The 117018-nt window shown below is 42.4% G+C and overlaps 5 protein-coding genes across 7 annotated transcripts; 4 read left to right on the top strand and 1 right to left on the bottom strand.

The window, feature by feature from the left end:
* The first annotated feature begins 318 nt into the window (after positions 1 to 318).
* LOC110486621 (GRB2-related adapter protein 2) lies at positions 319 to 15191 on the top strand. Its single transcript, XM_036941328.2, has 9 exons — positions 319 to 752; positions 6271 to 6345; positions 8116 to 8251; positions 8487 to 8578; positions 8708 to 8827; positions 12422 to 12611; positions 13002 to 13097; positions 13329 to 13445; positions 13671 to 15191. The coding sequence occupies exons 3-9, from the start codon at positions 8174 to 8176 to the stop codon at positions 13845 to 13847; spliced, it is 870 nt and encodes a 289-aa protein (XP_036797223.1). The 5' UTR covers positions 319 to 752; positions 6271 to 6345; positions 8116 to 8173; the 3' UTR covers positions 13848 to 15191.
* A 3360-nt stretch (positions 15192 to 18551) lies between these two features.
* LOC110486620 (uncharacterized) lies at positions 18552 to 29095 on the top strand. Its single transcript, XM_036939759.2, has 5 exons — positions 18552 to 19460; positions 22391 to 22558; positions 23561 to 23682; positions 23803 to 25043; positions 25159 to 29095. Exons 1-5 carry the CDS (start codon positions 18990 to 18992, stop codon positions 25203 to 25205), a joined length of 2049 nt encoding a protein of 682 aa, XP_036795654.2. The 5' UTR covers positions 18552 to 18989; the 3' UTR covers positions 25206 to 29095.
* A 4038-nt stretch (positions 29096 to 33133) lies between these two features.
* LOC110486622 (cytohesin-1) lies at positions 33134 to 43405 on the bottom strand. Of its 2 annotated transcripts, XM_021558368.3 has the most exons (14): positions 43230 to 43405; positions 42757 to 42823; positions 40800 to 40882; positions 40455 to 40519; positions 39797 to 39863; positions 38204 to 38322; positions 37992 to 38072; positions 37757 to 37869; positions 37387 to 37535; positions 37153 to 37264; positions 36895 to 36971; positions 36696 to 36767; positions 36240 to 36388; positions 33134 to 36071 (listed from the first exon to the last, which is right to left on the bottom strand). In XM_021558368.3, the coding sequence occupies exons 1-14, from the start codon at positions 43233 to 43235 to the stop codon at positions 35984 to 35986; spliced, it is 1248 nt and encodes a 415-aa protein (XP_021414043.2). In that variant the 5' UTR covers positions 43236 to 43405; the 3' UTR covers positions 33134 to 35983. The 2 variants fall into 2 exon arrangements, with proteins under 2 accessions (XP_021414043.2, XP_021414042.2); XM_021558367.3 differs by lacking the exon at positions 43230 to 43405 and having other exon boundaries at positions 42757 to 43208.
* A 59-nt stretch (positions 43406 to 43464) lies between these two features.
* On the top strand, positions 43465 to 63615 carry rac2 (ras-related C3 botulinum toxin substrate 2 (rho family, small GTP binding protein Rac2)). Of its 2 annotated transcripts, none has more exons than XM_090194294.1 (6): positions 43465 to 44358; positions 52768 to 52839; positions 53414 to 53531; positions 54258 to 54320; positions 60391 to 60550; positions 60884 to 63615. In XM_090194294.1, exons 3-6 carry the CDS (start codon positions 53439 to 53441, stop codon positions 61012 to 61014), a joined length of 447 nt encoding a protein of 148 aa, XP_090050420.1. In that variant the 5' UTR covers positions 43465 to 44358; positions 52768 to 52839; positions 53414 to 53438; the 3' UTR covers positions 61015 to 63615.
* Positions 63616 to 73537: 9922 nt separating this feature from the next.
* On the top strand, positions 73538 to 97497 carry sstr3a (somatostatin receptor 3a). Its single transcript, XM_021558369.3, has 2 exons — positions 73538 to 73826; positions 93923 to 97497. The coding sequence occupies exon 2, from the start codon at positions 94014 to 94016 to the stop codon at positions 95457 to 95459; it is 1446 nt and encodes a 481-aa protein (XP_021414044.2). The 5' UTR covers positions 73538 to 73826; positions 93923 to 94013; the 3' UTR covers positions 95460 to 97497.
* Positions 97498 to 117018: the final 19521 nt, after the last annotated feature.

A 117018-nucleotide genomic window follows, 5' to 3' on the forward strand; every position in this document is an offset into this window, starting at 1 on the left:
AGGAATAAAGTCTATACTGTGTGTGTTTATCATAATGTTTCACCTCATGCAATAAGCCTTTATTACATATTGTCACATTATTCATTTAAATGTATTTTAATTTTATTGAACCTTTATTTAACTAGGCAAGTCAGTTAAGAACAAATTCTTATTTACAATTACGGCCTACCCCGGCCAAACACTGATGACGCTGGGCCAATTGTCCGCCGCGCTATTGGACTTCCCAATCACGGCCGGATGAGATACAGCCTGGATTCGAACCAGGGACTGTATGGACGCCTCTTGCACTGAGATGCAGTGCCTCAGAATGTTTGTGGTGAAGTCCAAAAGTTCCCTTTGAAAAGGTGCGGTCTCTAACCAAGTGCATAAGCTTTTATTATTTATTGTCACATTATGAATGTGATCAGTTTTATTCATCAGCATTTTTGAAGTAAAGTCCAAAAGTTCCTTTTGAAAAGAGGCGGTCTCTAACCAAGTGCAAGTAACTGGTTCATCTCCGCGTTGGGACATTCAGCTATTGTGCGTGTTGGGGAGGGAACTCGAAAGTCTCAGCGTTGTTATACTTCAATGAAAGGACGCGGAAGTAAACAGTCTTTAACGGATTTGTTTTTACGAATATGACGTTTTCCTTTTGATGCGAACTTGCGAAATTTTGACTGAAATTATGATCTAGTTGGCAAAGCCCTGGCTGGCTGCGTAAATTTCCCGACCTCTTGCGACTGTCAACGCGTGGCTCTTTACATGAGATAAAGGTAAATATCATATTGCAATATACAGTTGACCCATTTGAAGAATGCTTGATTATTCTTACATACGTGATGCAACCATCAATGTAAATGTAATATACCCACTGTTTTATGGCTAGCCAAATCATGTCACCAAAATGACCAAACTTTTTATAGTGTCATGCTGGCTTGAAGACACTGCATGCAGAGCAATCCATTAAACTTCAGCGACTGGTTTATAGTCATCAAAGTCTCTCTCTCTAATCGTATGAACAGCTGTTACAGTCATACTCACTCCACTTTTTCTGTAATGTAATTAATTATAATAATTAGTCAGCTTCCTCTCATCTGAATTGTGAATCATTGCTCTTTAGTGGTTACAGAACTGTCTCTCTCTCTCAAGAGTGGTATCCCTATAATTTGTTGGAAATCTTTTAGATTCTGAATCTATGGCAACTAACCGGACAATTGAAAGAAGTGCCACATAGAGAACTTTAACTACCTGTTTGATACAAGCAATAACTGTCCCCAGTAACCAACAGTTGTCCACAGACATTGGTGAAAAGGACATGCAATATAGTTCTGGAGCACATACGTAGGCTATGAGACAACTTGTTACCATATTATGCAATGCTATTATAAATAATAACAACAAAGATATTATCTTTAACCTAACAGTTGAAACATTTTCCTTATTGCTAAATTATTTGAAAACGATCTTTATATATAGTCCCCCTGCCCATGCCATGGTGATGTGAAAGGTATTTTGAAATAGCTTTTTGCTTGAACGTTTTTTCCTCATTGGTTTGTGTGCTCAGTGCTCTACAAGGTCAAATAGCTTCTCCTCTGGGATGTGGTAATTTATGAGTAGTAGGAGATAAGTTCAACAATAGTTGTATTTATGTGATGAGGAAGTATGTTCATAATGTGTTTTCTTTTGATATGAAACTCAGTTAAAATAGAAAGCCACTGAAGAGGACAGGTGCACTATTGAGCAAGCTTTATAAGTTCATGTTTTTTCGGGGTTGTTTTTTTTGTTGCTAAAACAAGGTCCTCGATTCAATCATAGTAGGCTAGCCATGTCAGTCTAATTGACATAGTGTGAGCTACTATGGTGTGTCAAATAGATTACAAACAGTACAGTATCACTGGATCTTTCAATGCTTTACATGGTGGTAAATTGTTGTTTACTAAAATATATAGAACTTGTTGAATTTGGATTTCCCATAATTGAGAATGGATGGATATTTATAAATGTACAGTATATACAGTATTGTCTAGTGCTGTTTTCCTCAGTGCTGGGTAGTTGGCTGGGTAGTTACTCTCAAAAACACATTCTGCACATTCCTCACTAATCTCTGATTGGTGAAGTGTAGAGAAATGTTTAGCGCCTTCACATAGTTAGGCTTTGCATAATGTAAATCCTTAATTATAAAACTTACCGTTTCTAACATTTCCAACAAAGAAAATTATGCACGCTACTCCGTAATAGATCTTACCACTCCGACAATGTCCGATATTTAATAAAGATATCTGTTTAAGACATCACAATCCTATTTCTTTGACTAATGGTGGAATGTTTGGCTCTACAAGACTATATAACAACCGACTGGGCTGTTGAAGAGGCACTAAAAGTGCTAAGAAAAACAGTTGGGAGCTGAAAAAATCCAGCTAAAATGAATGTGGGCAGTGAGAGTTGAAACCACTGCAAATATCCCCTTCACCCAGGTCACCGTACCAGGGGAGCTCTAGGGATGTTGGCACATTGCCAACATGCCCCTGGCCCACCTCACTGGTGACATGTTACTAGAGTAGATCCCCTCTGCTCTGCACTGTCTCTTCCCAGGGGACTCGGCTACTGTTTTGTTATTGTTTTACATGTTTGAGACTTCCATCCTCTAGAGCAGTGGTTCCCAAACGTTTTATAGTCCCGTACCCCTTCAAACATTCAACCTCCAGCTGCGTACCCCTCTAGCACCAGGGTCAGTGCACTCTACAATGTTGTTTTTTGCCATAATTGTAAGCCTGCCACACACACACTATACGATACATTTATTAAACATAAGAATGAGTGTGAGTTTTTGTCACAACCCGGCTTGTGGGAAGTGACAAAGAGCTCTTATAGGACCAGGGCACAAATAATAATATAATAATAATCAATAATTTTGCTCTTTATTTAACCATCTTACATATAAAACCTTATTTGTTCATCAAAAATTGGGAATAACTCACCACAGGTTAATGAGAAGGGTATGCTTGAAAATATGCACATAACTGTAATGGTGGGTTGTATTGGAGAGAGTCTCAGTCTTAAATCATTTTCCACACACAGTCTGTGCCTGTTTTCATGCTATTGAGGGCTGAGAATCCACTCTCACATAGGTACATGGTTGCAAAAGGCATCAGTCTCTTAACAGTGTGATTTGCCAAGGCAGGATACTCTGAGTGCAGCCCAATCCAGAAATCTGGCAGTGGCTTCTGATCAAATAACATTTTCACAGAACCGCTTGTTGCAATTTCGATGAGGCTCTCTTGTTCAGAATCGGTAAGTGGACTGGAGGCAGGGCATAAAAGGGATAAAGAATCCAGTTGTTTGTGTCATCCAGTACATGCATAATTGCGCACCCAATTCACTCAGGTGCTTCGCTATATCACATTTGACATTGTCCGTAAACTTGAGTTCATTTGCACACAAAAAAATCATACAATGATGGAAAGACCTGTGTGTCCTTGTTAATGCAGACAGAGAAGAGCTCCAACTTCTTAATCATAGTCTCAATTTTGTTCCGCACATTGAATATAGTTGCAGAGTGTTCCTGTAATCCTAGATTCAGATCATTCAGGTGAGAAAAAACATCACCCAGATAGGCCAGTCATGTGAGAAACTCGTCATCATGCAAGCTGTCAGACAAGTGAAAATTATGGTCAGTAAAGAAAACTTTAAGCTCGTCTCTCAATTTAAAAAACGTGTCAATACTTTGCTCCTTGATTACCAGCGCACTTCTGTATATTGTAAAAGCGTTACATGGTTGCTGCCCATATCATTGCATAGTGCAGAAAATACACAAGAGTTCAGGGGCCTTGCTTTAACAAAGTTAACCATTTTCACTGTAGTGTCCAAAATGTCTTTCAAGCTGTCAGGCATTCCCTTGGTAGCAAGAGCCTCTTGGTGGATGCTGCAGTGTACCCAAGTGGCATCGGGAGCAACTGCTTGCATGCGCGTTACCACTCCTCTATGGCTCCCTGTCATGGCTTTTGAGCCATCAGTACAGATAGCAACATGAGCAGCAGCTACGTTTGGCTACATATGGACCATTAGTGGAATTCCCGCGAGAGAGTAACAGTTAATGTGATTGGATGTTAATTATTTGACTAGGCTACCTGTATTTGACATTGTGTTGTTATTTCGCTGAACACTAGATGGTTTCATTTGATTTTTGGCAGTGAAACGGCTACTCAGGCGATTTTAAAAAACCTCACCCAAATGTATAGCCCCGTTGGAAAATATAAATGGACTGTTTGAAAATGTGAAGAAAAACAAATATTATTATTATTAAAAAAAAAATGTGAATCACATTTTAATTTGGCGTACCCCCGACGGCATTGCGTGTACAAATACCTGTTCTAGAGCACTCAACTCTTACCCTGTAAGGTCCGTAGCCTGCTGGTTTTCTGTTCTACCTGATAAATAATTGCACAGACCTGGTGTTCCAGGTCTAAATCAGTCCATAATTAGAGGGGAACAATGAACAAATGCAGCGGAACTGGCTTTGAGGTCCAGAGTTGAGTTTGAGGGCTCTAGAGTGACAACAACGAGGTTCTGTCTGTCTGTCTCTCTGTGTGTGTGTGTGTTCACGGCTGTCTAATAGCAGAATTGTCCTGACAGCAGAATGATTAAGTGGTTTGTGGGTTGTATTTGACCAGTGTTATTTACAAAGATTTTATCAGTGGTTTATGCTCATTGGGGTAAGGGGTTGTGGTGGTCAGTGTAGTGTCTTACCTTACTATATCTCTCTCATCAGTGTAGTGTCTTACCTTACTATATCTCTCTCGTCAGTGTCGTGTCTTACCTTACTATATCTCTCTTGTCAGTGCAGTTGACAGTATTTTGAGATTTGTTGGATGTATGCAGTTTATGTACATGCTTTTTCAGCAAGCTGCTGGGATATGTTTTATCTAAAATCAAAAGTAAGAGTTATATTGATAATGTTTATGAGGGCTAATCTGCAATGGAATCAGGAGGTTCACTTCATTAGTTAAACATTAGAGCCATTCGGTGAGGCAAGTGATTTAAAACTGAAGTGCCTGTTTGGCTGCATACATGTTTTACTGTGTTTACGGTACATGGTTTTATGGAGCGAAGGAGTTAGATAACACAGATTGAGTGCACTTCTGTGTACACACATGGTTCAACTGAAGTGGGAATCATTTAGATTAAACAATTTGTTGAATTTATGTCAATGGAATGTGTGGTGATATCCCTCGACCTTCTCCTTGCTCATCCACACCCCCAAGAAAAAAGACTCTTGTTATCATATGTGGGCTACTGAGTGGTACAGCAGTCTGAGGCACTGCATCTCAGTGCAAGAGGTGTCACTATAGTACCTGGTTCGAATCCAGGCTGTATCACATCTGTCAGTGATTGGGAGTCCCATAGGGTGGCGCGCAATTGGCCCAGCGTCGTCCGGATTTGGCCGGAGTAGGCCATCATTGTAAATAATAATTTGTTCTTAAAACTGACTTGCCTAGTTAAATAAAGGTTACATTTAAATAAAACAATTCTATCAAACTGATATGTGAGCTATTACTGTCAATAAGTGAATATGTTGTGTTGACTTTAGAGAGAGAGACAGAGGAGAGTTTCCTCCTCTGGTTTAATGAATAGTTCCTGTCTGGTAAAGAAAAAGGGAGAGAAAGAGATACATCTGGGTCTGACAAACACGCATAGTTTGAAACTATTTTCTTAATGTAATTGAATTTAATCTTCAGTTGTCCTCATGTTGTTTATGCGGCCTTCCATCCGGCTTAGTAGAGCTCTGTGAATGATTCTCATTATCATCTATCTACCCTCACTCATATCCACTCTGAATAAGACAGAGAGGGGGAACAGAAGGGGTATTTTACTGCAGAGTAGGAGTTTTAATCAGGGTACAGGATTGGAGCCGTGGTGAGCAATAGAAGCTGATACTACAGCGCTGGTATTGGCTCCCTCCGGTGTCTGATGGCTGAATAGGTAGAGAGGTAGGGCTGGGATAGATTTATGAAATTGTACGTAATCATGTGTATCTATGGTTCTGGGGATGGATAATGTATGTGATTTTGGAGCATACACTGCAGACCACTGCAGACCACACACACGTGGGAGAGCAGCAAATTGAACATCAAAGATAATTACCATCATGAGATTTCAATCTCTAAAAATTACACCGCTTTTTTTTTTACTTAATTGAAAGGGGAAATGGACAGCTCCTGATGTTGTTTGTCCTCCTCTGACTCGCTCTTCTGCCTGTTCCTCCATGCTCATGTCTGTTTATGTATCCCGTAGGTAAACATTACCACATGGTGAATGCTACGAACTACCGAAACAAGAATTGTTCTCTCCTCAGCTTCGTGACAGAAGGTAAGGGGAAGTGTCTGGCTCAGACAACTTTTCTCTGTTTTGCTTCCATTTTTAAATTATTTTCCAGTTTCCCCATTTCTTTATTTCTCATTTTTCATATCTAAACTTCATAGCTAGGAATAGAAAAAGTTATACTTAGCCTTGTGTTTAGAAGGATACAACCGAACCAAAGGGTTTTGAAACTAAATCTGTGTTCTTATTGCACAACTTCTCTTCTGTCATCTCCTCCATTACAATTTTTTTTTGTTTTGCGTTTTATCCCACTGAATGTATTTCCCCCATGCACTGGTTGTTACAGCCCCAGGTGCAATATTCACAGATTACAGAATGTACAGCATAGTCTAGTCTAGGCTGGTAACAATTGTATTTTGCAAACCACCACTGCACCACCTCAGCAGAATTACCCCTCCAGAGTTAAGTTACTGGCATTGTCGACCTAAAATACAAGTATACAGTAAGCTGTTTAAACAGTGCAGTTAGTTGTAGGTCTAATGCAGCCATTTTCATCTCAATATCAAATCATTTCTGATTATCAATGAAGTACCTTACTGGAATTTTTTTCAGTTAAAATGGTAAAAAAAATAATAAGAAAAGCTTCTTAGCTAGAAGTAAGCTAGGACTCTCTGTGAGTCGACTGACTGAGGAGGAGAACTGAAAACTATAGCTGTTATTGGCAAAGAGGTAGAGGGATGCGGGTCTGACATATCATTGAGGCGCGATTATAATTGTGCATTCTGCAGGTGGAAGCTGGCGATCAGACAGACAATGGCGATCATATATTTATTTGAAAATGCTACAGACAGCTAAATCAGTCTTTCATACAGGACTAGTAAAACATTGTTTTTTGCATTTTATTATTTTTAGGGGTGCTGCAGCACTCTCAGTACCCATACTTCCTGTGGCTATGATCAGGTGTGTGTGTAGTCTCAATTAAAATAGTAAGCTATAGACTATGCATGGGCGGAGAAGCAGGGGGCAGTTATCTTTCCAATGAAATCAACTTCCTAAATATGATTAGGCTGTAGTTTACATTGCCTAGAAATACATATTGATCACCTTTTATTTTTATCTCCGTCTGAAAATGGTCCCACTCCTAAAAGGTACGCTATAAAACATTTCTCAAGAGAAAGTGAATGTGTCTGCTCTCTCTCCAGCTCTGCTCTCTTCAAACTATGTCTAGCCTATTGGCTGATATAGCCCAGTAACACCGATAGCTTAATATAATGGGCCACGTGAGAATCTCTGGTAATTTAACTTATTTCTTAGGTTATTTTTTGCTCATTTTGATATTGCCTATATAGGGCACACAATTGCTAGGACCATGGCTGGCAAGTGAGCTGCGTCACATACTCCTGAAGTAACATTGCGGAACTGCGGTTGGGTTAGGGACACGTTCTTGCAGTAGCGGGTGGGAGTCGGACAGAGAGCCAGGGGGAGGGGGCGGCTGCGGTATCAAAAGCTGCGGGTGCTGCCGGAATGAAGAAATCAATCGCGCACAAAGTTTGGAACTCTCTTTCATATTGGTCTATTAACTCATTTACTGCCAAAACTCCATCCCACCAAAACAGGATGATATTTCAGGCGGTCTTTTTAAACAGCCCGTACACTAAAATGGCATTATCATCATTTTCACAAATACACAGTATTATTCCAACCTCAGTGTCGAAATATATCTAAAACACAGGAAATAACATGTTTGACTGCACTGTATAGTTTGCTTACTTTGAAACTACCAACCCACAACTCTCCCTGACTCATCTCATTCCATAGACCGACTGCAGTCCTTCTGCATCCCTGTTCCAACTCTTTGACCCTTCCACCGCTCGCCATGGAAGCCAGAGGAAAGTACGAGTTTAATGCTACGGCTGAGGATGAGCTGAGCTTCCGAAAGGGAGACATTCTGAAAGTGAGTATGACCTGAGAGAGAATGGGAGGAGACACATTACAATTCAGAATAGCGTGCCATAGTAAGACTAAAGAATGGCAGTAGTACAACGGAGTGTGGGACTTGGCTTTAAAGACACATTCCACTAATCTAATTCCTAAATTCTACACACAAAGTTCTACTGTTGTATTCTGCTGTAATATTACACCTAAACAGTGAGCTCTGTTGTTTTTGTATATCTCTGTTCCCTAATCAGATTCTAGGTAGTCAAGATGAGTGGTTTAAGGCAGAGCTGCATGGACAGGAAGGCTTTGTGCCCCAAAACTACATTGAGAGACAAACCCCAAGGTGAAATAAAGTTAAGGTTTAGTCATTCTCATCCATAAAATGTATTTGAACACACACATACAACATGAGTTTGTATGCTTAAAGTAAGAAAAGTATAGCCACATCTGTATACTGTATCTCTCTGTCCAGCTGGTTCAAGGAGACGGCAAGCCGCAGCTCTGCTGAGGAGCTCCTGATGTCTAGGGAGGTGGGGGGATTCCTGATCCGTGGCAGTCAGAGCTCCCCTGGAGAATTCTCCATCTCTGTCAGGTGGGTGGGTGTAGGCTCAGGCCAGGATATTACAGGGAGCTAGCTCACTGATTACAAAACAGTACCTAGGGGGGTTAGAGTTTGCACCGCATGAACTCTGTAAAATGTGGTAACATGTTAACCTGCAAAACTCATCTGTGAACATTTTCAAAATCTCCCTCCATTTCTCATGAAATGTCTATGAGCCAGGGGAAGAATTCAGTTTCTGTAGGCTATACTTGATATTACTGGTACAGCTTTTCCTTGCAATATCTAACATAAGCCAGCAGGGGACAATGAAAGTACTGCACCAGAGAAACAGTTGACTTTGGATTTATGGAATAGGACAGGACACAACTAAATTGTTTGAATCATAACTCATCACATCCTATCATTGTTTATTTATTTTTATTTAACCTTTATTTAACCAGGATAAGCCCATTGAGACACAGAGTCTCTTTTTCAAGGGAGACCTGGCCAAGAAGGCAGCAACATTCAATACATTACAGAATTAAAACAACATGATCCAGCCTAAAAAAGTCTCCCATCAATATTTTAAATTCATTCAGTGGCACTACATATCTAGATGAAGCATGGATCGTAGATTATTCCATTCAGTGGCACTAACATATCTAGATGAAGCATGGATTGTAGATTATTCCATGCCTCTGGTGCACAAAAAGAGAAGGCAGTCTTGCCTAATACTGTGAATGTCCTGGGGACTTTAAGTAGCAACCACCTAGCAGACCGGGTATGGTAACTGCTGGTGGTGAAGGAGACCAGACTACAGAGGTAAAGAGGGAGTTTACCCAAAAGGGCTTTGTAGATGAACACATACAAATGTATCTTTCTGCGCATATAAAGTGAGGTCCAACCTACCAATGGTGGATGAGTGACTTGGTGTTTGTAATAAAGTGCAAGGATGAATGATAAACAGAGTCCAGTCTCTGTAAGATGGAGGAGGTTACATGCATATACAACAAGTCACCATAATCAATGACAGAGAGAAAAGTGGCCTGAACAAGCTTCTTTCTAGCCATAAGCAGGAAGCAAGCCTTATTACGAAAATAAAAACCCAATTTCAATTTAAGCTCACAAGATTATCCACATGAACTTTAAAGGGTAACTTGTCATCCAACCAAATACCTAGGTGTTTGTAGGATGACACTTTTTCAATGGATAAGCCACCAGATGTGACAATGCTAACATTCTCTGGCAGAGTTCTAGCTCTGGTAAAGGTGATGAATTTAGTTTTTTGTACATTCAATACCAGTTTGAGACCATAACAGGAGGCCTGCAGTGACTGAAAAGCAGTCTGGAGCTCTTCAACAGCCTGAACCAGAGAAGGAGCACATGAATATATGACTGTATTATCTGCATTTAGATGTAACTTTGCTGGTTGCATGCCATTTCCAAAATCATTAATAAAAATTTAGAACAGCACAGGAGCTAAAATGGAACCCTGGGGCACACCTCTATTTATCTCAAGAAAACTAGATTTGTGATTGTCAGTATATACACAGTGTGTTCTGTCAGAAAGATAGTTCCTAAACCAATTTACTGCCCATTCACTAAGACCAATTTTTCTGCGTCTAGCTAGCAACAATTCATGGTCAACTGAATCAAAGGCCTTTGCTAAATCCACAAACAGAGCAGCACAATGTTGCTTTTTATCAAGTGCATTAATGATGTCATTTGCCACTGCCATAGCTGCAGTTGTGGTGATGTGCCCCAATCTAAAGCCAGACTGAACCCTGCTCAGTATGTTCTTTTCAATTAAGAAGTGTTTTAATTGTGAGTTCACTAGGGATTCATAGAGTTTGGCCAGGATAATGAGTTTAGAGATAGGACCATAGTTTTTAGCATCTGAGGGATCTCCACCCTTTAGCAGTGGGAGGACATAAGCTGATTTCCAAATGCCAGGTATGGAATTGGTCAAGAGACTCAAGTTGAAAATGTGAGCCACAGGTTCAGTAATAATACCAGCTGCTATCTTTAAGATGTAGGGGTCCAAGTTGTCTGGACCTGCAGACTTTTTAGTGTCTATAGCCTTTAGTGCTTTATAGACCTCAGTATAAGAAACAGGCTCAAAGATCAAATGGTTCACATGAAATCAAATCAAATGTATTTATATAGCCCTTCTTACATCAGCTGATATCTCAAAGTGCTGTACAGAAACCCAGCCTAAAACCCCAAACAGCAAGCAATGCAGGTGTAGAAGCACGGTGGCTAGGAAAAACTCCTTAGAAAGGCCAAAACCTAGGAAGAAACCTAGAGAGGAATCAGGCTATGAGGGGTGGCCAGTCCTCTTCTGGCTGTGCCGGGTGGAGATTATAACAAAACATGGCCAAGATGTTCAAATGTTCATAAATGACCAGCATGGTCAAATAATAATAATCACAGGCAGAACAGTTGAAACTGGAGCAGCAGCACAGCCAGGTGGACTGCGGACAGCAAGGAGTCATCATGCCAGGTAGTCCTGAGGCATGGTCCTAGGGCTCAGGTCCTCCGAGAGAGAGAAAGAAAGAGAGAATTAGAGAGAGCATACTTAAATTCACACAGGACACAGGATAAGACAGGAGAAGTACTCCAGATATAACAGACTGACCCTAGCCCCCCAACACATAAACTACTGCAGCATAAATACTGGAGGCTGAGACAGGAGGGGTCAGGAGACACTGTGGCCGCATCCAATGATACCCCAAACAGGCAGGATATAACCCCACCCACTTTGCGAAAGCACAGCCCCCACACCACTAGAGGGATATCTTCATCCACAAACTTACCATCCTCAGACAAGGCAGAGTATAGCCCACAAAGATCTCCGCCACGGCACAACCCAAGGGGGGGCGACAACCCAGACAGGAAGATCACGTCATGAGGGCCTATATCATAGTTGACTGTAACAGAGCTTACATTAGAGACCTGGGGCCCACCATTATCAAAAACTGAACCAGCAGATATGAAGTGCTTGTTAAAATCCCCTACAATATGGGCTTTATCCTTCACTTCATTTGAATCCATCATTAAATGGTCAGGAAGGCCAGAGGATACATTAGAACCTGACACTGATTTGATTAGCTTCCAGAACTTGGTAGGGTTGTTTAGGTTCATCTAATCGACTGCATCTAAATAGTAATCTGATTTGGACTTCCTGATCAATACAGTGTATTTGTTTCTTAGCGCTCTGAAGGAGGCCCAGTCAACAGGAGCATTTGTATGTCTAGCTTGAGCCCAAGAGCTATTTATTTTTATAATTAATTCTGCCAAGTTATCTGAAAACCAAGGATTGTCCCTTCCGCTTATTCTAAATGTCTTCACAGCGGCATGCTTATCACAAATCAACACAAATGTCATATACAAATAGTCCCAGGCAGTGTCAACCAGGGTTGGGGTCAATACCATTTCAATTCCAATGAATTCAGACACTAAACCAAATTCAAATTCCAAATATTCCTCATTGAAAAGCATTGAACATAATTGGCATTGGAATGTCAGTGTACCTCCTGAATTGAATTGGAATTGACCCTAAACCTGCATTGTACTGTATGTGACTAAGAGGCCAGATGTTGTGTTGTGACATGCCTCACTGATATATAAAACCTTTCCCCTAAGACATGAGTTTGACGTGCAGCATTTCAAAGTGATGAAGGACAGCAAAGGCCACTACTTCCTGTGGTCAGAGAAATTCACTTCCCTCAACAAGCTGGTGGACTTCTACAAGAACACCTCCATCTCCAAGCAACGGGACATCTACCTTAGAGACGGTAGCCGGGATGACCAGAGCCCATCCGCACCCCAACCGGTATTTCAGCCGTATATTATCTCAGTTCAATCAACTCTTTAGTGAAGCCTTCCTTCCCTTTCTTGACTTCCCACTCTTCTGTATCTTCTGTACTCTCAAGCACACATACAGGAACTGAAATCAGTGAGCTATTGCACCAGAATTGTCAATTAACCAATGGTATTGGTCTATTAACCAATGTACTGCATGGTGATGTCACCATGGAAAACCAAACCTCTACACAGAAGGTCCTGTGTAGATTGTACTTTCAACCAGCAACTATCAGGAAATAGCACTGATCAAATGTTTTAGTTAGTTTCATCAGCTGTTGTACAATAGGATATAAAAACTACATTTTGACTGCACTGGGCCTTTATTAACCCTTTCCTGTCCACATCCTTCTGTTGTCAGTTGAAGAGGGGGAGTCTACCTGAGGAGAGGAGCTATGGGGCCCCTACTGCAGCCACGTCACACCGCAGGGCCTCAGACCTTCCTCACAGTCAGCAGGTAAACACCACTCACCCCAAAGTACAAACCTACACTACCTACAATGCAGTCTTTTGAATCATGTCGGTTTTTCAGAAGCTGCTATGTACCATGGTCATGTAAAACCATGTCATTGTTTTTATTTGATTTCATTGGGTTTGTAATGTTTTACTGTGATTCTGAGACATACTGTAGGTTGGTTTAAAGGTTAGAGTCTGACCTGAGTTCAACCTCTCTCCTCTCTTCCCCCAGAGTAAGAGACCTGGGATGGAGGAGAGGGCTCACACCATAGGCACCCCTGGTAGAAACACCCCCCTAACCTCTCTCCCAGCCCCCCAAAGGACATCTGAAACCATACCTCATCCACAGGTACAGTAAGCCTACTGTAGTCAGTAAATGGGGGCACATCCTTGATGTCCTCTGAAATTACTGGTTCCTATGGCCAACTATTATCTAACACAGGTGTGTGTGTGTGTGTGTGTGTGTGTGTGTGTGTGTGTGTGTGTGTGTGTGTGTGTGTGTGTGTGTGTGTGTGTGGTGTGTCTGTGTGTGTGTGTGTGTGTGTGTGTGTGTGTGTGTGTGTGTGTGTACCAGAGGGCAGTCATACAGGTGAAAGCAGTGTACGACTTCACAGCGGAGGAAGGGGACGAGCTCGGCTTCTGTGCAGGTGATGTCATTGACATTTTGGATCACTCTGATCCATCGTGGTGGAAAGGAAGATTGCGGGGTAAAAGTGGTCTGTTCCCTGCCAACTATACCACACCATTATGAGGAAAGCTTAGAGAGAGAAAAGTCGCTCTTTGGGCTCCAATCATATGGACTGTGATGATAAGAGTCAGGCAACACACAGAAACTTCAGCAGCCCAAACTGTAGGACTAAAAAGAAATTGGTTCACATTTGATTTCTGATAACATATGCTCACACATTTATTTGTATTTTAAAGCTGGTGCTCAGCATGATACAATTGACATACCTAAATGACATTGATTTATAAGCAGAGGCGGACTTACCATTAGGCAGAAGAGGCAATTGCGTCAGGCCTCACATCCTCTCTGAGCTGGGCATAATAATAAAATACTAGCAATCTTCTTTTTTTCCCCAATAATGTCTCTGCATGAGACCTCACAACTGGTTTATAATAATGGACTATTCCACCTTGACAGAGTTCCTGTGCATTGTTTCACGCGATATGATTGCAAATTTGACTTTCATTGTAATTAAGCTGTATCAATGAGGTGCTTTCACAGCGGGATAGAGAAATGTGCAATTAACGCAACCAGTGAAAATAAAAAGAAAGAAAGAAGATTTAACGGAAAAATGTTGTAAGTTAATGCATTTCTTTAGTCAAAAGACAAGTGCTGCTTGTAATACTGACATTGTCATCGAGGCAGAAGACAATGTGTAGACAATGTAACTGATGTAATCTGGCCAAACAGAGTTTGGCATGTCATACGCTTTTTGGCCAGACAGAATCAGATCCATTGGAACCATATAGAAAGACAGGGGCGTTGTTTGGCTCACTAGGATAATCGGATCATCTCCAATGAGATAGTTTGTCACTTGCAAATTGAAGGAATGTTGTTTGGATGCTACTTTAAGAAGTGATTGTTTAACAATCAAATGAAAACATCATGGCCTGTTGTGTTCATTTTAATCACACACAGGAGGCCTTTTGCCTTTTGGTAGGCCGTCATTGTAAATAAGAATTTGTTCTTAACTGACTTGCCTAGTTAAATAAAGGTTACAGGTTAAACAAAAATGGCACATTAAAAGGTAATTTCTTTTGACAGTTAAATGATGTCTTTACTATAAAACCCATAACAAAATGTTGTGCACCCAAATCACTAAGTCCGCCCCTGTTTATAAGGGAACTTCCACAACCCAACTACAGTGTCATATCCATTGGAGGTTGAAAACTGGGAGCTATGCTGCCACACATTTACTGTATGGAATTACACTTTTTGTATTGCTACCTTTTTGTATTGTTTGTAGTGCTTGCTTTTAATTGTAAGGTCGCCATAGCAAATGATGTCTTGTTAGTGAACTACCAAATTTACAATGTCAGTTTGGGTATGCTTGTCATCTGTCTAAATTAAAACAATGATGTATATAAACCCTGGCTTGCTGATGCTATGTATTGGCCAATGAGATGCTTTGAAGCCACCGGTCGGCCATATTGTCACTCCTCAAAAGCAGTCTTCCATAGGAATTCATGGAATACTTCAGTATTTAATTTAAATGACATGTACAGTGCCTTGTGAAAGTATTCGGCCCCCTTGAACTTTGCGACCTTTTGCCACATTTCAGGCTTCAAACATAAAGATATAAAACTGTATTTTTTTGTGAAGAATCAACAACAAGTGGGACACAATAATGAAATGGAACGACATTTATTGGATATTTCAAACTTTTTTAACAAATCAAAAACTGAAAAATTGGGCGTGCAAAATTATTCAGCCCCTTTACTTTCAGTGCAGCAAACTCTCTCCAGAAGTTCAGTGAGGATCTCTGAATGATCCAATGTTGACCTAAATGACTAATGATGATAAATACAATCCACCTGTGTGTAATCAAGTCTCCGTATAAATGCACCTGCACTGTGATAGTCTCAGAGGTCCGTTAAAAGCGCAGAGAGCATCATGAAGAACAAGGAACACACCAGGCAGGTCCGAGATACTGTTGTGAAGAAGTTTAAAGCCGGATTTGGATACAAAAAGATTTCCCAAGCTTTAAACATCCCAAGGAGCACTGTGCAAGAGATAATATTGAAATGGAAGGAGTATCAGACCACTGCAAATCTACTAAGACCTGGCCGTCCCTCTAAACTTTCAGCTCATACAAGGAGAAGACTGATCAGAGATGCAGCCAAGAGGCCCATGATCACTCTGGATGAACTGCAGAGATCTACAGCTGAGGTGGGAGACTCTGTCCATAGGACAACAATCAGTCGTATATTGTACAAATCTGGCCTTTATGGAAGAGGGGCAAGAAGAAAGCCATTTCTTAAAGATATCCATAAAAAGTGTTGTTTAAAGTTTGCCACAAGCCACCTGGGAGACACACCAAACATGTGGAAGAAGGTGCTCTGGTCAGATGAAACCAAAATTGAACTTTTTGGCAACAATGCAAAACGTTATGTTTGGCGTAAAAGCAACACAGCTGAACACCCTGAACACACCATCCCCACTGTCAAACATGGTGGTGGCAGCATCATGGTTTGGGCCTGCTTTTCTTCAGCAGGGACAGGGAAGATGGTTAAAATTGATGGGAAGATGGATGGAGCCAAATACAGGACCATTCTGGAAGAAAACCTGATGGAGTCTGCAAAAGACCTGAGACTGGGACGGAGATTTGTCTTCCAACAAGCTAATGATCCAAAACATAAAGCAAAATCTACAATGGAATGGTTCAAAAATAAACATATCCAGGTGTTAGAATGGCCAAGTCAAAGTCCAGACCTGAATCCAATCGAGAATCTGTGGAAAGAACTGAAAACTGCTGTTCACAAATGCTCTCCATCCAACCTCACTGAGCTCGAGCTGTTTTGCAAGGAGGAATGGGCAAACATTTCAGTCTCTCGATGTGCAAAACTGATAGAGACTTCCCCCAGCGACTTACAGCTGTAATCGCAGCAAAAGGTGGCGCTACAAAAATTAACTTAAGGGGGCTGAATAATTTTGCACGCCCAATTTTTCAGTTTTTGATTTGTTAAAAAAGTTTGAAATATCCAATAAATGTCGTTCCACTTCATGATTGTGTCCCACTTGTTGTTGATTCTTCACAAAAAAATACAGTTTTATATCTTTATGTTTGAAGCCTGAAATGTGGCAAAAGGTCGCAAAGTTCAAGGGGGCCGAATACTTTCGCAAGGCACTGTATTTAAGTATTTTTTGTTGTAGTTGAGAAAGTATTTTCAAAAAATTACTCTAATGATCTGACACTGAGAACTACATTCCTGACCTGCAGGTGTTGGGTAATAGTGAACTACATGTAATTCAACTAGTAATTTAACTACATTTTGGTGTAGCTCAGTGGTAGTTGAACTAAATTCAATCTAGGTAGTGTTTTCAGTAGTTATGAATTTTTTTTGCAATGTAACTACTGGAAATACACAGTACTTTTTATTTCAAATAAAGTAAAATATGAGTGAAGGAGGCAATCGTTTCCATTCTTTTTCAGCATCAGACTTGCCTAATCCAATTACTTCAGCGTTACATTGCAAAAAAAAAGGAATTAACTACTGAAAACACTACCTAGATTTGAATTTAGTCTTGCAATTTGTAGTCTATGACATTTCAGATTTACATATGATAATTTTTCACAAACAAGTTTTGATGTAGTAAACTACGTTTCAAAGTAACTTTAGTTAAGTAAACTATATTTTCCTTAAGGGAATCATTAGTGTAGCTTAACTTCTTCCAGAGTGAAGTAATTAGTGGCTTGGTAAACTAGCCTACAGTACCAGTCAAACATTTGGACACACCTACTCATTCAAGGTTTTTCTTTATTTTGTACTATTTTCTACATTGTAGAATACTAGTGAAGACATAAAAACTATGAAATATCACATATGGAATCATGTAGTATGCAAAAAAAAGTTTATTCAAAGTAGCCACCCTTTGCCTAGATGACAGCTTTGCACACTCTTGGCATTCTCTCAACCAGCTTCACCTGGAATGCTTTTCCAACAGTCTTGAAGGAGTTCCCACATATGCTGAGCACTTGTTGGCTGCTTTTCCTTCACTCTGAAACGTTAAACGTTCTTGACATTTTCCGGATTGACTGACCTTCATGTCATAGTAATGATGGACAGTCATTTCTCTTTGTTTATTTGAGCTGTTCATGTCATAATATGGACTTGGTCTTTTACCAAATAAGGCTATCTTCTGTATACCACCCCTGCCTTGTCACAACACAACTGATTGGCTCAAACACATTGAGAAGGAAAGAAATTCCACAAATTAACTTTTTACAAGGCACACCTGTTAAGTGAAATGCATTCCAGGTGACTACCTCATGAAGCTGGTTGAGAGAATGCAAAGTGTGCAAACCAGTCATCAAGGCAAAGGGTGGCTACTTTGAAGAATCTCAAATCTCAAATATATTTTTATTAATTTAACACTTTTTTGGTTACTACACGATTCCCTTTGTGTTATGTCATAGTTTTGATATCTTCACTATTATTCTACAATGTAGAAAATAGTAAAATAAATTAAAACCCTGCAATGTGTAAGTGTGTCCAAACTTTTGACTGGTACTGTATATTTTCAGAGTAGCTTCCCCAACACTGCTGACCTGTGACCAAATGTTTTTTTATTTTTATGTATGTCACAGAACCAGAGCATCCAAGAAAAGTATCAGGGTCTTGGAATTGAACTGTTTTGGTTTTTGCTTTGAGTCATTTCATTTTAGTTGGCTAGACATTACAACATCATAGGCTAGGCTAATTGATCTGTATTGAGGTCTATGTTAAACCTATAAGCCTATACACTACAGTATGAATGTGCTTTACGTGACACCACTTAATTCTTGGTTGGCCTTTATGGAAATTCAAAATAATCACATTCTCCATGCAATAATTACCCCAACAACACACAAAGATGGCGCCGTACTGTATGGTTGCCGTCTTTGCTATTTTGTGATTATTTTTCCTTGTTTTATAGTAAGCCTACTACTTATATTGATTACTGCATTGTTGGGAAAGAGTTTGCAAGAAAGCCATTTCACTGTTCTTGTGCACGTGACAATAAAACTTGACATTTGAACCTGATTATAACAGTTTAGAACTCCTCCCCCTACCTCTTGAACGTCACCTGTGTACGCGCCCAACACCTACAGGTAAAGGTGTATGCAAAGGAGAACTGCGGGGGAAGGAAGAATTAACGGTTGGACAAATTCCGGATACCGCTGCTATGGCCGAGTCTCAGCTTCTGTGCATGGACGAAGATCATGTCAACGAAAAGATACCCGAATCCAAAGCAGAATTCTATTATTGCGAGGAGCAGCGAGCCGCGCTCGAGCAACTATTGAAGAACGGTGATGGCGCGTTCAAGATGCGATTGAAAGAGGACAACGTCAGAGACTTTCTATCAGCCCGCGAGATTAAATGGATTCGAAAAACTTTTGATGAATATGATTCAGATAGTGAGTCCGAGAAGGGCGAATACGAAAAGGCTCAGGAGTCCAATGCAGACTCGGGGGTCCACTCCACATACTGGCCTCAGATGTCGGACACGGATGTCCCACCGCTTGACATCGGCTGGCCAGGCAGCACTAGTTTCTATAAAGGTGTCACTCGAGTATCCGTTCACACGCACCCACCCAAAAACAAGGGGCCCCATATAAAAGAGGTTGTCAGGAGACTCATTCAAGAATCTAACAAGGTAATTACAGTTCTAATATAAATTGATAACGGCATATTACACGTGAATAACGTAGTTTACATAATTTCTTCTCTGCCCTAAATTATTGAGTGATGCCCTCACATTGTTCCCCCTTATTCTTTGTAGCTCAGAACAGTTTACAAATGACTTTGAATCCTGAGTCAGCATGACCCTGAATCATGCATTTGTGTTCTTCATCTTGACAAGTTATAAAATGAGTTAATTTAATGTAAACTTGTCAACACTACATAGGATAGTTAGTGTCACTTCTAGTGGTCTATTTATCAGGTCTGAATTTGTCAGTGTAGTTACTACAGTCGTTACATAGGCCTATTTATCAGGTCTGAATTTGTCAGTGTAGTTACTACAGTCGTTACATAGGCCTATTTATCAGGTCTGAATTTGTCAGTGTAGTTACTACAGTCGTTACATAGGCCTTGTGACAGCAAACTCCTTTTTTTGACATTAGGTTTTATTGCCTGCTTGGCTAACGTTACTTCTCAGCTAGCCTAGTGCGTAGAGCATTGGACCAGTAACCGAAAGGTTGCTAGATCAAATCCCGAGCTCACAAGGTAAAAATCTGTCGTTCTGCCCCTGAACAAGGCAGTTAACCCACTGTTCCTAGGCAGTCATTGTAAATTAAAAAAAATTCTTCACTGACTTGTCCAGTTAAATGAAGGTATAAAAAAAAAGAGAAAGGGGAACGTGTCTAATTGTTCTTCATTGACCTGCAGTACCCTCAGAAAGTATTCACACCTCCTGACTTTGGCAGTCATGTGAATTCAACAAGAGATGTGTGTCCTTAAGGCTTAGAACAGCCAGGTCCTGGCTCAACTGAGGAGTCGTACTGTAAAATGAACCAAGGCGATTAGCAACAATGTAAAACATCTACTTCTGTTTTGATTTTATTATGAAATGAAACGATTACATAATTGATGATTTACTATTGATTTATGTTATGTTGTTATTATCATAGATATAGAACACTGATATGGTAATCTCAATCATCTTCATTTTCTCCCCTTCATCACGTCATTACGTTCTACAAGGAATTATCAACAGTTAACAGGAGTTTTGAAATGAATGTTCACAGTAGATCTCTAACTGGATGGAACACATGCAGTAGATAGGCATGTTGTAACAAGCGAAGCCACATGTGGAGGAGCTGGAAAGGCCAAACATTTCACAGTTGTAATTGTCAGACAGTTTCACATCAGAACCTGTAACAAGTCATTCAAAAGCGTTTCCGCAGCCTCATGTCAGTGTTTAAAAACACATCCACACGACGCTTTCTCCTCCCACATCCACTGTAATTCAACTCACTCCATCAAGTGTCCCTCCCACTCTAAATGGCTGGGTAACGTGTCAGTCATGCTGCCTGGGACTAAATGTCCGGAGGAAGAACACGCATAACTCTGGAAGGACACGGCTATAGGGAAAGGAGATACGCATGCAAATTTGAGCTTAAACACTGTGGGTGTAAGTAGCCCAAATCCAGATAAGAGACTGGAGTGTTTGACCAGGTTACAGTTAACTTCTCTGGAACAATGGAATAATGCATACTCACTTTACATTTACATTCACATTTTATCTCCATTTCATGCAATCTCAATATTAATATGTTTTATCCTCGTACATGCAAAGTTGATTCTTGTCCATATCCGGTTTCTGGCTCTTCATTAGTCCACTGTTGACACAGTCCCAAAATGTTTTGCTTGTCAGCAGTCAAGTTTTCAAGACATTGAACTTTCAAGAAGCAAAGTGTTATTTTCCACATCATCATGATGATGCAACATGTTGTGGGACTGTTTCAACAGTGGACTAATGAAAAAAATACCAAAAGATGGTATTTCACTGAGAACAATGCAAATGAGGGGTCATCGTACACTCCTTGAGACAGGTTAATGATCTACTGACAGGGAAGACAAACCCGTGACCAGCTGTTCTGTGTGCATATGACTAGCTATGTCAATGAACTAAACAAACTGAAATAGTTGACAGGCCGTCATTGTAAATACACATTTGTTCTAAGTTGACCTGCCTGTTAAAATAAAGATTAAAAAATAGAAAATAAAGGATGAGCCAGGAAGTGACTCTAGCCTTACTATAAAAAGGCCTTCACTGTCCAATAGTTTGTCATCACCACTCCTTTACCACTGTCAGCATAAAACAGAGAGCATTAGACTGCCTTATCCTAGTGTGGTACAGGACTAGGTCATAGTAATGCACCAGTGCTCACATTTCTTCACATGCAAAGTCTCTGCTCCTGAAAGACAACCATTTCTGTTTTTACCTAAACGAATGCCATTCAAGGATTATAGGATTTACACAATAACTGTGTGTGTGTGTGTCTGTGTGTGTATATGATCGTGTGTGCGCAAGCATGTGTGAGATGTCGGGGTTATTTATTGAATTTACACTTTTGCCTTTCCTCTGTCCTCTCTAGCTTGATCTTTGTAAATATCAACTAGTCTGGTATTATTCATCAGATTTATCAGTCACCTCAAGCCTCTCAAATATTTTGACATACTTCTGTTTGGATTGAAGTGGAAAATATGTCATAAGAAAATACATCTTGACATTTCGGTTCAACTCGTTTTTCCAGTTAATTAGGGAGATTTTAATCTTACTCAAGCAATTGAACCATAAATCTCCTGCTTTGAAGAAATCCACCCCTGTATAAAGCCTCGTTATTGTTATGTCATTTTCTTGTGGTACTTTTAGATTACTATCATTTTTTTTCTCACTTTAGTTTATTTAGTAAATATTTTCTTAACTCTATTTCTTGAACTGAATTGTTGGTTAAGTAAGCATTGGTAAGGTCTACTACACCTGTTGTATTTGGCGCATGTGACAAATACAATTTGATTTGATTCAGAGATATCATCCCCCTCTGTTCTTCCTCTGACGGTCCTATATGTGATCCTCAGGTAGTAGCCGTGGTCATGGACCACCTTACTGACCTGCAGATCCTTCAGGACCTATTGGACGCAGCACAGAGACGAGGGGTGGCTGTGTACATCATACTGGAGGCTCGTGGTATGCCCCACTTCCTGGATATGTGCACTCGTTTACAGATCACTGCTCTGCATCTACGGGTAAGACAGGGATGCTTTGGTAGGCAGTAGGCAACAAACAACAGGAACAAGTAATAGTTAGCTATGGTATTACCATGTCATTACCTGGTAAATAGCAGAGTGCAGCCACAACGTCTTGGCAGTATAAAGCAGAATATTCCTCTGGCGTATTATTTTATTATCATCCATATTAGCACATTCTATACTGGTGTAGGATCTTATTTTGAACCAGATTGCTAATAATCCTGCAGCAACAGGAAATTTGAATTATTATGTGGATTATAATTCATGGGCATTTTTGTAGGGGTTGATACATTTTTCATAAGGGAAAATCAAGTCTGACATTTCAAAGTGGAAATTACAAACTTCAGAAGCCTCTTTAAACCTCAAATACACCACAAGTTAAAAATGTCCTGCAATGCATGAAAGTTCTCCTGCAACATGGTGATCCAATTAAGATCCTACATCTGTAGATGTTTATCTATGTAGACGAAAGCTTGTGCAGTAGATCTAGCCTATTTTATATGGAATGCCAGATAACCTAGTGTGTGTGTGTGTGGTGTCAGTTGATAAGCCTCTGAAAGGCCCTTCCAGTGTCGAGACTCTGTCATTGTTGTTTCATAGAAACTGCTCTTTATTGTGCCGAAAACAATCCAGTCCTGTGGAACTTGATCCTTGACCAAACAAGTGTTAACAGCATAGGGTAGCATCCTTCTGACGTGTCTGTTTCTGTGTTTATGTCTCGGACAGTCTTTTTCACTCTCTCCAACTCACTCCCATTCCTTGCACAGTAAATAGACCTGCCTCGACTGTATACTCAAGGGGTTTAACTCAACCCTTGCATCACCAGTTTCGGATTTGCTTACCTTGAAAGTTTACTTTGGTCGTGGGTGGTAACAGCACAATTTCCCTTAGTGTTTGATATGATACTGTTCAGTACTTGGAAGTCTGATAGTCACTGACTCATGGTTTATACTGTAATAAGGGCACCTGTCTAACTCAGTATCTGTGTGACTCTTTCAGAACCTGCGTGTGCGAACGGTGAAAGGTTCTGGGCTGGCCCTGTCATTTGGCAGGCTGCCCGGCTCTCTGTGCTCCAAATACATGCTGGTGGACGGAGAAAAGGTTATGTTTGGCTCTTACAGGTCAGTCATTTTCTCAGTCATACACTTCCACTCACATTCATTCAGCCAGAGCAAACATGATTTCTTCCTACTCTTTGAGCTTTGAGTCTGTGTCTCACTCTCTTGTTCTGTCATCTCCAGCTTCACATGGAGCTCCTCTAGGATGGACAGGAACACCATCACAGTAATGTCTGGGCAGGTGGTGGACTTCTTCGACAATGACTTCAGGGAAATGTATGCTGTATCTGAGAATGTGGACCTTTACAAGGAGTTCCACATAACCAAGCCTCCCATGCCTGCGCCGGTACGGAAGGTGGTGGTCCCCAAGCCCCTGTTGATGTCCACCTCCCGTTTCCAGGTGTCTCTAGGGGACTCTCGGGGGCAGGCTGACCAGAGGGTGCCTGCACATAAATACCACAACCCTAAGTATTCTCTGGTGGTGGGGAACAGTCTCGGGCTCACTGGGTCCTTACAGGACCTCTCCACACTCAGAGACTCACTGGGCGGTGGACTCGAACGGAACGGACTGTCGACGCTACTCCATGCCAAAGGGGGCAGTAGTGTGGAACTGGACAAGGTCACTGCGAAGTCCCCCAGTTCTCCTGTGGAGGATGAGGAGGATGGGAAGGGAGGTTCGTTGAAGCGCCAGGTCTTAGATGGAAAGAAACAACGCAGTTCTTTCAGGCTCTTCCTGAAAGGCAGAGGATCCAATCACAACAGTGAGACTATAGAGGAGGATGGGGCCACTCCTTCAAACCCCTCTTCCACCCGCCCAAACCCCTCCCCTAGCCGCCCAACCCCCACCCCTAGCCACCCAACTCCCTCCCCTAGCCGCCCAACCCCCACCCCTAGCCACCCAACTCCCTCCCCTAGCCGCCCAACCCCCTCCCTTGCCCATCGAACCCCCTCCCCTACCCACCCAACACTCTCCCCAACCCGCCCAAACCCCTCCCCTACCCACTTAACACCCTCCCCGACCCGCCAAAACCCCTCCTCTACCCACTCAACACCCTCCCCTACCCACCCAACCCTCTCCCCTACCCGCCCAAACCCCTCCCCTACCCACTCAACACCCTCCCCTACCTGCCCAAACCCCTCCTCTACCCACTCAACACCCTCCCCTACCCGCCCAAACCCCTCCCCTACCCACTCAACACCCTCCCCTACCCGCCCAAACCCCTCCTCTACCCACTCAACACCCTCCCCTACCCGCCCAAACCCCTCCTCTACCCGCAAAGTCTCAGAGACAAATAGCATTGCCACTGCGCACTCATTTGAGATTGTAGAGAAACCGTCCCTGTTGAAATTTAAGAACAAAAAGCCTTCAAAACTGCCTCAAAGAAGTATGTCTCTAATGACCCTCAACAAAGGAGAGGATGACGGTATGTTGTTATATTCTACCATTTGTGGTTTTCATTTGTCTTTGAATATTAACTGCAATAGTCCCTCACGTGGACTGTTTGATGGATCATCCCTTCTTTTCTCCTTTCCCTATAGGAAAGGGACACAAGAAGCCTTCCAAGAGGAACTGCATTCAGTCCTGAGATGAAGAGAGGGAGGACAGGATCAGCTGGGAGAGACAGAGCCAGAGGACATTTTGAAGTAATTGCCCGTATCAGCTGCAGTATTAGATGGAGTATATTAATGACATGCTATGGCAGGAGTATAGTAATGACATGTCATGGCAGGAATATATTAATGACATGCTATGGCAGGAGTATAGTAGTGACATGTCATGGCAGGAGTATAGTAATGACATGTCATGGCAGGAGTATAGTAATGACATGCTATGGCAGGAGTATAGTAATGACATGTCATGGCAGGAATATATTAATGACATGCTATGGCAGGAGTATAGTAGTGACATGTCATGGCAGGAGTATAGTAATGACATGTCATGGCTGGAGTATAGTAATTACATGTCATGGCAGGAGTATAGTAATGACATGTCATGGCAGGAGTATAGTAATTACATGTCATGGCAGGAGTATAGTGATTACATGTCATGGCAGGAGTATAGTAATGACATGTCTTGGCAGGAGTATAGTAATGACATGTCTTGGCAGGAGTATAGTAATGACATGTCTTGGCAGGAGTATAGTGATTACATGTCACGGCAGGAGTATAGTAATGACATGTCTTGGCAGGAGTATAGTAATTACATGGCATGGCAGGAGTATAGTGATGACATGTCATGGCAGGAGTATAGTAATGACATGGCATGGCAGGAGTATAGTGATTACATGTCATGGCAGGAGTATAGTAATGACATGTCATGGCAGGAGTATAGTAATTACATGGCATGGCAGGAGTATAGTAATGACATGTCATGACGGGAGTATAGTGATTACATGTCATGGCAGGAGTATAGTAATGACATGTCTTGGCAGGGGTATGGTGATTAGATGTCATGGCAGGAGTATAGTGATTACATGTCATGGCAGGAGTATAGTAATGACATGTCTTGGCAGGAGTATAGTGATTACATGTCATGGCAGGAGTATAGTAATGACATGTCTTGGCAGGAGTATAGTGATTACATATCATGGCAGGAGTATAGTGATTTCATGCCATGGCAGGAGTATAGTGAGTACATATTCATGACGGGAGTATAGTGATTACATGTCATGGCAGGAGTATAGTAATGACATGTCTTGGCAGGAGTATGGTAATTAGATGTCATGGCAGGAGTATAGTAATGACATGTCATGGCGGGAGTATAGTGATAACATGTCATGGCGGGAGTACAGTAATGACATGCTATGGCAGGAGTATAGTAATTACATGTCATGGCAGGAGTATAGTAATGACATGGCTTGGCAGGAGTATAGTAATGACATGTCTTGGCAGGAGTATAGTAATGACATGGCTTGGCAGGAGTATAGTAATGACATGTCATGGCAGGAGTATAGTAATGACATGTCTTGGCAGGAGTATAGCGATAACATGTCATGGCAGGAGTATAGTAATGACATGTCATGGTGGGAGTATAGTAATGACATGTCTTGGCAGGAGTATAGTAATGACATGTCTTGGCAGGAGTATAGTGATAACATGTCATGGCAGGAGTATAGTGATAACATGTCATGGCAGGAGTATAGTGATTACATGCCATGGCAGGAGTATAGTAATGACATGTCTTGGCAGGAGTATAGTAATGACATGTCATGGCAGGAGTATAGTAATTACATGCCATGGCAGGAGTATAGTAATGACATGTCTTGGCAGGAGTATAGTGATTACATGCCATGGCAGGAGTATAGTAATGACATGTCATGGCAGGAGTATAGTAATGCCGTGTCATGGCAGGAGTATAGTAATGACATGTCATGGCAGGAGTATAGTAATTCCATGTCATGGCAGGAGTATAGTAATTACATGCCATGGCAGGAGTATAGTAATTACATGCCATGGCAGGAGTATAGTAATTACATGTCATGGCAGGAGTATGGTGCTTAGATGTCATGGCAGGATTATAGTGATTACATGTCATGGCAGGATTATAGTGATTACATGTCATTGCAGGCTAATAGTGATTACATGTCGTGGCAGGAGTATAGTGATTACATGTCATTGCAGGAGTATAGTGATTACATGTCATGGCAGGAGTATAGTGAGTACATATTCATGATGGGAGTATAGTGATTACATGTCATGGCAGGAGTATAGTAATGACATGTCTTGGCAGGAGTATGGTGATTAGATGTCATGGCAGGAGTATAGTAATGACATGTCATGGCGGGAGTATAGTGATAACATGTCATGGCGGGAGTACAGTAATGACATGCTATGGCAGGAGTATAGTAATTACATGTCATGGCAGGAGTATAGTAATGACATGGCTTGGCAGGAGTATAGTAATGACATGTCTTGGCAGGAGTATAGTAATGACATGGCTTGGCAGGAGTATAGTAATAACATGTCTTGGCAGGAGTATAGTAATGACATGTCATGGCAGGAGTATAGTAATGACATGTCTTGGCAGGAGTATAGCGATAACATGTCATGGCAGGAGTATAGTAATGACATGTCACGGTGGAAGTATAGTAATGACATGTCTTGGCAGGAGTATAGTGATAACATGTCATGGCAGGAGTATAGTGATTACATGCCATGGCAGGAGTATAGTAATGACATGTCTTGGCAGGAGTATAGTAATGACATGTCATGGCAGGAGTATAGTAATTACATGCCATGGCAGGGGTATAGTAATGGCATGTCTTGGCAGGAGTATAGTGATTACATGCCATGGCAGGAGTATAGTAATGACATGTCTTGGCAGGAGTATAGTAATGACATGTCATGGCAGGAGTATAGTAATTACATGCCATGGCAGGAGTATAGTAATTACATGTCATGGCAGGAGTATGGTGCTTAGATGTCATGGCAGGATTATAGTGATTACATGTCATGGCAGGATTATAGTGATTACATGTCATTGCAGGAGTATAGTGATTACATGTCATTGCAGGAGTATAGTGATTACATGTCATGGCAGGAGTATAGTAATTACATGTGCTGCTCATTCTATGTGTTACTATAATGTTCCTTAGTGAGACTTGGTGTGAGACTGTGTGGACCGCCACTACCTTATCAGTTAGAGTAGTGAGAGTCTTCAATGCCAGAACCACTTCCTTCAATATGAGCCTAATGTTGTTGTTTAGCAGGAGTGATTTGATGCCACATACCAGTGAGTGTCTCCTGAGTCCTGCCCGTCTCAGATGGCATTCACCACCTGTGTCAGGGAAATGCCAATACAGACTTGATCGTTCAGTCATTCGATGCTTGAAAACTGATCTTATGTTACTGCTCACATGTCATAAAAAATCACATGTTGTATTGCTCTTCCCTGTACCACTGTCATTGAAACGGCTGCTTTTAAACCTAAATAAATGGATGGCGTTAAAAACACATCTATCCCAGGTATAGATCTATTCTGAATGTGTCTATCCTTCAGGTTACTATGGAGAAGGAAAAGTGATCAGCTCTCTTCTCTCACACAAGGTATCACCTTACCAAGGGCACTTTGTTAAATTGATAGTGGACTGGCCCTTATCTCCACTGGAGTGTGTAGTGTCTGAATAATGGATGTTGTTTTAACAGATCAGACACCGATCACACACTTCTGCTGTTAACATACAACAATACCTAAACCTATGTGACATTATAAACATGTCACTGATCCATGGCTATATCTGTCATCTTAATAAAAAAGAAGCAATAGGGACTAAGACATATTTTGCTTATTTTCTATGCATAGCAATTACAAAGAGCAAAGGACATTTTCTCATTGAAATTATAGTGTGAAGTCTTGTATATAAAAATGCCAAAGATGTATGAGACCACACATACTTAATGTAATTGACTGACTTCCTGTCTCTGAGGTGTGAATGTTGTTTTATATGAAATCATAATATTAAAAACAACTTTTGTATTTTGTTTTGCAATCATTTACAGAGGACATGTGGATAGTTTTGCTAAATCAAGTTCGCTTCTCCACAGTCATGTGATTTTTTGTTTTTGGACATGATCATATTTTTCTTGCGCAACCTTTAGATAACATTTCCTGCCACTATCTTATCTGTAGATTTGTCGAAGAAATGGATGAATATGCATGAGCTCCGATTAATCATAACTCTGCTAGTTGTATATATGGTTTGGGTGGTATACAAATGTTTTGGCTGGCGGTATAGTAAGTGCAATTGATAGCTGTTTTTTTTTCTCTCTCTGGGTGCATCAGTGTTTTTATTCTCTCTCTCTGGGTGCATCAGTGTTTTTATTCTCTCTCTCTGGGTGCATCAGTGTTTTTATTCTCTCTCTCTGGGTGCATCAGTGTTTTTATTCTCTCTCTGGGTGCATCAGTGTTTTTATTCTCTCTCTCTGGGTGCATCAGTGTTTTTATTCTCTCTCTCTGGGTGCATCAGTGTTTTTATTCTCTCTCTCTGGGTGCATCAGTGTTTTTATTCTCTCTCTCTGGGTGCATCAGTGTTTTTATTCTCTCTCTCTGGGTGCATCAGTGTTTTTATTCTCTCTCTGGGTGCATCAGTGTTTTTATTCTCTCTCTCTGGGTGCATCAGTGTTTTTAGTCTCTCTCTCTGGGTGCATCAGTGTTTTTATTCTCTCTCTCTGGGTGCATCAGTGTTTTTATTCTCTCTCTCTGGGTGCATCAGTGTTTTTATTCTCTCTGGGTGCATCAGTGTTTTTATTCTCTCTCTGGGTGCATCAGTGTTTTTATTCTCTCTCTCTGGGTGCATCAGTGTTTTTATTCTCTCTCTCTGGGTGCATCAGTGTTTTTATTCTCTCTCTGGGTGCATCAGTGTTTTTATTCTCTCTCTCTGGGTGCATCAGTGTTTTTATTCTCTCTCTGGGTGCATCAGTGTTTTTATTCTCTCTCTCTGGGTGCATCAGTGTTTTTATTCTCTCTCTCTGGGTGCATCAGTGTTTTTATTCTCTCTCTGGGTGCATCAGTGTTTTTATTCTCTCTCTCTGGGTGCATCAGTGTTTTTATTCTCTCTCTCTGGGTGCATCAGTGTTTTATTCTCTCTCTCTGGGTGCATCAGTGTTTTTATTCTCTTTCTCTGGGTGCATCAGTGTTTTTATTCTCTCTCTCTGGGTGCATCAGTGTTTTTATTCTCTCTCTCTGGGTGCATCAGTGTTTTTATTCTCTCTCTCTGGGTGCATCAGTTTTTATTCTCTCTCTCTGGGTGCATCAGTGTTTTTATTCTCTCTCTCTGGGTGCATCAGTGTTTTTATTCTCTCTCTGGGTGCATCAGTGTTTTTATTCTCTCTCTCTGGGTGCATCAGTGTTTTTATTCTCTCTGGGTGCATCAGTGTTTTTATTCTCTCTCTCTGGGTGCATCAGTGTTTTTATTCTCTCTCTCTGGGTGCATCAGTGTTTTTATTCTCTCTCTCTGGGTGCATCAGTGTTTTTATTCTCTCTCTCTGGGTGCATCAGTGTTTTTATTCTCTCTCTGGGTGCATCAGTGTTTTTATTCTCTCTCTCTGGGTGCATCAGTGTTTTTATTCTCTTTCTCTGGGTGCATCAGTGTTTTTATTCTCTCTCTGGGTGCATCAGTGTTTTTATTCTCTCTCTCTGGGTGCATCAGTGTTTTTATTCTCTCTCTCTGGGTGCATCAGTGTTTTTATTCTCTCTCTCTGGGTGCATCAGTGTTTTTATTCTCTCTGGGTGCATCAGTGTTTTTATTCTCTCTCTCTGGGTGCATCAGTGTTTTTATTCTCTCTCTCTGGGTGCATCAGTGTTTTTATTCTCTCTCTCTGGGTGCATCAGTGTTTTTATTCTCTCTCTCTGGGTGCATCAGTGTTTTTAGTCTCTCTCTCTGGGTGCATCAGTGTTTTTAGTCTCTCTCTCTGGGTGCATCAGTGTTTTTATTCTCTCTCTGGGTGCATCAGTGTTTTTATTCTCTCTCTGGGTGCATCAGTGTTTTTATTCTCTCTCTCTGGGTGCATCAGTGTTTTTATTCTCTCTGGGTGCATCAGTGTTTTTATTCTCTCTCTCTGGGTGCATCAGTGTTTTTATTCTCTCTCTCTGGGTGCATCAGTGTTTTTATTCTCTCTCTGGGTGCATCAGTGTTTTTATTCTCTCTCTCTGGGTGCATCAGTGTTTTTATTCTCTCTCTCTGGGTGCATCAGTGTTTTTATTCTCTCTCTGGGTGCATCAGTGTTTTTATTCTCTCTCTCTGGGTGCATCAGTGTTTTTATTCTCTCTCTCTGGGTGCATCAGTGTTTTTATTCTCTCTCTCTGGGTGCATCAGTGTTTTTATTCTCTCTCTGGGTGCATCAGTGTTTTTATTCTCTCTCTCTGGGTGCATCAGTGTTTTTATTCTCTCTCTCTGGGTGCATCAGTGTTTTTATTCTCTCTCTCTGGGTGCATCAGTGTTTTTATTCTCTCTCTCTGGGTGCATCAGTGTTTTTATTCTCTCTCTGGGTGCATCAGTGTTTTTATTCTCTCTCTCTGGGTGCATCAGTGTTTTTATTCTCTCTCTCTGGGTGCATCAGTGTTTTTATTCTCTCTCTCTGGGTGCATCAGTGTTTTTATTCTCTCTCTCTGGGTGCATCAGTGTTTTTATTCTCTCTCTGGGTGCATCAGTGTTTTTATTCTCTCTCTGGGTGCATCAGTGTTTTTATTCTCTCTCTCTGGGTGCATCAGTGTTTTTATTCTCTCTCTCTGGGTGCATCAGTGTTTTTATTCTCTCTCTCTGGGTGCATCAGTGTTTTTATTCTCTCTCTCTGGGTGCATCAGTGTTTTTATTCTCTCTCTCTGGGTGCATCAGTGTTTTTATTCTCTCTCTGGGTGCATCAGTGTTTTTATTCTCTCTCTGGGTGCATCAGTGTTTTTATTCTCTCTCTCTGGGTGCATCAGTGTTTTTATTCTCTCTCTGGGTGCATCAGTGTTTTTATTCTCTCTCTCTGGGTGCATCAGTGTTTTTATTCTCTCTCTCTGGGTGCATCAGTGTTTTTATTCCCACCCTTGTTTGAAGATAAATTTATACGAGAATTCAGTTTTACAAAAAGCATATAGACATTTCTTTGGTTCACTCTTGCCTGTAAAGCTTTAGGGAAAGGTTTCATAAGATTGTAGTCTATGCTTACTGTACCTTCACTCACACGGTGTACTGCATATTGTGTGTGGACATACAGTACTGTATATTTAACTGTGAGTGAGAGAGGACTTACAACATATACATACTGTGTATATTACAGTAGCCCTCTTCATGGATGTTGCTGTCACACGTGGGGAGGGTTAGTGTATCACTCCCTGCATCAACTCTCTCCTCCCTGTATGTTTTGTCTCTCATATCTGCATAAGGCCTATAGTAACCTCAGAGCAGAACCACAGCCCTATGACAGACACACATGCACACAGGAACTGATGTGCACAGGAAGGATGCTTGTTTTTTTTCGTACCACAGATGCAGGCCTCATTTCACAGTAGAAATACAGCACTTAAAGGAAAACCCTACCCAAAAACAATATTTTGTTATTTGGTTCATTAGTCCATTGCTGATATAGTCCCAAAATGTTTTCAAGATGTATAACTTTCAAAATAGAGAAATACAGCCGGAATGATGCATCTTTCATCACATGATGCAAAAAATAAATAAACGCATTAACATTGACATGATTCAATGTTTCTTCATTAGGAGCTGTGCATTTGGGTTGCTAAAATATATTTTCCCATGTCATGGGAGACATAAAGCATATGGATGAGTAGTTATTGAACTCTGACACCTAGTATTGAAAACTGAAAACCAACAACAGATTATAATCTGGCACCATCTACTGGACATTTTAGAAATTCAAATAGTGTTTTCTTCGATAATATCTTTGTGTTTTTCCTTATTTGTGTTGAACAATATCAGATTGATTAAATTTGTATCACTAAATAATAAAAATGGTTTAAAACTGTACTTAATTAGATTTTACACTGAACAAAAAATATAAACGAAACATGCAACAATTTCAAAGATTTTACTGAGTTACAGTTCATAAAAGTAAATCAGTCACTTGAAATAAATTCATTAGGCTCTAATCTATGGATTTCATATGATTGGGAATGCAGATACACATATGTCAGTCACAGATAACTTTCAGAAAAGGTAAGGGTGTTTATCAGAAAACCATCAAATCTGGTGTGACCACCATTTGCCTCATGCAGCATGACAAAACTCCTTTGCATAGAGTTTAAAGCTGTTGATTGTGGCCTGTGGAATGTTGTCGCACTCCTCTGCTGTGCTAAGTTGCTGGATATTAATGGGAACTGGATCACGCTGTTGGACACGTCAATCCAGAGCGTCCCAAACTCATGCTCAATGGGTGACATGTCTGGTTAGTATGCAGGTCATGGAAGAACAGGGACATTTTCAGCTTCCAGGAGTTGTATACAGATCCTAGCAACATGTGGCCGTGCATTATGCTGCTGAAACATGAGGTGATGGCGGCGGATGAATGGCATGACAATGGGCCTCAGGATCTCGTCATGGTATCCCTGTGCATTCAAATTGACATTTAGAAAAATGCAATCGTGTTTGTTGTCTGTAGCTTATGCCTGCCCATACCATAAACCCACTGCCACCATGGGGCACTGTGCCCACACGACGCTATACACACTGTCTGCCATCTCCCCAGTACAGTTGAAACCGGAATTCATCCGTGAAGAGCACACTTTTCCAGCGTGCCAGTGGCCATCAAAGGTGAGCATTTACCACTGAAGTTGGTTAAGATGCCAAACTGCAGTCAGGTCAAGACCCTGGTGAGGATGACGAGCATGCAGATGAGCTTCCTTAAGATGGTTTCTGACAGTTCGTGCAGAAATGATTTGGTTGTGCAAACCCATAGTTTAATCAGCTGTGGCTGGTCGCAGACGATCCCGCAGGTGAAGGTCCTGGTCTGGCGTGGTTACACGTGGTCTGTGGTTGTGAGGCCGGTTGGACATACTGCCAAAATCTCTAAAACGACATTAGAGGCGGCTTATGGTAGAGAAACAAGCATTACATTCTCTGGCAACAGCTCTGGTGGACATTCCTGCAGTCAGCATGCCAATTGCACGCTCCCTCAAAACTTGAAACATCTGTGGCATTGTGTTGTGTAACATATTTTAGAGTGGCCTTTAATTGTCCGCAGCACAAGATTCACATGTGTAATGATCATGCTGTTTAATCAGCTTCTTGATATGCCACACCTGTCAGGTGGATGGATTATCTTGGCAAAGAAGAAATGCCCACTAACAGGGATGTAAACAAATTTGCGAAAATAAAAATGTAGAACATTTTGAACTTGTCTGCGATCACTTTATATGTTGCGTTTATATTTTTGTTCAGTATATATCTAAGATATTTATGATAATAAGGTGTATTACATTTGTAAAGTGCATTTCATTATACAGAATAAATATAAAATGGACAGGGAAACTGACACAAAGAACACAGCTGACGCCACAAGGGACAATGAAACCAATGAGCAGTGCTATCAACATAGAGCCCTCCTGAAGAGAAAGGTCTTTAGTCCCGCTTTTTAGGCCCGATTGATGTAATTATAATCTGCTACTATCTGTCATCTGTTGTGAAAGTACACACATATTTATAATAAAATATGCATGTATTTATTCATGTCAATTTCGTCATAACGTGAAGCTATACACACACGAGTGCTGACATGCAACTACACAGACAATAACCCACAAAACCAAAATGGCAACCTAAATAGGATCCCCAATCAGAGACAACAATAAACAGCTGCCTCTGATTGGGAACCAATTCAGGCCACCATAGACCTACATTTACCTAGACAAACCAAAACCCAAACTCAAACCAAAACCCAATAGATGTACAAAAACCCTAGACAACACACATACCACCCTCGTCACAACCTGACCTAACCAAGATAATAAAGAAAAGATAACTAAGGTTAGATAACTAAGGTCAAAGATAACTAAGGTCAGGGCGTGACAATTCAACATTATTAAGGCATGTATACAGACGTGTGTATTATCACTGTCTGTACTTTAAAGGCAATGTGCAAAATAACTTTCTATTATACTACAGTATTTACAAAATACGTATGTTAGGAGTTGAAAAATAAATCCATGCATATTTCAAAAAATATTTACACAATGCCTCTAAGGCAATGGAAGAACGTCGCAACACTGAATCAGTGTTGAAGTTTTGTGTCCACGTAACAGGAATTCTATAGGCTTGGGAGAGGAAAAGGCTAGTTGTACAGAGGCTTACTGGGAACTGAAATCCTGAGCCTGGTGCAAGGTGAAAAGGTGGAGCATTTCCGTAATGCTTACCTGATAGTTCCTTTGTTCTATGCTCATGGTACAGAATCAACTATAACTATATACAACTACATTTTAGTAACTTTGCGTTATACATTACATGTTCAAATCTGCCCTTATAGAATGATGCATTATTCTTAGTGCTACACATTTATTTTGGTTTGCAACTCTCTCCCACGTACTTTTAAATTCTTATTTCTAAGAAGTATTGACAGAAATCACTTTCTATTAGTAATTGAGCAGACTGAGTGACTCTAACTTCAACCATAAAATTAGACCTACAGTATGAGGTATGGGGAGTTTCTGGTTTGACAGCTTTAAACCACACACAGGTCACAATGATCTTTTTTCATTCTGAGTTACAGTATTACACTAATGCTGTACTGTACAGCACTGTAACGTTAAGCGCCATGTCTATGTACTTGAACCAGTTTATCATTTCCAAGCATTTCTGCTACAGAGAGGGACCTCTACAGATCATTACCGGGCTCAATTCCCATGATGCTTTATGTCATGTCTGATGTCTCAGTCCTGTGAAGCATTGTTGTTGTTGATGACTTTCCTCTTGCGCAATGACACCAGGTCATAGAAGGGATCCTTGGTGATACTTGCTCTGAGGGAAAGACAGAGAGAAGAATAAGACAAGTGTCCAAATGATAATCATCAAGTTCACTTTATCCTATTGATTGCCAGTTGTGTCCTACTGTCATTTGGGATGTCATTTGTGAAGTGTATGGCGTGTAGTACAGGTATGTGTTAAGCCTGGGTTGAGGTGTCTGACCTGATGGAGCCTATCCAGTCATCTCTCTCATCTGCTGTGGCTGCACTCATCCTGTAGGACTGGTGTTTCCCCTCCACCACCCTGCCTCCGTTCTCTGTCTTGCACGCCTTGATCTTCTGCCCTCTGGGGTTGTAGATCTCTAGACAGTACTGCTCACAAAGAAGCACACACATGCATACAAATGTTCACAAAACACCTGCCCAAGCCAAATTACTGGTAATAACTTATTTTTAAAGGAAATGATCCCATAGTATATTGGTCTAATTACTCCTAATCTTCCAGTTAAAACCTTCCTTTCTCATACGGAGGCTATGAGTCATACAGTGCCGTGACAGCTAAGAGAGTAGCTTCTGTAAATGTGACTTCTGCACAGACTATGAGACTGAAACACCATAGAACAGGTGGCACTGCCATAAACCTTAGAAGGAAGTATGCAGTCAGTGGAATACACTGTACCTGTTTGGTAGAGTCTTCTATCTCTCTTACACAGAGGTTCTCAAGGGGAATGATCCCTATGGGGTCTTTATCCTGAGGGAGGAGGAGAGAGAGATGCTTTGGTCAAGAACTATCACTTAGCAGTAACTACTAACATATTTTATCCTAAATTACATTACTGGCAAACCCTATGACAAAGTTGGGGGTATAGCATACTCACTGTGGTATACTCAAAGTAGTACAGACAGCTGTCTGTCAAAATAAACCACCGCCTCTTCCATGTTTTCACCCTTCCTCCTGCAGAGAGGAAAGGTTAACATTTCATAAACACAAATAAAATGTTTAATCATGAAACTCTCCATCCAACACGCTCCATAAAGGAAATCAGATCATTCAGTGGTAAGCTTGTTTTTAATGCTTGGTAATGGCACAATTATAAGACAATTCCCTCAGCTAGTTATATTGCTAATCATCTCACCCATTTTGAGCAGCCAACCCTCTCTGTCCGGGTTGAAGAAGGTGTGTGTGAGGTCGTTCCCATCATCCTCTGGAATTTTGAACGGCTCGTTCCGAATGCTCTCATAGAGTTTCTGGATTTAATGAGGTAGTAGATGAGAGTTACTGTAACTACAGCTACAGACAACAACAACCAAATAGGGGTTACATTCTGAGAGTGGAGTTAACTCCTGACCTCTGACCCCTGAGGCCTCACCATGAGCAGGTCGTTGGGCAGGTCACCCCCGTTGTTGATGCCTCTGTTCATACTGAAGAAGCGCTCCAGAGTGGGCTTGTCCTTCACGTTGGGGTTATGGAGACTGGTGTTCAGCATGATGACGGCAAAGGACAGGATGTAGCAGGTGTCTGTTTGAAACACCCACACATTTCCTTACTGTTTGGTCAATGATATGTATTTGCATTCTTAATCAGCATCACCTTTGTGAAATGATTTGAATATGCCTCAAAATGTACTCCTCAACCCCCCCCCCCCCCCCCCCCCATCTGTCTTGCTGATCTGTCAGTGTAGGGAGTCAGCAGCATGGTAGAGGAGGCTGGTTCCTGTGCACTACAGTACTGTACAGTACCTGTTGACTGGAAGACCGCTGCATTACAGTCACAGTAGCGTGTGGCGAATGCCTCCATCATCCTATCAATCTTCTGGGCTTCTCCAGGGAGACGGAAACTCCACAGGAACTGCCTACAGGGATGAGCCAGGGAACAGACAGCGATCAGACAGGATTTACTGTGGAAATTAATATAATAATGATAATATATTAATGTATGAGTGTAAGAGATACACCAGTGTAGTGCAGCACTAACCTCAGTGCCTGCACCAGATTCAGGTCGGAGAACTCGTGTAGTTCTACAAAGGCTTTCAGAGTTTGAAGGTGCATTTCCTCCCTGCATGAACACAAACAAGAGTCAAATCAGTGATATGGAGATTATTTAGATAATGGGTGGTTATGACAGTCATCATTATCCCCATCAACTAAGCCATCATTATCCTGGTCATGTTCAGAAGCATTGTGTACCTCTCTCCTAAAAAGTTCCCAATGGCTGTCTTGTTCAGTCCTTCCTCTTTGTATAGGAACTCAGCCACTGCCTCTGCTGTCCACTCCAACAGGCCATTGTCAACCAGGTACTGAATACCCTGGGGGAAGAGGCCATGACAAGTCAATGAACATGTATGAATTTGGAAGATATGAATGCATTAACGCTTACTTGTATGTGGAATTAAAAAACCGCAGAAATCATAATGAGGTCCAAAGCACTGTGATGTGCGGTAGTGGTCATGCACATATGAAATATTCTGTATGCATTGTCTGCCATTCTGAGAGAGCCACCGGAAGTAATATATCTTCTTATATCTAAACAATGCAGAGCTTCCAGCTAAAGAAACCAATGGTCTGCTTGACTGGATCTCTAGCCTCTGCACACAAACATAGGCTTTTCTCCAGGGCGGTGATATAGGCCAGGATTGTCTCCAGGGTGGTCATACAGGCCAGGCTTTTCTCCAGGGTGGTCATACAGGTCAGGTTTTTCTCCAGGGTGGTCATATAGGCCAGGCTTGTCTCCAGGGTGGTCATACAGGCCAGGCTTTTCTCCAGGGTGGTCATATAGTTCAGGCTTGTCTCCAGGGTGGTCATACAGGCCAGGCTTTTCTCCAGGGTGGTCATATAGTTCAGGCTTGTCTCCAGGGTGGTCATACAGGCCAGGCTTTTCTCCAGGGTGGTCATACAGGCCAGGCTTTTCTCCAGGGTGGTCATATAGTTCAGGCTTTTCTCCAGGGTGGTCATACAGGCCAGGCTTTTCTCCAGGGTGGTCATACAGGTCAGGCTTTTCTCCAGGGTGGTCATACAGGCTTTTCTCCAGGGTGGTCATACAGGCCAGGCTTTTCTCCAGGGTGGTCATACAGGCCAGGCTTTTCTCCAGGGTGGTCATACAGGCTTTTCTCCAGGGTGGTCATACAGGCCAGGCTTGTCTCCAGGGTGGTCATACAGGCCAGGCTTGTCTCCAGGGTGGCCATACAGGCCAGGCTTATCTCCAGGGTGGTCATACAGGCCAGGTGTGTCTCCAGGGTGGTCATACAGGCCAGGCTTGTCTCCAAGGTGGTCATACAGGCCAGGCTTATCTCCAGGGTGGTCATATAGGCCAGGGGGACTTTATATTATGGCTTTGACCTCTCTTCAGATGAGAGGAAAGGAGGGGTGTTTGTGGTTTGAGCAGGAGTGTGCGCCTCCGCTCCTCTTCACGGAACAGGATGTGGTTCTCTCTCGTTTTCTCTCTCGTTTTCTCTGCCTCCGCACAGTTGCACTTCTGCACATAAGTCACGTCACTCGCTCAGCATTCATTGGTTTGTGTCAGATGATTTGTTCTGTCATCTTGCAGTTAACTATTTAAACTTCTAGCTGTGGCAAGCCTCCGTCAGTAGAGATGTGATAACTATACAGATATTTACTACTTAAATGTTATAATTGAAGCACTTCACATTTCGGTACATATCTGATCCGTATGTATTTGTGTTTAGTGTATTCCATATTGAGTAATGTTATGACTTTGTCTTACCAGAGAACCTCACCAGGAAAAACGAAGGGCTCTAATTACAGTGTGTGACATGGGCTCACCTTTTTAGGGTCCATGTTGAATTTCTTTTTCCCACATAAGAACCTCTTGTTTCTCACAACATTTTTGCTGAAGGGAGACAAAGACAAAACATAATATTTTGACAAAGGTTAATATTGACAAAGGTTAATGACACCACTTTTACCCACGGGCGTTATACTAGTGTCCACTGCATAAGAGATGACACAGTGAGAGTGAGACAATTAAAGGAAGCTGGGGTTGTCCTGCCTGGAACATGTCTCAGTGTTTCATGCTGCTGACATATAAGAGCTTTACCACATTCCTGTAGCTGCTAGTGAAGAAACAGGAAACACACATATACAGAGGGGCCTTACAGATGGGGGGCAGAATTTGTTCTTGTTCTTGAAGACAACGCCCCCAGAGCCCACTTACGGGCAGGGTTGCATCACTACTTCCCGCGGCTATGCCTCCATACCTTTCTTTCTTAGGGAGGGATAGGACGTCAAAGATGTGAGAGGAGCCTCTTTGTCAAGATGGATGTCAGGGAGTATTGTTGATCTGGTTTTTGTGCTGTGATAGATTCAAAAGAAGCTACGACACACTGCCAAGTGTTACTGTAGCTAACTCTCCCACAGAGGAAGAGGCCTACTGGTCAATGGTAACCTATCCAAATGAGCCATTGTGCAAGCTCTAACTTACTTCTCCTCGTCCGCCTCAATGTTGTGGATTTCCGTCATGACGCTGTCAATCTCCAACCTCAGCTTCTACACAAGGGGAAATGATGTCAAAGGGATGAGATGATAATGTGTGGTATTTTAGCCATAGCCGACTCAAGCCCTTGGCACATACAGAGGTACAGGGTCAGTCTACACATAAAACTGGATGTTTCTGAGATGTTGTAACTTTTGAGGGAGGCTTTTGTGAATGTAATAACTGTTGTAGGTAATGTCACAATACAGTTAGTTTTATTCTGGCAAAATGCAGTTTCATAAAGCATTTTGACTGTACAAAAAGAGCCCTGGTTGAGAGCATGATGTACTATACCTGAATGTCATCTAATAGGTCACTCTTATGAAACTTCATGGTGTCTATCTCCTGCCTCTCCATTGAGCTAAGCATTGTGGAAGCTGTATAATTGATTATACACACAAAAACAAACATACAGATGAAACCATCATTATCATCCAATGCATAAATGAAGCAGTCGGACAAAACCCCTGAGACCTAATTGAGACATCTTCCTGTATACACTGAAAATATCAAAGGTGGCAGAAATGTGCCTTAACAACCACCCTCACACCAACCCTAGCATACAGTAACTCAACATACTGCACTTCTCAGCACTAGCTAAATATAACTGCTGAACTTCAGCTTTTTATAGAATGAGCCCCAGTAATGTCCATTAGTAAGTGATCTGCTCTAGTCTTGTCCTCATAACAGCTTCTCACGGTTTTTAGATGAGGGATATTCATTACTCCCTTTTCAGGTTATAACTAGACATTATAACACAACATTACAACTAGACAACACAACATTATAACTAGACAACACAACATTATAACTAGACAACACAACACTATAACTAGACAATACAACATTATAATTACACAATAAAACAATATAACTACACAATACAACATTATAACTAGACAATACAACAATATAATTAGACAATACAACATTATAACTAGACAACACAACATTAACTAGACAATACAACATTATAACTAGACCATACAACATTATAACTAGACAATACAACATTATAACTAGACAACACAACATTAACTAGACAATACAACATTAACTAGATAATTCAACATTAACTAGATAATACAACATTATAACTAGACAATACAACATTAACTAGATAATACAACATTATAACTAGACAATACAACATTATAACTAGACAACACAACCTTATAACTAGACAATACAACATTAACTAGATAATTCAACATTAACTAGAAAATACAACATTATAACTAGACAATACAACATTAACTAGATAATACAACATTATAACTAGACAATACAACATTATAACTAGACAATACAACATTAACTAGACAATACAACATTAACTAGATAATACAACATTATAACTAGACAATACAACATAACTAGACAATACAACATTATAACTAGACAATACAACATTAACTAGACAATACAACATTAACTAGATAATACAACATTATAACTAGACAATACAACATTAACTAGATAATACAACATTATAACTAGACAATACAACATTATAACTAGACAATACAACATTAACTAGACAATACAACATTATAACTAGACAATAAAACATTATAACTAGACAATACAACATTAACTAGACAATACAACATTATAACTAGACAATACAACATTAACTAGATAATACAACATTATAAGTAGACACTACAACATTATAACTAGACAATACAACATTAACTAGATAATACAACATCACCAAACTCCATCTATCTTGGCAATTAGATTGTTGAACACTATACTGTGAACAACGCCTCTGAAAGTTATGTGATAGTCAGTAATGAGAACTTGAGGTATATAAAGGCTATATGACAACAATACGTCTCTATAAAGTCAGGTGATGCTATAATAAAGTGAATAACATTCATCACTGTGGTAAAAGTGATCAAAACAAACCATTTGAATCCGTTGAACACTGATGACTTTATACCACAGTGTATATAGGTCAAGGTAAAGAGATTGAACACACAATAGTCACTGTAGACGGTAGTGAATATCTATTGTGAAGACAGGTACTATATCAGTACACTTCTTTATTAGTGTATTTCATTTTCATTTCTCAAGTAAGATATTCACAGCAACAACTCAAACCCCCATTGTCTACTGACACTTCAACACTTCATCATCTTACATAAAGACACTCATGTATTGTTCATGGTGTTAATCCCCAGATAATATAGCCTAATTAGGGATGTTAAATTGCAAAATGGACTGTAAAACGTAAAAACCTGACCTTTTCCCCAGAGGAAGCTGTCTTTTCTTTGGCTGCCCATGTTGGAGGTGTTGGAGAGAGACTGTGGCTGTACAGGAAACATGTGTCAGTGTTGAAGTCATGTAGCCTACTGCAAGGACATGAGCTACAGCGTCAATAGCATCCTCAAAACATAATGAACTGACCACCTAAAGTCAGTGCTGTTACTGATATACTGTACAATATACATATACTGTACAAGTAAAGAGGTGTGTGTGTGTGTGTGTGTGTGTGTGTGTGTGTGTGTGTGTGTGTGTGTGTGTGTGTGTGTGTGTATTGACTGGTGATACCAATTCGAGATAGATCTAATGCACAATATCCATAATTATTTGGCAGTCAGTGTAAATATGTATCTAACATAAGTGACCTTAAGCCATTTGAAAATCCCTTGTGCTGAACTCAAACAACCACAGATTGAAACTCTGGGGAGACTAATAGATCAACCAATTGCTTACCTTCATAAATAGATGTATGACGTCATGAGAGAGTAATTACGTTCTGACAACACTCATGTAGACATGTACAGTAGATGGGAAGAGTGCTTCAGGCAGGGGTGGAAGCCACTTGTGACGCCTCAAGTCAAGTACCATGCCCAGACTTGCACAACTCAAACTGTGAGTGCATTTGTAAATACACTCTGGAGTGCCAGAGTGCGTTTGTTTCTCTCTTGGGGGGAGGGGCGTTCAAAGCGCACACTGGATGCTCTGGCCAAGGAGTAGGGTTGATCCGAGTGTTCTGACCTCACAATGGCAGTCAAGCACCCAAGCTAATAGGCTAAAGTTGGCTAGGTTGCTGGCTACTTCCAGACATGAACGAGAGAACACCTCAATCTGACCATTTTACTCGCCCTAGCAGAGCTGGTTAGGCTGTTTTCATGTTTTCTAGAGCGTTCGTGACTAACTGTGCTGATGGCAACCATTTAATTACGTTTTTGTTGTTGTTGCCGAAACCGGTCATATTCAAAGGGTGATGCATGTTCGTAAATTCATCAGTTATTCTGCACTACTGCACACTCAGACGAGTGATCTGAAATCGGAAAAGATAGCAAGAGCACATTTTACAAACGCACCCCTAGGCATCAAAGGTGAAATTATATAATTCACTGACTACTTCTTAGCTAGGCCTAAAAGCAGCCTTTTCATATTTTTCATGTTCATTTACAGATTTCTGCAACAATAAACATAGAACTTCTGTGAGTAAAGGCTAGTTGTCCGCCGTTTATATAACTTGTGTGAGTATAGGCTACTTGTCAAACGCTGCGCCCAGTTTCTTGATATAGGGCACCATCTAGTGAAAATAAAACGGAAGTGCATAACACTGTCATAGCCTAGGTGAAAAAAAGTGTTTTCGCGTTGGGACAATAAAGTCATAGCCTAGATATGCTCAAATGTCAGTGTGAGTCAAAATGTCAGCTTCTGAAAGCTTCACTGAGCATTTTGTTTATCAAATTTGAAGGACATTAATATTACAGTTTCACATAGGCCAACTTCCTGCTATGAGAGATGTGCTTCAGTAGACCCAATGATAAACTTCGCTGCATTCAACTGCGCTGCGCAAGAGTAAACGCGAGAGTCGAGGCGGTGGGTAAGATAAGATAGGCAAACGTATTTCCTGTACTGTACCTGATTCTACATTGTTGTCTTGCCTACTAAGTGTAAACTCACAAGTTGTTAAATCAGCCCCTGGAAAATGCAAGCCATCAAGTGTGTGGTGGTTGGAGATGGGTAAGTTCTTTAAATTATGTATGCGCGCAGTTCAACAACTAATAGCGCAACTTGGATTTGGGTGTGTTAAAAAGTGGACATTTAGAACAACTCTATTTAGCCTTCTTTCAATTGTCTATTAGTCTATTAATTGGGAGATTAATTTTTCTCTGTTTATTGTACTACACATTCTTGTGTCAAGAGACAATTTCTGTTTTTTCCTGAATTAATTCGTTTCATATTGCACGTGGGAGCTGCAGTAATGTGGAATGTATGTACTTTTTAGCTCAATTTGGTTGTCATACTCTTAATGATGAGGTTATTGTATGCAGTTTGCAATTTTCATAACTTCCTCATAGCTGTGTTCTGTCAGCTTGATAGACATGAGGGGGGTAAAGTTGTCAAAGGTGCCACAGAACAATCTAACCTGGTTCTAATCTGTATTAGCTAGACAAAGAACTAATACTTTTAAGTAACAGTCCTTTTGTGTACAGTATTAACCTTGATGTCCAGAAGCTCAATAGGTCTTTATCACAGAGTCAATACAACAACATAATGAGGCCCTCAAGGCAGGAACTTCCCAGTAGAGCAAACCTCTAACTGTAAAACAGGCCACACAATTAACACTTTAAATTCCTAATTTGCATGTGTAGTTTTAACATCAGGTTGAGGAATGTATGATGACTTGATAATGACATTGTTCAACAGCCCTTAAATCAATAAGGAAGAGACAGTGTAGCAATACACACTGAATTCAGAAGACAGGAAGGAAGTGCCTTTGAATAACCCTCTTAGAAAAAAAGGTGCTATCTAGAACCTAAAACGGTTATACGGCTGTCCCATAGGAGAACCCTTTGAATAACCCTTTTGGTTACTGATGTAAAAACCCTTTCCACAGAGGGTTCTAAGTGGAACTCAAAAGGGTTCTCCTTTGGGGACAGCCAAAGAACCCTTTTGGAGTGTATGCAAGATTGGTGACAAGATTGGTTGAAAAATACCAAATGGATGCTGAGATGCTAGCTGGAGATTGGGATCCGTGGGTGTAATGTCTGTAGGAGAGAGGAGATGGAGAGTAGTTGGTGATAATGAGGGCCTCAATTAAAGAGAACATTTACAAAGACACAGACAGACAGCAGTCAGTGAGGTCAATGCAGCCTTTTCCTGTTCTCCGTTCGTTAAACCTCTTCTCGTTTTGTAAAAGAGAAGTTCTGTTATGCTGCTTTTATCCTCCAGTTTTAGTTTTGAAGTTCCTCTTTAGTCTGTGGTGCACTCTGTCTGCACAGTCTCATGGTTAATAAAGGAACCAAAGCACAGCTGCCACCTGTAACACAGTCACCTTTACTCAACTATTATTTACTGTACTGTACTGAACTATACTGAACTATTATTTACTGTACTGTACTGTACTGAACTATATGCAACTATTATGTACTGTACTGTACTGTGCTGAACTATACTCAACTATTATTTACTGTACTGTACTGTACTGAATTATACTCAACTATTATTTACTGTACTGTACTGAACTATACTCAACTATTATTTACTGTACTGTACTGAACTATACGCAACTATTATTTACTGTACTGTACTGAACTATACTCAACTATTATTTACTGTACTGTACTGTGCTGAACTATACTCAACTATTATTTACTGTACTGTACTGTACTGAATTATACTCAACTATTATTTACTGTACTGTACTGTACTGAACTATACTCAACTATTATTTACTGTACTGTACTGAACTATACGCAACTATTATTTACTGTACTGTACTGAACTATACTCAACTATTATTTACTGTACTGTACTGTACTGTACTATACGCAACTATTATTTACTGTACTGTACTGTACTGAACTATACTCAGCTATTATTTACTGTACTGTACTGAACTATATGCAACTATTATTTACTGTACTGTACTGAACTATACTCAGCTATTATTTACTGTACTGCGCTGTACTGAATTATACTCAACTATTATTTACTGTACTGTACTGAACTATATGCAACTATTATTTACTGTACTGTACTGAACTATATGCAACTATTATTTAGTGTACTGTACTGTACTGGACTATACTCAACTATTATTTACTGTACTGTACTGTACTGTACTGAACTATACTCAACTATTATTTACTGTACTGTACTGTACTGGACTATACTCAACTATTATTTACAGTACTGTACTGTACTGTACTGAACTATACTCAACTATTATTTACTGTACTGTACTGAACTATACTCAACTATTATTTACTGTACTGTACTGTACTGAACTATACTCAACTATTATTTACTGCACTGTACTGAACTATACGCAACTATTATGTACTGTACTGTACTGTACTATACACAACTATTATGTACTGTACTGTACTGGACTATACTCAACTATTATTTACTGTACTGTACTCTACTGAACTATATGCAACTATTATGTACTGTACTGTACTGGACTATACTCAACTATTATTTACTGTACTGTACTGTACTGAACTATATGCAACTATTATTTACTGTACTGTACTGAACTATATGCAACTATTATTTACTGTACTGTACTGAACTATATGCAACTATTATGTACTGTACTGTACTGTACTGAACTATACTCAACTATTATGTACTGTACTGTACTGTACTGAACTATACACAACTATTATGTACTGTACTGTACTGGACTATACTCAACTATTATGTACTGTACTGTACTGTACTGAACTATATGCAACTATTATTTACTGTACTGTACTGTACTGGACTATACTCAACTATTATGTACTGTACTGTACTGAACGATATGCAACTAATATTTACTGTACTGTACTGGACTATACTCAACTATTATGTACTGTACTGTACTGAACTATACTCAACTATTATGTACTGTACTGTACTGGACTATATGCAACTATTATTTACTGTACTGAACTATACGCAACTATTATGTACTGTACTGTACTGTACTGGACTATACTCAACTATGATGTACTGTACTGTACTGTACTGAACTATATGCAACTATTATTTACTGTACTGTACTGTACTGGACTATACTCAACTATTATTTACTGTACTGTACTGTACTATACTATACTCAACTATTATTTACTGTACTGTACTGAACTATACTCAACTATTATTTACTGTACTGTACTGGACTATACTCAACTAGTATTTACTGTACTGTACTGTACTATACTATACTCAACTATTATTTACTGTACTGTACTGAACTATACTCAACTATTATTTACTGTACTGTACTGTACTGTACTGTACTGTGCTGTGCTGTCCAAACTTTTGAACCAGTCATGCTTGTCTATGTTTGGGCCAAATGAAGGCCGGTCCAGACGTCTGTGGATGTTAAAATTAAGGCCAGGTCGGACTAACAAAATGAAGCAACTTTTCAACGATCATGGACGTCCAGTGTCAGTTAGTGCTCAGTGGGTGAGGTGGCTGGTTACAGTACATGGACGTCCAGTGTCAGTTAGTGCTCAGTGGGTGAGGTGGCTGGTTACAGTACATGGACGTCCAGTGTCAGTTAGTGCTCAGTGGTGAGGTGGCTGGTTACAGTACATGGACGTCCAGTGTCAGTTAGTGCTCAGTGGGTGAGGTGGCTGGTTACAGTACATGGACGTCCAGTGTCAGTTAGTGCTCAGTGGGTGAGGTGGCTGGTTACAGTACATGGACGTCCAGTGTCAGTTAGTGCTCAGTGGGTGAGGTGGCTGGTTACAGTACATGGACGTCCAGTGTCAGTTAGTGCTCAGTGGGTGAGGTGGCTGGTTACAGTACATGGACGTCCAGTGTCAGTTAGTGCTCAGTGGGTGAGGTGGCTGGTTACAGTACATGGACGTCCAGTGTCAGTTAGTGCTCAGTGGGTGAGGTGGCTGGTTACAGTACATGGACGTCCAGTGTCAGTTAGTGCTCAGTGGGTGAGGTGGCTGGTTACAGTACATGGACGTCCAGTGTCAGTTAGTGCTCAGTGGGTGAGGTGGCTGGTTACAGTACATGGACGTCCAGTGTCAGTTAGTGCTCAGTGGGTGAGGTGGCTGGTTACAGTACATGGACGTCCAGTGTCAGTTAGTGCTCAGTGGGTGAGGTGGATGGTTACAGTACATGGACGTCCAGTGTCAGTTAGTGCTCAGTGGGTGAGGTGGCTGGTTACAGTACATGGACGTCCAGTGTCAGTTAGTGCTCAGTGAGTGAGGTGGCTGGTTACAGTACATGGACGTCCAGTGTCAGTTAGTGCTCAGTGGGTGAGGTGGCTGGTTACAGTACATGGACGTCCAGTGTCAGTTAGTGCTCAGTGGGTGAGGTGGCTGGTTACAGTACATGGACGTCCAGTGTCAGTTAGTGCTCAGTGGGTGAGGTGGCTGGTTACAGTACATGGACGTCCAGTGTCAGTTAGTGCTCAGTGGGTGAGGTGGCTGGTTACAGTACATGGAAAGAGAGGGGGCCCATGGGTCGGGCCATGGGTCGGTGTCAGTAAGAGCTGGTAGAGGTGACATTAACTGGAGAGAGAGAAGAGAAAGAGGGAGAGAAGAGAAAGAGAGAGGGAGTGGTTGTCCAAACTTTTCACAGAGAGAGAGAGAGATAGAGAGAGAGAGAGAAAGAGAGAGAGAGACAGAGAGAGAGAGAATGACAGACAAAGATAAATACTTTACAAAGGTACACTTCATGAGAGGTTCTATGCCCCTATCGTCCTGACTGTCACTCAGTGTCACCACCCTGCCTCCTGCCAACTCTGACACCCCGGTCCCCCTATGTGGAGAACCCCTGTAGATCAGGAGACTAGCTTTTGAAACTGTGATGGCTTACTTGTTTGAATGCAGTCATACAGTATGTATACGTGGGGAACATAGATATGTTTTTCCTGTAGGCTACATCAAGGCAGAGGTGACAGAAACGAAATAGGACACAAATAGGCCAACAACTTCATTCTGGAGTGTGGCATTTAGGTGTAAGTGTGATTTTGACATCTATATCCTCCTCGGTTGTTTTTTGTTTTAGGCCTTCTGACTGAGTGAGAAGTGAGAGCATTTAAAATGAACTCTGCCCAGCCAGTGGTAATTAGGTTGGTCTTTGAAGTCAGATGCTGTATATGTTGGATTCCCACAGTGAAGTATCATTGAAAAGCATTCATGTGCTGTAACTTTTAACTACTGTAGCATGATTGGCACTTTTTAGTCTTTTGTTCCGTTGTAGAACTGAGTTGAAAAGTAATTTCCCTGTTAAAAGGAGTACCTTTCAGATGCATCATAGAATATAGCATTTCACATGGTTCCATCAGGTTCATGTAGTAAGTTATCACAATGCCATCATTGGATTCAGGGCTTCCATCCACCCCTGTCCCTTGTCCATCTGTGTGTGGGGGTAAGAAAAGAGAGGGAGCCTCATGCAGGAGGAGCAGGTGGAGAGTAGGAAGCATGGGGCCCCTACACTTAGACCACAGTCAACAGCATGTGTGTGTGAGTCAGAGGGTAGCAGAGATACAGACCGCTCAATGACACACTAACTCACCACTGAGAGAGGGAAACAGACACTATCACACTATCCTGTATCTCACTCTCACATCACCCTTCTCTCTCTCTCTCTCTCTCTCTCTCTCTCTCTCTATCTCATATCACGTCTCTCTCTCATATCACCTCTGTCTCTCTCTCTCTCTCTCTCTCATATCACCTCTCTCTCTCTCTCTCTCATCACCTCTCTCTTTCTCTCTCTCTCTTGACTTCAGTTAGTGTGGACAGAACTGCTTCTTGCCACCTAATATAATATACAGTAAGTTATTACTAATCATGTCTTCCACAAGGGTATAAACTATGAATGTTTCTCCAGTTCTTTTCAATGGCATCTATCAGGTTTCTTCTACCCAACCTTGAATGCTAACCTAATGATGTTCAAGGTGGAGCCAATCTGTAGAAGAAGCTGATGGTAGCCTGCCTACGTATAGCCCGGGGTGTCACTTTCTAACCTTGCCCTAAAAATGTAACTCTGGGAGCACTCCTCAGACTAGCATTCCTTCCCTCCTGTCTGTACATGCAGGTGCGTGCTTCTTATTGGAATTTTACTGCAAAAACCTTGACTGTTTTTAGCTGCTGCCTGTCAGAGGTGTTTTAGAACACTGACAAGAAGCTAGAGGAAGCAGATTACTGCTTCTCATAATGTAGGCAAGTTTGAAAGAAGCCAGGCCCCATCATGCTGTTCATTCAGCACATTGTACATAGTTAGAATGTCTATGGCCATTCATCATACTGTAGCAAGCAATAAGGACAGTATATTGGCATCTTCTTTGCAAAGGGAAAATCCCAAAAATTTGTTGGCGTGCTGTTGTTGTACCATTTTATCATGAGTGGGAGTGGACCATGATAGACACCAAGCTGAATTTAATAATGGTATTCTGTCGAAAATATGGTGGAAGCTTTCCAAACAAGAAACATTTAAAGAATTTACGTAATCTGCAATTTTACGTTTCTTACCATATGAAGGCAGCTAACCCTTAAAAAAAAGAAAACATTTCTCACCACTTCCATCTGCGTCTGGTCTCCCATCCATGGACGGACCAGGACCGACTCTGCTCAGCAAACCTGTCTGCCTGCAGGTTGCTATCCTGCTGGAATGAATGTGCCACAACTTGCAACTAGAAAAAGCAGTGGCGTATAGTACTTAAGTAAAAATACTTTAAAGTACTACTTAAGTAGTGTTTTGGGATATCTGTACTTTACTTTACTATTTATATTTTTGACAACTTTTACTTTTACTTCACTACATTCCTAAAGAAGATTATGACTTTTTACTCCATACCTTTCCCTGACACCCAAAAGTACTTGTTACATTCTGAATGCTTAGCAGGACAGAAAACGGTTAAGTTCGGACACTTATCAAGAGAACATCCCTGGTCATCTCTACTGCCTCTGATCTGGTGGACTCAGTAAACATAAATGCTTTGTTTTTAAGTTATGTCTTAGCGTTAAAGTTTGTCCCTGGCTATCCATAAATGAAAAATATGAAAAACATTGTGCCATCTGGTTTGCTTTATATAAGTACTTTTTTAAATGATTCATACTTTTACTTTTGATGCTTAAGTATATTTTAGCAACTACATTTACTTTTGATGCTTAAGTATATTTTAGCAACTACATTTACTTTTGATACTTAAGTATATTTAAAACCAAATACTTTTAGACTTTTACTCAAGTAGTATTTTACTGGGTGACTTTCACTTTTACTTGAGTAATTTTCTATTCAGGTATCTTTACATTTACTCAAGTATGAGATTTGAGTACTTTTTCCACCAATGGAAAAAGGCAGCGAAAGCAAAGGCCAGGGTAACATAACCAAAAATAGGTAGAATTGTTTAATTTAATTAAATCCACTTACAATTCATTTTCCCTCGCTTTGACATTTTTTTCCTTGCAATATTTTTTTTTGCTATCAATACTTTTGGATTTATGTTTTGCTTTCAATATCATTACTTTTGTTTGCAATACGAAGAATTTTGTTCTTGACTTCAGAAGTTTTGCTTGATATTAATGGGACAAAAGTAACTCACTCACTAGAGAATGGCACCATGTAGTAACACTACTATTCTAAACTAAGGAGTTTAAAGCAGCAATCCCTAATTGAAAAATGAACAGGTGTCCTCCCCACCACAGTTTCTGTAAAACGCTGAGGGATGGGGCTGGAGAAACGCAACCACTTTCAAATCCATAGATGGAGCTATGGATGCGAGGATGTGGATTTCTTTCACATATGAAATGGCACGTTACATTTTGTTTTTCAAATGTGAACTTGCATTCCACATGTGAAAGTGATAATTTCACATGTGAAGTTTTCTTTACATATGAAACTCCAAATGTGATTTTCTCATGTCAATGTTTTTCACACGTGAAAATGCAATTCTAACTGAATAGAAAATGAATATGGTTTCACTTGTGAAATTTTACCTCAATATGAAAACAGCTACAGTATTTGACATGCGTTTTTTTTTGTAAGAGAAGGGAGTTACTCTGACAGCTGGCAGCTACCCTGTAATGACTATAGGTTCTCTAGGGTTGTTATAGAGTAAAGGTGTGGCTGTGTGTGTGTGTGTGTGTGTGTGTGTGTGTGTGTGTGTGTGTGTGTGTGTGTGTGTGTGTGTGTGTGTGTGTGTGTGTGTGTGTGTGTGTGTGTGTGTGTGTGTGTGCTCGTGCTCGTGCTGTCAATGTGCTATTGCAGCAAGAAAAATGTGTGTGAATGTGTTGGCACACAACTGATTGCCCAAAGTCTGTTTCAGTGCTGTGGGAAAGACATGCCTGCTCATCAGCTACACAACCAACGCCTTCCCAGGAGAGTACATCCCCACAGTGTAAGTACTGGACCACAGACAGACACAGTGGACATGATATGGCTGGTACAGTGACAAATGTGTGGGCTGAATGGACAAACATCATACATAATGCAACCAAAGGCCTACATAATGCAACCAATAACCAGAAATAGGAAATAATATTATATTCACAATAATTCTAGGGATTGGTATGCTACATATTGACTTTACTTTCACAAACACCTATGGTATGCAGTTTGTATACACTCAGTGGCCAGGTTGGACCCCACTTTACCTTCAAACAGCCTGAATTCTTTGGGGCATGACGTTCAATTGTTGCTCAATTGGTGTCAAGGAACCTAACGTGTGCCAGGAAAACATTCCCCACACCAGTACTGTTAACACCAGGCAGGATGGGTCCATGGATTCAAGTTGTCTTGATGTCTGTCTGCCTGCTTTATATAGCAAGCCACGACCATGTGACTCACTGTCTGTAGGAGCGATCCATTTTCGTGAACGGGGAGGTGTACCTAATAAACTGTATACTGTATATTCTGTGTAAGGTTTTCCACTGTGATATGTTCTAGATGTAATGGACTCATTTGTCTTGCAGGTTTGATAACTACTCAGCCAATGTGATGGTGGACAGTAAGCCAGTGAACCTGGGACTGTGGGATACAGCAGGACAGGAGGACTATGACAGACTCAGACCTCTGTCCTATCCTCAGACGGTAACACACATACAGAATCTCTATTACAAATGATATACAGTGGGGTCCGGAATTATTGACACCCTTGATAAAGATGAGCAGTAATGACTGTATACTGTCCAATTAATAATGTATGCTGCCATGATTACGAATAATCCTGAATGAATTGTGAATAATGATGAATGAGAAAGTTACAGAGGGTCAAAAATCATAGCCCCAAAACATGCTAACCTCCCCTGTTATTGGTAATGTCTTGGGGGTATGATCTTTGACCCTCTGTAACTTTCTCATTCATCATTATTCACGATTCATTCAGGATGTAAGCTGTTGACTACTTTATTTATAAGAATCTTTAGGAGTGTCATTAAATTTGACGACTACTTTTTTGAGAAAAACATAATATTACTAGTTAAACTAAATCTCTTTTAGCAATTGTATTAGCATAAAATAATATAATTTCCACGTTGTTTGGAGCACACAATATAGTTCAATATTTGCATACTACATTTTATATAGTCATTATCGCTCATATTTATCAAACGTGTCAATAATTTCGGACCCCACGTCTTCTACTACTCTGATACACCTTTCTACCCTTCGGTGCAACCACATGTATTACTCCCTACACCTTCACTGACCAATGACCATATACACTATATGAATCACTAGATCTAATCTGTTTACAACATCAACAACTCCCTACACCTTTAATACTACCATTGATCAGGCACTGTGTTTGTCCCCTAGGATGTGTTCCTCATCTGTTTCTCTCTGGTGAGCCCAGCATCGTTTGAGAACGTCAGAGCCAAGGTGAGTGGATGCTGTGTGATCTTCATGGCTGTTGTGCTACAGTGTATAGGTACACATAGTATGCAATACACACATATTCTCTTTGATCCGCCGCCGGTGTTTTCCTCTGGGATAGCGGAGGACTTTGTTCTCATAATGTAGGTGTTGATTGGCGTTGATTGACACAGTGCCATTATAAAGGCTGCAGCATCCCCGAGAGCTGCAGTATGCAGCATGCATTATAGATTACTATACGGAGAGATTAACGTGTCAATACTGTTGATCACTCCTAAAGCACAGGGGTATTTAGATGTGCTTACCTTTCTGTGAATATAGATGGGCCATCATCTGTCAGTAATACAGAGGGGGTTGATGGACAGAGCAGGAAACCAGTAGAATGCCAGTTAATCTATAAAATGCCTGTCAAGATTAAGAGAATGAAGTCAGTCTAAACACATAAAGAAATCAATCCATTTAAAAAGGATAGGCTACTCTGGTTTACCTGCTTTCAATAGAACATCCAAGTGTACCGTATAATAAAACAAACATATTGCAGATTCTGGCATTTACGGTACAGTAATAGGATATAGTCCAATGGACAAGTCATATTTTTCATTTTGAACTATGTCTGAGTAATGCTATTGTCAATAGTTGTGTTGTGATCTGCTGCTTTCAGCTCTACCTATTGTTGCAGAGGCCATGGTTTTAGTCGCTTCAGTCAGACAGTCATAAATAAAATATTTCAAATCCAAGGGCTAGAACAGCACATCTATTCAGGTAGCACCTTGCATCCCGTTGGATTCCAATGAACCTCACTCCATTTGGATAGGAAATAGAGATCTGTTCATCAATAGAAATCATATTCAATCATATTCATTCAGGTTTACGTCAGAGAGAAGTAATCATCTCTTCTTTAACGGAGTCAAACATGGATGTCCCATGTGAACTTAACTCGCCTAATGAACGATGAAACCTCTACCTACTCCCCCAGGTAACTGTCAGGGTCTGTGTCTTTTCACTGCACGGAGCACACAGTTCACATGTCACCTTGGCAGCTCTCTGCTACTGCTGAACGAAGCTGTCCTTGAGCCCTCTATCGCTCTACTGCCATTCTGATGGAAAGGAGAATATAGTAATTGTCCCATCCTGTCTCTCCATCTCCATCTCTCCAGAAGTCATGGGATTTAAACTGACACACTACTATAGAAGTTTAATTCACATCAAAGAGCTATAATATCACCAAAAAAGCCTGCCAAACGTTACCCTTTTCAAACACTTTTATTGTTGCTTCTTCTCATACCATTGCCTCAGCCATAGGCTTTGTCAGGAAGTTCTGGAAAATGGTTAAAGACCTGGAGAATAAACGCTCCTCCTCACAGCTGCCCTTGTCCCTTAATGTTGATGATGTGGTTTCTACTGACAAGAAGCACATGGCTGAGCTCTTTAATCACCACTTCATTAAGTCAGGATTCCTATTTGACTCAGATAGGCCTCCTTGCCCATCCAACATTTCCTCATCTCCCATCCCTTCTAATGCGACTATCCCCGATGCTCCTCCCTCTTTTCCCCCTGCCCCGCTACAAAGTTTCTCCCTGCAGGCGGTTACTGAGTCCGAGGTGCTAAAGGAGCTCCTTAAACTTGACAGAGTTAGATGGTTTAGACCCTTTCTTCTTTAAGGTTGCTGCCCCTATCATCGCCAAGCCTATCTCTGGCCTTTTTAACCTTTCTCTCCTTTCTGGGGAGGTTCTCATTGCTTGGAAGGCTGCCATGGTTCGTCCTTTATTTAAAGGGGAAGATCAAGCTGATCCTAATCTTTATAGGCATGTTTCTATTTTGCCCTGTTTATCAAAAGTGTTGGAAAAACTGGTCAATAATCAACTGACTGGCTTTCTTTATGTCTATAGTATTCTCTCAGGTATGCAATCTGGTTTCCGCTCAGGTTAGGGATGTGTCATTGCAACCTTAAAGGTCCTCAATGATTTCACCATTGCCCTTGATTCTAAGCAATATTGTGCTGCAATTTTTATTGACATGGTCAAAGCTTTTGATACGGTAGACCATTCCATTCTTGTGGGCCGGCTAAGGACTATTGGTGTCTCTCAGGGGTCTTTGGCCTGGTTTGCTAACTACCTCTCTCAAAGAGTGCAGTGTATAAAGTCAGAAAATTTGCTATCTCAGCCACTGCCTGTCACCAAGAGAGTACCTCAAGGCTTGATCCTAGGCTCCACGCTCTTCTCAATTTACATCAAAACATAGCTCAGGCAGTAGGAAGCTCTCTCATCCATTTATATGCAGATGATACAGTCTTATACTGAGATGGCCCCTCCACGGATGTTGTGTTAAATGCGATACAACAAAGCTTTCTAAGTGTCCAACTAGCTTTCTCTACCCTTAACCTTGTTCTGAACACCTCCAAAACAAAGGCCATGTGGTTTGGTAAGAAGAATGCCCCTCTTCCCACAGGTGTTATTGCTACCTCTGAGGGTTTAGAGCCTCATAGAAGTACTTAGGAGTATGGCTAGATGGTTCACTGTCCTTCTCTCAGCACATATGAAAGCTGCAGGCTGAAGTTAAATCTAGACTTTGTTTCCTCTATCGTAATCACTCCTCTTTCACCCCAGCTGCCATACTAACCCTGATTCAGATGACCATCCTACTCATGCTAGATTACAGAGACATAATTTATAGATCAGCAGGTAAGGGTGCTCTCGAGCGGCTAGGTGTTCTTTACCATTCGGCCATCAGATTTGCCACCAATGCTCCTTATAGGACACATCACTGCACTCTATACTCCTCTGTAAACTGGTCATCTCTGTATACCCGTCACAAGACCCATTGGTTGATGCTTATTTATAAAACCCTCTTAGGCCTCACTCCCCCCTATCTGAGATATCTACTGCAGCCCTCATCCTCCACATACAACACCGTTCTGCCAGTCACATTCTGTTAAAGGTCCCCAAAGCACACACATCCCTGGGTCACTCCTCTTTTCAGTTCGCTGCAACTAGCGACTGGAACGAGCTGCAACAAACACTCAAACTGGACAGTTTTATCTCAATCTCTTCATTCAAAGTCTCAATCATGGACACTCTTTACTGACAGTTGTGGCTGCTTTGTGTGATGTATTGTTGTCTCTACCTTCTTGCCCTTTGTGCTGTTGTCTGTGCCCAATAATGTTTGTACCATGTTTTGTGCTGCTACCATTTTGTGTTGCTACCATGTTGTTGTTATGTTGTGTTGCTAACATGCTGTGTTGTCATGTGTTGCTGCCTTGCTATGTTGTTGTCTTAGGTCTCCCTTTATGTAGTGTTTTGGTGTTTCTCTTGTTGTGATGTGAGTTTTGTCCTATATTTATATTGTATTTATTTTTATTTTTAATCTCAGGCCCCCGTCCCCACAGGAGGCCTTTTACCTTTTGGTAGGCCATCATTGTAAATAAGAATTTGTTCTTAACTGACTTTCCTAGTTAAATAAGGTTAAATAAAATAAATAAAATGTAAAAAATTACAGGTAAGTGTCTGACTCCTCTGACTTCACTGTCAACCATTTGAATTGATCTGATTAGTTTGGGAACTGTCAGTGTTGGAGAGGACAGCATTATATCAAGAGCAGTGGAGGTCAAAAGACAATGAAGTTTGATAAATCTGCTTTACTTAATATGACATTGTCAAAACAACCCTAATATGGTCCAGAGTGGTCTGAAGGCAGATCTGGTAGGTCGCTGGAAAGTATTAATGTGTCATTTATTCTACTACATAGATTTCAAGTGCTCAAACTAAGAAGGAGGGGAAAGAAAAGTGTTCTTGATATTGGCAATTATTGAAAAGACCAGTGTTAATCCATTCCAATTTGTGCCATTTCGAATCGCACCGCTTTCCCAAATGACTTTACTCAGCCCTTTAATTTATGATTAGCTTCAAACAATAGCAATCTTGCTTCTCCAGACCTTATGCAAATGTTTGCCACTTTTCACATTTCAAGAACAAACCTCTTTAGTAGTTTTTTCCTCCTCTCTCCATCTTTCTCAGTTTGTTTTTTTCATGGCATGTTCCCAAAGAGTCTTTCAATTGACCCGTGTTATCTCTGATTATTGCCACGGTCCACCTCCTTCTGCTATCACCGTTTTGGATCAGCAGGAGATCAATAATCAATTAGCCATCGCTGGGTAAATGGTTGGAGCTTGAATTTCTCTCCAAGCTTCTCAAGACAAGTGTTGTGGTTTATGTCTTCCATTATCATAACACTGTATTGGCCAACTCATATCTTAACCTAGCAGAACCTAATTCTCTCACTCAGTTTCAGAGAGATACTAGTAAACTAAAGGTGCCATTTTCAAAAACACAGAATTGCTACACCACTAAATGAATGTGTTTCCATTTAATCCAGTCAGCCTCAATGGAAGTTAGGGATGATTTAACTCATGGCACCATCGCCTTTCTTATTTGGAAGCTGGGAAGTTTTATTTGTTAACGTGACATATCTTACCTGTCCTGGTATATAGAGAAGCATCCTTTCATCTCTCTTCCACAGAGTCTGTAGGGTCAGGGCAGAGGTAACCCCTTAGTTCCTGAATAGTGAAAGCCTTTTTATTATAAAGCTGCTCTTCTCCAATGAGTCCTCCTAAGGAGCTAAATCCTCCTAAGGATCTCTGTGAGATCTACCCCAGTCCTTTGTGTGGCAGTCAAGGTTTGATGGCAGGAAGGCCAAAGAGTGCAGAGGAGTGGGTGTTTGTCCCCATAGACGATGACAAAATAATGGCTACCCTGCAATGACAGAGAGACAGAAACGAGAGGCAGAAAAACCTTGGTGCAATGGTACTGAGAATTCTTGATGCATTTCTCACAGAATGTTGTGTGTGTGTGTGTGTGTGTGTGTGTGTGTGTGTGTGTGTGTGTGTGTGTGTGTGTGTGTGTGTGTGTGTGTGTGTGTGTGTGTGTGTGTGTGTGTGTGTGTGTGCGTGTGTGTGTGTGTTTGTGTGTGTGTTTTCTCGGTAGACTCAGTAAAATACCTGAAATGTGTGTGTGTGCATACAGTATGTGCGTGCTTCACTGTCACTGTTCTCATTACTATACATTCATGCTCTATAAAAAGGAAACATTTTCAACCTTGACATTCCCTCCACTCTGCTGTAACAGCTAATGATGGCTTGCAGGATGGGTCCTATATTGTATTAGAGACGCCAATAATTACTGACGTATAAACAGACGTAGAGCTGTTAACCAGGTGTTAAGCAGAGAAGCTGATGAAAGGCCTCCAAATGAACAGAGGCACACTAAAATAAGCGAAGGTGACTCACTAACGTCATTCATAAGCATTAATTTCCTATTCTGCAAAAGCATACACTGCTCTCTTGTTTCTATCAGTCACTCTATGCGGAAGAAGGAACTTCCTTTTTCATTGAGTGACTGATAGAAACAAGAGAGCAGCCATTTTATTTGAATAGTGTGTAATAATAATGACGGTAATGACAGTAGTAATAATAATAATAGTAATAGACAGATTATCCTAGATTTTATGTGTGAGGAGCTATACCAGGAATCAACCTCTGCATTAACTGGCTACTCCATAATACAGTAGTAGAACCAGAGGGGAAGAGACGAAGCGAGAGGCTTGACTCAAATTCTGTCCACAAAATCTGTCCACAAGTAAGGATTTTTATAATGAGTGTCGAATTTCGTCAACTAAAAAATGTAATTCTAATATGCTACGGGAGCCTTATTTGATCGAGTAGACGTTTTGTAATGTTTAGGTTGTTACGAATGTTCTGATATAAGTGGACACACGTGGCAATCCTGCAACTTTGAAAAAAATATTTTATTTCGGAGTTATGCCTGTTGTTCACATGTGTATGTGCCCTCTCATTGGTTAGAATGTTCCCGCCTGACCCCGCCTCCTCCTGTCTGCAGTCCGCTTTGCGGACATTTATTCTCATTATTAAAGCGGCCAGTCCAGTATCTTGTCAGAATATAGATTGTCTTTGGTAGAATTAACGATGAGCTGTATCACCAAAAAGGAAGTGAAAAGTAATTCAGTATATTTTGCTGCGGCCATGTTGACCGACTCTGTGTGTGTGTGTGCTTGCTCCCTCTAGTGGTACCCTGAGGTACGACACCACTGCCCCTCCACACCCATCATCCTCGTGGGCACCAAGCTGGATCTGAGGGACGAGAAGGAAACCATTGAGAAGCTGAAGGAGAAGAAGCTAGCGCCCATCACCTACCCACAAGGCTTAGCACTAGCCAAAGAGATAGGTATGTAGGTCTCTGGGATCCTGAATTAGTGATAGTGCATCAGCGATCTACCATGATTGGTATACAGTGGTCACATATACAGTGGTCACTCTGGGTTTGTGATTGGATATGACTGAATCAGCGATTGATTGATTATCTGTAATTTTAATGATTGTCGTTCACAGAGCTGTACAGTATAATGGAACACTTTGTATTCTGCTCTTAGTCCTTATACTGCATAGTTGTTGAGATTTAATGTCGCCCAAGTCATCGCCCACCAGCCGTGCATTATGCCAGATAAACAGTCTATCCTCTTCATGTCCCTCATACATCTTTTGTGTGTTTTCTGGGTAGACTCGGTGAAGTACCTGGAATGCTCTGCCCTGACCCAGCGGGGGCTGAAGACGGTCTTTGACGAGGCCATCCGAGCGGTGCTGTGCCCCCAGCCCACCAAGGTGAAGAAACGACCCTGTCTACTCATCTGATCTCAGACCTGTGGATAGACCAAGAGGGAAGGGCTCAGGAATCACACAACAGCAAATGTTGATTTTAGTTAAATACAAAGTTTGGCAGTTTTACAAAGTGGTCTAATGTTCAGATGAGTCAACATATGTAGTGTTGAGTCTTGCCATCTGTAGTGTATATCCAGCTATAATTACAGTATATAGTGTATGCCTCAATCCCAAATGAATGGAAGATAGTTCAAGATAATTGTACCATTACAGATGGTGCCTACCTTTCCCACTGGTTGGGGATTGAGGCATATAGCTGGATCTACGATTCTTCTCAATGTTAGACCACTGTTCAGGTCTGAAAACAACCATCAGACTTTCTGGAGCATCAATATAAATGTCCTTAATATTTTCAAGACAAATCCTGGATACGTACACATGGATAAGTGTTTTAGATTCATATATTGGTATTTGGTTTTGGTTTCTGACTCATTTTCTTATACACTTCATCTATATGATTTGTTAATGCAGTGACTGATCCTTACTGTACAAGAAAGACACTGAAAAATACATAGACCAAACATTACAGTGTGTATAGTCAGAAATGTATTGCACCATCCTAATATAAGAAACTTTCTAAAATGATCATGTTGTTTCCTCTATAAAATGTATTTTTCATATTTTGACATGATACAGCATTCTACTATATTTCTAAGGTACCGTATTACTTTTCTCTCTATTACAATTTAATTTAACACAAAAAACATATGAGTGTGTGTGTGTGTTTGTGTGTCCCCTTTCCCTTAGAACAGCCTCAATTTGTCGGGGCATGGACTCTACAAGGTGTCAGAAGCGTTCCACAGGGATGCTGGCCCATGTTGACTCCAATGCTTCCCACAGTTTTGTCACGTTGGCTGGATGTCCTTTGGGTGGTGGACCATTCTTGACACACACGAGAAACTGTTGAGCGTGAAAAACCCAGAAGCGTTGCAGTTCTTGACACAAACTGGTGCACCTGGCACCTACTACCATACCCCGTTCAAAGGCACTAACATTTTTTGTCTTGCCCATTCACCCTCTGAATGGCACACATACACAATCCATGTCTCAATTGTCTCAAGGATTAAAAATCCTTCTTTAACCTGACTCCTCCCCTTAATCTACACTGATTGAAGTGGATTTAACTAGTGATAATAATAATGGATCATAGCTTTCACCTGGATTCACCTGGTCAGTTTATGTCAAAAATGTTTTGTATACTCAGTGATAAGTACAGCATGCCAGCTTTTATTTGAGGGTATTTTCATACATACATGACCTGTTTTGCCATTTGGGAATGAAAGCACTTTATGTTTCTCGTCCCTCCATTTGAAGAAATCACAAGTATTTGGACTTAAGTCAAAAGTTTAGCATTTGGTACCATTTTCCTTGCACACAATGACTACATCAAGCTTGTGACTTTTCAAATGTGTTGGGTGCTGGCCTCCCGAGTGGCACTGCACTCAAAGGCACTGCATCACAGTGCTTGAGGCGTCACTACAGACCCGGGTTTGAACCTGGGCTGTGTGGCAGCCGGCTGAGACCGGGAGACCCATGAGGCGGCGTACAATTGGCCCAGTGTCGTCGGGTTAGGGCAGGGTTTGGCCGGCCGGGATGTCCTTGTCCCATTGTGCTCTAGCGACTTCTGTGGCGGGCCGGGCGCATGCATGGTGACACGGTCGCCAGTTGTACGGTATTTCCTCCGATACATTGGTACGGCTGGCTTCCAGGTTAAGCGAGCAGTGTGTCAAGAAGCAGTGCAGCTTGGCAGGGTTGTGTTTCGGAGGATGCATGACTCCGTACATGAGTTGCGGTGATGGGACAAGACTGTAACTAACAATTGGATATCATGAAATTGGTGAGAAAAAGGGGTAAAAAGTTTTAAAAAATAAATAAATTGTTGGGGGCTTTTGTGGTTAGTTTTGGTTGTGTTTCTGATTATGTTTTGGAACTGAATGGTGAATAATGTCTTGTGCCAATATGTTTCATATGGATGCTACCATGATTATTGCTAATCGTGAATAATGGTATGGGGCACAAAGATCATCCCCCCCCCCCCCCCCCAATGCTTATTTAGTCAAATGGCATTATTTATGATTCATTCATGATTTGTCTTTATCATGACATTATCAGGATTAATTTAGAAACATATAATCAAGGAATACTGTATGGGACTAAATCAAGGAATATGGGACCAAATACTAAACTTTTGACTATTTGAATACGCTATAAGTGAATTTTTCCAAATACTACTGACTTATTCTCATGGGGGAGACTAGATACATATAGTGTTTTCATTTCTAAACGGTAGAACAGATAGGAATATATATGAGAATACCCTCAAATAAAAGGTGACATGTACTTTCACCTCATATGAAACATTTAATCTCAAATCCAAAATTCTGGAGTATAGAGCCAAATAAAAATGTTTAACTGTCCAAATACATATGGAGGGGAGTGTGTATACCAGTATACAAGTTCTACTGGGGCCTACTTTTACAACAGCTACCTAGACATCATCTCCCCTCCAGGGCTACAGCATAGTACTGTGAGAAATCCACTCTGTCTTAAAATAAACCTGTATTTTCTCTAGTAGCCTCGTGTATTGATTCCAACCACAGGCATCACTCTCTCATGTTGCCTGTAGGGGAATAGAGGAGTTTCAGAGTGGCAGGATGAAGAGGTTTATTCCTCTGACTCATGACAGGCATGTCTGCTGAACCCTTTGATCCATCCTTCTGGAGACTAGACTCTGAGCAAACAGGCATCTCACAATCAAAAGTTTGATACAAAATAGGAAATGGCTCTGGCAATTCATCATTTTCACACATACAGTTAAGGGTTTATTCAAACACCCATGTTATGTACGGGTGGTTTGTCTGTTCTCTCCTCAGGTACAGCACAGTAGGTTACAATACAGTGTGTGACTGGATGCTGCTGGAACAGTTGTTTCAGTAATCAAACATGAGCTCTGTGTGGAGTCCTAATGATAAAGGCTGTCATTGAATCACTACTTGAAAGCCTGCTGTGACTGTGTTGCATTTAGCCAAAGATGTAGACCAGGGCTCTCCAACCCTGTTCCCGGAGCGCTACCGTCCTGTTGGTTTTCACTCCAACCCTAATCTAGCGTACCTGATTCTAAAAAGTAGCTGGTTGATAAACTGAATCAGGTTAGTTACAACTGGGATTGGAATGAAAACCTACAGGACTGTAGCTCTCCAGGGTTGGGGATCCCTGATGTAGACAAACACACACTCTGTAGAGCCAAGGTCCATTAAAGCATTGAGAAAAATGAAGTAAATCATTAAGACTAGCTTTTTGGCTGAGACTTTGGTGTGCCTGCGTTCAACAACAGATGATTGAGAACAGGGAACCTGGAGCAGGCTCCTTATCCACTGTAGAGCCACTGGTCCACAACCGCTCCAGGCACTGTCTGATAAGCTGATTTGGATGGTGATTAAGTTTCAAATCAAATGTTGTTATTGTATCTGTGAACACACAGCTCAGCTCAGCCTCTAGGTCCTTGTGAGACCAGCTCTGATCTGCCACATGTGTGTCACTGTGTGACTGCCTGGTAAAGAAACTTCAATCAGACACCCTCCCATGGACATCAAAGGGTGTTAAGCCAAAGTACAAACGCTGCTGTCACTAAGTTCACAGCTCCAGCTCTCAGCCACATCAGGACGTGTTTGACTGAGCCCTGGAGTTAGACGAAGACACATTGAAGCAGATGATATTGTGGGTGTAGCGAAATACTTGTGTTCCTAGCTCCAACAGTGCAGTAGTATCAACAATTCACAACAATACACACAAATTTAAAAGTAATAATATATTAACATTAGGACGAGTAATGTCGGAGTGACATTGACTAAAATACAGTAGAATAGAATACAGTATATACATATGAGATGAGTAAAGCAGTATGCAAACATTATTAAAGTGACTAGTGTTCCATTATTAAAGTGGCCAGTGATTCCATGTGTATGTATATAGGGCAGCAGCCTCTAATGTGCAGGGTTGAGTAACCCGCTAGTGATGGCTATTTAACAGTCTGATGGCCTTGAGATAGAAGCTGTTGTCAGTCTCTCGGTCCCAGCTTTGATGCACCTGTACTGACCTCGCCTTCTGGATGGTAGCGGGGTGAACAGGACGTGGCTTGGGTGGTTGGTGTCCTTGATGATCTTTTTGGCCTTCCTGTGACATTGGGTGCCGTAGGTGTCCTGGAGGGCAGGAAGTGTGCCCCCGGTGATGCGTTGGGCAGACGGCACCACCCTCTGGAGAGCCCTGCGGTTGCGGGTAGTGCAGTTGCCGTACCAGGCGGTGTTACAACCCGACAGGATGCTCTAAATTGTGCATCTGTATAAGTTTGTGATGGTCTTAGGGGCCAAGCCAAATTTATTCAGCCTCCTGAGGTTGAAGAGGTGCTGTTGCATCTTCTTCACCAAACTGTCTGTGTGGGTGGACCATTTCAGATTGTCAATGAGGTGTACGCCGAGGATCTTTGAAGATTTTCACCTTCTCCTGTAATGAAGAGACATTACAGGTTATAGTGGAGTTAGATGAAGAGACATTACAGGTTATAGTGGAGTTAGATGAAGAGACATTACAGGTTATAGTGGAGTTAGATGAAGAGACATTACAGGTTGTAGTGGAGTTAGATGAAGAGACATTACAGGTTATAGTGGAGGGAAATCAGGCCACAGACAGTACATTCCTGTTGACTTGGGCCTAGTGACTGTAGCTAGAGCCTAAAGTTATTCCTGGTTACGACACATGGTAAGGAAGAGCTCAGTCCTAACAAGACACCAGACATATAAACATGTGGCTTTCAGAGAATAAGAAGGGCAGTATGTGCCAAGTCAGGGCAGTCCCATGGGACCATGCTCAACGATGCTGCCAGTGAGGCGGATCAAGGAGGCAGTTTCCACCGTCACCTCGTATCACAGAGCCTCACTGAGCTAAAGACAGAAAAGCAATCAGCTGGAGTCGAAGCTGATTCTGCACACAGACACTCTTTGGGCGCAATTGATGCACAATGCCTCAAACAGCTTCTTAGATTAAAGGGAGGGGTCAGCTGAGGTTAGCTCCCAGGTTCAGGACTCCGCCACCAGCTGCAAATGAGAAAGCCTGGCTCCATCCGAGGCGCAACATTTAAGGAATTACAATGAGCAGATCTCATTGCGATGCAGAGGGAAAACAGAGCATGTGAACACGTTGATGCTGTATTAGGTGGTATGTGCTGCCCACAGTACTGTGGCCAGAGGAGTTTTGGATCAGATCCAAAATTGTTCGATATGCTGTATCTTTCCTCCTGAACAGAATTCAGATTAGCCTATCAGAGGAATCATAATGTTGAAGACTGCTGGTTATGTAAAACACCTTGGGGAAACAGAACAAAACATTCATCCATACAAAATGGTTGAATGTAGTGTACTGTAGCTTCATTCACTGTCATTTCGTTGTTGTGTTTCCAATTGTCTGAGGGGACAATGTTTGAAGGTCATCTCACACATTCACCATAATAGCGTACTGATTTCCCACAGGACAGCTTTTGAATCATTGCTATGCCAACATTGGACAGAAACTCTTCCACAAAAACTGTACATGATGCCTCCTGGCCTAATCTTGCAACATGGGGGTTTCAATGCTACCTGTCCCTGTCTCCCTGCAGTTTTCTCTGGTACATATCCTATACTGAAAACTGAAACAACATGCTCTATTTGAAATACAATAGGCAGAATCAAAGGTAGTAACAAAAATAGTGTTAGTCCATATCTCTTAACAGCATAGACACTATGTTTCATACTGAATAATTAATATAATATATTATCTCATCATTACACTATTGGTATAATAAACAATCAAATCATTATTTCAATCCCCATTTGAGATATGGTTTGAGATTCACTCTTCAACTGTGGCACTCTCTCGGCACGACAGTACCCAAATCTTCTTCTTTCATCCTTGTTCTATTGAAGCCTCCAAACTCTAGTGTGTGGAATCTCTCTCTTTCCTAACAGGCTGAGGGGGAGAGAATGAGGATATTCGTTAATTAATTTTCCCTCCTTCTTTTCCTGACCCAGGATGACCTTGTACAACCTTTCCTCGTCTTTATTACATAACCACAACAGAAACCTAGTATGTAGGCAACTCTTCCCTCCAATACGGCTCAATCGCTGACAAAAATATGTGTGTGTGGTATTAACATAGGGGCATGGGTCTAAACAAATAATGTGTGGTTCCAGCATTAGTTAAACCAGAAGAGGTTTATTAAATGACGAGCTTCACACTTCCAGCCCTCAATCTCCCTTTCTGTCCCGCTGTTGCTGGGCTCTGTTGCTGACCCTGGGGCCAGCTGGTGCAAGGCCACATGATCCTCTCTGACACTCCACTGAAGATGCTGCTATGTCATATTGGAAATAGTAATTGCTTGAATAGCAGAAGTAGTTGAGCGAATGAGAGGAGGCTAGTCTCACTCATTAAGAGGAGTGTGGGCACCTGCATCTCACTCTCAATTGAAGGATGAAAGAGAGCACTGCCAAGCATTCAGAACAACCCACCACCAAACATGAATACACACATAGATACAAACGGTCTGTAGTCTTTTCTTTATAGATTTAGATGAGTCTTGGATAAAAGACTAAGCAAGACTGTTTGAGGATGAGATAACGAGAGGTACATTTCATTTCAATGATGAGAGCGTGGCATTGCCTTCAGGCTAACTTGAAGCTGGACTCACTGGTCACCATTGGACAGTTTAGATACATTTTGAGGGAGATATGTGATAGTTGTGCTTGTTTTGATTAATCTTGTTGTACTGTCTGTATTGTATTGTGTTGATGTTATTTTGCTTTATGGTGTATTGAATTGTGTGTTCATGTTCACAGGGCTCTCTTGAGAATGAGACCCTGGTCTCAATGGTGACCCAACCCTAAAAGTTCAATAAAAACAAATTATAAAAACAAATGAGGTGAGAGTACTTAACTAGAAATCTTCTTGGAAATAGTACCATACACATACAGTATGTTTCATGTTTTTTTTAGTAGCACAGCAAATACTACAACGCTCATCAAAGCAACGTATGTGAAATGATTGACCCCCATCTATCTTCAGAGTTCGTTCTGTTAGGTGACCTAAACTGGGATGTGCTCAACATACCGGCAGTCCTACAATCTAAGATCAATCTCACACAAATTATCAAGGAACCCACCAGGTACAACCCTAAATCCGTAAACATGGGCACCCTCATAGATATTATCCTGACCAACTTGCCCTTCAACACACCTCCGCTGTTTTCATTCAGGATCTCAGCGATCACTGCCTCATTGCCTGCATCCGCTATGGGTCTGCGGTCAAACGACCACCCCTCATCACGGTCAAACGCTCCCTAAAACACTTCTGCTAGCAGGCCTTTCTAATCGACCTGTCGCAGGTATCCTGGAAGGATATTGACCTATTCCCGTCAGTAGAGGATGTCTGGTCGTTCTTTAAAAGTAATTTCCTCACCACCTTAAATAAGCATGTCCCTTTCAAAAAATGTAGAACTAAGAGCAGATATAGCCCTTGGTTCACTCCAGACCTGACTGCCCTCGACCAGCACAAAAACATCCTGTGGTGGACTGCACTTGCATCGAAAAGTCCCCGTGGTATGCAACTTTTCAAGGAAGTTAGGAACCAATACACACAGTCAGTCAGGAAAGCAAAGGCTAGCTTTTTCAAACAGAAATTTGCATCCTGTAACTCCAAAAGGTTTGGGACACTGTAAAGTCCATGGAGAATAAGAGCACCTCCTCCCAGCTGCCCACTGCACTGAGGATACTGTCACCACCGATAAATCCACGAAAATCGAGAATTTCAATAAGCATTTCTCTACGGCTGGCCATGCTTTCCTCCTGGCTACCCCAACCCCGGCCAACAGCTCCGCACCCCCCGCAGCTACTTGCTCAAGCCTCCCCAGCGTCTGCTTCACCCAAATCCAGATAGCAGATGTTCTGAAAGAGCTGCAAAACCTGGGCCCGTACAAATCAGCTGGGCTAGACAATCTGAACCCTCTCTTTCTAAAATTATCCGCCGCCATTGTTGCAACCCCTATTACCAGTCTGTTCAACCTCTCTTTCATAGTGTCCGAGATCCCCAAAGATTCGAAAGCTGCCGCGGTCATCCCCCTCTTCAAAGGGGGTGACACTCTAGACCCAATCTATTATAGACCTATATCCATCCTGCCCTGCCTTTCTAAAGTCTTCGAAAGCCAAGTTAATAAACAGATCACTGAAATGTTTTAATCCCACCGTACCATCTCCGCTGTGCAGTCCGGTTTCCGAGCTGGTCACAGGTGCACCTCAGCCACGCTCAAGGTATTGAATGATATCATAACCTCCATCGATAAAAGACAGTACTGTGCAGCCGTCTTCATCGACCTGGCCAAGGCTTTCGACTCCGTCAATCACTGTATTCTTATCGGCAGACTCAACAGCCTTGGTTTCTCAAATGACTGCCTCACCTGGTTCACCAACTACTTCTCAGATAAAGTTCAGTGTGTCAAATCGGTTGTCCGGACCTCTGGCAGTCTCTATGGGGGTGCCACAGCGTTCAATTCTCGGGCCGACTCTTTTCTCTGTATACATCGATGATGTCGCTCTTGCTGCGGGTGATTCTCTGATCCACCTCTATGCAGACAACACCCTTCTGTATACATCTGGCCCTTCTTTGGACAGTATGTAAACAAACCTCCAAATGAGCTTCAATGCCATACAACACTCCTTCCGTGGCCTCCAACTGCTCTTAAATGCTAATTGAACTAAATGCATGCTTTTCAACCGATCGCTGCCCGCACCTGCCTGCCCGACTAGCATTACTACTCTGGACAGTTCTGACTTAGAATATGTGGACAACTACAAATACCTAGGTGTCTGGCTAGACTGTAAACTCTCCTTCCAGACTCATATTAAACATATCCAATCCAAAATTACATCTAGAATCGACTCCCTATTTCGCAACAAAACCTCCTTCACTCATGCTGCCAAACATACCCTCTTAAAACGGACTATCCTACCGATCCTCGACTTCGGCGATGTAATTTACAAAATAGCCTCCAACACTCTACTCAGCAAACTGGATGCAGTCTATCACAGTGCCATCCATTTTGTCACCAAAGCCCCATATACCACCCACCACTGCAACCTGTATGCTCTCGTCGGCTGGCCCTCGCTACATATTCGTCACCAGACCCACTGGCTCCAGGTCATCTATAAGTCTTTGCTTGGTAAAGCTTCGCCTTATCTCAGCTTACTGGTCACGATAACAACACCCACCCGTAGCACGCGCTCCAGCAGGTATATCTTTCTGGTCATCCCCAAAGCCAACACGTCCTTTGGCCGCCTTTCCTTCCAGTTCTCTTCTGCCTCTCCTCTTCATATTGTTTTAATTTACTTTTTTGCTCTTTTGCACACCAGTACTTTTACTTGCACATCATCATCTGCACATATATCACTCCAGTGTCAATTTGCTAAATTGTAATTACTTTGCTACTATGGCCTATTTATTGCCTTACCTCCTCACACCATTTGCACACACTGTATATAGACTTTTTTTCATTGTGTTATTGACTGTATGTTTGTTTATTCCATGTGTAACACTGTGTTGTTGTTTGTGTTGCACTGCTTTTCTTTATCTTGTCCAGGTCGCAGTTGTAAATCAGAGCTTGTTTTCAACTGGCCTACCTGGTTAAAACCTCTCTAGGGTATGTGGGACACTAGAGTCCTATCTGGCCAACCTCCAGCTTGCAGAGCGCCAAAATCAAATACAGAAATGCTCATTATAAAAATTCTGAAAACAAAACACATTTTACATAGGTTTAAAGATTAACTTCTTGTTAATCCAACCACGGTGTCAGATTTATAAAATGCTTTTCGGCGAAAGCATACCTAGCCCAGAACATACCTAGCCCAGAACATAGCCCAGTTGACAAATTATTACAAACAGTAACCAGCCAAGCAGAAGCGTTACACACCTCAGAAATAGAGATAAAATGAATCCCTTATCTTTGATGATCTTCATATGGTGGCACTCAGAAGACATTCATTTACTCAATAAATGTTCCTTTGTTCAATAAAGTCTCTTTATATGCAAAAACCTCTGTTTTGTTTGCGCGTTTTCTTCAGTAATCCACAGGCTCAAACGCAGTAAAAACAGGCAGACAAAAAAATCCAAATTGTATCCGTAAAGTTCATAGAAACATGTCAAACGATGTTTATATTCAATCCTCAGGTTGTTTTTTAGCCTAAATGATCTATAATATTTCAACCGGACAATAACGTTGTCAATGTAAAAGGTAAACAAGAAATGCACTCTCTCGGGATTGTGCATGAAAAAGCTCTGTGACACGTCAGGGTCCACTCATTCAGACTGGTCTTACTCCCTCATATATAAGAATACAAGCAAGCAGTCTAAAGACTGTTGGTATCTAGTGGAAGACATAGGAACTGCAAAACTCCTAAGTCAATGGATACTGTAATGGCATTGAATAGAAAACTACAAAACCAAAAAAGAAATACTTCCTGATTCCGGATTTTTCTCAGGTTTTCGCCTGCCAAATAAGTTCTGTTATACACACATACACTATTTTAACAGTTTTGGAAACTTTAGAGTGTTTTCTATCCAAATCTACCAGTTATATGCATATCATATCATCTTCTGGGCCCAAGTAGCAGGCCGTTTAATTTGGGCATGCTTTTCATCCAAAATTCCGAATGCTGCCCCCTACCCTAGAGAAGTTACATTAAGGTGAAATAAAAATAAATAAATAAAATAAACGTAGGCTTCCAACTAAAGGGGGAGAACATTGACATTGCTCTGAGACAAATAGATTTGTTTTGCTGCATTACTCAGCAAGCTTTTTGCACAATGTTATGATTGCCTCGAGAAAATGAGGTAGATCGTGATAGTGTGTGCGTATGTGTGTGCATATGTTTGTGTCTATGTGCGTCTGTGTGTGTCATTGAAGGCTGCCTAATGTTTTGAGGTGAGCCAGCGATTGGGTCCCTTCAGCTGAAAGGAAGAGGAAAAAGATAGAAAACAGAAAATAAGTCCTCCTAGGTCTAGAATTCTGTTTCTATAAAGTACACACTCCTACACACAGCTCACTACTCCATTTCATACCTTATTTGTCAATGCCATCGCAGGCAGAGTAACAATTGAGCCATTTCTTACACAACACCTCCCACGCAACCACAACTTCCATGGTCCTGAGAACACTGAGCAGCTTGCTTTGGATCATCTCCTCATGCACAGAATGTCAATCACTCTTTTGAGTGAAAAAATCTAATTAGGACACATGATGTGTAACTGAGGATGCAGTGTCCTCAGCAGACATTTGGGCTCTGGGAGAAGAGATGGGGAACACAGGAAGTGGTGACGTGTGCAGTAACTCTGGTTTGGTTGCTTCGGTTTTTAATTTACCTGCTTAGCTCCTCCAATGGGCTAGAAGGGACTGCTGGTTTATCATTTACAACCAGATTTTTTTCTAATGATGGAGGCAGGAGAGAAATGGGTAACCTTTCAGGCATTGTGGGGAGGTCTCTCCCTGTCGCAATATCTCTGTAATGTACAGAGGTCTGCTGCCACTGGGGATATGCATCATGGAGGGAATCCCCCCAATTAGCTGACTGACCACTCTTAATGGCTGATGGACAGGGACGGACTGGGAACAGAAATCGTCCCAGACATTTAGAACATATTGGCTTGTTTTGTTCTTTGAGGCCCCCACACCAGCCCATTTTTTCCCCTTGAGGTCCCCATTATAAGCCAAGTAATGACCATTTTGTGCAAAAAAACACCATTTAGAGAGGCTCAAAGGGCTCTCTGCCGATGGAGCTATTCTTAAGCCTGCAGTCTCGGCCAAATGTTCCTGGTTTCTGACTTCCATTATAGTGGCTCTTCACAGATATGTACAGCCGCTGAGTGGATTCCTGGTGAAGATAGAGTGATTTGCCTGAGAGAGAGCACTGGAATTGTCCGTATGACAGCAAACTAACAGAAGAGAAGCAGATATAGATTTGTTTCTAAATGCCAGCATTAGCGTCTCTGTTTTAACTGGTGGTCTTGTCAAACATATTCTCTGTATAGGAGGAAGATATTTGTGGTCCAATAGGTTCTATTGTGCCATTACAAACCAATACTTATCAGATATTCTCATGCTATAAACGTATGTGACTGATTAATGTGCTGGAACATTTATCCTGAACTCCCTTGGAGAAAAGATCGCCACACCTTCTACGTTAACAATAGCATACTTCGGTTATTATCAAGAGGGCATACACCAGGCTACAGATTAAGTGGGCAGAGTCTGGCGGAGTGCAATGTCCAAGTAACTCCAGATGTAATTCAAAGAGTAGAATCCCCAAAGCCCCCCATCTCTCTCTCACACACACACACACACACACAAACACACAGTAATTTATTTCAACACCTCCTACTTTTCTCCCTGGGGCGCCTGCGAGCAGAAGACCCGTTACCTAGTTACAAGCGAGTGATGGTGCAAGGAGTAGCCTAATGTAATGTTGGTGGCGTTCAGTGCAGGCTACCTCTCGGACTGTGAACAGTCAGGTGGAAGTGCGCGTAAAAGAAAGTTCATTCCGTTTTTATTTATTTATTTTATATCGGACACAGTAAAGAAAAACAATTGTGTACCCTATTATTTGCAAGTAACATTTTTGGGGGTAATTTCTCAAGAGAAAGCGCAACTTCACCATTATTTAATCACCCAGCTGTGGATACTTACCGAAAAAACGTGTTTGCAAAAGTGAAGGGTAAGAATTGTTTTTTTATGTTTTTTGTTTAGTCTATTTCTAGAGCAATATACACTGAGTGTACAAAACATATAAGAACACCTGCTGTTTCCATGACACAGAATGACCAGGTGAATCCAGGTGAAAGCTATGATCCCTTATTAATGTCACTTGTTAAATCCACTTCAATCAGTGTAGATGAAGGGGAGGAGACAGGTTAAAGAAGGATTTTTAATCCTTGAGACAATTGAGACATGGATTGTGTATGTGTACCATTCCAAGGGTGAATGGGCAAGAAGTAAGATTTAAGTGCCTTTGAACACAACCTGGTCTCAGAGCATTTCTTATTATTCTGTTTGTAAAGCCAAGACACATCATTTAGTATAATATGTTACGTTTTGTATGGTATGTATTAATTTGTGTATTTCCATCACCCATTTTGTATGATATGTTATGAAATATGATTTATATTATATGTTACGAATTTGCCAAACGTACAATATGTTACGAATTTGCATAACATATGATCTGTTATAAATTCTAGCTAGGTGGCTAACAATAGCTAGCTCGCTAACATTGGCTAGTTTAGGGGTTATGGTTAAGGTTAGGGTTAAGTTCAGGAGTTAGGTTAAAGGGTTAAAGTTTGATTTAAGGGAAGGGTTGGTTAAAATGGTTAAGCTTAGGGTTAGGTCGAAGGGTTAGCTAAAAGGTTTAAGGTTAGGGTAAGGGTTAGCTAACATGCTAGGTAGTTGAAAGTAGATAAAAACTAGTAAGTAAGTTGAAAAGTTGCAAATTAGCTAAAATGCTGAAGTTGTGATGAGATTCGAACTCGCACCCTTTGGGTTGCTAGACGCGTGCTGTTCATCACGGTGTCTCGACAACATTCCCTAGGTGTAAAATACAGAGGCAAGGTGTTCTTGCAGACCATGCCCACTCCAAACGCCCCTCACCCCCCTGCTCACCTCCTCCCACCAGCCAAAAAAGAAAAAATATATGTATATATATATATTTTTTTTTTACTTCTTCAGTTTTGATAAGAAAGAAGCTGGGGGCTGATGTCTGCTGGAGATTGATGGACAAGCAGATGGACAGAGCACAGAGTTGAGTCAATCTGAGGATGTTTTTAGCACTCAGTCGGGGCGATTGGTGGAAAATCTGGGACAGAGGGCCCGGGGGCGATCAAAAGGAAAAAAACTAGAGCTCAGTTAAAGTTAAAGATCATAGGAGAGCAGACTCACCAATGAGGATGATGAGTTCCATCTGTCTGTCTGTAGCTCTGCGGGGACAGTATGTGAGTCAGCAAGCCCTGAAGAGCTATACCCCGTAGAAAAACACCCACAGGATTAGGTTAAAAATAATAACAAAAACAATGAAATTATAGACATGCTGGATCATCACTCTTTAATTTATTTATATGTGGGTAGGACCTTGCTCAGATGGAAAATCTGGGATCCCAGCAGCTTTCCCACACATATACACACACACACACACACACGCACACACACACACACACACACACACACACACACACACACACACACACACACACACACACACACACACACACACACACACACACACTCATTGAATCTGGCACCTCCCACACACATGCACACTCAGTATGTGTGGTCATGTGGCATTTACAGTCCATACAGAACAAACATGCAATGTTAGGAACTTCTGTAGAAGGTCCAATGATGTTTGTTGTAATTAGAAAACAATGAATGGCTTTTATTAAGACATTAAGACATTGAGACTACAGTGTTAGAAAAAAAGGGTTCCAAAGGGGTTCCTTGGCTGTCCCCATAGGATAACCATTTTCAGTTCCAGGTAGAACTGTTTTTTGTTCAAGGTAGAACTCTTTTGGTTTCCATGGAAAGTGTTCTACATGTAACCCAAAAGGGTTGTACCTGGAACCAAAAAGGGTTCATCAAAGGATTCTCCTATGGGGACAGCCGAAGAACCCTTGTAGGTTCTAGATAGCATATTTTTTTCTAAGACTGTATATTATGAGTTGTCAGTAGAGCAGTGTCATAGTTATGTGACTGTTGGGATGGGATTTTTAGATGAAGGCAGAAATATGGAAGCAGATAAGGTATGTAAACATCTTTGCATTGCAATGACATTGACCTTGGTTCTCACGTGGTCCTGTTTGCATTCAACACTGAAGGAGACTGATTCGAATGGTGTGTCCAAGCCATACATGGTGGTTATGTACAGATGTAGGATCTTCATTTGAGCCAGTTTGCTACAGCAGGAAAGTAATCCTGCAGCAAAAAGAAATGTGGATTATCATGTGGATTATAGTTCATGGACATTTTTATATGGGTTGATTGATATATTTGTCATAGGGAAAATGAAGTTTGAAGTTTCAAAGTGGAAATTACAAAATGCAAAAAAGTATTTTTAAACCTAAAATACACTACTACAAGTAAAACATTTCCTGCATTGCAGTTCTCCTGCAACAGGGTGATCAAATTAAGATCCTACAACTGTATGATGGTACTCGACTTTGACCCATGCCTTTGGCTGCATATTACTCAGTTACTAACATGGCACTGAATCTGTAGGGCACGTGCCAACTGATTTGAATATGATATGAATGTTTAGTTTAGATTTTTGTTAGGTTTCTGTAGTTTTGCATGTTGTTTAGCATATCTGTTCATTATTTCATAAGAATATGTGAGATAGCCTGGTCCCATGCTCTTTGTGCTGTAGCCACCTAACATTTGGCATGACAACAAGAGAGGAGTTGGCTCAAGCACAAACAGACTGGAAAACCAGGTTATGTGAGGGGTGTTGTGGGCGGAGTTGACCCTGTCTGAAGGAATGGATTTATTGGCTATCTAAGTAGTGTTTCCCATACCGACTAATTAACTGATTGGCCCATACAGGTAAAACAAGGCTTTTATCAAGAGGCCTGTCTGCTAGCACTGTGTTTGGTTTACAGGTTATCTTTGCCAACAACTATCTAGACAACTTGTCACAACAGCTATGCTTTACCTCACAAGTGTGATAATTGATTTATTCGTCTTTGATGTAATATATTTTACAGTAAAAACAGATTAAGTACCAAAACGTAAACCTAGTACTATATGTTAGGAGTAATGCAAGTGCTAGTTGGATTAGTTAGTGTGCTGTGATCACCCATCTGTCAGGAGAATCTTTTGGCCAATTTGTGCTTGAATGCTTTCTGATTGGTAAAAATGGTTAGCTGTATGCTAAATTTCAGGGACACTGAAGTCTTTCTGTACTGATAGATACATTATTGTGTTCAGTTCCTTTATTTCCTCAAACAATATGGCCTCTAAATCATCAGCTTTTATTGATTCTGACAGTGGCACAACATGAAAAAACAAGATTGATATTTATGAGGCAAGAATCTTTGAGATTGCTTTCCGTTTGAAGGGGAAGATTAGATTGGGTAAAAAAAAATGGGACTGATACTTAATTAAAAACTGAATGGCCCAAGCTGTGACCCCCTAGAGGGTCACAGCTTGCGAAAAGCGTTATCTGTAAATGCCAGCAGGCAAAAATAACAGAAAATAACAGTTCAAGGAAGCAGTGATTATACCTCCCAGGTAGCAAAGGAGGGTGTTCTACATCTAGTCATCCAGTTAGTGGGACCAAATAACAGCTGAGAATCTTCATTCCCATGGACAGCTATTATCACCACTTTATCTGAGATTCTTAGAAATAGCCTGGCTAGTCTAGTGTTCGGCAGCCATATAACAAAGGATTATATGCTTCTGGTTCAACTGCAAGTTACCCAAGTTGATGATCACTTGTGATTTATCAGGCCTTTGTTAATGACTGCAGTTATGAAGCTTATGAAATATGTAACTGAAATTATTCAAGCAAGTTCATGCATTAAAATGTATTCTGGAGATACTCAGTTTTTTATTTTTTTAATCTTATATGTCCCTTAATTGTGTACTTCTTTTTCCGTTGCTTGTTTTACCTTCTTTCTAGCCATTGGTGGAGCGTCAGGTACTATCTACAAATGTGGTCAGCTTTTGGGGAGTGACAAGTCATTTATGAAGCATTTATAAAAGTAGCTATATATAGTGCACACTTTAGATTAGGAGCTGCAAAATGTTTGATTAATAATTAATAAATGGTTTCTAAGCAACTACATTAATCGTCATCTGAGGTATTAATAAGTGCATGTAGACCTACTCACATTTATAAATGCACTCATTAAGAATTCCTAAATATCCCATTCATGATATACAGTGCCTTCAGAAAGTATTCATACCCCTTGACTTATTCCACATTTATATGTGTTACAGCCTGAATTCAAAATGGACTAAATTGATATTTTTTCTCACCCATCTACACAAAATACACCATAAAGACAAAGTGAAAACCTGCTTTTTGAAATATTAGCAAATCTATTGAAAATGAAATACAGAAATATTCTTATTTACTAGACTGTTCACACCCCTGAGTCAATACTTTATAGAAGCACCTTTGGCAGAGATTACAGCTGTGAGTCTTTCTGGGTAAATCTCTAAGAGCTTTCCACGCCTTGAATGTGAAACATTTGCCTTTTATTCAGGACAAAAAGTGAATTGCTTTGCCACGTTTTGCAGTATTACTTCAGCGCCTTGTTACAAACAGGATGTATGTTTTGTAATTTTTCTTATTCCGTACCGGCTTTCTTCTTTTCACTCTGTCAGTTAGGATAGTATTGTGGATTAACTTCAATGTTGTTCATCCATCCTCAGTTTTCTTCTATCACAGCCATTAAACTCTGTACCTGTTTTAAAGTCACCATTGGCCTCATGGTGAAATCTCTGGGCGGTTTCCTTCCTCTCCGGAAACTGAGTTAGGACGTGACTGGGTGTATTGATACACTATCCAAAGTGTAATTAATAACTTCACCATGCACAAAGGGATATTCAATATATGCCCCCCTCCATCTATCACTACACTGCTCGACTGAAGGACCTTACCAGTGGCTTCCCTAAAAAATGTACCTAGAAAAAAACATAAAATAACTTATCTTTCGTCTCTCTGTGTTTCATCATTTTCCTTTAATTCGCAAGAGGCTGAATATCTTTCACCGGAGAAAGCATCTTAGCAAGTGAAACAGCGCCCCTCTGTCTCTATGCCTATGTGTAGGCCATCTATCCGATTATGTCTGGTCAAAAAGTGTATGACATTGTTGCCTCCAGTAGCGTTGAATGGAAAGGAAGACATAATTTGGCCTCCCTTGATAAAAAAAGTATAAAATAATAGCCAATCAGCGTAGAGCTAAACTGAGTGAGCGCAACTGTGAATGGTCCTGGCACACCAAAACAAAGTGTCAAGAGAAGCCAATTTGAATTTGGCTTCAATCAAATCACATCGAGATCAGTACATCATTATCAGAAACAACTTGAATTGTTGCATCTCATTGTGTTGTTGTCCTCCGGTGGCTAGCTAGCGAGCTAAAATTGTCCCTTTCCTACATTAGCCATGGATGGAGATAGGGATTTGGACTTGTAGTTTAACCTAAATCTCCATACTGGCCAATGATTATAACAGAGATTCTGATCCAATCATAAATTCATGCATTGTGCCCCCAGCCTGTGAGGATGGAAGCTCAATATGTAGCTAGATGTAGAAGGTTAATGTTAACTTGCTAACATGGTTCATGAAAGGAAGTTAGGCTAGCGAGCAAGCATTTTAGCCAGGTAACCTAGGACATAGACGTTTCGTCAACATGAAAGAGAGGAGGATAGCATTGGCATTTCTCTACAAGTAGGGTGAATCAACACACACACATAAATCAGAACCATGGACAGCCACATCATATTTAGGTTACATTGATTGGATTAAATCATTTTTGGTATCCTTTAGTTGTCACAATATACAATATGCTTTGTGGACTTCACCGGACAGAGGTTGCTCTCTGGTTTTGTGATGAAACAAAAGTTGGGTTGAATTTATTCTGCCACTGTGTCCTCTTATTGTCTAGGTCTTAGGCCTATATATCACGGCCGCAAGGCATACTGTATGAACTAACAGGTTATAGAGCAAACAACACAATTATCACAACACACATCCCCAATGATTTTACCCACCCACTGCTACTGGACCTTAGAGATGATTGTATGTGTGGGGTAGAGAGATGCGGTAGTCATTCAAAAATCATGGTAAACACTATTATTGTACACAGAGTGAGTCCATGCAATTTATTTTAAGCGCATGTTTACTCCTGAACGTATTTAGGCTTGCCATAACAAAGGGGTTGAATATATTTTGACTGAAGACATTTCAGCTTTTCATTTGTAATTAATTTGTAAAAATGTCTAAAAACATAATTCCACTTTAACATTATGGGGTATTGTGTGTAGGACAGTGAAAAGAAATCTCAATTGAATCCATTTTTAATTCAGGCTGTAACACAACAAAATGTGGAAAAGGTCAAGGGGTGTGAATACTTTCTGAAGGCACTATATATAAATACATGTATAAATATCAAACCATTAGTCAGCCATTAACAAATGCCTTATAAATCATCTTATGAGTTGATAATACTTTCTTTATAACTGTTTTACAAGTACAATAGTAGAACATTATTAATCATTTACAAATTGTGAATATACATTACTCTTTAGAGATTGCTTGTTGACATTTACAAATGTAGGAACAATGATTAATAAATGGTAAGTAAACTATTTTTAAACTGTTTATAAATGATTAATTAAGGGATCATTATCTCTATGAACTTCATGTTGTATCCATTATCTCAGATGGGCAAAGAGGAGAAATGACAGAAAGTGTTCAGCATTGAGTCAAGGCCCTCGACCAATCGAAGAGCATCAAAATAGACTGGCATCAAAGGCTGTGACACCTGTTTCAAAGAGCATGACGAAGCCAAGAGCAGGACTGGGTGGCAGTTGTCAAAAAAGATTGGATTGCTGTTGTTTTTTGTTGTTATTGTCGTCCCATTTATATCATGCCCAAGAAAACGAGAGCACTCCCTGTCCCTCAATAACCTTGCCATAGCAACATATCCTCATGACAGTGAAATGAAAGCGCCTATAGAAACATTTTTAAAAAATACACTCTGTTGCCAGTTTATTAGGTACACCACCCCATTCACTAAAATGGTTCGCTCCTACAGACAGTGAGTCACGTGGCCATGGCTTGCTATATAAACCATGCAGACAGGCATTGAGGCATTCAGTTACTGTTCGATTGAACGTTAGAATGGTGTGAGTGATCTAAGCAACTTTGAGCGTGGTATCATTCCAAGATGGCGTAGCAGTCAGGCGTCTTTGTCTTCGTACTGTCGTGTATGCAACTGTATGCAACTGTTCAGGGACGTCAGGAACCAATACACGCCGTCAGTCAGGAAAGCAAAGGCCAGCTTCTTCAGGCAGAAATTTGCATCCTGTAGCTCTAACTCCAAAAAGTTCTGGGACACTGTAAAGTCCATGGAGAACAAGAGCACCTCCTCCCAGCTGCCCACTGCACTGAGGCTAGGTAACACGGTCACCACCGATAAATCCATGATTATCGAAAACTTCAACAAGCATTTCTCAACGGCTGGCCATGCCTTCCTCCTGGCTACTCCAACATCGGCCAACCCCCCCCCCCCCCCCCCCCGGCCGCAGCTACTCGCCCAAGCCTCTCTAGGTTCTCCTTTACCCAAATCCAGATAGCAGATGTTCTGAAAGAGCTGCAAAACCTGGACCCGTACAAATCAGCTTGGCTTGACAATCTGGACCCTCTATTTCTGAAACTATCCCCCGCCATTGTTGCAACCCCTATTACCAAAAAGCTGCCGCAGTCATCCCCCTCTTCAAAGGGGGAGACACCCTGGACCCAAACTGTTACAGACCTATATCCATCCTGCCCTGCCTATCTAAGGTCTTCGAAAGCCAAGTCAACAAACAGGTCACTGACCATCTCGAATCCCACCGTACCCTCTCCGCTGTGCAATCTGGCTCAAGGTACTAAACGATATCATAACCGCCATCGATAAAAGACAGTACTGTGCAGCCGTCTTCATCGACCTGGCCAAGGCTTTCAACTCTGTCAATCACCATATTCTTATCGGCAGACTCAGTAGCCTCGCTTTTTCTAATGACTGCCTTGCCTGGTTCACCAACTACTTTGCAGACAGAGTTCAGTGTGTCAAATCGAAGGGCATGTTGTCCGGTCCTCTGGTAGTCTCTATGGGGGTGCCACAGGGTTCAATTCTCGGGCTGACTCTTTTCTCTGCATATATCAATGATGTTGCTCTTGCTGTGGGCGATTCCCTGATCCACCTCTTTGCAGACGACACCATTCTGTATACTTCCGGCCCTTCCTTGGACACTGTGCTATCTAACCTCCAAACGAGCTTCAATGCCATGCAACACTCCTTCCGTGGCCTCCAACTGCTCTTAAACGCTAGTACAACCAAATGCATGCTTTTCAACCGTTCGCTGCCTGCACCCGCATGCCCGACTAGCATCACCACCCTGGATGGTTCCGACCTAGAATATGTGGACATCTATAAGTACCTAGGTGTCTGGCTAGACTGTAAACTCTCCTTCCAGACTCATATCAAACATCTCCAATCTAAAATCAAATCTAGAGTCGGCTTTCTATTCCGCAACAAAGCCTCCTTCACTCACGCCGCCAAACTTACCCTAGTAAAACTGACTATCCTACCGATCCTCGAATTCGGCGATGTCATCTACAAAATAGCTTCCATTACTCTGCAAACTGGATGCAGTTTATCACAGTGCCATCCGTTTTGTTACTTAAGCACCTTATACCACCCACCACTGCGACCTGTATGCTCTAGTCAGCTGGCCCTAGCTACATATTCGTCACCAGACCCACTGGCTCCAGGTCATCTACAAGTCCATGCTCGGTAAAGCTCCGCCTTATCTCAGTTCACTGGTCACGATGGCAACACCCACCCGTAGCACGCGCTCCAGCAGGTGTATCTCACTGATCATCCCTAAAGCCAACACCTAATTCGGCCGCCTTTCGTTCCAGTTCTCTGCTGCCTGTGATTGGAACTAATTGCAAAAATCGCTGAAGTTGGAGACTTTTATCTCCCTCACCAACTTCAAACATCTGCTATCTGAGCAGCTAACCGATCGCTGCAGCTGTACATAGTCTATCGGTAAATACCCCACCCAATTTTACCTACCTCATCCCCATACTGTTTATATTTATTTACTTTTCTGCTCTTTTGCACACCAGTATCTCTACCTGTACATGACCATCTGATCATTTATCACTCCAGTGTTAATCTGCAAAATTATAATTATTCGCCTACCTCCTCATGCCTTTTGCACACAATGTATATAGACTCTCTTTTTTTTCTACTGTGTTATTGACTTGTTAATTGTTTACTCCATGTGTAACTCTGTGTTGTCTGTTCACACTGCTATGCTTTATCTTGGCCAGTTCGCAGTTGTAAATGAGAACTTGTTCTCAACTAGCCTACCTGGTTAAATAAAGGTGACATTTTTTTTTTTAAAGTGTCACGTGTATATATATATTTTTCCTTCGCATTTTCTTTGAATATATTTAGTATATATTTTAAAAAGATTTTTTAACCTCAACTCCAACATACTCTCCTACAACCCGCCTCACCCAATGTGGTATGCATCTGCTATTTTCTTTACTTTAGAACCAGAACCCCCAACAGAAGCCACTGCTAGCGGTCATCAGCTAACTTTTAGCCAGTCTGCACAGCTCCTGCCAGTCTGCACAGCGTGATTCAACCCAGAGCATACCGAACCCTTTTACCCACATCTCCGGATTCCTACCACAAGCTCTGAACCTTTTCACCTGGATCATCGCAGCTAGCTAGCTGCTATCCGAGTGGCTACTCCCGGCTAACGTCTTTGTCCCAAAGCAAGCACCAATTAGCCTGGAGCTCGCCTATGCTGGCCCCATCTCCCGGCTAGCTGAAGAGGTCCATCAGCCACTCCCCGCCGATCCTTCGCGACTGGTCTACCGACGTAATCCGCCCGAGGGGTTTTCAACAGGCTCCTCCGTCGCCACGTCCCCTGAATGCCCATCTGCTAGCCTGCTATCGGCGGCCCGCTAACTGTCTAGAGCATATCGGACTGTTAGCTGAAGAGGCCCATCAGCCAATTTTCTTGGGCTACAATACCTATTTTGCCAATTGACCCTTTAACCACACGGAGCCCTGCCAATCCATCATGACTGGTCTACAACTGGGGCTACAACTGACTCTTCCCGTCGCGACGTCCCCTTAAGGCCCTTCTGCTAGCCTGCTAGCCCCGGCTAGCTGTCTGAATCGCCGTGTCTCCAGCCCGCCTAGCTCCATGATCACTCGGCTACGCATGACTCTCCCTATTGTCAATATGCCTTGTCCATTGCTGTTTTGGTTATTGTCTTATTTCACTGTAGAGCCTCCAGCCCTGCTCAATATGCCTTGCTAACCCTTTTGTTCCACCTCCCACACACGAGGTGACCTCACCTGGTTTAAATGGTGTCTCTGGAGACAATACCTCTCTCATCGTCACTCAATGCCTAGGTTTACCTCCACTGTATTCGCATCCTACCATACCCTTGTCTGTACATTATCCCTTGAGTCTATTCTTCCGTGCCAAGCTCCTTTACTCTCTGTTCCGAATGCACTAGACTACCAGTTTTTATAGCCTTTAGCCGTACCCTTATCCTACTCCTCCTCTGTTCCTCTGGTAATGTAGAGGTTAATCCACTCCCTGCAGTTCCTAGCTCCACTCCCATTACCCAGGCGCTCTCATTTGTTGACTTCTATTACCGTAAAAGCCTTGGTTTCATGCATGTTAACATTAGAAGCCTCATCCCTAAGTTTGTATTATTCACTGCTTTAGCACACTCTGAATCCTAGCCATGTCTGAATCCTGGCTTAGGAAGGCCACCAAAAACCCTGGTATTTCCATTCTTAACTATAACATTTTCCGACAAGATAGAACTGCCAAAGGGGGCGGAGTTGCAATCTACTGCAGAGATAGCCTGCAGAGTTCTGTCATACTATCCAGGTCTGTGCCCAAACAATTGGAGCTTCTACTTTTAAAAATCCACCTTTCCAGAAACAAGTCTCTCACAGTTGCCGTTTGCTATAGACCACCTTCTGTCCCCAGCTGTGCCCTGGACACCAATTGATTGCCCCCTATCTATCGTCAAATGGTACTGTTAGGTGACCTAAACCTAAACTTTCTCAAATGACTGCCTCGCCTGGTTCACCAACTACTTCTCAGACCAAGTTCAGTGTATCAAATCGGAGGGCCTGTTGTCCGGACCTCTGGCAGTCTCTATGGGGGTACCAGAGGGTTCAATTATTGGGCCGACTCTTTTCTCTGTATACATCAATGGTGTCGCTCTTGCTGCTGGTGATTCTCTGATTCACCTCCACGCAGACGACACCATTCTGTATACTTCAGACCTTTCTTTGGACACTGTGTGAACTAACCTCCAGATGAGCTTCAATGCCATACAACTCTCCTTCCGTGGCCTCCAACTGCTCTTAAATGCAAGTAAAACTAAATGCATGCTCTTTAACCGATCACTGCCTGCTCCTGCCTGCCCATCCAGCATCACTACTCTGGACGGTTCTGACTTAGAATATGTGGACAACTACAAATACATTGGTGTCAAATACATACTGTACATGGTTAGACTGTAAACTCTCCTTCCAGACTCACAATCCAAAACTAAATCTAGAATCGGCTTCCTATTTCACAACAAAGCATCCTTCACTCATGCTGCCAAACATACCCTCGTAACTGACTATCCTACCGATCCTTGACTTTAGCGATGTCATTTACAAAATAGCCTCCAACACTTTACTCAGCAAATTGGATGCAGTCTATCACAGTGCCATCCATTTTGTCACCAAATCCCCATAAACTACCCACCACTGCGACCTGTATGCTCTCGTTGGCTGGCCCTCGCTTCATATTCGTCGCCAAACCCACTTGCCCCAGGTCATATATAAGTCTTTGCTAGGTAAAGCCCTGCCTTATCTCAGCTCACTGGTCACCATAGCAGCCCCCACCCATAGCACGCGCTCCAGCAGGTATATTTCACTGGTCACCCCCAAAGCCAATTCCTACTTTGGCCGCCTTTCCTTCCAGTTCCTGTTGGAACGAATTGCAAAAATCACTGAAGCTGGAGACTCATATCTCCCTCTCTAACTTTAAGCACCAGCTGTCAGAGCAGATCACAGATCATTGCACCTGTACATAGCCCATCTGTAAATAGCCCATCCAACTACCTCATCCCCATAGTGTTATTTTTTTTTTTGCTCCTTTGCACCCCAGTATTTCTACTTGCCCATTCATCTTCTGAACATCTATCACTCCAGTGTTTAATTGCAAAATTGTAATTATTTCGCCACTATGACCTATTTATTGCCTTACCTCCCTCATCTTACCTCATTTGCACACACTGCATATATACTTTTCTATTGTGTTATTGACTGTATGTTTGTTTATTCCATGTGTAACTTCGTGTTATTGTTTGTGTCTCACTACTTTACTTTATCTTGGCCAGGTCGCAGCTGTAAATGAGAACTTGTTCTCAACTGGCCTACCTGGTTAAATAAAGGTGAAATAAAATGTTTAATTAAAGTATGATCGTCGGTGCCAGTTGCGCCAGAATCAGTATCTCAGAAGCAGCCGCCCTCCTGGGATTTTCACGCACGAGAGTGTCTAGGGTTTACAGAGAATGGTGCGACACACAAAAATCATCCAGTCAGCAGCAGTCCTGTGGGCAAAAACAGCACATTGATGACAGGTCAAAGGAGAATGGCAAGCTAACAGACGGGCCACAAACAGGCAAATAACGGTGCAGTACAACAGTGCTGTGTATCTCGAAATGCACATTTTGTCAATCCTTGTCACGGATGGGCTATTACAGCAGACAAACACACCCGGTTCCACACCTATCAGTTAAAAACGAAGCGACTCCAGTGGGCACGCCATCACAAACACTGGACCATTGAGGAGTGGAAAAACATTGCCTGTTCCGACAAATCCCAGGATTTGGTGTAAACAGTATGAGTCCATGGCCTCATCCTACCTGTTGTCAACGGTACATGCTGGTGGCGGTGGTGTGGTATGGTTAATGTTTTCCTGGCACACGTTAGGTCCCTCGATATCAATTGAGCAATGATTCCATGCCCCAAATAATTCAGGCTGTTCTGGAGGCAAAGGGGGGTTAGACCCAGTACTAGATGGGTGTACCGAATAAACCATGTATGATCATATGCATTAGTGATCATCTTTAAGAAGCATGTGTCTTCTGTTCTTCCCCGCTATGGAACACAATTGATCTGGCTAAGAGGGCTGATTATGTGAATCCGGCTCTGAAGTAGTCACTTAGTTTTAATGTCTCTTTTGCCATGGCAGCTCCGCACTGCCGCACTGACTGGCCAGACTCATTCAGAAATATTTGTTTGCTGGACAAATGGCTCCCGAGTGAAAGAGTAAAAAATAATGACATTGTAACGGTTTTCTTCGTGAGAAGGAGAGTCGGACCAAAATGCAGCGTGTCGATTGCGATTCATGTTTAATGAAAAAAAACACACTAAACACAAACACTACAAAAACAATAAACGTAACGAAAACCTAAAACAGCCTATCTGGTGAAAAACACATAGACAGGAACAATCACCCACAAACACACAGTGAACCCCAGGCTACCTAAATATGGTTCCCAATCAGAGACAATGACGAACACCTGCCTCTGATTGAGAACCATATCAGGCCGAACATAGAACTAGACAAACTAGACATGTAACATAGAATGCCCACTCAGATCACACCCTGACCAATCAAAACATAGAAAATACAAAGTAAACTATGGTCAGGGCGTGACAGTACCCCCCCCCCAAGGTGCGGACTCCGGCCGCAAAACCTGAACCTATAGGGGAGGGTCTGGGTGGGCATCTGTCCGCGGTGGCGGCTCTGGCGCTGGACGTGGACCCCACTCCATGACAGTTTTAATCCCCCTCCTAAACGTCCCTAAATAGGTTACCCACCACAATGATAACATGGGACAGAGGGACAGCTCGGGACAGAGGTAACTCGGGACAGATGGGTAGCTCAGCCCTGAGAGGAAGCTCAGCACTGAGAAGAAGCTCAGCACTGAGAAGAAGCTCAGGCAGGTGGTTAGATCCGGCAGATCCTGGCTGGCTGGCGGTTCTGGAAGATCCTGGCTGACTGGCGGATCTGGGAGAATCTGGACGACTGGCAGATCTGGGAGAATCTGGACGACTGGCAGATCTGGGAGAATCTGGACGACTGGCAGATCTGGGAGAATCTGGACGACTGGCAGATCTGGGAGAATCTGGACGACTGGCAGATCTGGGAGAATCTGGACGACTGGCAGATCTGAGAGAGTCTGGACGACTGGCAGATCTGGAAGAGTCTGGTCGACTGGCAGATCTGGAAGAGTCTGGTCGACTGGCAGATCTGGAAGAGTCTGGTCGACTGGCAGATCTGGAAGAGTCTGGTCGACTGGCAGATCTGGAAGAGTCTGGTCGACTGGCAGATCTGGAAGAGTCTGGTCGACTGGCAGATCTGGAAGAGTCTGGTCGACTGGCAGATCTGGAAGAGTCTGGTCGACTGGCAGATCTGGAAGAGTCTGGTCGACTGGCAGATCTGGAAGAGTCTGGTCGACTGGCAGATCTGGAAGAGTCTGGTCGACTGGCAGATCTGGAAGAGTCTGGACGACGGGCAGATCTGGAAGAGTCTGGTCGACTGGCAGATCTGGAAGAGTCTGGACGACTGGCAGATCTGGAAGAGTCTGGACGACTGGCAGATCTGGAAGAGACTGGTCGACACAGACTGGCTGCTCTGGCTGCTCCATGCTGACTGACAGCTCTGGCTGCTCCATGCTGGCAGACTGCTCTGGCTGCTCCATGATGACTGGTAGCTCTGGCTGCTCCATGCTGACTGGCTGCTCCATGCTGACTGGCAGCTCTGGCTGCTCCATGCTGACTGGCTGCTCTGGCTGCTCCATGCTGACTGGCTGCTCCATGCTGACTGGCTGCTCCATGCTGACTGGCGGCCCTGGCTGCTCCATGCTGACTGGCGGCCCTGGCTGCTCCATGCTGACTGGCGGCCCTGGCTGCTCCATGCTAACTGGCAGCTTTGGCGGCTCCTTGCAGACTGGCAGCTCTGGCGGCTCCTTGCAGACTGGCAGCTCTGGCGGCATCCTGCAGACTGGCAGCTCTGGCGGCTCCTTGCAGACTGGCAGCTCCATGCAGACTGGCAGCTCTATGCAGACTGGCAGCTCCTTGCAGACTGGCAGCTCCTTGCTAACTGGCAGCTCTAAGCTAACTGGCAGCTCTATGCTAACTGGCAGCTCTATGCTAACTGGCAGCTCTATGCTAACTGGCAGCTCTATGCTAACTGGCAGTTCTGAACAGGCGGGAGACTCCGGCAGCGCTGTAGAGAAGGCAGGCTCTAACAGCGCTAAACAGGCAGGAGACTCCGACAGCGCTGAAGAGAAGGGAGGCTCTGGCAGCGCTGGACAGGCGAGGCGCACTGTAGGCCTGATGCGTGGTGCTGGCACTGGTGGTACTGGGCCGAGGACACGCACAGGAAGCCTGGTGCGGGGAGCTGCTACCGGAGGGCTGGGGTGTGGAGGTGGTACTGGAAAAACCGGACCGTGCAGGCGCACTGGAGCTCTTGAGCACCGAGCCTGCCCAACCTTACCTGGTTGAATGCTCACGGTCGCCCTGCCAGTGCGGCGAGGTGGAATAGCCCGCACTGGACTATGCAGGCGAACCGGAGAAACCGAGCGCAAGGCTGGTGCCATGTAAACCGGCCCAAGGAGACGCACTGGGGACCAGCTGCGTAGAGCCGGCTTCATGGCATTAGGCTCGATGCTCAATCTAGCCCGGCAGACACGCGGAGCTGGAATATACCGCACCGGGCTATGCACCCGCACTGGAGACACCGTGCGCACCACTGCATAACACGGTGCCTGTCCGGTCTCTCTAGCCCCCCGGTAAGCACAGGGAGTCTGCCCAGGTCTCCTACCTGGCGTAGCCATACTCCCTGTTAGCCCCCCCCCAAGAAATTTTTGGGGTTGCCTCTCAGGCTTCCATCCGCGTCGCCGTGCTGCCTTCTCATACCAGCGCCTCTCTGCTTTCACCGCCTCCATTCTACGGTAACCTTCCTCGCACTGCTCCAGCGAATCCCAGGCGGGCTCCGGCACTCTCCCTGGGTCGGCCGCCCACCTGTCGATCTCCTCCCAAGTAGTATACTCCATACTGTACTCCTCCTTGGGCTGTTCCAGTTGTTTCTTCTCCCGCGGCACCTTAGTGCGGCTACACTCCCCTGGTTTAGCCCAGGGTCCTCTCCCGTCGAGGATTTCCTCCCATGTCCAGAAATCCTTATTGCGCTTCTCCTCGCGCTGCTCCTGCCTGTTGACACGCTGCTTGGTCCTTTTGTGGTGGGTGATTCTGTAACGGTTTTCTTCGTGAGAAGGAGAGTCGGACCAAAATGCAGCGTGTCGATTGCGATTCATGTTTAATGAAAAAAAACACACTAAACACAAACACTACAAAAACAATAAACGTAACGAAAACCTAAAACAGCCTATCTGGTGAAAAACACATAGACAGGAACAATCACCCACAAACACACAGTGAACCCCAGGCTACCTAAATATGGTTCCCAATCAGAGACAATGACGAACACCTGCCTCTGATTGAGAACCATATCAGGCCGAACATAGAACTAGACAAACTAGACATGTAACATAGAATGCCCACTCAGATCACACCCTGACCAATCAAAACATAGAAAATACAAAGTAAACTATGGTCAGGGCGTGACAGACATTGATTGAAAGACGTGTGTGGTCTGCATTCATACTATATTCCTGCCTTCCCCATGGTACCCTGACCAGCTCAGAACCCCAATTTGTAAATGTACTAGTCTTTTCTTTTTTAAGGCTGGCCCACAGGTCCAGGTTCTCTGTGCAGAGAAGAGAAATGCTGGAGATAAGAGAGAGTCTTCAGAGAAAAACTGTCCCATCGTGCAAAGACCATTCCACTAACAATATGTTAATAACTGAAGGAAATCAAGGCATTAGTAACAATGTTATGTTCATAACCCAATGATAAAGATAAATGCAATGGCTTCCCTCACTTCTCCATGTGGTGCTGAAGACTTCAGAGCGTGATCTTGTTAGCCCGTCATGTGTGCCCTTGATTTGGTTCTGTTTGATTTATGGCAGCAATCCCAACGCATTCCTTCTGGTGTCTCCGCAGCTCGGGGAAACCAGCACCAATGTTGGAGGATGGTAAATGTATGCACCTCGCATGAAAATAATCAAACCATTTAGAATATAGAAATTGTGCAATGTAGAAAAATGCTCTTAGTCAAAATGAAACATTTAAGAAATATACACTGAGTGTAAAAAACATTAAGAACACCTTCCTAATATTGAGTTGCATCCTTTTGCCCTCCAAACAGCCTCAATTCGCCGGGACATGGACTCTACAAGGTGTCAAAAGTGGATGGATTTCCTTTATGTTGTGGACCATTCTTGATACCCACGGGAAACTGTTGAGCTTAAAAAACCCAGCAGCGTTGAAGTGGATTTAACAAGTGACATCAATAAGGGATCACATATTTCACCTGGATTCACCTGATCAGTCTGTCCTAATGTTTTGTACACTCAGTGTATATACTGTATAATATTTAATTTCAACCCCTAAAACATCTGTTTATCTCTCACGTTCCTTTGCCAGGACATTTTCACAGTTGATCTTTCTTCATGTATCTCCCTCAGATCAGAACCTGATCGTCAGTGAGGTGGAAAGCCTGCTTTGAATCTGCTTCACCTCAGCTTCCAGATTTTGAAGTGATGATAACCTTTTAGTGAACTGAGGAGACAGTCGGAGTGTTTGATGAACCCTATCAATGAGCTCAGCTCACGTCTGTGCTATTATAAGTAGGGTTTAGATTTTCCTGAAAGAAATTCATTAAATTACATTTCCGAAAACAGAGAAAATATTATTATGCATATTTCATGGGACAGAAACGAATAGATTTGAAAAGCATGATAATATACTAAACTGGATTACATTTAACTGTGGTGATAAATATGTTCTAGCCCACTTGGTACAGATGTCCGTTCAACTACTCATTTTTATGTATATTTAGTTGAATTGTCAACAAATGTGAAGTCAACGTGAAATCAACAAAAAATTGCACCATGACGTTGGATTTACGTTAAAAGTTTGGTGAAAAAAAATACAAAATTCCCTTACGTTGATGACTTACGTTGATGACTTACGTTGATGACTTACGTTGATGACTGACGTTGATGACTGACGTTGATGACTTACGTCGATGACTGACGTCGATGACTGACGTCGATGACTTACGTCGATGACTGACGTCGATGACTGACGTCGATGACTTACGTCGATGACTTACGTTGATGACTTACGTTGATGACTGACGTTGATGACTGACGTTGATGACTTACGTCGATGACTGACGTCGATGACTTACGTCGATGACTTACGTCGATGACTGACGTCGATGACTGACGTTGATTACTTTTTTGCAAATCCAATCAGTTTTCCACGTTGATTCAACATCATCACATGTATTTATTTTTTATGACATGGAAACAACCTTGATTCAACCAGTTTTTGCCCAGTGGGAAGTCCCTAGAATTCATGTGTATGTGTCCATTTTGTAGTTCAGTACATCCATTGCTGACCAAATACCTCTCTTGTGATGATGGCACCTATGACACAGGACCAAGTACCAAGGGACAAAGGATGACCTGCTTGACCCAGGACATTATGTTAAATCAATACATAATCTTTTTTATAATAAAAAATAATAAAAGTCACATTTTTGCAAGTGATTTAAAACGATATACAATGCTGTTACAGCTTCTTAGCATAAAGAGATGAATCCAGGATCATTCCTATATGTGTTTTCATGGGATCTACACAGTACGAAGGAAGGAGGTAGATAGAGAGAGAAAGCTAGGTGTTCATTTGTTCCAGAACCCCTAGACGTCATCAGTAGTGGATGTTTACCCAGCGTGGCATTGCGACTCCACAGCTAGATACAAAAAGGGCCCTCCAAAGCCTTTGAGCTTACCTGATATTTCTCCTGTCTCACATTAACTGTGCACACATACACCCACTCCATATTTACATTCACACAAGTACATACACACCAATGACAGCATATGTGTTGGCAGAAGAGCTACACACAGTGGTCTGTGGTGCACCAGAGTACCTAGTTACCAATAAAATGTCAATTATTAGCCCCAGCAGTGTCTGTTTGTGGGAACACACTCTGTTTAATTTGTCTGAGGGGTCAATAGCCACAAAGAGAAGCCACACACAGGTGTTGCGATCTGGTCAATTTCTCTCCACGCCCTCACTCCTTGTCTGGCCTTAATTATTTCCTGTCTGACTCATGCTGGGCTGCGCACCTAGTATCCCGTTTGGGTGTCCTTCTTCATCATTTCATACTTATCATTTCATTTAACCTCCACCACCTGCTGCTATTTTTGTTTTGTTTCATCTCCACTCTCATTGTTTCCCCCAGCTCTTCATTTGTCTTGAGACTTGTTTTAACAGCAGCTTTTCACACAGCCAGACACTGACGTCTTCTTCTCTCATGTACCTCATGCTTCTGGGAATTTACCAAACAAGGCTTTCACCTGAATGAAGTGCAAGAACACAATTAAAGCTGTTTGGAAAACCCTCAATGAGGTATTGTCTGGCTACTATTGTGCCTTGGCCCTGAAAGAGCCCATAAGAGGCATAACAGACATATGGGGTGGCAGGGTAGCCTAGTGGTTAGAGTGTTGGACTAGTAACTGGAAGGTTGCAAGTTCAAATACCCGAGCTGACAAGGTACAAATCTGTCGTTCTGCCCCTGAACAGGCAGTTAACCCACTGTTCCTAGGCCGTCATTGAAAATAAGAATTTGTTCTTAACTGACTTGCCTAGTTAAATAAAATGTTTAAAAAAAAGACATCAAGTCTGTCACATCCCTTTTAATTTGTGTCTCTCCTTCTCTCCATTGAGCTACAGATTCCTCTCAATAAAAAATGAGATATGAAAGATCTCATTTTAATAAGTCTTTCTGTTCTCTCCACAGGACAGATGGGTGGGAGTTGAGAGAGACAGACAGACATCCCCCTACTCCTCCATCTCTCCTGCCTGGACTTCTGCTCACCGCCCCCTCAGAGATGGCAGAGGACATGTGGGAGAACAGAACAGTCCCCAGCCCTTACCCCCACCTCCCCCTGTCTTTGCTACTATGCAACGACACCCTCCTCAATGACACCCTCCTCAACGACACTCTATTCAACTGTATCAACTCCACCAACATTCCAGAGATGCCATTAGGACCCAGTGTAGCAGGGGTCCTCATCCCACTCATCTACATCATCGTCTGTGTCATCGGCCTTGGCGGGAACAGCCTGGTCATCCACATTGTGCTGCACTACTCCAAGACAGAGTCTGTGACTAACATCTACATCCTGAACCTGGCCATCGCTGATGAGCTCTTCATGCTGGGCCTGCCCTTCCTGGCTGTCCAGAACACCCTCCAGTTTTGGCCCTTTGGCTCCTTTATGTGCCGCCTGGTCATGACCGTGGACTCCATCAACCAGTTCACCTCCATCTTCTGCCTAACTGTCATGAGCATTGACCGCTACCTGGCAGTGGTCCATCCCATACGCTCCTCCAAGTGGCGGCGGCCCCAGGTGGCCAAGGTGGTCAACGGCACAGTATGGGCCATCTCCTTCCTGGTGGTCCTACCTGTGGTAATCTTCGCCAACGTCCACAAGACGGGCGGCACCTGCAATATCTCCTGGCCTCGGCCGGCCGACATTTGGCGGGCGGCTTTTATCATCTACACGTCCACAGTGGGTTTCTTCTGCCCACTCCTCATCATCTGCCTCTGCTACCTGCTCATCGTCTTCAAGATCCGCAGCTCTGGCAAGAAGGTCCATGCCACGTCCACCAAGCGCAGGAAATCGGAGCGCAAGGTGACGCGCATGGTGGTGATCGTGGTGGCCGTGTTTGTCTTCTGCTGGTTGCCCTTCTACGCCCTCAACATCCTCAACCTGCTGGTGTCTCTGCCATCAGAGTACCCGGGCCTCTACTACTTTGTTGTGGTAATGGGCTACGCCAACAGCTGCGCCAACCCCATCGTCTACGGCTTCCTGTCAGAAAACTTTAAGCGGGGCTTCCGCAAGGCCCTGTGTCGCTCCTCACGCAAGGTGGAGAGCCACGACCTGACAGAGCGCCAGCAGCAGCAGGAAGAGAGAGGGAGGGTGCTGAAGCCCCGGGAGAGCTTGAGGAGGGTCGTACAAGATGAGGAGGAGGAAGAGGATGATGACGACAGGGAGGACGTCACAGAGATGACGGAGATCTGTAGGATCGCCCAGAATGGGAACGGACATCCCGAGAGTTCCCTGGCCCTGTTAACACCCAAGGCGCCAGCTCCAGGGGCATCTGAGCATGTTGCATCCCCAGAAAGGAAAGCCAAAGCTGGTGACATTGGTGGGAAAGGCCCAAACTTGGGGCCTCCAGCATCCCTGCATAATGGACACACCAATGGGAGTGTCAAACCACTGCCAGAGGAGCCAGTGGAGAAGAACTCCTCACTGGAGATAAGCTACCTATAATGTAAAATAACTGTCTCTGAAGTCAGTTACCTGATGGAACTTGCATTAATATTTTGTGGTATTCAAGTAATGTCTATTTAATGTACAGCGCTATACACATATAGAGAAGAGAAGCACTCTGTAAGGCCATAGCACCTTTCATTATTTGAATGCTACATTTCTGATCAACGGGCTGAGAGTGTTTGAACTCTGCATCAAGCCAATGGAATTTGTGTTACAATGACTTGATACTGCCTGTAAAACGGTGTATATACTAGGTTGTTTCTGAAGACATTTGTATCATTTCAATCTGTGTTTATATGTTTTACCACATGATCACTGTATGTACATCATGTCTGTGCCTTTTTCCAAACTTATCTGACATATCTGATTGTAATTGTATTACATTTTTACTGCACAATGTGACAATCAATTTTACATAGATGAATGTAGCGTCACTTTTATATCCTAGTCATTCACCTCGCTACACTTTAGCTGGAGGAACAGAGGACAGAAGAAAAAGAAGGCACCTTGTGTAGCTTCTATCCCATGCCAACAGAATGGCCCTACATGCACAATCAGAGGAGGAAAACAGGTGCCCTGATTGGCATAAAATCAAACGGTGGTTATAGATTTTTCATGGTTTATTTTGCTTGTGTGTTGTGAGCCGTGGTTGTGTTTGTACTGCTGCTATATGGGGGAAGAAAAGGGCTCTGGAAAGAGTTGGCAACTTGGCATCCGGTGACAGTGTCTCATGTTACTGAATATCAAGGTGGAATATCCGGTGACAGTGTCTCATGTGACTGAATATCAAGGTGGAATATCTGGTGACAGTGTCTCATGTTACTGAATATCAAGGTGGAATATCTGGTGACAGTGTCTCATTTGACTGAATATCAAGGTGGAATATCTGGTGACAGTGTCTCATGTTACTGAATATCAAGGTGGAATATCTGGTGACAGTGTCTCATGTGACTGAATATCAAGGTGGAATATCTGCTGACAGTGTCTCATGTTACTGAATTTCAAGGTGGAATATCTGGTGACAGTGTCTCATATTACTGAATATCAAGGTGGAATATCTGGTGACAGTGTTCAATTTGCTTGAGGCCATACCAAGGTTGCACATATCTGATTGTTGTTGAGTTGTTGTTCAACACTTGATCCTCTGGTTTCTGTAACTCGGTCTATATAGTATGCCATTTGAAAGGTCAAGGAACATCAGAGTTCCTACACACGGATTGTTTCTTTTAAGAATGACTTTGTCCTTTTCTTTTGAATGCTATCTGGCAGCTATGACAGGGGAGCCACATTGGAGGCATTGAGGTTGAACAGACAGAGGATATGAGAATATAGATAGATAAGATATGAGCATGAAGGGCTGAAATCACGACATTGTAGGGATGGTATCTACAATATCTGACATATAGGTGATTCATATGACTACATGTTTAAGAAATGTATTTGTTTTATCATAGATATTTACTTGGACAACAAAAGGAGCGCAGAATGTAAAAATAGTGGATGTAAATCATGCACACACCAAGCCATGAAAAATAAACAGGTACTGCATTATTAGACCGTTACACCAGAGTTATCACACAGCCACAAGCCCTCATTAACCAATTTGCCCAGTGTAGTGGAAGGCATTAGGTGAAACCACACTGACCAACACATAAAGTGCCTCAGTATATTGTTACACTCCACCAACATTGTTGACTCTTGTGTCCCTTTCACTGCATTCAATGACACAAATAGCAGTGTATTGTAGAAAGCAGTTAACTCACTTGAACAATGCTATCTGATCCATGATAAATCAATTTCCTCTGCCACCCCCGCCGCTGCCACACTCCCACACACACACTCTCTCTCACAGCTGCATTAGGTGTGAAAACATCATTAAAGGCTTATGAAAAGTGAATTGTTTCACCAATGCCATGCTTGCAGTTACTCTGTGCAGACTTGTGACAAGCAGCATACTGTGAAGTGTTGTATAATTGCCACTTTCATGTCAAATATACACTTGTTTACTCGTACTTGAGTTGTGTACGGGATTATTCTATATTATGTGATTTTTGTTTTCCACTATTTGTGTGATCTTTCCTCGGTGATTATCAGCGCAGTGCTTATTGTAGACGGAGGTGAGGCAAGCAGCTGACCACCTGATTGGTCGACGGGTGATATCTTTATGAATCTGTGTGATTCATTGTCCGCTCTCTCCACCCACAGACGCCCACCTAAGTATGATATGGGCACAGAAAGAAGCAAACAGAACCGCAGGTGACTCTGATAACACTGATATTATTCACTCTTTTTGGCAGTGGCTACTATGGAAACACTATGTAAACAGTGCCTGTAGAGCAAGGGTAAGAACACAACAGAGCCCTGAAAGTCAGAGAATAGGCATAGTATTTATCTCATCCAGATGTGCTATTTGGTTTGGGATTAAATCTCTCAATCCAAGGGCAATACACATGCTTTGACATGTTCTCAGCTAACTATGTGTAGATGATCATTCTGTGGTGTGGCCATTGCGTTCCAATGACCCATGCCAAAACACCATCACTGTTATTGTGCCTCTTTTTTTGATGAAGCATCTCATTGTGCCAATGCAATCTGACAGTTTTAGCATTGCTCAAAAAGACTGCTGGGGGATAACAAGTAAATGGTAAATGGTTTGCTGATGGTTTGTGGGAGAAGGGACTGTTCTAGCAGATGAGGTGTGGGAGAAGGGACTGTTCTAGCAGATGAGGTGTGGGAGAAGGGACTGTTCTGGCAGAGGAGGTGTGGGAGAAGGGACTGATCTGGCAGATGAGGTGTGGGAGAAGGGACTGTTCTGGCAGAGGAGGTGTGGGAGAAGGGACTGTTCTAGCAGATGTGGTGTGGGAGAAGGGACTGTTCTGGCAGATGAGGTGTGGGAGAAGGGACTGTTCTGGCAGATGAGGTGTGGGAGAAGGGACTGTTCTGCCAGAGGAGGTGTGTGAGAAGGGACTGTTCTGGCAGATGAGGTGTGGGAGAAGGGACTGTTCTGGCAGATGAGGTGTGGGAGAAGGGACTGTTCTGGCAGATGAGGTGTGGGAGAAGGGACTGTTCTGGCAGATGAGGTGTGGGAGAAGGGACTGTTCTGGCAGATGAGGTGTGGGAGAAGGGACTGTTCTGGCAGATAAGGTGTGGGAGAAGGGACTGTTCTGGCAGATGAGGTGTGGGAGAAGGGACTGTTCTGGCAGATGAGGTGTGGGAGAAGGGACTGTTCTGGCAGATGAGGTGTGGGAGAAGGGACTGTTCTGGCAGATAAGGTGTGGGAGAAGGGACTGTTCTGGCAGATGAGGTGTGGGAGAAGGGACTGTTCTGGCAGATGAGGTGTGGGAGAAGGGACTGTTCTGGCAGATGAGGTGTGGGAGAAGGGACTGTTCTGGCAGATGAGGTGTGGGAGAAGGGACTGTTCTGGCAGATGAGGTGTGGATTTCGTACTCTGCCTGGTGGCTCTTTTCTTGATTGTCATTCTTGAAGTTGCTATGTTTTGTGCATCAGCAGGAGCAAATCCCTAAATGTCATTAGATTAATAAAATAAAAAGTTGCTCTGGATAAGACCATCTGCTAAGTGACGTAAATGTAAAATGTAAAAATAAAGATTTTGTGGCTGTGAAACGGCTGTCTGTTTGATTGACTGTGTTCGTTATCCTAAACAAGTGGAAACAATCCATAACAACCAGTCATAATATTTACCTTTACCAAAATGTCTTAACATAGCCTCATTGTAATCATCATATTTCTTAACATAGATGGTGTTTCTGTGCTTTTCTATATACTCCCGCTGAAGTACTTCAATAAAATATTTTCAATCCCATTTATTTCCAAACTCGCTTTTCCAAAAGGCCTTTTCTGCAAAGATTACAAGCAACAATGACAAAATCTGTCTCGCCGGTCTCACAATGGAACAGCATGTAAAGCTATAGGTATAACACTCACTACACATTGCATTTCTCCTCAAGTAAAAACATGGGTTGACACACGGAAATCATATTTTAGGGACATGCTGCTGATTCGTCAACAGACCTTCAGTTGTTTTATATGAGGAAACGATTGGAAGGCATGGACCCCAGGGTTAGCCTCAATTACCATGTGAGAGCAGTAAGCAATGCAGCATGGGACCATAGTGGTATTGATCTACCCTCAGTGGGTGAAGGATAACAATCAAAACACTCTGATACAGGCAATTCCCCTGTAACAGAATGACACAGAGACTCAGATCTTTCACTTTAAAGTATGGCAAACAAAACTATTGATTGCAAAGTCTATGCACAAGGACTACTGTTAACAACTTCCACAGAACATTTTACAAAAACACGTTTACGCGAAGAACACGTTTGGTTGCAGAATGACGATCAAATCTGTGACTCCAAATTAAGATTCAAAGATGTCTGCAGAAAGAGTGGAGTGTCAGCTATGATATGACACCTTGAGTTTGAACAAATTTATTTTGGTTCAACGCTATGCAAGTGATGGGGCAAGTAGCTTCACAGTTTTAGAGTTTTGTAGGCTTTTTGAATGGTTTTCAATGGGCAAGAAAGTAGCACAATGGTATTAAGTGACATTTCATCCATAAACACAAATATAATTGTATCTATATTTTATATGACCACGTTTTCATGAATTTGATGATATAATCGTCAAACCCATTCCAAAGACCAGGGACATGAACACAGAAGTATGATGTAGGAACGTGTCACTTGTACAGGGTATTGAACATGTAAGTAAAGTGGTTTAACACCCGATAACAGAATGACGGTAACAGATTGACATCATGGGTCATTGATCTGTACTATATTACAATTATGGATTTCATTCTCTCCATGGTGATGTATCCTGAATTTGTACACAAATGTAATATCCTCCTTTGCATGTTTGGGTATTATTCTACATACTGGCTATTATTCTAATGCACTCCGCCCCCAAATACAATTGTCCCGCCCAGTAGAGCACAGCACAGTACTGTGCACAGCAGTAGAGTAAAGTAGAGTAGGGTATATATAATTCAGTACAGTTTAGTACAGTACAGTACATTTTAGTACAGCACATGTATGGTACATTACAGTACAGTATAATACAGTAGATTATACTCTACTCTACTTTAGTGGGCTCTACTGTACTGTACTGACCTATACTCGACTTTTCTTTACTGTACTGTACACTCTTAGAAAAAAGGGTTCCAAAGAGGGTTCTCCATGTCCATGTCCATGGAGAACCCTCTTTGGAAAGGGTTCTCCATGGAACCCAAAATGCTTCTACCTGGAACCAAAAAGGGTTCTTCAAAGGGTTCTCCTATGGGGACAGCCAAATAAATATTTTAGGTTCTATATAGCAACTTTTTTCTAAGAGTTTAATGTGCTCTTCTATGCTCTACTGCACTGTAGTGTTCTGTGCTGTCAAAACGTGTGAAACAGTGATTGGTTCAGATCTGGACCGACCAAATTTCAACTACTTTTCAATGTCCATGGACGTCCAGTGTCGGTCGCTGCTCAGTGGTGAGAGGGATGGTTACAGTACATGGACGTCCAGTGTCGGTCGCTGCTCAGTGGTGAGAGGGATGGTTACAGTACATGGACGTCCAGTGTCGGTCGCTGCTCAGTGGTGAGAGGGATGGTTACAGTACATGGAAAGAGAGGGGACTCATGGGTCGGTCGCTGCTCAGTGGTGAGAGGGATGGTTACAGTACATGTACGTCCAGTGTCGGTCGCTGCTCAGTGGTGAGAGGGACGGTTACAGTACATGGACGTCCAGTGTCGGTCGCTGCTCAGTGGTGATAGGGATGGTTACAGTACATGGACGTCCAGTGTCGGTCGCTGCTCAGTGGTTAGAGGGATGGTTACAGTACATGGAAAGAGAGGGGACTCATGGGTCGGTCGCTGCTCAGTGGTGAGAGGGATGGTTACAGTACATGGAAAGAGAGGGGACTCATGGGTCGGTCGCTGCTCAGTGGTGAGAGGGATGGTTACAGTATATGGACGTCCAGTGTCGGTCGCTGCTCAGTGGTAAGAGGGATGGTTACAGTACATGGACGTCCAGTGTCGGTCGCTGCTCAGTGGTGATAGGGATGGTTACAGTATATGGACGTCCAGTGTCGGTCGCTGCTCAGTGGTGATAGGGATGGTTACAGTACATGGACGTCCAGTGTCGGTCGCTGCTCAGTGGTAAGAGGGATGGTTACAGTACATGGACGTCCAGTGTCGGTCGCTGCTCAGTGGTGAGAGGGATGGTTACAGTACATGGAAAGAGAGGGGACTCATGGGTCGGTCGCTGCTCAGTGGTGAGAGGGATGGTTACAGTACATGGAAAGAGAGGGGACTCATGGGTCGGTCGCTACTCAGTGGTGAGAGGGATGGTTACAGTACATGGAAAGAGAGGGGACTCATGGGTCGGTCGCTTCTCAGTGGTGAGAGGGATGGTTACAGTACATGGAAAGAGAGGGGACTCATGGGTCGGTCGCTGCTCAGTGGTGAGAGGGATGGTTACAGTATATGGACGTCCAGTGTCGGTCGCTGCTCAGTGGTGAGAGGGATGGTTACAGTACATGGTCGTCCAGTGTCGGTCGCTGCTCAGTGGTGAGAGGGATGGTTACAGTACATGGACGTCCAGTGTCGGTCGCTGCTCAGTGGTGAGAGGGATGGTTACAGTACATGGACGTCCAGTGTCGGTCGCTGCTCAGTGGTGAGAGGGACGGTTACAGTACATGGACGTCCAGTGTCGGTCGCTGCTCAGTGGTGATAGGGATGGTTACAGTACATGGACGTCCAGTGTCGGTCGCTGCTCAGTGGTGAGAGGGATGGTTACAGTACATGGAAAGAGAGGGGACTCATGGGTCGGTCGCTGCTCAGTGGTGAGAGGGATGGTTACAGTACATGGAAAGAGAGGGGACTCATGGGTCGGTCGCTGCTCAGTGGTGAGAGGGATGGTTACAGTATATGGACGTCCAGTGTCGGTCGCTGCTCAGTGGTAAGAGGGATGGTTACAGTACATGGACGTCCAGTGTCGGTCGCTGCTCAGTGGTGATAGGGATGGTTACAGTATATGGACGTCCAGTGTCGGTCGCTGCTCAGTGGTGATAGGGATGGTTACAGTACATGGACGTCCAGTGTCGGTCGCTGCTCAGTGGTGATAGGGATGGTTACAGTACATGGACGTCCAGTGTCGGTCGCTGCTCAGTGGTGAGAGGGATGGTTACAGTACATGGAAAGAGAGGGGACTCATGGGTCGGTCGCTGCTCAGTGGTGAGAGGGATGGTTACAGTACATGGAAAGAGAGGGGACTCATGGGTCGGTCGCTACTCAGTGGTGAGAGGGATGGTTACAGTACATGGAAAGAGAAGGGACTCATGGGTCGGTCGCTTCTCAGTGGTGAGAGGGATGGTTACAGTACATGGAAAGAGAGGGGACTCATGGGTCGGTCGCTGCTCAGTGGTGAGAGGGATGGTTACAGTATATGGACGTCCAGTGTCGGTCGCTGCTCAGTGGTGAGAGGGATGGTTACAGTACATGGTCGTCCAGTGTCGGTCGCTGCTCAGTGGTGAGAGGGATGGTTACAGTACATGGAAAGAGAGGGGACTCATGGGTCGGTCGCTACTCAGTGGTGAGAGGGATGGTTACAGTACATGGAAAGAGAGGGGACTCATGGGTCGGTTGCTGCTCAGTGGTGAGAGGGATGGTTACAGTACATGGAAAGAGAGGGGACTCATGGGTCGGTTGCTGCTCAGTGGTGAGAGGGATGGTTACAGTACATGGAAAGAGAGGGGACTCATGGGTCGGTTGCTGCTCAGTGGTGAGAGGGATGGTTACAGTACATGGAAAGAGAGGGGACTCATGGGTCGGTTGCTGCTCAGTGGTGAGAGGGATGGTTACAGTACATGGAAAGAGAGGGGACTCAAGGGTCGGTTGCTGCTCAGTGGTGAGAGGGATGGTTACAGTACATGGAAAGAGAGGGGGCTCATGGGTCGGTCGCTGCTCAGTGGTGAGAGGGATGGTTACAGTACATGGAAAGAGAGGGGACTTATGGGTCGGTCGCTGCTCAGTGGTGAGAGGGATGGTTACAGTACATGGAAAGAGAGGGGGCTTATGGGTAGGTTGCTGCTCAGTGGTGAGAGGGATGGTTACAGTACATGGAAAGAGAGGGGGCTTATGGGTAGGTGTCAGTTAGAGCCAGGAGAGGTGACATTAACTGGAGAGAACGTGTCACTTGAGAGAGAGAGAGAGAGAATTTAAAATCTGTTTGAAATTCAATGCACAACTGAAGGACCTTATATCTAATTGTATATGTGGGGTACAGAGATGAGGTAGTCATACCTAGGTGTCTGGTTAGACTGTAAACTCTCCTTCCAGACTCAGATTAAGCATCTCCAATCCAAAATCAAATCTAGAATCAGCTTCCTATTTCGCAACAATGCATCCTTCACTCATGCTGCCAAACATACCCTAGTAAAGCTGACTATCATACCGATCCTTGACTTCGGCGATGTAATTTATAAAATAGCCTCCAACACTCTACTCAGCAAACTGGATGCAGTCTATCACAGTGTCATCCGTTTTGTCACCAAAGCCCAATATACTACCCACCACTGCGACCTGTATGCTCTCGTTGGCTGGCCCTCGCTTCATATTCGTTGCCAAACCCACTGGCTCCAGGTCATCTATAAGTATTTGCTAGGTAAAGCTCCACCTTATCTCAGCTCACTGGTCACCATACCATCACCCACCAGTAGCACGCGCTCCAGCAGGTATACAGTGCCTTGCGAAAGTATTCGGCCCCCTTGAACTTTGCGACCTTTTGCCACATTTCAGGCTTCAAACATAAAGATATAAAACTGTATTTTTTTGTGAAGAATCAACAACAAGTGGGACACAATCATGAAGTGGAACGACATTTATTGGATATTTCAAACTTTTTTAACAAATCAAAAACTGAAAAATTGGGCGTGCAAAATTATTCAGCCCCCTTAAGTTAATACTTTGTAGCGCCACCTTTTGCTGCGATTACAGCTGTAAGTCGCTTGGGGTATGTCTCTATCAGTTTTGCACATCGAGAGACTGACATTTTTTCCCATTCCTCCTTGCAAAACAGCTCGAGCTCAGTGAGGTTGGATGGAGAGCATTTGTGAACAGCAGTTTTCAGTTCTTTCCACAGATTCTCGATTGGATTCAGGTCTGGACTTTGACTTGGCCATTCTAACACCTGGATATGTTTATTTTTGAACCATTCCATTGTAGATTTTGCTTTATGTTTTGGATCATTGTCTTGTTGGAAGACAAATCTCCGTCCCAGTCTCAGGTCTTTTGCAGACTCCATCAGGTTTTCTTCCAGAATGGTCCTGTATTTGGCTCCATCCATCTTCCCATCAATTTTAACCATCTTCCCTGTCCCTGCTGAAGAAAAGCAGGCCCAAACCATGATGCTGCCACCACCATGTTTGACAGTGGGGATGGTGTGTTCAGCTCTGTTGCTTTTACGCCAAACATAACGTTTTGCATTGTTGCCAAAAAGTTCAATTTTGGTTTCATCTGACCAGAGCACCTTCTTCCACATGTTTGGTGTGTCTCCCAGGTGGCTTTGTGGCAAACTTTAAATGACACTTTTTATGGATATCTTTAAGAAATGGCTTTCTTCTTGCCACTCTTCCATAAAGGCCAGATTTGTGCAATATACGACTGATTGTTGTCCTATGGACAGAGTCTCCCACCTCAGCTGTAGATCTCTGCAGTTCATCCAGAGTGATCATGGGCCTCTTGGCTGCATCTCTGATCAGTCTTCTCCTTGTATGAGCTGAAAGTTTAGAGGGACGGCCAGGTCTTGGTAGATTTGCAGTGGTCTGATACTCCTTCCATTTCAATATTATCGCTTGCACAGTGCTCCTTGGGATGTTTAAAGCTTGGGAAATCTTTTTGTATCCAAATCCGGCTTTAAACTTCTTCACAACAGTATCTCGGAACTCTGAGACTATCACAGTGCAGGTGCATTTATACGGAGACTTGATTACACACAGGTGGATTGTATTTATCATCATTAGTCATTTAGGTCAACATTGGATCATTCAGAGATCCTCACTGAACTTCTGGAGAGAGTTTGCTGCACTGAAAGTAAAGGGGCTGAATAATTTTGCACGCCCAATTTTTCAGTTTTTGATTTGTTAAAAAAGTTTGAAATATCCAATAAATGTCGTTCCACTTCATGATTGTGTCCCACTTGTTGTTGATTCTTCACAAAAAAATACAGTTTTATATCTTTATGTTTGAAGCCTGAAAGGTGGCAAAAGGTCGCAAAGTTCAAGGGGGCCGAATACTTTCGCAAGGCACTGTATTTCACTGGTCACCCCCACAGCCTATTCCTCTGTTGGCCGCCTTTCCTTCCAGTTCCCTGCTGCCAATGACTGGAACGAATTGCAAAAATCACTGACTCATATCTCCCTCACTAGCTTTAATTAAGCATCAGCTATCAGAGCAGCTCACAGATCACTGCATCTGTACATAGCCCATCTGTAAATAGCCCATCCAACTACCTCATCCCTGTATTGTTATTTATTTTTTATTTTTTTGCTCCTTTGCACCCCAGTATCCCTACTTGCACATTCAACCTCTGCACATCTATCACTCCCATGTTTAAATGCTAAATTGTAATTACTTCGCCACCATGGCCTATTTATTGCCTTGTCTCCCTTATCCTACATCATTTGCACACACTATATACAGATTTTTCCCCCCCTATTGTGTTATTGACTGTACGTTTGTTTATTCTGTGTGTAACTCTGTGTTGTTGTTTGTGTCGCACTGCTTTGCTTTATCTTGGCCAGGTCGCAGTTGTAAATGAGAACTTGTTCTCAACTGGCCTACCTGGTTAAATAAAGGTGAAATAAATAAATCAAAAATTCAAAAAGAATGTTAAACACTATTATTGGACACAGAGTAAGTCCATTCAACTTATTATGTGACTTGTGAAGGAAACTCTTACTCCTGAATTTATTTAGGCTAGCCATAACAAAGGGGTTGAATAGTTATTGACTCAAGACATTTCAGCTTTACGTTTTTAATTAATTTGTATACATTTCCACTTTGACATTATGGGGTATTGTGTGTAGGGCAGTGACACAACATCTCAATTTAATCCATTTGAAATTCAGGATGTAACACAACAATATGTGGAAAAAGTCAAGGGATGTGAATACTTTCTCAAGGCACTGTAAGCCTTAACTTCTCAAAAATATAGACTCTTAGCTTTCATATGACACCTCATTTGATGTGCTCCTATGAACTTCACATTAGTGCTCATGGGGCTTTTTAAATGGAAATGCCCACCTCTGGTTTACACAAGCAAAGTATCAGTGCTGGTTCACTGTCTACCAAACAGTGCATATTATCTTATCGACAAACTGTCAAAGGAAGAGTAATATGAGCATCTTGACTGGCCACATTTTGATTCCTCTGATTCCCATCAAAGCTGAGGAGTGTTCTCTGATGCATCCTAATTTCAGACAATCACTCCTATTGGATGGTAAAAATAGTGGTAGATGTGAATGTGATGTACGGCTGATTGCGGAGATAAAAAAAAAAGTGGGATGATGCACGGTTGATGATCCCTTCATTCTACAGAATGAGAATTAAGGTTGGACTCCTCTGGGTCCAGAGTTTATTCTGGTTAGCCGAGTTAACTACTCACGGGGTACATTATTTGTCATAGTATGAATAAGTGGTCTTACATTTTCTTTTCTTAAGATCAGAACTGTATCCTTCCAAAAGCAAATCATTACACGGAGACACAGGGGACAGGATCCAGGATGAAAGGAAAGAGCTAAAAAAATCTGAAGAACAAAGAAAATATGTTGGCAGGATCTGAGATCTTCAAGTTGTTTGGAGACTTAGAGATAATGTACATCTGAGTCACACACAAAAAAAAGTTTAAAAACTAAGTGGAAGAAGCAGCACTCCGCAATACAACATCCAAAGGTGTAGGCAGAGACACAGAGCACACATTGGAGGCCTTAATACATAGCAGCTGGCAGTAATTTCCTTACAACATATTGGAGCACATCCAATACCTCGATTACCATTAGCATTCAAGTGCAAACTGCAAGTTCAGCACAGAAGAAGCAGGTGGGTAAAGTGCAGCTTTCTAAATGTGTCGCAGTCTGGTGTTGACTGCAATGTTGCTAACCATTAACCTTTGCCCTTCCTTCTCACACACAGTACTGCACATACAGTGAGGGAAAAAAGTGTTTGATCCCCTGCTGATTTTGTTTGTTTGCCCACTGACAAAGAAATGATCCGTCTATAATTTTAATGGTAGGTTTATTTGAACAGTGAGAAACAGAATAACCACAACAAAATCCAGAAAAACACATGTCAAAAATGTTTAAAATGTATTTGCATTTGAATGAGTGAAATAAGTATTTGACCCCTCTGCAAAATATGACTTAGTACTTGGTGGCAAAACCCTTTTTGGCAATCACAGAGGTCAGAGGTTTCTTGTAGATAGCCACCAGGTTTGCACACATCTCAGGAGGGATTTTGTCTCACTCCTCTTTACAGCTCTTCTCCAAGTCATTAAGGTTTCGAGGCTGACGTTTGGCAACTCGAACCTTCAGCTCCCTCCACAGATATTCTATGTGATTAAGGTCTGGAGTCTGGCTAGGCCACTCCAGGACCTTAATGTGCTTCTTCTTGAGCCCCTCCTTTGTTGCCTCGGCCATGTGTTTTGGGTCATTGTCATGCTGGAATACCCATCCACGACCCCTTTTCCATGCCCTGGCTGAGGGAAGGGTGTACAGTGGGGCAAAAAAGTATATAGTCAGCCACCAATTGTGCAAGTTCTCCCACTTAAAAAGATGAGAGAGGCCTGTAATTTTCATCATAGGTACACTTCAACTATGACAGACAAAATGAGAAAAAAAATCCAGAAAATCACATTGTAGGATTTTTTATGAATTTATTTGCAAATTATGGTGGAAAATAAGTATTTGGTCAATAACAAAAGTTTATCTCAATACTTTGTTATATACCCTTTGTTGACAATGACAGAGGTCAAACGTTTTCTGTAAGTCTTCACAAGGTTTTCACACACTGTTGCTGGTATTTTGGCCCATTCCTCCATGCAGATCTCCTCTAGAGCAGTGATGTTTTGGGGCTGTTGCTGGGAAACACGGACTTTCAACTCCCTCCAAAGATTTTCTATGGGGTTGAGAGCTGGAGACTGGCTAGGCCACTCCAGGACCTTGAAATGCTTCTTACGAAGCCACTCCTTCGTTGCCCGGGCGGTGTGTTTGGGATCATTGTCATGCTGAAAGACCCAGCCATGTTTCATCTTCAATGCCCTTGCTGATGGTAGGCTTTGTTACTTTGGTCCCAGCTCTCTGCAGGTCATTCACTAGGTCCCCCCGTGTGGTTCTGGAATTTCTGCTCACCGTTCTTGTGATCAATTTTGACCCCACGGGGTGAGATCTTGTGTGGAGCCCCAGATCAAGGGAGATTATCAGTGGTCTTGTATGTCTTCCATTTCCTAATAATTGCTCCCACAGTTGATTTCTTCAAACCAAGCTGCTTACCTATTGCAGATTCAGTCTTCCCAGCTTGGTGCAGGTCTACAATTTTGTTTCTGGTGTCCTTTGACAGCTCTTTGGTCTTGGCCATAGTGGAATTTGGAGTGTGACTGTTTGAGGTTGTGGACAGGTGTCTTTTATACTGATAACAAGTTCAAACAGGTGCCATTAATACAGGTAACGAGTGGAGGACAGAGGAGCCTCTTAAAGAAGAAGTTACAGGTCTGTGAGAGCCAGAAATCTTGCTTGTTTGTAGGTGACCAAATACTTATTTTCCACCATAATTTGCAAATAAATTCATAAAAAATCCTACAATGTGATTTTCTGGATTTTTTTTCTCATTTTGTCCGTCATAGTTGAAGTGTACCTATGGTGAAAATTACAGGCCTCTGTCATCTTTTTAAGTGGGAGAACTTGCACAATTGGTGGCTGACTAAATACTTTTTTGCCCCACTGTACATGGCCCCGTCCATCGTCCCTTTGATGTGGTGAAGTTGTCCTATCCCCTTAGCAGAAAAACACCCCAAAGCATAATGTTTCCACCTCCATGTTTTACGGTGGGGATGATGTTCTTGGGGTCATAGGCAGCATTCCTCCTCCTCCAAACACGGCGAGTTGAGTTGATGCCAAAGAGCTCCTTTTTGGTCTCATCTGACCACAACACTTTCACCTAGTTGTCCTCTGACCTCGCGGGCGCTGCAGGATTTCAGACCTTCACGGCGCAGTGTGTTACTAATTGTTTTCTTGGTGACTATGTTCCCAGCTGCCTTGAGATCATTGACAAGAAACTCCCGTGTAGTTCTGGGCTGATTCCTTACCGTTCTCATGATCATTGTAACTCCACGAGGTGAGATCTTACATGGAGGCCCAGGCCGAGAGAGAATGACAGTTCTTTGTGTTTCTTCCATTTGCGAATAATCGCACCAACTGTTGTCACCTTCTCACCAAGCTGCTTGGCGATGGTCTTGTAGCCCATTCCAGATTTGTATAGGTCTACAATCTTGTCCCTGACATCCTTGGAGAGCTCTTTGGTCTTGGCCATGGTGGAGAGTTTAGAATCTGATTGATTGATTGATTGCTTCTGTGGACAGGTGTCTTTTATACAGGTAACAAACTGAGATTAGGAGCACTCCCTTTAAGAGTGTGCTCCTAATCTCAGTTTGTTACCTGTATAAAAGACACCTGTGAGCCAGAAATCTTTCTGATTGAGAGGTGGTCAAATACTTATTTCCCTCATTAAAATGCAAATCAATTTCTAACATTTTTGACATGCGTTTTTCTGGAGTTTTTTGTTGTTATTCTGTCTCTCACTGCTCAAATAAAACTACCATTAAAATTATAGACTGATCATTTCTTTGTCAGTGGGCAAACAAAATCAGCAGAGGATCAAATACTTTTTTCCCTCACTGTAGCATCTGACTTGGAGTATTATTCAAGGGGTCCATTAAAATCTCCACTATTGTTGTTATTTGAATACTGCCCAAGAATCCCCAGAAAAATGATAGAAGTGGTTTCAGCAGCTCAGCGAGTTTTAACAAATATTTTAACAATTAATATTGTTAAATTACTATGTAGTGATGAATTTGCACCACTTTTCCTGAGGGATTTAATAAATCCAAAGTTTTCATGTTTGGTCCTAATGTTGAGTGCAAGAAAAGTTTACTTTAGCTTCCATTAACAAAAACAAGTGATTCCTAACTCATAATAAACAACCGCAAACTTCCTTCACACTGTATCATAAATTCTGCAACATGCAACAGCAAAAACACACCAGGATCTGTACAGCCTTTGAACAGAGAGCATAGGCCTTCAGGTTTCTCTTGTTCTGTATCCAGGCTTTTCTCACAGAAGGCTTAAAAGGAACGTCAGAGGCAAAGGCTCTTTATGCCTTTTGGAGGGCCCTCAGACATTTGGGGGAGTGTAATCGGCCCACATCCTACGCATGATACCTAATGGCCTGCTATTTCCATTTCAACTCTCCTAACACTGGAAGGATCAAGCAACCACCACATCTACCTGTGAAAATAGCATATTCACAGTGCCTTAATATATCACAATACATTCTAAGGACATTTCTCCAAAATCTTTTGATATTATAAATTAGAGACATCTAAAGTTGGTCTATAAAAGCTTCTTGGCTCTCATACCAGCCATAATGTCAGGGTATGTCCACAACCTGGACTCAGGGGTAGACGTAACATAGTAAATGTAAATCCGGGAAACTCCAATTAATATGATATGTTACGTTTTGTTTGGTACGTATTCATTTGTGGATGTCCATCGTCCAGTTCGTATGATATGTTACAAATTTCAATTCATATCTTACGGAGGAGAGCTGAGCATGCCCCTATTCACATCGACAGGGCTGTAGTGGAGTGGGTTGAGAGCTTCAAGTTCCTTGGCACCCACATCACTAAGGACCTACCATGGTTCAAACACACCAAGACAGTCGTGAAGAGGGCACGGCAATGCCTATACCCCTTCAGGAGACTGAGAAGATTTGGCATGGGCCCTCAGATCCTCAAAAATTTCTACAGCTAAACATTGAGAGCATGGTTGCATCACCACTTGGTATGGCAACTGCTCGGCATCCGACCACAAGGCGCTACAGAGGGTAATGCATACGGCCCAGTACATCACTGGGGCCAAGCTTCCTACCATCCAGGACAACTATACTAGGCGGTGTCAGAAGAAAGCCCAAAAAATTGTCAAAGACTCCAGCCACCAAAGTCATAGATTGTTCTCTCTGTTACCACACGGCAAGCGGTACCGGAGCACCAAGTCTGGGACCAAAATGCTCCTTAACAGCTTCTACCCCCAAGCCATAAGAGTGCTGAACAGTTCATCAAATGGCTACCGGACTATTTACATTGACCCCTTTATTTTCTTCTTATCTATTCTTATTTTTTGCACTGACTCTCTTGCACAGGCTCAAACCACACACACGCACATACACACACAAAACACACACACACACACATGCATATTGACGCCACACACACATACATTCACATCCCTTGACACTGTTCACTTATGCTGCTGCTACTCTGTTTATTATCTATGCCAACCACCCTACCTTCATTTTTGCCTTCAATAACCTTCTGTTTGACAAAAGTGTAACCTGTGTGAAATGGCTAGCTAGTTAGAGGGGCGCACTAGTAGCCTTTCAATCGGTGATGTCACTTGCTCTGAGACCTTGAAGCCATGGCTTTTGTGGCGCTATAGGTAACGATGCTTCGTGGTTGACTGTTGTTGATCTGGTTCAAGCCCAGGTTGAAGCAAGGAGCGGGACGGAAGCAACACTGTTACATTGGTGTTGTGATCCGGATCACGCAGTTCGGCTCTGCCCAGCTGTAGAGAAGGACGTGAGTGTAACCGGTGTGAAATGGCTAGCTAGTTAGAGGTGCGCACTAGTAGCGCTTCAATCGGTGACGTCACTTGCTCTGAGACCTTGAAGTAGTTGTTTAGGTAACAATGCTTCGTAGGTGACTGTCGAAGTGTTCAGAGGGTCCTTGGTTCAAGGCAAGGAGGGGGACGGAAGCAACACTGTTATATAACCATAGCAAACGTCACATGTACTAATCTGAGTGTCGCGGATTTACATTTACTAAGTCTATGAGATCAGGCTGATGTCCTTATAAACCGTATGAGACAGTATAACATGCAGACACACAATAATATATGCCATTTAGCAGATGCTTTTATCAAAAGAAAGTTAGAGTCATGCTTGCATTTTACAGGTGGCCCCGGGAATCAAACACACAATCGTGGCATTGCAAGTACTATGCTCTACCAACTGAGCCATTCAGGACCACGTAAACATGTGTGGCCACTGCATCCAGACATGTCCCACACATACAAACTAAAGACTCCATGCAATGCTAGTCTCTAAGGGAATGAGTCACGTTGCTAAGATACCAATAGTCTGGCTGAAGAAGAGATTAAAAGGAAAGTTTTGTGAGTGTGCTGATTATTAGATGGAGAGAAAGACAGGTAAGTGGGTGGATGGAGCTGCATCAAGGGAGATAGTGAGAGAAGGCAGACTGGTCTCATAGATCAGACGTAACATAGTAAATGTAAATTAGAACAATTTGTTATGTTTGGTATGGTAACATTAGACAGAAGGTTACTTAAGGCAAAAATATAAATAGAATTGTCGGTTGGTTGGGTGGATGTATAATGCAACCATCTAGTAACCCAAAGATTGCCTGTTCAAATCTCATTTTAGATAATTAGCAACTTTGCAACTGCTTACTAGATTTTAGCTACTTTCCAACTATGTATAATATGTTTTGGAAATTCGTAACGTATTGTACATTTAGCAAATTTGTAACATATTGTAACGTTTTGTACGAATAGCAATTCGTAGCATATCATATGACTAAATGACTCAAATGTAAATGTGAATGAAATGGATGAGGGCGATCCACAAATTAATACATACCATATGAAACATAACATATCATACTAAATGGAGTGTCACAAATTTACATACAGAATCATATGAAAAGCTCTGAGACCACGTTGAAGAAGGAGGAGGTAGAGAAAGATAATGAAAGGGCAAAATAGATTAGACCCACTCTGAAAGGCAAGCTGCTCCTTTGTCTTCCTCCTGAAAACCACTGCTTACTAGGGCTTGAGTACATGCTGCTTCTACCACTGGTCTTCACATTAACAATACTAGCCGTAGTAGAGAACGATATAGCCTACAAGTACTTTTAGTCATCATTATAGATGAACTTGAGCTCTTCTCAGAGTCGATGCACACGTTCATCAATGTCCTAGGTTAACATTCTCACACCGCTTCTGTTCTATCCATCAACCACTGCTCTTTTATTCCCCCCATTCATCATCATTTGCTTTGATTAGCTCCTCGATGGCAGGAACGGGTCTTGTGCCCTTTTCTCTAAACCTGTGAGAGTTGAAGCTTGCTAGTCAATTGATCCTCCTCTGCCTGTTCTCCATATGTGATTGTGCACTCTCTGTTTATTATCTATGCATAGTCACTTTACCCCTACCTACATATTACCTCAATTACCTCAACTAACCCGTACCCCTGCACATGGACTCGGTACCGGTACCCCATGTATATAGGCTTGTTATTGTTATTTAATTGTGTTATTTTTCCTTTAGTTTAGCAAATTTGTCTTACTTCTTTAAAACTCTGCATTGTTGATTAAGGGCTCATAAGTAAGCATTTCACGGTAAGGTCTACTACGCCTGTTGTATTCGGCGCAAGTGACAAAAATAAATGTATTTGATTTGTTAGGGGGAGCTTTGTAATTGCTTGTAAGGGGTTTCCTCCTCTTCTTCCGAAGGATCAGAGGACCAATATGCGGCGTGGTAAGTGTCCATGGTTCTTTTAATAAGAAATAGTACACATGAACAACCGAATACAAAAACAATAAAGGTGGAATGACCGAAACCCAAAACAGTACCGTGTGGTGAAAAACACAGACACGGAAACAAACACTGACAAACACACAGTGAAACCCAGGCTACCTAAGTATGATTCTCAATCAGAGACAACTAATGACACCTGCCTCTGATTGAGAACCATACTAGGCCGAAACATAGAAATCCCCAAATCATAGAAAAACAAACATAGACTGCCCACCCCAACTCACGCCCTGACCATACTAAATAATGACAAAACAAAGGAAATAAAGGTCAGAACGTGACATTGCTCCTGTCACTGGTTATCAGGTGATCATTTCTCAACTGCTCCACTGCAGGCTCCTCAATGACTCTTCAATGACTCTTAATCAGTAGGGTGCACCACCTGCCGATAGGCTTTTAATACCACCTCTACCCCACTACCACCACATGCGCACAGTGATGACCTCATGAATCTCCCCTAGAACTCATACTTCAAAGTCGACACTGATTAGACTGGGGGCTCCGGGGGCCCACACTGTGAGGAGCTTCTGTAATGCACAGGTGATCCCACAGAAAGTAGAATGGCAAAGAGTGAACTGAGCCTGTTAGCATCATTAACACCACTGTGAATCAACTACCTGGTAGATATAACAAGTATTTCATGTGGTTGATTGTTGATCCAATCAATCAATTTCACTTTCTAAATTGCATCTATTTTCACCGCTTGGCCATGACAATTTTTTAATTGGCTATTGCAAGGACTTTGTTGCTCTCCTCAATCAAATAACGACTTGTCTCTGATTTATACTTCATGTGTGACTTTCATCTCCAGCACTTCAATATTCTGTCAGTTGTATTGAGAGCGCCATTTGTCTTGGATACATCTCATTGATAAATTAACACACAACAGCAGAAAAAAAACTGTGTTCTTGACTAAACTCGGTTAGTACACTCTTAGAAAAAAAGGTGCTATCTAGAACCTTAAAGGGTTATTCTGCTGTCCCATACAACCCTTTGAAGAACCCTTGTTGGTTCCAGGTACAACACTTTTGGGTTATATGTAGAACCCTTTCCACAAAGGATTCTACATGGAACCCAAAAGAGTTCTACCTGAAACCAAAAAGGGTTCTCCTATGGGGACAGCTGAAGAACCCTTTTCAAATCAAATCAAATTGTATTTGTTACATGCGCCGAATACAACAGGCGTAGACGTTACCGTGAAATGCTGAATACAACAGGCGTAGATGATAGCGTGAAATGCCGAATACAACAGGCGTAGATGATACCGTGAAATGCCGAATACAACAGGCGTAGATGATACCGTGAAATGCTGAATACAACAGGCGTAGATGATACCGTGAAATGCTGAATACAACAGACGTAGATGATACCGTGAAATGCCGAATACAACAGGCGTAGATGATACCGTGAAATGCCGAATACAACAGGCGTAGACGTTACCGTGAAATGCTTACTTACAAGCCCTTATCTCTATTTCTTGAACTGCAATGTTGGTTAAGAAAATATCTATAAAATAAAATACAAATATAATAAAAATGTACACAATAAAATAACAATAAAAACAGTGAGTAGCAGCAGTGCGGGAGTGGGGGGGGGGGGGGGGTTAATGTAAATAGTCCGGGTGTCCATTTGATTTGCTGTTCAGGAGTCTTATGGCTTGGGGGTAAAAGCTGTTAAGGAGTCTTTTGGACCTAGACTTGGCGGTCCGGTCCCGCTTGCCGTGCGGTAGAAGAGGGAACAGTCAATGACTTGGGTGACGAGTCTATAACAATATTTTGGGCCTTCCTCTGACACCGCCTAGAATATAGGTCCCAAATGGCAGGAAGCTTGGCTCCAGTGATGTACTGGGCCATATACACTACCCTCTGTAGCGCCTTATGGTCGGATGCCGAGCAGTTGCCATACCAGGCGGTGATGAAACCAGTCACGATGCTCTCGATGGTGCCACTGTAGAACTTTTTGAGGATCTGGGGAACCCTTTTTTCTAAGAGTGTACAACTTATTCATTTTGGGGGGAGGGGGGTGATTAGATAGGACGTTGGAAAGGCTGTCTGACTAATGTCTTATCACATTTATACTCTGCTTAGCCCTAAAATCATCAAAACAAATGAGATACAATATGCTACAAATGTGTTCTAGTCTATTAGTGCATCCTAATCAGAATAATGATTAATCTTGTCACTTTTAATACAGACACAGCGTGTTAGTGTGCATATCCCAACATGATGTGACATAACGTTTGATTTCAGGGGCAGAGGTCTCCACAGTAAACCTATTCTCAGCACATGGGTAATGCTTGCCTGCCCACGTTTGTTGAAGGGCATTGCTTGCATACTGCAATGCACAGGTAACCTTGGAGTTTTGCCTAAACAGCAGCATCCTCTGATGAGAGGACTATGAGGTTGGATGCCTTTGAGAGTCCCTGTCCAATCATATTCATCAGCCCCAGCAAAACATGAATATTTTAGCACATCTCACAAACCAAGACCAATTCAAAACATGCATACAAAGCACAAACTTAAACATGACAGATTATCAATGTTTCAAAGCCGACCTTTGTGTTACAGACATTATGCTGCTTGCTTAGCAAGTATCGCTTGCAGCTCA

The sequence above is a fragment of the Oncorhynchus mykiss genome, chromosome 13, assembly GCF_057628025.1.
Source record: "Oncorhynchus mykiss isolate SJ-2025 chromosome 13, ASM5762802v1, whole genome shotgun sequence".
Classification (NCBI taxonomy): domain Eukaryota; kingdom Metazoa; phylum Chordata; class Actinopteri; order Salmoniformes; family Salmonidae; genus Oncorhynchus; species Oncorhynchus mykiss.

Excerpts from the sequence above, each read along its gene's own strand:
- rac2 (XM_090194294.1), top strand. The coding sequence starts at position 53,439 with ATGGTGGACAGTAAGCCAGTGAACCTGGGACTGTGGGATACAGCAGGA. Across the intron at positions 53,532-54,257 it reads CTCTGTCCTATCCTCAGACG|GATGTGTTCCTCATCTGTTT; the intron begins GTAACACACATA and ends TTTGTCCCCTAG. Across the intron at positions 54,321-60,390 it reads TTGAGAACGTCAGAGCCAAG|TGGTACCCTGAGGTACGACA; the intron begins GTGAGTGGATGC and ends TGCTCCCTCTAG.
- sstr3a (XM_021558369.3), top strand. The coding sequence starts at position 94,014 with ATGGCAGAGGACATGTGGGAGAACAGAACAGTCCCCAGCCCTTACCCC.
- LOC110486621 (XM_036941328.2), top strand. The coding sequence starts at position 8,174 with ATGGAAGCCAGAGGAAAGTACGAGTTTAATGCTACGGCTGAGGATGAG. Across the intron at positions 12,612-13,001 it reads GCCCATCCGCACCCCAACCG|TTGAAGAGGGGGAGTCTACC; the intron begins GTATTTCAGCCG and ends TTCTGTTGTCAG. Across the intron at positions 13,446-13,670 it reads AAACCATACCTCATCCACAG|AGGGCAGTCATACAGGTGAA; the intron begins GTACAGTAAGCC and ends TGTGTGTACCAG.
- LOC110486620 (XM_036939759.2), top strand. The coding sequence starts at position 18,990 with ATGGCCGAGTCTCAGCTTCTGTGCATGGACGAAGATCATGTCAACGAA. Across the intron at positions 19,461-22,390 it reads TCATTCAAGAATCTAACAAG|GTAGTAGCCGTGGTCATGGA; the intron begins GTAATTACAGTT and ends TGTGATCCTCAG. Across the intron at positions 23,683-23,802 it reads GTTATGTTTGGCTCTTACAG|CTTCACATGGAGCTCCTCTA; the intron begins GTCAGTCATTTT and ends TGTCATCTCCAG.
- LOC110486622 (XM_021558367.3), bottom strand. The coding sequence starts at position 42,838 with ATGTTTCCTGTACAGCCACAGTCTCTCTCCAACACCTCCAACATGGGC. Across the intron at positions 37,536-37,756 it reads AGCGGTCTTCCAGTCAACAG|ACACCTGCTACATCCTGTCC; the intron begins GTACTGTACAGT and ends TGTTTCAAACAG. Across the intron at positions 36,072-36,239 it reads GACTGGATAGGCTCCATCAG|AGCAAGTATCACCAAGGATC; the intron begins GTCAGACACCTC and ends TCTTTCCCTCAG.